The sequence below is a fragment of the Prunus avium genome, chromosome 7 (assembly GCF_965620075.1).
Source record: "Prunus avium chromosome 7, drPruAviu1.hap1.1, whole genome shotgun sequence".
NCBI classification, from domain to species: Eukaryota; Viridiplantae; Streptophyta; class Magnoliopsida; order Rosales; family Rosaceae; genus Prunus; species Prunus avium.
This window is the reverse complement of record NC_142290.1, coordinates 8,089,191-8,232,319: the sequence shown is the minus strand read 5'-3', so window position 1 is coordinate 8,232,319 and position 143,129 is coordinate 8,089,191. Positions and strand designations below refer to the sequence as shown.

The 143,129-nt window shown below is 40.9% G+C and overlaps 9 protein-coding genes across 25 annotated transcripts; 5 read left to right on the top strand and 4 right to left on the bottom strand.

Moving 5' to 3' along the window:
* Window positions 1-43,505: 43,505 nt before the first annotated feature.
* Window positions 43,506-50,247, top strand: EMB1241 (Co-chaperone GrpE family protein). 2 transcript variants are annotated; one of them, XM_021952033.2, is made up of 4 exons: window positions 43,506-44,032; window positions 45,761-46,303; window positions 49,366-49,505; window positions 49,716-49,851. In XM_021952033.2, exons 1-3 carry the CDS (start codon window positions 43,772-43,774, stop codon window positions 49,468-49,470), a joined length of 909 nt encoding a protein of 302 aa, XP_021807725.2. In that variant the 5' UTR covers window positions 43,506-43,771; the 3' UTR covers window positions 49,471-49,505; window positions 49,716-49,851. The 2 variants fall into 2 exon arrangements, with proteins under 2 accessions (XP_021807725.2, XP_021807724.2); XM_021952032.2 differs by lacking the exon at window positions 49,366-49,505 and having other exon boundaries at window positions 43,517-44,032; window positions 49,716-50,247.
* Window positions 50,248-51,295: 1,048 nt separating this feature from the next.
* LOC110751550 (protein DETOXIFICATION 21-like) lies at window positions 51,296-56,424 on the top strand. 4 transcript variants are annotated; one of them, XM_021952036.2, is made up of 9 exons: window positions 51,296-51,584; window positions 52,176-52,494; window positions 53,710-54,251; window positions 54,643-54,729; window positions 54,891-54,947; window positions 55,022-55,260; window positions 55,435-55,553; window positions 55,644-55,730; window positions 55,967-56,424. In XM_021952036.2, the coding sequence occupies exons 2-9, from the start codon at window positions 52,210-52,212 to the stop codon at window positions 56,036-56,038; spliced, it is 1,488 nt and encodes a 495-aa protein (XP_021807728.1). In that variant the 5' UTR covers window positions 51,296-51,584; window positions 52,176-52,209; the 3' UTR covers window positions 56,039-56,424. The 4 variants fall into 4 exon arrangements, with proteins under 4 accessions (XP_021807728.1, XP_088100877.1, XP_021807727.1 ...); XM_088244751.1 differs by having other exon boundaries at window positions 52,172-52,494; XM_021952035.2 differs by having other exon boundaries at window positions 51,296-51,598.
* A 2,408-nt stretch (window positions 56,425-58,832) lies between these two features.
* LOC110751534 (protein DETOXIFICATION 21-like) lies at window positions 58,833-62,603 on the top strand. Its single transcript, XM_021952009.2, has 8 exons — window positions 58,833-59,252; window positions 59,732-60,273; window positions 60,520-60,606; window positions 60,739-60,795; window positions 60,957-61,195; window positions 61,322-61,440; window positions 61,915-62,001; window positions 62,108-62,603. Exons 1-8 carry the CDS (start codon window positions 58,977-58,979, stop codon window positions 62,180-62,182), a joined length of 1,482 nt encoding a protein of 493 aa, XP_021807701.1. The 5' UTR covers window positions 58,833-58,976; the 3' UTR covers window positions 62,183-62,603.
* A 3,474-nt stretch (window positions 62,604-66,077) lies between these two features.
* On the top strand, window positions 66,078-66,902 carry LOC110751541 (uncharacterized). Its single transcript, XM_021952016.2, has one exon. The coding sequence runs from the start codon at window positions 66,078-66,080 to the stop codon at window positions 66,900-66,902; it is 825 nt and encodes a 274-aa protein (XP_021807708.2).
* Window positions 66,903-79,610: 12,708 nt separating this feature from the next.
* LOC148292971 (uncharacterized) lies at window positions 79,611-80,694 on the bottom strand. Its single transcript, XM_088256124.1, has 2 exons — window positions 79,844-80,694; window positions 79,611-79,748 (listed from the first exon to the last, which is right to left on the bottom strand). Exons 1-2 carry the CDS (start codon window positions 80,685-80,687, stop codon window positions 79,732-79,734), a joined length of 861 nt encoding a protein of 286 aa, XP_088112250.1. The 5' UTR covers window positions 80,688-80,694; the 3' UTR covers window positions 79,611-79,731.
* A 7,539-nt stretch (window positions 80,695-88,233) lies between these two features.
* Window positions 88,234-93,757, bottom strand: LOC110751552 (ELMO/CED-12 family protein). Of its 7 annotated transcripts, none has more exons than XM_021952044.2 (10): window positions 93,396-93,757; window positions 92,775-92,930; window positions 92,570-92,672; window positions 91,029-91,141; window positions 90,331-90,399; window positions 89,706-89,821; window positions 89,526-89,580; window positions 88,989-89,109; window positions 88,605-88,747; window positions 88,234-88,506 (listed from the first exon to the last, which is right to left on the bottom strand). In XM_021952044.2, exons 2-10 carry the CDS (start codon window positions 92,910-92,912, stop codon window positions 88,405-88,407), a joined length of 960 nt encoding a protein of 319 aa, XP_021807736.1. In that variant the 5' UTR covers window positions 92,913-92,930; window positions 93,396-93,757; the 3' UTR covers window positions 88,234-88,404. The 7 variants fall into 7 exon arrangements, with proteins under 7 accessions (XP_021807736.1, XP_021807737.1, XP_021807730.1 ...); XM_021952045.2 differs by having other exon boundaries at window positions 92,775-92,920; XM_021952038.2 differs by having other exon boundaries at window positions 92,775-93,050; window positions 93,386-93,756.
* Window positions 93,758-94,885: 1,128 nt separating this feature from the next.
* LOC110751546 (uncharacterized) lies at window positions 94,886-107,195 on the bottom strand. Of its 4 annotated transcripts, XM_021952026.2 has the most exons (9): window positions 107,059-107,160; window positions 106,822-106,918; window positions 106,293-106,403; window positions 104,909-105,156; window positions 104,296-104,451; window positions 104,036-104,192; window positions 101,044-101,183; window positions 100,911-100,946; window positions 94,886-96,313 (listed from the first exon to the last, which is right to left on the bottom strand). In XM_021952026.2, exons 3-9 carry the CDS (start codon window positions 106,372-106,374, stop codon window positions 95,402-95,404), a joined length of 1,731 nt encoding a protein of 576 aa, XP_021807718.1. In that variant the 5' UTR covers window positions 106,375-106,403; window positions 106,822-106,918; window positions 107,059-107,160; the 3' UTR covers window positions 94,886-95,401. The 4 variants fall into 4 exon arrangements, with proteins under 4 accessions (XP_021807718.1, XP_021807716.1, XP_021807715.1 ...); XM_021952024.2 differs by lacking the exon at window positions 106,822-106,918 and having other exon boundaries at window positions 107,059-107,195; XM_021952023.2 differs by lacking the exon at window positions 107,059-107,160 and having other exon boundaries at window positions 106,822-107,052.
* Window positions 107,196-112,125: 4,930 nt separating this feature from the next.
* On the top strand, window positions 112,126-115,491 carry LOC110751547 (uncharacterized). 3 transcript variants are annotated; one of them, XM_088243872.1, is made up of 6 exons: window positions 112,126-112,354; window positions 112,498-112,671; window positions 112,803-112,961; window positions 113,351-113,440; window positions 114,501-114,615; window positions 115,203-115,491. In XM_088243872.1, exons 1-6 carry the CDS (start codon window positions 112,169-112,171, stop codon window positions 115,277-115,279), a joined length of 801 nt encoding a protein of 266 aa, XP_088099998.1. In that variant the 5' UTR covers window positions 112,126-112,168; the 3' UTR covers window positions 115,280-115,491. The 3 variants fall into 3 exon arrangements, with proteins under 3 accessions (XP_088099998.1, XP_088099997.1, XP_021807720.2); XM_088243871.1 differs by having other exon boundaries at window positions 112,803-112,964; window positions 114,501-114,620; XM_021952028.2 differs by having other exon boundaries at window positions 112,132-112,354; window positions 114,501-114,620.
* Window positions 115,492-116,149: 658 nt separating this feature from the next.
* On the bottom strand, window positions 116,150-120,918 carry LOC110751545 (cardiomyopathy-associated protein). 2 transcript variants are annotated; one of them, XM_021952022.2, is made up of 3 exons: window positions 120,661-120,918; window positions 120,521-120,576; window positions 116,150-120,390 (listed from the first exon to the last, which is right to left on the bottom strand). In XM_021952022.2, the coding sequence occupies exon 3, from the start codon at window positions 120,328-120,330 to the stop codon at window positions 116,464-116,466; it is 3,867 nt and encodes a 1,288-aa protein (XP_021807714.1). In that variant the 5' UTR covers window positions 120,331-120,390; window positions 120,521-120,576; window positions 120,661-120,918; the 3' UTR covers window positions 116,150-116,463. The 2 variants fall into 2 exon arrangements, with proteins under 2 accessions (XP_021807714.1, XP_021807713.1); XM_021952021.2 differs by having other exon boundaries at window positions 120,666-120,918.
* Window positions 120,919-143,129: the final 22,211 nt, after the last annotated feature.

The window sequence follows — 143,129 nt, the reverse complement described above, 5'->3', positions numbered from 1 at the left end:
TGGCGCCCTAGACAGGACGAGAATCCTCGTGGAACGGCGGCCGCTTCGGTTGGACCAAAGGCCGCGGCCCTGGAGAAAACAGACGAGGGTATCATTGACGTCTACCACGGAAGGGACCCCCCTTTCTCGGCCAACGATTTGTCCTTTCTCATAGAATTCCATAAAGACCACTCGGCCACCGACCTATACGGCATGACCCCTGAGAACTGTGAAATCGTGGAGTTGGCCCTCAAAAACACTAAAGCGGAGGGGCTCCTCATTACCAGCGGATCTGACTCGGCCATTAAGGCTATATACCAGGCAAACAGGGAAGCCAGAAAAAGAGGGATGCTAGGTTACCAGCCTGACCTAGGAAGATTGGAGGCTAAGGCCCCCTTCAGCAAGGGCGACTTAGAATACCTCCGCCAATATTTTACTGTGACTCCGGCCGACACTATCTTTGGTCTGACGAACGAGGAAAAGGCCTGGGTAAGCCGTTTGGACGACTACTTAATAGCCAGGGATGCGTTGGCTAAGGCTAGATGAGCTCTCGAGGAGAAGGTCGAGGCCTCGGACCCCTCTGAGATCAAAGGTCGAGGCCTCGGATCCCTAGGACTGCAAGGCCTTTAGTCGAGGGCCCCGGTGATCCTTTCTTTGGGCATGAGGCCGAGGACGACCCCACGATGAGAATCTCCGATGAAGAATACGAGGGGATCCTCGGGATGGTTGAGGAAAAAACCCTCGCCAAGGACGGCTGTGAGGCCGAAGAGGAAGCTGGTAGGGGAGGCCAGCAGGAATCGAAGGAGGTCAGCATGAACATGGTCTTGGTGCTACCGTCTGAATTTTCAGCCCCAGGAGGGCAGACCAACGGCCTGGATAATGACGTGGCCGAGGAGCAGCTTGATCTGAGGCCAAAGACAAAGGAAGAGTTGTTGGCCGTCCTCCCTCTTCCATCTGTTGTTGGTCGTCCTCCCTCTTCCATCGGTCGTGACTGGATCCATCAATCCGGATGCATACCGTCCTCCCTCTTCCAACTGTTGTTCTTTTGGGACGGCCAGAGGGTATCCATACACCCGACCAATGAAAAACCCTTCAAAACCAACGCCGTGCAAGCACGGATTTACGACGACGACGTTGGATGGGTTGTCCTCACCGACCACGATGCAAGTGGCCGACCAACCAGGACAACGGCCCAGAAAGTGCTGGAGTTAGGCGCCGAGAATGTTCGACAGGATTCGGCGCATGAAGTATTGATCGACCTCACTAGCCTTTAGATGATAGACAAACCCACTAAAGAAGAAGGAGCAGCGGCCGTGACCGACCTGCTGGAAAGACTGCTGGAACATTGGGGAATCCTTACGGCCAAACTCACCGATCAACCTGATCGAATAACTCCACGAATCAGACGAGGCGGAAGCTTTGACTTTTGACAACCTAGAAACGGCGCCCGCGGAGATGGAGGATGACTACCCTGAGGTCCAGGACCCTTTATTAGAAATAAACGTAGGATCGGAGGCTGAACCACGGCCTCTTTTTGTAAGCCAACTTTTGAACCCTGAGTTAGCAGCCGAGATTATCGGCCTGCTCCATGAATATAAGGATTGTTTTGCTTGGGATTACCATGAGATGCCTGGATTGCCAAGAAGTTTGGTTGAGCACGAATTAAAGATCAAGGAGGGGTTTAGGCCTTTCCAACAGTCGCCGAGGCGGTTCTCGACCGAAGTGCAACTTAAAGTCAAGGAGGAGATTGAACGGCTCCTTAAAGCCGGCTTCATCCGAACCGCCCGGTACGTTAAGTGGTTGGCTAACATTGTACCATTTTAAAGAAGACCAGGGCTTTGAGGGTTTGCACCGATTACAGAAATCTGAATCTCACGACCCCCAAGGACGAGTACCCCATGCCTATGTCAGACCTCCTGGTAGATGGAGCCGCGAAGCACGAGCTCTTGTCTTTTATGGATGGCCACGCTGGCTACAACCAAATCTTCATAACCGAGGAAGATGTCCACAAGACGGCATTCAGATGTCCAGGCGCAATCGGGACTTATAAATGGGTGGTCATGCCATTCGGCCTAAAGAATGCCGGCGCGACATACCAACGAGCTATGAACCTTATTTTCCACCACCTTATCAGCCGAACCGTTGAAGTCTATATCGACGACGTGGTTGTAAAGTCCCCATCCAAAGCCGACCACATAGGGCATCTCCGGCAGGCTTTCAACTGAATGTGGGCGCACGGCCTAAAGATGAATCCTAAGAAATGTGCTTTCGGCGTCACTGCTGGGAACTTCCTCGGTTTCTTGGTTCACCAACGAGAGATCGAGGTATATAAAAATAAAGTTATGGCCATTATGGCGGCACCTCCGCCAAGGACCAAGAAGGAACTCCAGTCCTTCCTCGGTAAGGTCAACTTTTTAAGGCGGTTCATATCCAATTTGGCAGGGAAAATCCGGCCGTTGACTCCTCTGCTCAAACTAAAAGACATGGAATAGTTCGTCTGGGGGGCAGAGCATCAAGCGGCCCTTGACGACTTCAAGAAATATTTATCTCAACCACCGGTCCTTATGCCGCTGAAAAGAGGGAAACCCTTGAGGCTTTACATTTTGGCTTCAGAGGGCTCTATCGGCTGTCTACTGGCTCAGAACAACAAGTCTGAACGAGAACAAACTGTGCACTATCTGAGCCGCACCCTTAACATGGCCGAGCTAAACTATTCGCCAATCGAGAAATTATGCTTGGCACTTTATTTCGCGGCTACCAAGTTGCGCCATTATATGCTTCCTTCGGTCGTTCAGATCATCTCCAAGACCGATCTCATCAAATATATGCTCACTCGGCCGATCATACACGGCCGAATCGGGGAGTGGACGATGGCATTGTCCGAATTCACCTTCCAATATGTGGCTCAGAAGTCGGTCAAAGGTCAGGCATTGGCCGATTTCTTGGCTCACCACCCGGCTCAAGGGAAGGAAGAAGAGTTGGAGGTCGAGATCGGCATGGCCCACATGGAAAAGAACTACTGGACCATGTACTTCGACGGCTCCAGTACCGAGGCTAGGTCTGGGATCGGAGTCGTGATCGAGTCCCCTCAAGGACAAAGGTGGCAATTTGCGTTCCAGCTTGATTTCAAATGCACCAATAATTAGGCCGAATATGAAGCGCTCATCATCAGTCTCGAAATTCTGAAAGAAATGAAGGCGACCCGTGTCTTGGTCTACGGTGATTCTCAGCTGGTAATTAATCAACTGATCGGGGAATACCAGTGCACGAGCGAGAATCTAACTATGTATTATGTAACGGCCCTCAATACGGCCGACGAGTTTTCTAAGATCTACTTTGTTCATGTACCGCGCGCCGAAAACCATGAGGCCAATGAGATGGCCCAGGTGGCGTCAGGCGTAATTATTCCGGACGGTGACCCCGATCGTGTGATAAGAATTGAGAGGCGTACCTTGCCGGCTTTGGCCGAACGGGGAATGACAACGCAAGTGTCATCGGCCGAGATCACCGATGAAGTCAGCACGGCCGAAGCCGACTGGCGCTACCCCATAGTGAAGTATTTGCGCGACCCCTCCGGCAGCCATGAGAGGACTACACGTTTCCGGGCCTGGTGTTATTTGATCTATCAGAACGAGCTGTATCTGTTTGTGCCTAATAAATCACGGCCATGAGCTGGCCGAGGGAACCCCTTTTCTCGGCCCCGACCCTTGCTCGTAAAAACCAAAACGCAGCGTTTCGCCAGGGTAGTTCGCCCTCCTGAAGACAAAAGAAGAAATGCTAAGGCATGATCATCTCGGCCTCAAGCGCAGGCCGAGGCCGAGGCCAGGCAAATTCCGGCCAAAGCATTAAAGGCAAATCATCACGTGACAACAGGGTCCCAGGCTTCATTTAATCAAGTAGTGCCTGTTTAATGCAGCAAACCCACTGGCCACAAATAAGCATTTAATGCATGAGGGAAGGTGGGAAGTGACTGGAGTCAGGATTTGGTGATGAAAATCAGAGTGATTAGACGTGGACATTCTCACAAGAATTCTGACAGCTTGAGAGGTTAGCTCACCAGCTATCCAGGCCATAAATGCGTCTCCACGGCCAGAAGCTCAGAACCCACGATCAAGAACGGCGGCCGAGATTCACTAGGATTTATGGGGTCACACCACCATACTTCACGATCCCAAATGTCGATTAGACTGCCCACTTGCTCTAATCAGGCTCCACCATGCAGATTTTCTGCCTCGATTACTCCTCCAGGAACTCTTCCTATAAATACAAGGCTCGAGCTACATTCAAAGGGTTCAACACCAAAAACAAAGCCTCCCACGGAGCAAATTATCTTTTCCTGTAATGCACTTTCAATATCTTTACTTGCTTTCCTAGGAGTAGTGTTAGATTGTAAGGAAAATCCATTCATCAATATATCATACGACCCTTGACTTTCAAGGCGCCGGAGCACCATCCTTGTTGTTCGTTCACTCACCCCATATATCACACGACCGCCGCTCCCTGAGCAGCGCGCCGGAGCACCGCCCAAAACCCGCCACCAACACCATCACTCAACGGCCTTGTAGTTCAGGCCATGAACCTAACGGCCAAGACCAGTTCCTCTCTCGGCTACAATCGTTTGATTAGAAGACGAGTTCAAACAGGCGCACCACTTACACATCCAATACTCATCAAACATCTCGACGCACGGTAGACCGTGCTGGCACGCCCGCGCACAAACGCACCGCACCCAAAAGCAGGAAACCGCGTGTCAACGCACGTCTCCTCGGCCCGGAAACCCAGGCCGTGAGATTTGAGCGGCAGACAGTATCGAAAGGGATCGGACGGCTTATTGCTCCTATGTCCCAGCGCCAAAGACATCAAGGTTATCATGACCGAATCTCACGAGGGGATTTGTGGCGCTCACCAGGTCTGGCGTCAAGATGAGGTGGTTGGTTCGGAGGCACGGCTATTATTGGCCGACCATTTTAAAGGACTGCATAGAATATGTGAAGGGGTGTATCAAGTGTCAAATCTACGGCCCCATACAAAGGGTACCGGCCGAAGCCCTCCACCCGGTTACTAAACCATGGCCGTTCAGAGGGTGGCCGTGGATATCATTGGCAAAATCTATCCGGCCGCGTCCAACCAACACGCATGGATTTTGGTGGCAACCGACTATTTTACTAAATGGGTCGAGATGGAGTCCTATCGGTCAATTTCTAGCGCACAGGTGGTCAAATTCTTCGAGAATCACATCGTCCACAGATTCGGTATACCTGAGACTATCACGGCCGATAACGGCCCAGTTTTCGCATCGCCTGAAACTCGGGAGTACACCGAAAGGATGGGGATCAAATTGGTTCACTGAACACCTTACTACCCCAGTCTAACGGACAGGCCGAGGCGAGCAATAAGGTAATCAAGGGCATCCTTGAGAAAATGATTGAGGAAAAACCTAGGGCATGGCACGATTTACTCCCTGAAGCCCTTTGGGCTTACCGAATCTCAAAACGATCAGCTACGGGCACATCTCCTTATGCCTTAACCTACGGTTATGACGCCATCGTTCCAATGGAGTTAAAGGTTCGGTCTCTCCGTGTGACCGAACAGCCTGGGCAAGAGAGGAAGGACTATGCGCAAGCCATGGCTCAGGAGTTAGAAGATTTGGAGCAGTCCAGACTCGATGCTTATAACCTAATGCAGGCACAAAAGCAGATTGCGGCAAGGGCCTACAACGGAAAGGTCAAGCAAAAGACTTTCGCCGAAGGCGACTTGGTATGGCGAGCCGTGCTTCCTATCGGGACTAAAGACCCTCGGTTCGGCAAATTCTCACCCAATTGGGAAGGGCCGTTTATTATTGAACGAATTCTTGGCCGAGGTGCATTTCAGTTGAGAGATAGGGATGGAGAATGGCACAACTTGCCAATAAATGGCCAGTATTTAAAGAAATATGCCCCATCATTATGGGAGACGGCCAAGAAAGAGTTATGAGGTCTGCAATTAGCAAATAAATAAAGTAAACAACACGACAAAGATGAAAGGAAGAGCATGCATTCAGTTAGAAGAAAAAAGTTATACTTCATTTAGATCAAAAGAAAGGGGTCGCGTTTACAAAGGAACGGCCGGTCATGGCCGATTACAACATATAAATATGCATATGAGAAAAATAGATTACACCCTAAGTCTACGAACGACGGCTTCGTGATCCCCTCGCTGGACGGGCAAATGTTTCTTCCCAAGGCAATGTCTCCACCACCCATCTCTTCACTAACCACGGCCCCACTAAGGCCGTCACTCAGGACATGGATACGGCCGGATGAAGCTAGGGCTGTCATTCTGGCCAGAGGAAGGGGCGTCACTCTGGACATGGGTACGGCCGGGCGAGGCCAGGGCCGTCATTCTGGACATGGGTACGACCGGGGTGCCCAGCCAAATGAACATGGCCAAGATAGAATCATCATACCAGGCCCTCCCATCTTCATCAATCGCATTGCAGTTTCTCCTCGGCCTCATAGGGAGGAAGGTCATCCTCCTCCAGGGCTGGGAAGGAATCTCGGCCACATCATGGCCTTGGCTCACATCGACTTTCCAAGATAAAAGACAGTTGGTGGACAGCAGGAGAAGAAGTGCCATCTGGATCAGGGCAAACTGCCAAGTCGCAAGGCTCAGCGGATATGGCTCGACCCCAGTTTTGGAAAGGCTACAATGGGGGCCATTAGAGCAGGTTAAAATGGAGGAGAAAGGGCTAGAAGAAGAAGCCCAGGAATCAACGAAAGGCTCTAGAAATGTTTAAAGCGATTAAAGAGGTCACTAAGCAAGAGAAGAGTCTTAGAATCAAAGAGAGAAGGCTGAGAAAACTAGGAAGTTCAAAGTGAACTTTTGGGGAGCATGGACTTAAGGATATCAGAATCAAATCACGGCTGAGGCCGAGCAAAATCACGGCCAGAGATATCAGAATCAAATCATCACGCGATAGCAAGGTCCCATGCTTCATTTAATGAAGTAATGCCTCTGTTTCTTGCAGCAAACCCACTGGCCACGAATAAGCATTTAATGCATGAGGGAAGGTGGGAAGTGACTGAAGTCAGGTTGTGGCGACAGGAAACAGAGTGATTAGACGTGGACATTCTCACAAGAATTCTTGCAGCTTGAGAGAGTAGGTCACCAGCCATCAGAGCAATAAATGCGTCTCCACGGCCAGAGGCGCAGAACCCACGATTAGGGTGGCGGCCGAGATTTACCAAGATTTATGGAGTCACACCACCATGCTTCACAATCCCAAATGTCGATTAGACTACCCACTTGCTCTGATCAGACTCCACTATGCAGGATTTCAGCCTCGATTACTCCTCCAGGAACTCTTCCTATAAATACAAAGCTCAAGACTACTTTCAAAGGGTTCAAACACCAAACAAAAGCCTCCCACGGAGCAAATTATATTTTCCTGTAATGCACTTTCAATATCTTTACTTGCTTTCCTAGGAGTAGTGTTAGTCTGTAAGGAAAATCCATTCATCAATATATCATACGACCCTTGATTTTCAAGGCGCCGGAGCATCATCCTTGTTATTCGCTCATTCACCCCATATATCATACGACCGTCGCTCCCTGAGCAGCGCGCCGGAGCACCGCCCCAAACCCACCAACACCATCACTAAACGGCCTTGTAGCTCAGGCCGTGAACCTAACAGCCGAGATTAGTTCCTCTCTCGGCTACAATCGTTTGATTAGAAGACGAGTCCAAATAGGCGCACCACTTAACCATTCTATTCACATCAACCATCTCGACGCACGGTAGACCGTGCTGGCATGCCCGCGCACAAACGCACCGCACCCAAAAGCAGGAAGCCGCGTGTCAACGCATATCCCCTCGGCCCGGAAACCCAGGCCGTGAGATCTGCGCAGTAGACATTTTTGGCACGCCCGGTGGGATTCTTGTCAAAACTTATGGTGGAAACTAGGGCACAGGCAAAGCTCAAAAATAAAGCAGTCGAAATGACTTCTGAGACTCCTAAGTCCACCTCACCAATCACTATCACCAAGACCGAGCATACGGTCGGGATCTCGGCTAGCGTTCCAGTAACAACGGATCGTACGGCCGAGTCCATGCAGGAACAGGCAGTAGTGGAGGAGCTAATGTCCAAGCAAGCCTACAGGATAGAAACATCCTTCATGGCCGCAGTGGACAGATTCTCCTCAGAACTGCGAACGCTTTTTCAGGAGAGGATGCCGGTAGCCTCGCCCGCGACACCTCCCAGAGCCGGACCGAGGAGCCAAGAGTGCGAGAGAATCGAGCCTTACGGCGAAAGCAGCAGCCTCGGTGTCTCGGCCCACACCCAAGCATCAGGCTACGGCCAGCATTCATTGCCGCCGACAAATAGTTGGGGGCTGTCCCAGCCCACATGGGCGAATTCTGGGCCAACCTACTCGGCAGAGACAGCGCGCGGACCACTCCATGCTTTGGCCATATCACTAGGGCACGGTAGCCTCGCACATCCTGCGATCCATCCACTTGGCCCAGTGCACACTGCGGCCGTCCAGACTCATCCTGGCCCAAGCAACGCGACCGCTGTATCATCACAACAGTACGGTCAGAGCAATCCGACTGTCTCACCACCATCGCAAGCGTCGTTGTTTCCGCTGGGCTCTCACCTCTACTACGGTTCGGCCAATCCGGCGGCAACGCATACGCACCATGGCCAAACCCACGGCGCTCATATGGCGTCAACCAGCTCGGTCGTCCCGGCCGAGCCCCTTGTTCAAGTGGCCCAGCAGATAAGGCTACGGAACGATGTGCGACAGGCCCCGCGGCCGTATGCGGCCTGGCAGGAGGCGCCACCTCAAGGGCTCCGATTCGAAGACGTTCGGCGGATGATCGAAGACGGCCTAGCCTAGAGGCGGCCAGATGCGCCAAGATATACGAGGCCGTACTCGCCAGAAATCGACCGGACCCCTCTTCCTCGGAACTATCGATTGCCAGAATTCATGCTATTCTCCGAGGATGGGCAGACCTCCTCCATTGAACACATAGGCCGTTTCACGGCCCAGTGTGGAGAGGCCGATTCGGACGCCCAGAAGCTCCGTTTATTTGTCCATTCTTTGACCGGCACGGCGTTTTCATGGTTCATAAACCTTCCGCCGAACTCAGTAAGGGATTGGTCTGATATGGAAAGGATATTCCACGAACATTTCTATCAAACCAACCGAGCTGGCAAGGATGAGCCAGGCGTCAGACGAATCACCTCGCGACTACCTACAACGATTCAAAATATGTAGGAACTGATGCCGCACGAACCTACCAGAGAGGGAGTTTGTCAAGATGGCCGAAGAGGGTTTGGAATTCGAGTACCGGAAGAAATTCCAGGGAATCGAATTCCGAGACATGCATGACTTGACTAACAAGGTGGACAGATATGCGTCCTTGTTAAAAGAGGAGATGCAGAAGAAGACGGCCTCAAAAGGGACCTACTACAGGAATCCCATCGTCAGCTACGCCGAAGCAGACGGCTCCGTAGAGGCCAAGAGCGATGAGGTAGAGATGAGTTCGGCCGAAGTCAGCATAGACAAACCCTTCGTCTGCAAAGGGCTTGTCAAAACCGACAATAGCCGCACAAAAATCCCCGACGCCAAGTTCGCAACGCGGGAAACAAAGGCCTATACTTTTGACCTAACAAGGGCCGAGGCTATCTTCGATCTGCTACTGGCCGAGAAAAAGGTCAAATTGTCTTTCGGCCATAAAATCCCGAAACCCGACAAGCTCAAAGGGAAGACGTTTTGCAAATACCACAGTTCTTGGTCCCACAACACCAACAACTGCGTTGTCCTGCGAGATGTCATCCAGAAGTTGATAGACGAAAAGAAGCTCCAGTTTCCGGAGAAGGCGGCCATGCAGGTTGACTCCAAGCCGTTCCCTCCACCCGTCGTCAACATGGTCGACGCCCAACTCCCCACTGGGTATAGGGAAATTCGTCGGGCGGCAGAAGGAAAGGGGCCGCTGGCCGAATTAGAGCCATTGCTGTGCGAGCGTTGCAAGCATGAGATCGGTCAGCCCAGGCCGCAGGAGAACAAGAGGAAAGCCGTCGAGCCATCCCAACCAGCCATGAAGAAGTTTAGCGGTCAGTACGACCGTCGGCCTACTAGCAGGGTGGTTTTCGACCGACTGGGGGCACAAACCCACGGTACCTCGATGAGCCCCAAGGACGAGGTCGCCCCAAGGCCAGTAAAAACTTTCAAACCACCGGTCATACGAGATGACCGCTGGTACCATGCACGGCCTGGGGGCAGGGCCGAGCCACTGACAAAAACCCAGTTGAGGAGAATGCAGAGACAAGTTCAGTAGGCCAGAATGTAGGCAACCGAGGCCGAAGGTTCCAAGCGCCAAAAGAAAATGGCAGCTGCAGATGGGACACCATCCACTCCAATCGTCCCCTCGGCGGCAAAAGTGGCCAGTACCAAGCCTCCAAGAACGTGGCGCCCTAGGCAGGACGAGAGTCCCCGTGGAACGGCGGCCATTTCTTTTCAGCCGAAGGCCGCGGCCCTGGAAAGAACAGACGAGGGTATCATCGACATCTACCGTGGAAGGGACCCCCCTTTTTCGACCAACGGTCTGTCCTTTCTCATGGAATTCCATAAAGACCACTCGGGCACGGACCTATACGGCATGACCCTTGAGAGCCGCGAAATCGTGGAGTTGGCCCTCAAGAACACAAAGGCAAAAAGGCTCCTCATCACCAGCAGTTCTGACTCGACCATTAAGGCCGTATACCAGGCAAACAGGGAAGCCAGAGCGAGAGGTCTGCCGAGTTACCAATCTGACCTTGGCTGATCAGAGGCCAAAGCCCCCTTCAGCAAGGGCGATTTAGAATATCTCCGCCAGTACTTTACTGTGACTCCGGCGGACACTGTCTTTGGCTTGACGACCGAGGAAAAGGCCCGGGTAAGCCGCTTAGAAGATTACTTAGCCGCCAGGGACGCACTGACAAAGGCTAAACGGGCCCTCAAGGAGGAGGTCGAGGCCTCGGACCCCCCTGACATCAAAGCATCCACAGCTGGTACCCCGGGGACCGCAAGGCCTATGATCGAGGGTTTCGGTGATCCTCCCTTCGGACATGAGGCCGAAGACGATCCCACCTTAGTAATCTCCGACGAAGAATATGAGGGGATCCTCGGAATGGTCGAGGAAAAAGTTCTCGCCAAAGACAGCTGCGTGGCCGAAGAGGAAGCTGGAACGGGAAACCCGCAGGAGCCTAAGGAGGTCGACATTAACATGGTCCTGGTACTACCATCCGAGTTTTCAGCCCCAGGAGGACAGACCAACGGCCTGGATGATGACGTGGCCGAGGAGCAGCTTGATCAGAGGCCAAAGACAAAGGAAGAGTTATTGGCCGTGGCGTTTAACGAAGTAATACCTAGAGACGAGCCGAACAAATACCGACACCTTAAGCCATTATACATCTCGGCTCATATAGAGGGTGTGCCCGTATCCAAGGTTTTCGTTGACTGCGGGGCAACGGTCAACATCCTTCCTCATTCCTTGATGAGGAAGCTGGACAAGTCAAAGGAGGACCTTATCCCCAGCGACGTGGTCATGAGCAGCTTTGTCGGCGATAAGTCTAAAACCATCGGCGTGTTGCCGTTAAAGATTACCGTGGCCGACCAGACAAGAGTCGCGACCTTTTACGTAGTCGAGTCCAGCGTCGACTACAACATATTGCTCGGCCGTGATTGGACCCACCAATCTGGGTGTATACCGTCTTCCCTCTTCCAGCTGTTATTCTTTTGGGACGGCCAGAAGGTGTCTATACACCCGGCCGACGAAAAACCTTTTGAGGCCAACGCCGTACAAGCTCGGATTTACGACGACGACGTTGGATGGGTTGTCCTCACCGGCCACGATGCAAGCGGCCGACCAACCAGAACGACTGCCCAGAAGGTACTGGAGTTAGGCGCCGAGAATGTTCGACAGGATTCGGCGCACGAAGTATTGATCGACCTCACCAGCCTTTAGATGACAGATAAAGCCACTAAAGAAGAAGGAGCAGCGGCCGTGACCGACCTGCTAGAAAGACTGCTGGAGCATTGGGCGGAGGAATCCTTACGGCCGAACTCACCAATCAACCTGATCGAATTCCTCCACGAATCAGAGGAGACGGACATATTAACTGTTGACGACCTGGAAACGGCGCCCGCCGAAATGGAGGATGACTACCCTGAAGTCCAGGACCCTTTGATAGAAATAAATGTAGGGTCAGAGGCCGAACCACGGCCTCTTTTTGTAAGCCATCTTTTGGATCCTAAGTTAGCGGCCGAGGTTATCGGCTTGCTCCATGAATATAAGGATTGTTTTGCTTGGGATTATCATGAGATGTCTAGGTTGCCAAGAAGTTTGGTCGAGCACGAATTAAGAATCAAGGAGGGGTTCAAGCCTTTCCAGCAGCCGCCAAGGCGTTTCTCGACTGAAGTCCAGCTTAGGGTCAAGGAGGAAATTGAACGGCTCCTTAAAGCCGGCTTCATCCGAACGGCCCGGTACGTTGAGTGGTTGGCCAACATTGTACCAGTTTTAAAGAGGACCGAGGCCCTAAGGGTTTGCACCGATTACCGAAATCTGAACCTCGCAACCCCCAAGGATGAATACCCCATGCCTATGTCAGACCTCTTGGTAGACGGAGCCGCAAAGCACGAACTCCTGTCTTTCATGGACGGCCATGCAGGTTACAACCAAATTTTCGTGGCCGAAGAGGATGTCCACAAAATGGCGTTTAGGTGTCAAGGAGCAATCGGAACCTATGAATGGGTAGTCATGCCGTTCGGCCTAAAGAATGCCGGCGCAACATACCAACGAGCTATGAACCTGATTTTCCACGACCTTATAGGCCGGACCGTGGAAGTCTACATTGACGACGTCGTTGTAAAGTCCCCGTCCAAAGCCGACCACGTAGGACATCTCCGACAAGCTTTCAACCGAATGCAAGCACACGGCCTAAAAATGAACCCCAAGAAATGTGCATTCAGCGTCACCGCCGGGAATTTCCTCGGTTTCTTGGTTCACCAACGAGGAATCGAGGTAGATAAAAATAAAGCTACGGCCATTATGGCGGCCCCTCCACTGAGAACCAAGAAGGAGCTCTAATCCTTCCTCGGCAAGGTCAACTTTTTACGACGGTTCATATCCAACTTGGCAGGAAAAATCCGACCGTTGACTCCTCTGCTCAAACTAAAGGACACGGAACAGTTCGTATGGGGAGCATAACATCAAGCCGCCCTCGATGACATCAAGAAGTATCTGTCTCAACCACCAGTCCTTATGCTGCCGAAAAGAGGGAAACCTTTGAGGCTTTACATTTCGGCTTCAAAAGGTTCTATCGGCTGCCTGTTGGCTCAAAACAACGAATCTGAACGAGAGTAAGGGGTGCACTATCTAAGCCGCACCCTCAACACGGCCGAACTAAACTATTCGCCGATCGAGAAATTGTGCCTAGCGCTTTATTAAGCGGCCACCAAGTTACGGCATTATATGCTTCCTTCGGTCGTCCAGATCATCTCCAAGACTGATCTTATCAAATACATGCTCACTCAGCCGATTATACGCGGCCGAATTGGGAAGTGGACGATGGCATTGTCGGAATTTACCTTTCAATATGTGGCTCAGAAATCGGTCAAAGGTCAGGCATTGGCCGATTTCCTGGCTCATCACCCGGCCCAGGGAAAGGAGGGAGAGTTGGAGGTCGAGATCGGCATGGCCCGCATGGAAAAGAACTACTGGACCATGTACTTCGACGGCTCCAGTACCGAGGCCAGGTTAGGGGCCGGAGTCGTGATCGAATCCCCTCAAGGGCAGAGATGGCAGTTCGCTTTCCAACTCGACTTCAAGTGCACCAACAACCAGGCCGAATACGAAGCACTCATTATCGGTCTCGAAATCCTGAAAGAAATGAAGGCAACCCGTGTTCTAGTCTACGGTGACTCTCAGTTGGTAATTAATCAGTTGACCGGGGAATACCAATGCACGAGCGAGAATCTCACTATGTATTATGTAACGGCCCTCAATACGGCCGACGCATTTTCTAGGATTTCCTTTGTTCACGTACCACGCGCCGAAAACCATGAGGCCAACGAGATGGCCCAGGTGGCGTCAGTCGTGAACATCCCGGGAATCAAGAGGCGTACCCTACCGGCTTTGGCCGAACGCGGAATGGCAACGCAAGTATCTTCGGCCGAGATTACCGACGAGGTCAACACGGCCGAAGCCGACTGGCGCTACCCCATAGTAAAATATTTGCGTGACCCTTCCGGCAGCCATGAGAGGACTACACGTTTCCGAGCTCGGTGTTATTTGATTTATCAGAACGAGTTGTATCGAAAGGGATCGGACGGCTTATTACTCCTATGTCCCAACGCCGAAGACATCAAGGTCATCATGACCGAATCTCACGAGGGGATTTGCAGTGCCCATCAATCTGGTGTCAAGATGAGATGGCTGGTTCGGAGGAACGGTTATTACTGGCCGACCATTTTAAAGGACTGCATAGAATATGCAAAAGGATGTATCAAATGTCAAATCTACGGCCCCATACAAAGAGTACCGGCCGAAGCCCTCCACCCGGTTACCAAACCATGGCCGTTCAGAGGATGGGCCGTGGATATCATTGGCAAAATCCATCCGGCCGAATCCAACCAACATGCATGGATTTTGGTGGCGACCGACTATTTCACTAAATGGGTCGAGGCCGAGTCCTATCGGTCAATTTCCAGCGCACAGGTGGTCAAATTCTTTGAGAATCACATCGTCCACAGTTTTCGGTCACTAAATGGGTCGAGGCCGAGTCCTAACGGCCCAGTTTTCGCGTCGACCGAGACTCGGGAATACACCGAAAGGCTGGGGATCAAATTGGTCTACTCAACACCTTACTACCCTCAGTCTAACGGACAGGCCGAGGCAAGTAACAAGGTAATCAAGGGCATCCTTGACAAAATGGTTGAGGAGAAACCTAGGGCATGGCACGACTTACTCCCCGAAGCTCTTTGGGCTTACCGAATCTCAAAGCGGTCGGCCACGGGCACATCTCCTTACGCCTTAACCTACGGTCACGACGCCATCGTTCCAATGGAATTAAAGGTTCGGTCTCTCCATGTGGCTGAACAGCCTGGACAAGAGGGGAAGGATTATGCGCAGGCCATGGCTCAGGAGTTGGAAGATTTGGAGCAATCCAGACTCGATGCTTATAACCTAATGCAGGCACAGAAGCAGATTTCGGCGAGGGCTTACAACAAAAAGGTCAAGCAAAAAACCTTCGCCGAAGGCGACCTAGTTTGGCGAGCCGTGCTCCCTATCAGGACAAAGGACCCTCGGTTCGGCAAATTTTCACCCAATTGGGAAGGGCCGTTCATTATCGAACGAATTCTTGGCCGAGGGGCATTTCAGTTAAAAGACAGGGATGGAGAGTGGCACAACTTACCGATCAACGGCTAGTATTTGAAGAGATACGCCCCGTCATTATGGGAGATGGCCGTGAAAGAATTATAAAGATTCACAAATGACAAAAGTGGAGTATGCAACACGGCGAAGACGAACCAAAAAATCATACTTCATTTTATTCATTTAGTTTAAAAGGGGGGACACGTTTACAAGGAAACGGCCAAGTCATGGCCGAGTACAAACACACATAAGGAAAATCACATCCTCAATCTACGCGCAACGGCTTCATGGTCTTCTTGCTAGACAATCAGACGTTCCTCCCCGAAACAGTACCTCCGCCAACTATAGCATCACCAACTGCAGCCAACCTAAAAGCCAAGGCTTCACTCGGGCTAGAGGAAGGGCCGCCACTCAGGACACAGGTGCGGCCGGGTAAGCCCAAGGCCGTCATTACGACCAAAGGTCGGGCCAGCACTCTGGATATGAGTACAGCCGGGCGTGGCCAAGGCCGTCACTCTGGCCATGTTAAGGGCCGTCACTACGGCCATGATAAGCGGCCATCACTATGGCCATGGTAAGCGGCCGTCATTCTGACCATATTAAGGGTCGTCACTTCGGCCATGATAAGCGGCCATCACTATGGCCATGGTAAGCGGCCGTCATTCTGACCATATTAAGGGTCGTCACTCCGGCCATGATAAGGGCCGTCACTCCTGCCGTAGATACGACCACGACACTCAGTCGGATGAATACGGCCATCGTAGAGTCGTGATATCAGGCCTTCCCATCTTCATCAGTCGCTTTGCAGTTCCTCCTCGGCCTCAAAAGGAAGGAGGTCATCTTCCTCCAGGGATGAGAAGAGATCTCGGCCACATCTTGTTTCTGGCCCACGACGACTTTCCAGGACGAAAGACGGTTGGTGGACAGCAGGGGAAGGAGAGCCATTTGGACCAGGTCAAACTGCCAGGTCACGAGGGTCAGCAAATATGGCTCCCCGGTTTTAGAAAGACAGCAATGGGGGTCATTGGAGCGGGTTAAAATAAAGAAAAAGGGGAGAGCCAACAAGAGGCTCAAGACTGTTTTGAGGCGAGGATAGAGGTCAATAAGCAATGGGGAAGCTTCAGAACTAAAGAGAGAAAGCTAAGAAAATTGGCAAGGTTAGGGTGAACTTTTGAGAAGCATGAACTCAAGGATTTTAGAAGTGTGAAGAAGAAGCGAAGGAGTTTGGGTTTTTATACTAGCACTGGCATTCAAGACGGAGAGGTGTGGTTCTCGTAAGATGAAACAGCCTGACAACGCATTTAGGGCGCGCAAGGATATGACAGAAGCCTGGGGATGACGTTTCGATTGACGAGGCAAAATAATGACTCATGCGAATTCGAAAGCACGATGACGTGTCGAAAGCCCAGAGACCGTCGTTTTGTTTGACAAGGCAAAGCGACGCTTCGCATAAGCCTGGGTAATGATGGCCTGGGCAATGATGGCCTGCACGACGTGCTTAAGCATTAAATGCGCCGATTGACCGGCGCATTTAATACCCCAGTTGTCAATCACTTCGGAAGGAATGCTAAGGGTCCATCCCTTGGAATCCATTCGACCCCTACCTACGCCGAGACCGAAGGATCCAGGGATGTGGGGGCAATGTTTGTGCCTAATAAATCACGGCCATGAATTGGCCGAAGGAGCCCCTTTTCTCGGCCCAAGCACTTCCTCGAGAAGATAAAGCGCAGCGTTTCGCCAAGATGTTTTGCCTTCCTGAAAACAACGGAAAAGTTGCCAAGGCATGATCATCTCGGCCTCGATTGTAAGCCGAGGCCGAGGCCGAGCAAAATCACGCCCAGAGATATCAGAATCAAATCATCACGCGATAGCAGGGTCCCATGCTTCATTTAATGAAGTAATGCCTCTGTTTATTGCAGCAAACCCACTGGCCACGAATAAGTATTTAATGCATGAGGGAAGGTGGGAAGTGATTGAAGTCAGGTTGTGGCGACATGAAACAGAGTGATTAGACGTGGACATTCTCACAAGAATTCTTGCAGCTTGAGAGAGTAGGTCACTGTTGCGTAGATACAGCTGCACCAAAATGGATTCAGTTGCATCCTCAACTTGTGATACTCGCAAGTGCACGAGCCGTTTGGTAGTATAGCATATGTAAGTGCGAGGTCGATCCCACGAGGATTGGTGATTGAATGATCCAATTCATTTTTCCTACACAAAACAGAAATGAAAAAGAAAGGAAATAAATAAAACAAGGAAGAAAGAAATAACTAACTCAAGCAGATAAGTTCCCAAGTTCAATTAGATTAATGGATTGATTCTAGCTAAAGTATGATTAAGCCATGATGTGTGGTCATAACCTTGTGTTCCTAATTCCCTAATTTGATCATTTGTTGTCTAACCTAAAATTAAGCATTAGGAACCCATTAAGCATAGAAGAACATTTTAAACAACCAAGTATGTATCTAATCCCTGTTGTCGAATGTCCATACATACTCTTCCTATTCATAGTTCAATTCGAATTAAAGCATGGTGTCTACTCTTAATTCAAACCAAGATAGCTAACATGCAAGCCTAAATGGTGATCAATCATTCAAACTAGCATATTAACTTATAAGCATAATGAATAAGAACAAAAACCATAATTGAAACTTGGAAACTAATCAAACTTGAAACTAAAGAAAAGAATTTACATAACAATGAAAATTAAGTAGAACTTGGAAAAACTTAAGGAGAATTTCAGCACAAAGATCTCATTATAACAATTGAAAACTAGAAAGAGAAACTAAGAGAATTTGAGGGAGAGAAGGGAAGGGAGCTCTAGAGAAGTGTTTGAGAGCTCCCCCCTTGGGGTCTTTTACAAGCTTGGGAAACCTCACTATATATAGGCCTAAGGAAGCTGAAAATCTGAATTAAGTATGGCTAATGCATACAACACTTTGTTTTATAAAATCTGAAATGGTTGATGCACTTCACTAATGCATACAACACTTCCATTATAAAATCTGAAATGGTTGATGCACTTCACTAATAAATCCCACCAGCAGCCCTAGCTCATCTTCATGTCACCATGACCAAGCTTCCAACCAGAAATAATAGCTCATCCTGAGGTCAGCATGACCAGCAACTTCAAGGGCTTACGAATTGGGCTTCCCTTAAGCAAATTAAGACTTTAAGCACTTAAACTTGAAGTTCAGAATGTCTTCTTTCCAGCCATATATCATTTGGGCCAATCCAAGGTCGGAGGAGGAAGTTAAGGCCAAAACAAATTGCTAACTCATTTTGCGCGCTGATAAAATCCATCCTGAGCATGGCTCTGTGTTTGCTAGGTAACAGACTCCATATTTATCCAATGGGGCTGAATTTTGGTTATGTTATATTACACACCCATTGGAACAACTTTCATGAAGAATGTGGCCTCATCCGAGCTATGTAGGTTGCTGAAACAAAGCTTTCAATATGACCTACGAAACTGGGCTGGCAGGGGACTGTAGCCAAAATTGAGTTTGTCTTTAAGCTCTTCATCCATTCATCCAAATTAGGCCCTAACATGCATGGATTGCATCATTTACTATCCAAAGCCCTCATTATTACCTAAAGCTCAATGAACTAAAAGATAAACACAAAAAGGATTAAAAGCACAAGTTTAACTCAAAAACATAACCAAATCATAAGCTAGAAGGGTACAAAATGATATACAATTATGAACCGATCAAATACCCCCAAACCTAGATTTTGCTAGTCCTCAAGCAAAACAAAAGGAAAACGAAGAAAAATAAAACAAAATAAGAAGTTAACTAGACCACTTTCGTAGGTAACTCGATTGCATTGAGCGTATGCAACAAGCCTTTAAACCTCTAGGCATCCCTAGTAGGAGGAGTTGTGTCTCCTGAGGGTTTAACAGATACGATACCCACAAACGTTTTACTGACTCTGTAAAACAAGGTAATTAGAAAACTTAAAAGATTGTTAGTCCGTAAGCAAAATAAAAAACAAAAACAAAAATAATTACAAAAACAAAACAAAAATAAAAATAAAAATAAATAAATAAAAACTCAAAACAATCTTTCCGAACATTTTATGAAGATAAATGACTCATGCACATGACTCAAAAGTTTAAAAGCTCAATTTTAGACATTATTTACAAGGCGGCAAAGTTCAAAACATAACATGTTCAAAGTGTATTAGTGTGATAGCCAAATGCAACAAATTCCCCAATCTTAGTTTTCACACAATTTCAAAAATCATACCAAGCACAAATGCTACTTCAAATCTCACCGAAGTTGTCCTCTCACAAATGAATCACTCAGAAGAGGGCTACAATGCAACACTCAATTATAAACATGAGATTAGAGTTAAATCATAAGGGACTTAACTCAAAATAGGAAAATGAAGAACTTGCATTAATATGATCTCAAGAAGGATGCCAAACACTTAAAAGTAGAAAAATGGATGCAATTCAACCACATGACATTTAAGATCAATTTAGGTCTTTAGTATAGGTTGTAATGGGGCCAAGGGTGTAAGGTGAGTAAGAAATGAAAGGTATGGATAATACAAAGTCCAAGGAACTCGCAATGTAAGAGCATAAAACAATTGTTTACAAGACTTCGAATCATCACGATTAGATTTTTTTTTCTTTTACATGATCAAAACTCCTTATACCTTCATTTACATTGATTCAAACTCCTTTCCAAACACCAAATTATTTTGAAGGCCCAAAAATGAATTTTCAAACAACCGCCACTTAATCACAACTTTCTCTTTTCTTTCACCAATTGTGTGATTTTTTTTTTTTTTTTGATGTAATATCCCTTCCCAAACTTAGCTTGAAAAACACATCCGAATTAGAGCTCATGAATTCCTTAGAAAGGTAAATATTTGTTTTTCGGGCTAAGGTGAGGAAATATAATTGGTAAAATGAAAGAAAAGGTTTACATGTAGGCTCAAAATGGTAAACAATGGAAAATCATGCTTAAGCATGCATAAGGTTAGCTTGAAAGGCACAAACGATCCAAAGAAGGCCTTAATATCACTTCTTAAAATGTCATGAAGTCAAATTGCATAAGAATGAATGACTTTTAAGTGATCAACCAAATCAATGAATAATGAGATCAAACAACAACTTTGATGACAAGAAAATAAGAGTATGTGTATAACACTCATGAAATGAAGCACAAGGCTCAAAAGCTCACATTATATGGTTATATAAGTCTAATTTATGCTTGATACAATTATTTGGGTCATGCAAATCCTTTAATTGGAAAATTATGAAACAAATGGCAAGTGCAAAGAAGGTTTCGAACATGTCATGCTAGAACGATGCCAAATTAATTAATTAATTAATTTTTTTTTTACAATAAAAATTTACAAGGAAAACAAAATAAATAATAAATAAAATTCAATTTTCATTTAAGTCATGCAAACATTTATCACAATCTCATCAAATGTGTTCGGAAAGTGAATAAAATCAAAATCAAAATCAAAATCAAAATAAAAGCAAGACTTAACAAAATAAAATAAAAATAAAAACAAGCAAATAAAAAAAATAAAAAAATAAATTAAGGAAAAACCAAATTTACATGCTAAACTCCAATACCCCCAAACCTAGAAATGAACATTGTCCTCAATGTTTAAAATTTAGGCACAAGCAATGTCAAACATAACAATTGAAGGTATTAAAGCAAATAAATAAATAAATAAAACAAAAAACAAAAATAAAATAAAATAAAATAATTACAAAATAAAAATTACAAAACAAACAAACAAATAAAAAGAAATGAAACAGTAAAACAGTCGAAACAAAAAGCCCTAAACAGACAGTCTTACGCAAACCAAAACCCAAACAATTAAAAGCCCAACCCAAAAGAAAGTTAACCCACCTTGAAACCTAAACAACGGTGAAAACCCGACCCACAATAAAATCCGAAGCCCAGACGTTTATTTTTTATTTTTTATTTTTATTTTTTTTAATTTAAAAAAAAAATGTGCATTGGGAGCGCAAAGAGTGTGATTTCTGAAAGGGAAGAGCGTGGTCCCTGATGCCTTGGTTCCTGGGGAGTCACGGGTGAAAGGGGTGAGGGACGTGTCGGCGTGCACCAAAATGGATTCAGTTGCATCCTCAACTTGTGATACTCGCAAGTGCACGAGCCGTTTGGTAGTATAGCATATGTAAGTGCGAGGTCGATCCCACGAGGATTGGTGATTGAATGATCCAATTCATTTTTCCTACACAAAACAGAAATGAAAAAGAAAGGAAATAAATAAAACAAGGAAGAAAGAAATAACTAACTCAAGCAGATAAGTTCCCAAGTTCAATTAGATTAATGGATTGATTCTAGCTAAAGTATGATTAAGCCATGATGTGTGGTCATAACCTTGTGTTCCTAATTCCCTAATTTGATCATTTGTTGTCTAACCTAAAATTAAGCATTAGGAACCCATTAAGCATAGAAGAACATTTTAAACAACCAAGTATGTATCTAATCCCTGTTGTCGAATGTCCATACATACTCTTCCTATTCATAGTTCAATTCGAATTAAAGCATGGTGTCTACTCTTAATTCAAACCAAGATAGCTAACATGCAAGCCTAAATGGTGATCAATCATTCAAACTAGCATATTAACTTATAAGCATAATGAATAAGAACAAAAACCATAATTGAAACTTGGAAACTAATCAAACTTGAAACTAAAGAAAAGAATTTACATAACAATGAAAATTAAGTAGAACTTGGAAAAACTTAAGGAGAATTTCAGCACAAAGATCTCATTATAACAATTGAAAACTAGAAAGAGAAACTAAGAGAATTTGAGGGAGAGAAGGGAAGGGAGCTCTAGAGAAGTGTTTGAGAGCTCCCCCCTTGGGGTCTTTTACAAGCTTGGGAAACCTCACTATATATAGGCCTAAGGAAGCTGAAAATCTGAATTAAGTATGGCTAATGCATACAACACTTTGTTTTATAAAATCTGAAATGGTTGATGCACTTCACTAATGCATACAACACTTCCATTATAAAATCTGAAATGGTTGATGCACTTCACTAATAAATCCCACCAGCAGCCCTAGCTCATCTTCATGTCACCATGACCAAGCTTCCAACCAGAAATAATAGCTCATCCTGAGGTCAGCATGACCAGCAACTTCAAGGGCTTACGAATTGGGCTTCCCTTAAGCAAATTAAGACTTTAAGCACTTAAACTTGAAGTTCAGAATGTCTTCTTTCCAGCCATATATCATTTGGGCCAATCCAAGGTCGGAGGAGGAAGTTAAGGCCAAAACAAATTGCTAACTCATTTTGCGCGCTGATAAAATCCATCCTGAGCATGGCTCTGTGTTTGCTAGGTAACAGACTCCATATTTATCCAATGGGGCTGAATTTTGGTTATGTTATATTACACACCCATTGGAACAACTTTCATGAAGAATGTGGCCTCATCCGAGCTATGTAGGTTGCTGAAACAAAGCTTTCAATATGACCTACGAAACTGGGCTGGCAGGGGACTGTAGCCAAAATTGAGTTTGTCTTTAAGCTCTTCATCCATTCATCCAAATTAGGCCCTAACATGCATGGATTGCATCATTTACTATCCAAAGCCCTCATTATTACCTAAAGCTCAATGAACTGAAAGATAAACACAAAAAGGATTAAAAGCACAAGTTTAACTCAAAAACATAACCAAATCATAAGCTAGAAGGGTACAAAATGATATACAATTATGAACCGATCAGTCACCAGCCATCAGAGCAATAAATGCGTCTCCACGACCAGAGGCGCATAACCCACGATTAGGGCGGCGGCCGAGATTTACCAAGATTTATGGAGTCACACCACCATGCTTCACAATCCCAAATGTCGATTAGACTACCCACTTGCTCTTATCAGACTCCACTGTGCAGGATTTCAGCCTCGATTACTCCTCCAGGAACTCTTCCTATAAATACAAAGCTCAAGACTACTTTCAAAGGGTTCAAACACCAAACAAAAGCCTCCCACGGAGCAAATTATATTTTCCTGTAATGCACTTTCAATATCTTTACTTGCTTTCCTAGGAGTAGTGTTAGTCTGTAAGGAAAATCCATTCATCAATATATCATACGACCCTTGATTTTCAAGGCACCGGAGCATCATCCTTGTTATTCGCTCATTCACCCCATATATCATACGACCGTCGCTCCCTGAGCAGTGCGCCGGAGCACCGCCCCAAACCCACCAACACCATCACTAAACGGCCTTGTAGCTCAGGCCGTGAACCTAACAGCCGAGATTAGTTCCTCTCTCGGCTACAATCGTTTGATTAGAAGACGAGTCCAAACAGGCGCACCACTTAACCATTCTATCCACATCAACCATCTCGACGCACGGTAGACCGTGCTGGCACGCCCGCGCACAAACGCACCGCACCCAAAAGCAGGAAGCCGCGTGTCAACGCATATCCCCTCGGCCCGGAAACCCAGGCCATGAGATCTGCGCGGTAGACAGGTCCAGCCGCATAAAACCTTGGAACCCCAAAAAACCTTTGACCCAGGTGCTCTGGTTAAAGAGATTTCACAAGAAGGGGGTAATTGGAAAGAAGCAAAGGAAAAGTGGGAATGGAGGATCGACGAAATTAGGGTTCCAAATGCCTATAAAAGAGAGCTTCCTCTACCCAGAAAAACACACCATTCCAGAGCACGACCAAGCTTTGTCAAGCAAACTGGAATTTACTCTAGACGACTCTTCCTCCATTGTCTTCTCCCTTTTTCTCATTGAAATCCTCCTAATTTTCTTCTTTCCTTACTCTGAACCTTTTCTTCTTTCCTCTGTAAGAAGTCCACGCTCTTCTCTCTCTCTCTCAAATTGCTAAACTTGTGAAGACTCAGCTCCCATGCCACAAGCTCTTCAAGCCAAGTCCCTTATTAGTTTGTCATGTTTATTTGGTTATTAGTGGAAAGAACCTGAAAGTGTTTTTTTTCTAAGGTTTTAGCAAGCCTTTTTTAAAACTCTTTTCGGAGCCCGGTTCTTGAACTCAGGCATTAGGGGGTTTTGTTCGTTTTCTTCTTACAGCAGCCCAAGCCCATTCGTCAAGCTGCTGGAACAAAAAGACCCCTACACATTTCACTAAGGACGGGCAAAGGGGACTTACTTTTCTTTTTATCCCCATTCTGATTAGAATTTGTCTGCCGCGCAAATCTCACGGCCTGGAGTTCCGGGCCGAGGGGACGTGCGTTAACACGGGGTTTCCTGCTTTTGGGTGCGGTGCGGTTGTGCCCGGGCGTGCCAGCACGGTTTACCGTGCGTTGATGTTTTGATGAGCGTTGGATGGGTGAATGGTGCGCCTGTTTGATCTATCTTCTTGGTCAAACGATTGTAGCCGAGAGAGGAACTGGTCTCGGCTGTTAGGTTCACGGCCTGAACTACAAGGCCATTGAATGATGGTGTTGGTGGTGGATTTTGGGCGGTGCTCCGACGCGCTGCTCAGGGAGCGACGGTCGTGTGATATATGGGGTGAGTGAGCGAACAAACAGAGATGGTGCTCCGGCGCCTTGAAAATCAAGGGTCGTATGATATATTGATGAATGGATTCTGCTTACAACCTAACACTACTCCTAGGAAAGCAAGTAAAGATATTGAAAGTGCATTACAGAAGAAAATAAGTTGCTCCGTGGGAGGCTTGTTTTGGTGTTTGAACCGTTATAATGTAGCTTGAGCCTTGTATTTATAGGAAGAGTCCCTGGATGAGTAATCGAGGCTGAATTTACGCATAGTGGAGTCTGATTAGCGCAAGTGGGCAATCCAATCGACATTTGGGATCGTGAAGTATGGTGATGAGACCCTAGAAATCCTGGTGAATCTCGGCCGCCGCACTTAATCGTGGGTTTTGAACCTCTGGCCGTGGAGACGCATTTATTGCCTGGATAGCTGGTGAACCAACATCTCAAGCTGTCAGAATCTTTGTGAGAATGTCCACGTCTAATCACTCTGATCTTCATCACCAAATCCTGACTTCAGTCACTTCCCACCTTCCCTCATGCATTAAATGCCACTTTGTGGCCAATGGGTTTTGCTGCATTAAACAGGCACTACTTCAATAAATGAAGCCTGGGTCCCTGCTGTCACGTGATGATTTGCCTTTAATGTCTTGGCCGCAATTTTGTTCGGCCTCGGCCTCGGCCTATGCTTGAGGCCGAGATGATCGTGCCTTAGCATTTCCTTCTTTTATTTTCAAGAAGGCGAAGATGCCCTGGCGAAACGCTGCGTTTCAGCCTCTGCAAACAAGTGCCAGGGCCGAGGTAAAGGGCTTCTTCGGCCTGCTCATGGCCGTGATTTATCAGGCACAAACATTGCCCCCACATCCCTGGATTCTTCGGCCTCGGCATGGGTAGGGGCCGAATGGATTCCAAGGGATGGACCCTTTGCATTCCTTTCTGAAGTGATTGACAACTGGGGCATTAAATGCGCAGGCCAGTCGGCGCATTCCGCGCATTTAATGCCTTAAGCACGTCGCGCAGACCATCATTGCCCAGGGCGTCGCGTCGCCTCGTCAAATGAAACGACGGTCACTGTCATAACTTCGCGTGCTCTGAGTGCGCTGTCAGGCCTTTTCATCTTTCGAGATCAAACCTCCGTTTCGAGTTCCAGTGCTTAGTATAAAAACCCAAACTCCTTCGTATTTTCCTTCACACTCCCAGGCTTCCTGAACTCATCATTTTTTCTTTGAAGGTTCAAACTGTCCTTCCCCAGTTACTTCACCCTCGTTCTTCAAACTTAACATTATTATCCAGCGAGCCTTTTCCTTGCTTCAATCGCTCTGGAACCCTTTTTGACTCCTGGGCTTCGCCCTCCCTTATTACCAGCTGTCTTAATGATCTCTACTGTAACTTCCTCCAAACCAAGGAGCCAAACCTGCTGAGTCGCATGACTGGGCAATTTGGCCTGGTCCAGATGACTTGGCAGTTTGATGAGGGCGAGAAGATCTGGGACGATGACCTCGTCGTGGCCGAAACTGTGCAGTCGAATACTCGAATTGCACCCATGGCCGGAGCGACGGCCTTTATCAAGGCCGAAGTGATGGTTTCTACTATAATCGGAATGACGATCGCTTACCATGTCCGGAGTGATGGCCGCAGTCACGGTCTGAACAACGGCCACTGTTACCGCAGGAATGGCGACTGCTTACCACGGCTAGAAAGGCAGTGGCCATTCGTGGCCGGAGTGACGGCCCATGCGCCTCCCATGGCCTGGAGTGAGGCCCTGGGCATAGGCTGGCCGTGGATGATGACGACATAGGTAGCGAAGGTCCTGCCTCGGGGGAAACGTCTGATCGTCTCGCAGAAAGGACCGAGGAGCCGAAGCGCGTAGATTTAGGGTGTGACTTTTCTTATGTGTTTGTACTCGGCCAGGACCTGGCCGTCTTTTGTAAACGCACCCTCTTTTCATCCTAAATGAATAAAATGAAGTATGGTTTCTTTTATTTTGTCTTGGTTACTTTGTATACCCCGCTTCGTCGTTTGCAAATCTCACAACCCTTCCGCGGCCGTCTCCCATAATGACGGGATATACCTCTTTAGATATTGGCCATTGATCGGCAAGTTGTGCCGTTCCCCATCTCTATCTTTCAACTGAAATGCACCTCGGCCAAGAATTCGCTCGATGATGAACGGTCCTTCCCAGTTGGGCGAGAATTTGCCGAACCGAGGGTCCTTTGTCCCAATAGGAAGTACGGCTTGCCAAACTAGGTCGCCTTCGGCGAAAGCCTTTTGCTTAACCCTTTTGTTGTAAGCCCTCGCCGTGATTTGCTTTTGCGCCTGCATCAAGTTGTAGGCATCGAGTCTAGATTGCTCCAAATCTTCCAACTCCTGAGCCATGGCTTGCGCATAACGCTCCTTCTCATGCCGAGGCTGCTCGGCTACGCGGAGAGACCGAACCTTTAACTCCATCGGGACGATGGCATCGTGACCGTAGGTTAAGGTGTAAGGAGATGTGCCCGTGGCCGACCGCTTTGAGGTTCGATAAGCCCAAAGAGCTTCGGGGAGTAAGTCGTGCCATGCCCTAGGCTTTTCCTCGATCATCTTCTCTAGGATGCCCTTGATTACTTTGTTACTTGCTTCGGCCTGTCCGTTGGATTGAGGGTAGTAAGGTGCTGAGTGGATCAATTTGATCCCCATCTTTTCAGTGTATTCCCGTGTCTCAGCCGATGCGAATACCGGGCCGTTGTCGGCCGTGATAGTCTCTGGAATACCGAACCGATGAACGATGTGTTTATCAAAGAATTTGACCACCTGTGCGCTGGATATTGACCGATATGACTCGGCCTCGACCCATTTGGTGAAATAGTCGGTCGCCACTAAAATCCAAGCGTGTTGGTTGGACGCGGCCGGATGGATTTTTCCGATGATATCCACGGCCCGCCCTCTGAATGGCCATGGTTTAGTAACCGGGTGGAAGGCTTCGGCCGGTACCCTTTGTATGGGGCCGTAGATTTGACACTTGATACATCCCCTTGCATACTCTATGCAATCTTTCAGAATGGTCGGCCAGTAATAGCCGTGCCTCCGGACCAACCACCTCATCTTGACCCCAGACTGATGAGCACCACAAATCCCCTCGTGAGACTCACTCATGATGACCTTGATGTCCTCGGCGCTAGGACATAGGAGCAACAAACCGTCTGATCCCTTTCGGTACAGCTCATTCTGATAAATCAAATAACACCGAGCTTGGAACCGCGTAGTCCTTTCATGGCTGCCCAAAGGGTTACGTAGATACTTCACTATGGGGTAGCGCCAATCGGCTTCGGTCGTGTCGATCTCGTCGGTGATGTCGACCGAAAACACTTGCGCTGTCATTCCTCGCTCGGTCAAGGCTGGCAAGGTGCATCTCTCGATTCTTATCACACGGTCACGGTCAGTGCTTGGGATGTTTACGCCAGACGCTACCTGGGCCATCTCATTGGCCTCGCCGTTTTCGGCGCGCGATATATGAACAAAAGAAATTCTAGAAAATCCATCGGCCGTGTTGAGGGCCGCCACATAATATACGGCCAAATTCTCACTCGTACATTGGTATTCCCCAGTTAGCTGGTTAATCACCAGCTGAGAGTCGCCGTAGACCAAAACACGTGTTGCCTTCATTTCTCTTAAAATCTCGAGACCAATGATGAGCGCTTCATACTCAGCTTGATTATTAGTGCATTTGAAATCAAGTTGGAAAGCAAACTGCCACTTCTGCCCTTGAGGGGATTCAATCACAACTCCGGCTCCTGACCTGGCCTCGGTGCTGGAACCGTCAAAGAACATGGTCCAAAAATTCTTTTCCATGCGGGCCATACCAATCTCGACTTCCAACTCCTCTTCTTGTCCCTGGGCCGGGTGATGAGCCAGAAAATCAGCCAAAGCCTGACCTTTGACCGATTTCTTAGCCACGTATTGAAAGGTGAATTCGGACAATGCCATCGTCCATTTCCCGATGCGGCCGCGGATGATCGGCCGGGTAAGCATATATTTGATGAGATCGGTTTTAGAAATGATCTGAACAACCGAAGGAAGCATATAATGCCGCAATTTAGTGGCCGCGAAATAGAGGGCTAGGCATAGTTTTTCGATCGGCGAATAGTTCAATTCGGCCGTGTTGAGGGTGCGGCTCAGATAGTGCACTGCTTGTTCTCGCCCAGACTCGTTGTTCTGAGCCAGCAGACAGCCGATAGAACCCTCTGAAGCCGAAATGTAAAGCCTTAATGGTTTCCCCCTTTTTGGCGGCATTAGGACCGGCGATTGGGACAAATATTTCTTGATGTCGTCGAGGGCCGCCTGATGCTCTGCTCCCCATACGAACCACTCGGTGTCTTTGAGTTTGAGCAAGGGAGACAACGGCCGAATTTTTCCCGCCAGATTAGAAATGAAGCGTCGTAAGAAGTTCACCTTACCGAGCAAAGATTGCAGCTCCTTCTTAGTTCTCGGCGGAGGGGCCGCCATAATGGCCATAGCCTTATTTTTATCGACCTCAATTCCTCGTTGGTGAACCAAGAAACCGAGGAAATTCCCGGCAGTGACACCAAAAGCACATTTCTTCGGGTTCATTTTTAGGCCGTGCGCTCGCATCCGGTCAAAAGCCTGTCGAAGATGTCCTACGTGGTCAGCTTTGGACGGGGACTTTACAACCACATCGTCGATGTAGACTTCAATGGTTCGGCCTATAAGGTCGTGGAAAATAAGGTTCATGGCTCTCTGATATGTTGCGCCGGCATTTTTCAGGCCAAATGGCATGACCACCCACTCGTAGGTTCCGATTGCTCCTGGACACCTGAACGCCGTTTTATGAACATCTTCCTCGGCCACAAAAATCTGGTTGTAACCCGCATGGCCATCCATGAAAGACAGGAGTTCGTGCTTTGCGGCTCCGTCCACCAGGAGATCCGACATGGGCATGGGGTATTCGTCTTTGGGGGTCGCGAGGTTCAGATTTCGGTAATCGGTGCAAACCCTCAAAGCCCCAGACCTTTTCAAAACTGGCACAATGTTGGCTAGCCATTCAACGTACCGGGCCGTTCGTATGAAGCCGGCTTCAAGGAGCCGTTCAATCTCCTCATTTACCCTAAGCTGTACCTCGGTCGAGAAACGCCTTGTCGGCTGTTGGAAAGGCTTGAACCCCTCATTGATTCTTAATTCATGCTCGACCAAACTTCTTGGCAAACCAGGCATCTCATGATAATCCCAAGCGAAACAGTCCTTATATTCATGGAGCAAGCCGATAACCTCGGCCGCTAACTCAGGATCCAAAAGATGGCTTACAAAAAGAGGCCGTGGTTCGGCCTCGGTCCCTACATTAATTTCTAACAAAGGGTCCTGTACTTCAGGGTAGTCGTCCTCCATTTCGGCGGGCGCTGTTTCTAGGTCATCCAGCGTCAATGCGTCCGTTTCGTCCGCTTCATGGAGGAATTCGATCAAGTTGATTGGTGAATTTGGCCGTAAGGATTCCACCGCCCAGTGTTCCAGCAGACGCTCTACCAAATCCCTCACGGCCGCTGCCCCCTCTTCTTTAGTGGCCTTATCTATCATTCAAAGACTGGTGAGGTCGATCAACACTTCGCGCGCCGAATCCTGTCGGATATTCTCGGCGCCTAACTCCAGCACTTTCTGGGCCGTAGTCCTGGTTGGTCGGCCGTTCGCATCGTGGCCGGTGAGGACAACCCATCCAACATCGTCGTCGTAAATCTGAGCTTGGACGGCGTTGGCCTCGAATGGTTTTTCGTCGGCCGGGTGTATGGACACCTTTTGGCCGTCCCAGAAAAATAACAATTGGAAAAGGGAAGATGGTATACACCCAGATTGATGGATCCAATCACGGCCGAGTAACACGTTGTAGTCGACGCTTGATTCGACCACGTAGAAGGCCGCGACCCTCGTCTGATTGGCCACGGTAATCTTCAGAGGCAATACGCCAATGGTTTTTGACTTATCGCCGACAAAACTACTCATGACCACGTCGCTGGGGATGAGGTCCTCCTTCGACTTGTCCAGCTTTCTCATTAATGAAAAGGGAAGGATATTGACCGTCGCCCCACAGTCAACGAAGACCTTGGATATGGGCACGCCCTCTATGTTAGCTGAGATATACAACGGCTTCAAGTGCCGGTACTTGTTCGGCTCGTCTCTTGGTATTACCTCGTTAAACGCAACGGCCAGCAATTCCTCCTTAGTTTTTGGCCTCTGATCAAATTGCTCCTCGGGCACGTCATCCTCTAAACCGCTGGTCTGCCCTCTCGGGGCTGAAAACTCGAATGGCAGCACCAGGACCATGTTGATGCCGACTTCCTCCGGCTCCTGCGGGTTTCCCCTACCGGCTTCCTCTTTGGTCCCAGAGCCGCTTTCAGTGAAAGCTGTTTCCTCGACCATCCCGAGGATTCCTTCATATTCTTCATCGGAGATTCCCATTGTGGGGTCATCCTCGGCCTCGTGTCCGAAGAGAGGATCTCCGAAACCCTCGTCCATCAGCTTCACGGCCCCCGCACTATCGGTTATGGATGCTTTGACCGCGGGGGGTTCTAAGGTTTCGGCCTCCACTTTGAGGGTCCGTCTGGCCTCTGCCAATACGTCCCTGGCGGCTAGGTAATCGTCTAGGCGGCTCACTCGGCCCTTTTCCTCGGTCGTCAAACCAAAGAACGTATCCGTTGGCGTCACAGCGAAGTACCGGCGGAGATAACCCAAATCGTCTCTGCTGAAGGGAGCTTTGGCCTCTAATCCGTCGAGGTTGGGCTGGTAACTCGGCAGGCCTCTTGCCCTGGACTCCCTGTTTGCCTGGTATACGGCCTTAATGGCCGAGTCAGAACCGCTGGTGATGAGGAGTGCTTCTGCCTTTGTGTTCTTGAGGGCCAACTCCACGATTTCTTGGTTCTCAGGGGTCATACCGTATAGATCCACGGCCGAATGTTCTTTATGGAATTCTTTGAGGAAGGATAGACCGTTGGCCGAAAAAGGGGGCTCCTTCCCGTGGTAGATGTCGACGACACCCTCATCCGTTCCTTCCGAGACCGCGGCCTTTGGCTGGGTTGAAATGGCCGGTGACCCACGGGGACTCTCGTCGTGCCTAGGGCGCCACGCCCTCAAAGGCCTGGTGCCGGCTGCTCTTACGGCTGGGGAGACAACCGGCTCGGATGACAGCCTGTCAATCGTCGCCACTTTCTTTTGGCGTTTGAAGCCCTCGACCTCGTTCGTCTGCATCCTGGCCTGCTGAACCTGCCTCTGCATTCTCCTCACCTGGGTTTTCGTCAATGGTTCGGTCCTGCCCCCCGGCCGTGCATGGTACCAACGGTCATCCTTCATGACTGGGGGTTTGAACGTTTTTACCAATCTTGCGGGAGCCTCTTCTTCGCGACTGGCCGAGGCGCTGCGGTTTTGTGGCCCTAGTCGGCTGAAAACAGCTCTGTTGGTCGGCTGTCGACCGTACTGACCATCGAATCTTCTTGCGGCCGTTTGAGATGGCTCGGCGGCCTTTCTCTTGTTCTCCTGCGGCCCGGGCTGGCCGATCTTACACCTGCATTGTTCGCAAAGGGCTGGCCCGAGTTCGGCCAAAGGCTCCTTTCCTTTTGCCGAACTGCGAACTCCTCTATCCTCGGCCGGGAGTTGAGCATCGACCATGTTCACGACAGGTGGAGGGAACGGCTTGGAGTCGACCTGCATGGCCGCCTTCTCCGGAAACTGGAGCTTCTTCTCGTCTATCAATTTCTGGATAACGTCTCGCAATACAACGCAGTTGTTGGTGTCATGAGACCAAGAACTGTGGTACTTGCAAAACGTTTTTCCTTTGAGCTCTTAGGGCTTCAGAGTCTTATGGCCGAAGGACAATTTTACCTTCTTCTCGGCCACCAGCAGGTCGAAGATAGCTTCGGCCCTTGTGTAAGTCAAAAGTGTACGCCTTCGTTTCCCGGGTCGCGAACTTGGCGTTGGGGATCTTTGTGCGGCTGTTGTCAGTTTTAACGAGCCCTCTGCAAACGAAGGGTTTGTCTATGCTGACTTCGGCCGAGCTCATCTCGACCTCATCGCCCTCGGCCTCTGCGGAGCCGTCTGCTTCGGCGTAGTTGACGATGGGATTCCTATAATAGGTTCCCTTTGAGGCCGTTTTCTTCTTCATCTCCTCTTTCAACAAGGACGCATATTTGTCCACCTTGTTGGTCAGGTCATGCATGTCCCGAAATTCAATCCCCTGGAATTTCTTCCGGTATTCGAATTCCAATCCTTCCTCGGCCATCTTGACGAACTCCCTCTCTGGTAGGTTCGTGCGGCACCAATTCCTACATGTTTTGAACCGCTGTAGGTAATCGCGAGGTGACTCGTCCGATGCTTGGCTCATTCTTGCCAACTCGGCGACCGTAATTTCTCGATTGGTCTGGTAGAAATGTTCGTGGAACACCCTTTCCATATCAGACCAATCCCTTATCGAGTTCGGCGGAAGGTTTATAAACCACGAAAATGCCGCGCCGGTCAACGAATGAACAAAAAGTCGGAGTCTCTGAGCGTCTGAATCGGCCTCTCCACACTGGGCCGTGAAACGGCCGATGTGTTCAATGGACGAGGTCTGCCCACCCCCGGAGAAAAGCATGAACTCCGGCAATCGATAGTTCCGGGGAAGGAGGGTTCGGTCAATTTCCGGCGGATACGGCCTCGTGTATCTTGGCATGTCCGGCCGCCTCTGAGCTAGGCCGTCTTCGATCATCCACCGGACGTCTTCGAGCCGGATCCCTTGAGGTGGTGCCTCCTGTTGGGCTGCAAACGGCCGCGTGGCCGGTGGCACCTTGTTCTGAGGCCTTGCCTGTTGGGCCATTTGAACAAAAGGCTCGGCCGGGATGACCGAGCTGGTCGGTGCTAGATGAGCACCGTAGGTTTGACCAGCGTGCATATGCGTTGTTGCTGGGACGGCCGACCCATAGTGAAGGTGGGAGCCCAATGGACACGACGACGCCTGCAGAGGTGGTGAGACGGTCAGGCTCCCCTGACCGTACTGTTGTGTCGTTACTGCGGACGCGTTGCTTGGGCCTGGATGGGTATGGACGGCGGCAGTATGAACCGAGCCGAGCGGGTGAACCGCGGGATATGTGAAACTGCGGTGCCCTAGTGATACGGCCAAAGCATGGAGCGGTCCGCGCGCTGTCTCCGCCGAGTAGGTTGGTCCGGAATTCGTCCAAACGGGCTGGGATTGCCCCCAGCTGTTTGTTGGTGGCAGAGAATGCTGGCCGTAGCCGGATGCTTGGGTATGGGCCGAGACGCCGAGGCTGCTGCTTTCGCCATAAGGCTCAATTCTATCGCGCTCTTGGCTCCTCGGTCCTGTTCTGGGGGGTGTGGCAGGTGAGGCCACCGGCATCCTTTCTTGAAAGAGCGTTCGCAGTTCTGAGGAGAACCTGTCCATCGCGGCCATGAAGGATGTTTCTATCCTGTAAGCCTGCTTGGACATCAGTTCCTCCACCACTGCTTGTTCCTGCATGGATTCGGCCGTGCGATCCGTCATTACTGGAGCGCCGGCCGAGATCCCGACCGTATGCTCAGCCTCGATACTTGTGATTGGTGAGGTGGACTCAGGAGTCTCAGAAGTCATTTCGACTGCTTTGTTTTTGAGCTTTGCCTGTGCCCTAGTTTCCACCATAAGTTTTTGACAAGAATCCCACCGGGCGTGCCAAAAGTGTCTGCCGCGCAAATCTCACGGCCTGGAGTTCCGGGCCGAGGGGACGTGCGTTAACATGAGGTTTCCTGCTTTTGGGTGCGGTGCGGTTGTGCCCGGGCGTGCCAGCACGGTTTACCGTGCGTTGATGTTTTGATGAGCGTTGGATGGGTGAATGGTGCGCCTGTTTGATCTGTCTTCTTGGTCAAACGATTGTAGCCGAGAGAGGAACTGGTCTCGGCTGTTAGGTTCACGGCCTGAACTACAAGGCCGTTGAATGATGGTGTTGGTGGTGGGTTTTGGGCGGTGCTCCGGCGCGCTGCTCAGGGAGCGACGGTCGTGTGATATATGGGGTGAGTGAGCGAACAAACAGAGATGGTGCTCCGGCGCCTTGAAAATCAAGGGTCGTATGATATATTGATGAATGGATTCTGCTTACAACCTAACACTACTCCTAGGAAAGCAAGTAAAGATATTGAAAGTGCATTACAGAAGAAAATAAGTTGCTCCGTGGGAGGCTTGTTTTGGTGTTTGAACCGTTTGAATGTAGCTTGAGCCTTGTATTTATAGGAAGAGTCCCTGGATGAGTAATCGAGGCTGAATTTACGCATAGTGGAGTCTGATTAGCGCAAGTGGGCAATCCAATCGACATTTGGGATCGTGAAGTATGGTGATGAGACCCCAGAAATTCTGGTGAATCTCGGCCGCCGCACTTAATCGTGGGTTTTGAACCTCTGGCCGTGGAGACGCATTTATTGCCTGGATAGCTGGTGAACCAACATCTCAAGCTGTCAGAATCTTTGTGAGAATGTCCACGTCTAATCACTCTGATCTTCATCACCAAATCCTGACTTCAGTTACTTCCCACCTTCCCTCATGCATTAAATGCCACTTTGTGGCCAATGGGTTTTGCTGCATTAAACAGGCACTACTTCAATAAATGAAGCCTGGGTCCCTGCTGTCACGTGATGATTTGCCTTTAATGTCTTGGCCGCAATTTTGTTCGGCCTCGGCCTCGGCCTATGCTTGAGGCCGAGATGATCGTGCCTTGGCATTTCCTTCTTTTATTTTCAAGAAGGCGAAGATGCCCTGGCGAAACGCTGCGTTTCAGCCTCTGCAAACAAGTGCCAGGGCCGAGGTAAAGGGCTCCTTCGGCCTGCTCATGGTCGTGATTTATCAGGCACAAACAGAATTTCGCCACCTCCAGAAGGGAATCAAGAGGAACTGGCCTTAGGGTGGGTCACCAATTGTGTCCGAAATATTGGGAATCTCTTGACCTTGCCATGGAGTTTCCCTTACCACTGCCCTTTGCCTCTTTGTCCCAGACCCAAGAGTCTCACTCTTTCCTTGACCCCTCTTTTGCTGAACCCCAACTATAACATCTTCACCACAATCACCCTCCGCAGTGGACATCTCAATCTTTCGAGGAGGATTCATAAGAAATTTAACAAGGGTGACACACACCACAGCTGGATCATCCCAATTTATATCGAGGGGTGTATATTGCACCTCTTCTTTCTCATTTTGTACAGACTACTCTCTCGATTCGGCTACTCCACCATCCTCTATTTTATGACTCTCCTCTCCAGCATCCTCAGTCTTCCTTGCATCTGCATGACTGGTGCACTTTTACAAGCATAAAACTCTCTCATCTAGCTCACTCTTCTCACGGTGCAATACTGCAACCTCATTCCTCAACTGTTGCATAACATAGTTTAACTCATCAAGGTCCTTACATACCCGCAGGGCTACACTAGGTGCATCACATTCAGGAACATCTGATCCCCAACTAACAAGTTGTAAAAAATATAGAGTTAACATGTCATATACAATACTAAACAGCTTTACTGATGAAACCAACATACTACTGAAATAAATTATTAAATACAAACGCTTTGAAATATATAACTATTCAGCTTTCGAAACTCAAACACTTTATCTGTGGATTCCCCCCGGCAAATTTGAGGGACTAATGCAGGTTCCTCGATCCGCTTACAATATCTAAAGGGGAGAATTCCCAATTCAACAATTAATTTATACGCCCAAATCTACACCAAATAGATTATCAAAGTCAATACTTAATTACGAACTTAAATTTTAGGACAAACTACATAAAACCCCCTAAACTATAGGGTCATTTTCAAGTTCATACCCAATTTTTGAGACATTTATGAGTACATACTCAAACTCCTGGAAACCCTACAAATTGCCCCCCTCCGTAACCTAAATCGCTAGTGAGTCTGTTAAACGCTGACGTGTCAAAAGTGGGACCCATTTTTTGATGACGTGGACTTCCACGTAGACCAAAAATTAATAAAAATTTATTTTACTGTTTAAATTACTTTAAAATTATTTTTAAATCTCTCTCTCTCTCTCTCTCTCTCTCTTAGAACCCAGAACCATCCCAGCCATAACCCCACCCGCATCTCCAGCCATCATCGTCGCAACTCACAAACCCAACCCCGTCGCAACCCTAGCCACCCCACAATCCACGAACCCAACCTCGCTGCAACTCACGAACCCAGCCCCTTTGCAACCCCAGCCACACTGCAATACATGAACCCCAGCCACCGCACAACCCACAAACCCAGCCTCACTCGCCCTGACCAACAAGCCCAACAATTCAAACTTTCTCCATATGATCAAACCCAGCAACACATTTGCTCCAAAAGCGAAACCCCAAAGTCTGTGATTCTATCACACTCTGCAAGATTCAACCTTTTCATGGTTTTTTAAGAAGACCCATTTGCAAAAAACCCCAATCCACAATCTGTAATCAATGAACAACCTTGCAAACTCAAAACACTAATCAAATTTGTAGACCCAATTGGTATGAAAGATCAATACTTATCAAATTAGTATGAAATTTCATGTGGGGTTTTCATACTAAGGTTGATTACCTTGACTTTGGGGCATGTTTAGGCCAAGAATGCGAGGCCGGCGTCAGTGATGAACATTGATGTTTCGAATGTGACTAAATTTGGGAATCTGGATAAGACTTGAAGGGGAGAGAGAGAGAGAGAGAGAGAGAGAGAGAGAGAGAGAGAGAGAGAAGGGGTTCGGGGGTGCGTTGGTGGTGTTGTGAGGAAGATGATGGCTTCAACGGAGAGGGGGGGTGGGGCAGAGACGAAGAGGGGCTAGGAAGGGGTGGGCAAGGCAAGGTCGTGGTGAGGTTGGTTGGGTTGGAAAGAGAGAGGGTGAGCGAGAAGGGGAGAGAGAGAGAGAGAGATTTTTAAAAATAATTTTTTATTAATTTTTTGTCCACATGGAAGTCCACGTCATCAAAAAAGGGGTCCCACTTTTCACATGTCAGCATTTAATAGAATCACTAACAGTTTGGCTAACAGAAGGGGCAATTTGTAGGGTTTCCGGGAGTTTGAGTATATACTCATAAATGTCTCTAAAATTGGGTATGAACTTGAAAATGACCCTATAGTTTAGGGGGTTTTATGTAGTTTGTCCTAAATTTTACAAACACTAATTTTGAACTAAATCTACCTGGAAAGCATAGCTCAATCTCTTTATATTCTATGCAGGTCTGTTAATTCTTTTACGCTTCTCATCCTCCACGTTTTTCTTCCCTTTTTTCACTGAACTGCGCACCGCTTTTTTTCTCTTTCTCTGTCATTTACCCTTCCTATCATTGTTTTCATCACTCTCTTTCTTCCTAGGAGCAAACAACAGAGAATCTTGTAGATACACAAACGATATAGTTCTCGTTTATCTTTACATTTTGGGGTTTACCCATTATCACAAACTCCACAAAATACAACAGTCCCAATTTGAATGAGTCCTCACTTCCTCTTTCGAACTTTAGGAATGCATTTTCTAAGTCATGGCAAGTAACGTGACTCATGTTGGTAAAAGGCGCATTCATAAATCGATTATGAGCATCCCCCGCAAACGTTATGCAAGGCTCAGTTCCACATTTCAGACCACTTATAAAACAAAAGTCCTTTACAGTGAATTGAGCCACACTAGACCGTATTGCATAACTAAGGCCCAGCATGTCCTTCACACCAAGTCCTCCGACTTGCCGAAGTGCCAAAGCATGCACAATTTAACCACTAAATGCAATTTTATGGAGGCCCACTAGGTGCCCAAAACAGCTCTGTCTAAATCTTTTTATAAGCGAGTCACTGAAATGCGCCCCAAAATTACACAGGACTGTACTCGCCAGACATATATTATTCACCTGCGCAGAATAGACCTCAAACCCATATTCCATTTTATACCTGCAACAGACACCTTCTGATTAAGAAAGAGAAGTGATACCCGCTCACAATATTATGTGAAATAACCCGATCCTTAAATAATATTTAACTAATATTTTATTAGAGGAAAAGACTAAACTACCCTTAGAATATTTTATTAGGTTTAAAGTTGACTCTTTGACCAGGAAGGAATTTGGGAAATCCACTTGTACCGTTGCACGGAGCACGATGAAACGAGTCCGTAGACACTTAATGGACTCAATTCGGACTTGTAACGAAGGAATTACGAGCAAAAATGTAAAAAAAGGACAAATTGGTAATTTTCAAAAACCAGATTTTAAAAATCTGATTTCCTCTTCTCTCCTCACTCTCTCTCTCTCTCCTTGCGTCTCCTCTCTCTCCCCAATACCACCCAGCCGACCACCTCCATAACCACCCAGCCGCCACCAGCCAGGAAGAGCTAATGTGGTAGCTGATGCCCTCAGCAGGAAGTCTTCTGGATCGTTAGCTTATTTTCGAGAGTGGTATGTGCCATGGTTAGTGGAGATGAGGAAATTGAGAGTTGGGCTAGGTAGGGATGAGCAAGGAACACTGTTAGCTACTCTCTATGTGAGACCAGTGCTAGTAGAACGAATAATTGAAGCCCAATCTCAAGATCCATTAGTCTGTACACTAAGATTAGAGGTGGAAAATGGCGACAGGAGGGATTGTTCAGTGAGGAATGATGGAGCCTTGATGGTAGGCATGAGATTATATATCCCTAATGATGAGGCACTAAAAAGGGAGATTCTTGAGGAGGCTCACTGTTCAGCTTTTGCTATGCACCCTGGCAGCACTAAGATGTATCGTACTCTGAGAGAACACTATTGGTGGCCTTTCATGAAGACACAGATAGCAGATTATGTCAGGAAGTGCCTGGTGTGTCAACAAGTTAAGGCAGAGCGATAGAAACCGTCGGGATTACTGCAGCCACTTCCGATTCCTGAGTGGAAGTGGGAGCACATTACTATGGACTTTGTATTTAAACTCCCTCGGACAAAAGACAAGCATGATGGAGTGTGGGTGATTGTGGATCGACTCACTAAGTCAGCTCACTTTCTACCGGTGAGAGCGAATTATACCTTGAATAAGTTGGCTAAGATTTTTATTGATGAGATAGTGAGACTCCATGGGGTACCAGTATCCATTGTTTTCGATAGAGATCCTCGGTTCACGTCCCGTTTTTGGACGAAGTTGCATGAGGCATTTGGGACTCAACTACGGTTCAGTACTGGATTTCACCCCCAGACAAATGGTCAATCCGAGAGAACGATTCAGACTTTAGAAGATATGTTAAGAGCGTGTGCACTGCAGTTTCAGGGTGACTGGAATGAGAAACTGCCACTCATGGAGTTTGCTTATAATAACAGCTTTCAGGCGAGTATAGGGATGTCACCATTTGATGCCTTGTACAGGAACCAATGTAGAACGCCTCTGTATTGGGATGAAGTGGGCGAGCACAGGTTACAGGTATTTGAGGATGTGGAAAGAACAAAGAAACAGGTGGAATTAATCAGAGAAAGGCTCAAGGCGGCCCAGGATCGACAAAAGAGTTATGCAGATAACAGGAGGAAAGATCTCCAGTTTGAGGTTGGTGATTGGGTATTTCTGAAATTATCGCCTTGGAAAGGCGTAGTGAGATTTGGGAAGTGGGGAAAACTAAGCCCTCGCTATATTGGGCCATATGAGATTGTAGAACGTGTGGGCCCAGTAGCATACAGACTTGCCTTGCCCGCAGATCTTTCCCGTATACACGACATGTTTCATGTGTCTATACTCCGGAAGTATATTTCAGATCCATCCCATGTCTTGGAAGAATAACCCTTAGAGTTGAAGGATGATTTAAGTTATGTGGAGCAGCCTGTTCAGATTCTGGATTGGAAGATGCAAGTGCTTCGATCCAGAGAGATTCCACTCGTAAAGGTCTTATGGAGGAGTCATATCGTGGAGGAGGCCACTTGGGAACCCGAAGAGCAGATGCGGGCCCAGTATCCTTACCTCTTCGAGTGACAGGTACGCAAATTTTGGGGACGAAATTTTAATAAGGGGGGTAGATTGTAATAACCCGATCCTTAAATAATATTTAACTAATATTTTATTAGAGGAAAAGACTAAACTACCCTTAGAATATTTTATTAGGTTTAAAGTTGACTCTTTGACCAGGAAGGAATTTGGGAAATCCACTTGTACCGTTGCACGGAGCACGATGAAACGAGTCCGTAGACACGTAATGGACTCAATTCGGACTTGTAACAAAGGAATTACAAGCAAAAATGTAAAAAAAGGACAAATTGGTAATTTTCAGAAACCAGATTTTAAAAATCTGATTTCCTCTTCTCTCCTCACTCTCTCTCTCCTTGCATCTCCTCTCTCTCCCCGATACCACCCAGCCGACCACCTCCATAACCACCCAGCCGCCACCAGCCAGCACCGGACCGACCGAGATCAGACCGACGTCGCACCCACAGCCAACTTCGACCTCCCTTCCGCGTTGCGCCGCCGCGAACCGACGGAAAAACCAGAAAAATTCCGTCGATTTTGACAGATTCGATCTCCCTCCTCCGATCACCAATCCAGTCAAGTGAGGCACCCGGGCACCAGGTGACCCGCAAGAGGGACCTTCGAAGGGTCCAGCTAGCTCAGATCACCAGTGAGTGAACTTTTTGTTTTATAATGATTTTATGCAAATTAATATATTATTTGATCTTGAATAAGTTTATTTAAAGAATCGATATTTCTATGAATCGATTTATTACTTTTAAGTATTTCTATTTATATGCTGCTGAGGGGGATATCCTTAAGGGATATAGGAAAAAGAAAATATAATTAAATATCAGGTTTAATGGCAGCAGAGTTTTAAGTAAACATGAATTTGTTTGTTCACTAATCTCTTCAGAATTTTATATATTTTTAGAAACCACCATAGGTACCCAAGATTACATGTGTTGCCTTCGGTTATAATGATGTCTACGGACATCCAGTTGCATGCTGGCAGTTGGTGTTTATATTCTTGTGTTTGTCTGACAGGTGTAATGTTGGGACTGATATAAGTACAGGGAAGACTCTGCTGAATTTTCGACAGAAGTCAAAGCCCCCGTTTTAATTAACATTTGACTATAAGGGCAACCAAGTCAATTGTGTTCGACACTTGCCAGGTGTTGGACACGCACAGGGTCAGGCTTGGATTTCAAAGTGGAATTTGGGTCGGGTCCTGTCATTATGAACACAATAAGATACAGCAGTGATACCTACTCACAATATTATTAACACATTTTCAACACATTAATATAGATAATTAATACCTACAAACACTATTTTCAACACATTAAGATACATAATTCATACCTACTAACACTATTTTCAACACATTAAGATATAGAACTGATACACTATTTTTAACACATTGATACACTATTTTCACCTACAAACATTATTTTCAACATATTAAGATACATAAGTGATACACTATTTTCAACACATTAAGATACATAATTTTTACCTACAAACACTATTTTCAACACATTAAGATATATAATTGATACCTACTACAAAATGCATTGATCCTTATGCATCCCAAATCATCTCATATTCACAGTTAAGATCTTCAATTTTCTCTTCTACGTTCTACTTCTAATGGTACGTATTATTTGTTTTCCAAGCCCTATTAAATCACTAAAATGATGCCCTACACTCACACCACTAGATGGGCAAAGCAGGATTAGATTGAGGGTCAAAGCAAACAATAAAGGTTCCTGGAATTTTAAGAAAAGACAAGCAACAAGCAAATAAGCAAAGCAGCAGCTGCAAATCTTTAGGGATTTATGATGCCGATTAACTAGGAAGAAGCAACAACTATAAATCTACACTTCAACAAATTACCACAAACAATAGCAAAAATAAAACCCAAATTTTGGAAAGAGGAAAGAATATTTAAACTACAGCAATACTTTAAAAAAGAGTTAACTATACTTCAACAGATTACTAAAAACTAGAAAACACAACACACAAAGCAACTGAAGCCAATTTATATTTTTGTAAATACATCTGGTACCGAGAAAGAGTACTCTTACGCAGAAAATCAAAGCCCTAAAATCCTAAACAAAAATTAAACATTAAGTGAGTGCAATATAAAATGCAAATCTTAATATGAAAGAGAGAGAGGGAATTCAAGAGAAACGTATCGATTCTGTCCAAAGAAAATAGGAGATTGTATTGAGAGAGGAGAATATTTTTAAATGAATTCAGAGGCGAGATTGGAAAATGCGAGGCAGGACACGTGGCCTAAGGGGAAAGTGCAGCGTACCCGTTTGTATTGTAAGCTTGCTTTTTCTCTTCAGACGTTCAGATGACTTTGGATGGCTGGGAAATAGAAAGACTAGATGAGGGAGGTTCTGTGATAAGAGAAGAGGATGTGAAAGAGAAAGACTAGACAAGGGAGTTTCTGCGACAAAAGAAGAGGAATACACAAATTTATGTCTGGTATGTTAAATTTTAGGTGTTATGATTATGGTTTATTCATAAATTAATTAAGAAAAAATGCGCGATTGTAAGGAAGAAGAAAATTAATGAAGAACAAAGGCGCATTTTTTTCCAAAAGAGAGGGCCACTTGACATATGAGCTAAGGGGAAACTACAGCCTACCCGTTTATACCGCAAGTTTGTTTTTTCTTCTAAACCGTTCATATGCATTTCAAGGCCTGAAATTGATTATCATATAAAGTTCTCACATAGCTGTTGTCACCTGATTCGAGCGAGAGAATGGAAATGAATGAAAGTTCCAGACTCTTCATGTACCAAAAAGACCCAATAATACAAACGTAGGATGAGACAGCCAAAAACCGCATCCGACGGTTTGAATTAAAATTAGACCCTTTTCATTTCCCTTCACCCACCCACACTTCACTCGACTCAGCATCCTTAATTTTACTCCCCTTTTCAATATCGCCACCCTTATCCCTCTCCCCTCCTCTCTTCCCCCCTCTCCTCTCAAGTCTCTGAGACTCTCTCTCCAATGGCCAATGTCCTCCGAACTTCTCCTTTCGGGGCACCTTTTGCACAACTTCCTTCCACTCTCTCGCCAAACTCCCAAAAACCTTCATATGTTTCGTTTAGACAAAGCCAGAGCGGCAGCATACCTTATCTCACTCTAAGCTCTCTCCGGTTCTCTCACTTGCCGTCCCTCCGGTTCGCCAAGTTCGTTCCTTTGGCTTCTCAAGGTGAAACCGAAACTACTGAGACCGTGGAGGAGGTTCGACAGCCCGAAGAGATCGAGGTATTATTTATTTATTTATTCATTTTTCTTTAAGTTTTTAGATTTTTTTTTCCCTAAATTCCAGAAACGATTAGAGATGAACCAGAATTTTAGGTTTAGAGTTTGTAAGGTGGTTTGGTTGATGATTGAGAAATTGATTTTCTAAAAAAAAAAGAAAAAAGTAGAAACCAAGCATAAGATTACTTTATTTTCCTTGGGTAAATTGGTAGGATTATGAAATGTCGCATTAGCATCATGTTCATGAATAAATCAAATCCCTCCTGCCTGCGTTTGAGTTACACTTTTTCTAACACCATGTAAAAGCTTGAAACAAACCTCCCTCTCTTTTGAAAAAGAAGGAAGTATCTACACTGAACTTCCATATTACAGTAGATATCCATATAATTCTTATTGGTAGCGGTATGGTTTCCATTTTAAGATATGTTTCAGTTTCAATTTGAAGATAGAATCATTGTTTCCAGTGGTGAAGACATAATGCAAGGCGTTTTATGTCTCTCCTGTGAAGAATAAAGCTTTGCAAAGCATTAACGTTCCTCTCTTACCTTTGCCTCCACCTTTTAAGAAACTAGGCGGAATGACTTATTTTTCTCTTTCTTTCTAGATGGTGATAACAACATTACTAAGTATATTGATTTACATGATATTTGAGCTTAGTTACAAATTTACGAGACTTAGAAACTGTAATGAAGATGATGATGAAAAAATGTTTAATTTTTATCAAATTCACTGCACCAAAAGGAGGTTAGCATTATCTTTAAGAATGAGAAAGAGGTTTTTGTAAAATCGCTATGTCTAAGCTGCTCTTTTGTGGTCTATTTGTTTCTGTACCATGTTTTTAAAAATGACTCCAATTCTTAAATATAGAGATATTGAAATATTGAGATTGATTTCAGTTTGTTTATGATTGTGAAATATTTTTTTATGTATGTAAATTTTTTTCTTATTCAACTTTGTTTGCACACAGTTCTCTCTTATTTATGTTTTTTTTTCAGATAATGTTCAGTTGATGGTTCGTCGTTTCTTTCCTCATTTAATAATTTTAATTCAATATAGGAACCATGTAATTACAAACTGATTAACTGACCTGGATTGGTGTCACCTTTTTCTAATATAGTTAAACATCATTGCCTGTTATTTTAAATTCGGTTTCCCTATTGTAGATATTACTTAAACTTGTTAGTTCAGAACTGTTTAGCCTTAAGGTCTGTGTGACGGATTAGAAAAAAGAAAGAAGAATTGGCTGATGTTTGCTTAGTTCAATGCGTAATTGATGTAGACTCTTTACTCATAAATTTTGAAGACCCAACGACATTTATTTTCTCTTTCCACTATTGAGTTTTGCATATCTTGTCGGGAATCAGAGCATGTCATCTACATGATATTAGGATTATAATATCTTTACGTTTTATGTTCAAACTCTTTAATTGTATCAGACCAGGGCAGGGATGGTGAGTCATGTTGCCAAAGAGATTCTGGTGTCATTTAAAAGAAATTGTTAACCAGTTAGATTGTTATTTTACATCTATGTATAGTTAGTGTGTGTGTGTGTTCTTTTAAAAGAAGAAACATTCGTTCTGAGGTTCCTGGCATCTTACTTATGTTTTCCAATTATATAAATGGAAAATGTTTTGTATAAAAATGATTTCTTTATCCACACTTCAAAAATAACAAAAATTGTTGTTTTTCGGTTCCCTACTTTTCTTACTTTTTCTAATAACTATGTAACAGGACTCTTCAGATGGTGCAGTAAGTGTGGAAGATAGTACAAGCGACGGTGAAGAAAGTGGTACAAGTATTGATGATGAAGGTGATGCTGAGGAAAAACCTGTTTCAGCCGTCATAGCATCACTGCAATTATACAAAGAAGCTTTGGCCAGTAACGATGAATCAAAAGTAGCTGAGATAGAATCCTTCCTCAAATATATTGAAGATGAGAAAATAGGTCTTGAAAAGAAAGTGGCCTCTTTGTCTGAAGAACTGTCAGCAGAGAAGGTTCGGATTTTGAGGATAAGTGCAGATTTTGAAAATTTCCGTAAAAGGACTGATCGGGAACGCATTTCTCTGGTAACAAATGCTCAGGGGGAAGTTGTGGAGAGTTTGTTGCCCGTAGTAGATAATTTCGAGAGGGCTAAAACACAGATTAAGGTGGAGACGGAAGGAGAGGAGAAGATCAACAATAGCTATCAGAGCATTTATAAACAGTTCGGAGAGATCTTAAGCTCTCTTGGTGTTGTCCCTGTTGAGACAGTGGGGAAGCCCTTTGATCCGTTGGTAAGTCATTCAACCCTTTTGGTCATGCATAGGTGAATACTTATTAGCATAGAAATGACGCCCTTCCTGACATCCAGTGTTGGACATTTTCATTTGTCTGCTCAGTTTATAGTGAGGAGTTAATTTTAGTTACAAGTAGGTGTATAAGAGAAGACAACAGAATTATACTATCAATAACCATAAGCCCAAATTTTATCCTTTTACTGGAGGGTGCACCAATTACAATAAATTCCTCCTGATCAATACTGATGTAGGATAAGGGTGAATTGTAAATTTTGGTAGTTTAGCGCAAGCGAAAACAATGGAAAACAGAAAATAGAACGAACAAGGATAGGTCTGGAATCACTCCAGGGGTTTGGCTTCACACCAAGGAGTCTCCAATCCTAGAGACAATAAACTTTTCTTAATATCTCAACAACTGAATTTTAAAGAACTACATGGGGGGTATTTATAGCAAACTAAAACCTAGAGACAATAGAATATAAAACGCTTACTAAAACAGAAATCCTAATCCACCAAGGAACTAATTCAAATAATCTAGGAAACTAAAATAAAATCCTACTAAAATCTGGAAACTAAAATCCTAGTGAAATCTGGAAAACTATAGAATCTAGGAAACTAATAAATCAGGAAACTAACTAATGATGTCCGCATCAATTCCCCCTGGCTGAAAAGATCTCGACTCCGGTGAGATAAAGTTGTAATAACACTCCAAAATGTCGGGATCAATGTGCGGCAGGTCCTCCTTTGTAATCCGAGTACTACGAGAATCTGGTTTAACTTCCACTTGATTCTTCAAGCGTAATGATATGTAGAGCTTTGGCTTTGCCTACTTTGTCTTGCTCTTTGTTTGGTATAGATTGATTCACGAGCTTGGGTTGAAGTGGCTTCATCGTGATCTTCTTTCCTTTAAGGATGAACGATTGTATATTTTCTTGACCCAAGATGGTAAAATTGTGATCGTAGATCCATGGTCTTCCCAAGAGAATATAACTCACATCCATATCCACCACATCACACCAAACATGATCTTTGTTAGATGAAAACTGTATAGGAACGTGACACCATTGGCTAACAGGGATAGAAGATGTATTGGCAATCCATGCTACTCTGTATGGCACAGGATGCTTCTCGGGCGACAAACCAGGACGCGAAACAGTTAGTGTTGACACCACAGTGATACAACTCCCATTATCTATGATACCTTCCAATCTTTATCTCCAGACGTGATGTAAGTGTGGAAAATGGAAGTCCTATGCCAATCCTCAGTTTCCTTACTAGGTTGAGCCAAAGTACCCCTTAGTACTGCTAATGCTGGATGAGGGACTTCAAAATCGATTCCACAATCTTCATCAGGTTGTTGGGGTTCATAAATATCTTCCTCGAATTTGCCTTGATTGTTAGTTGGTTCGTTAATGTGTGCACACAGATTTCTTGTTGCCTCCTTCGTTGGGCATTGGACAGCAAAGTGTCCAAAACCTTGGCATCTGTAACATCTTTGCATTCAACTACCACGTGTATCAACTAGCACTCCTTTTCTTTTGGCAGTTTTTACTCAATTAGTTGTAGATTTTGGAGTCGTAGAACTTGGAGTCACAGATGTGCCAACATGAAAATTAGATCTTTGAGAATCAGTTTGCTCGACTACATTGGACGACTTTAAATACTAATCTAATTCTTGTACCATCTGAAAAACCCTCTTTGAAGCTTTGGAGGAGTTAAACCGAGAAAGTCATCCTTTGATCTTCTCTTATGTCACATCGCAACATGAATTCCTCAAATTTTGCAATATATTCAGCAACAGACATGTTGCCTTGATGAAGAGTTTGTCACTCATCCAACAAACATTGTTGATGTGATAATGTTACATATTTGTGCTTCAACGTTTCTTTCATCTCAACCCAATGGATGATTGGTCTTCACCAGCTCTCTCTAGTTGTGTTTCAACATTGGTCCAAAATAATCTAGCTTGACCCACCAATTTTATCTTAGCAAATCTCACCCTTCGAGCTTCAGACATGTCATGCCACTCAAAATAGCGATCCGGAATGCTTTAGGATTTAGCTTACCATCAAAATTAGGAGCGTTAACTTTCACTGATCTCATCACCTTTTCATCAGGGTCTGGCTCATAGCCACGATGAAAATTTTGCCTTTCGTCATCTCGATTATACCTCCTATAATTATGTCTCTCTGTGTCCCGGTCATTCCTTCTATCACGATGTTGTCGATCACGATTCCTCTCTTCTCCCTTCACACTTGCTTCATCATGTTGATTAGCTGCTTCTATGCCTGCGACGATCAATGGCTCCAAATCGTCCTTCAAAGTCTGTAAACCGACAATAAAAAAGTTCCAATCTGGTGGACTGCTCTTTGATGACAGTGGTCAGTTCTGCCATCTTCTGCTTTGTCATATTTTCCATCATCTGAGCAATCCATTCAAGGTCCATCACTGGCTGGTCTGTCTTACCAGTCTTAGTTGGAGCCTTCACTCGACACACGACGTAAAGAACAAGAAAACTTAAGATTTTGAACCCAAGGAAAGACGAAAACCTGGCTCTGATGCCAAATTTGATGTAGGATATGGGTGAATTGTTAATTTAGGTAGTTTAGCATAAGCGAAAACAATGGAAAACAGAAAATACAATGAACAAGGATAGGTCTGGAATCACTCCAGGGGTTTGGCTTCACACCAAGGAGTCTCCTATCTCTGGAAAATAAAGTTGTCTTAATATCTCAACAATTGAATTTTAAAGAACTACATGGGGGTATTTATGGCAAACTAAAATGTAGAGACAATAGGATAAAAATCCCTTACTAAAACAGAAATCCTAATCTACCAAGGAACTAATTCAAATAAACTAGGAAACTAAAATAAAATCCTACTAAAATCTGGAGACTAAAATACTCGTGAAATCTGGAAAACTAGAGAATCTAGGAAACTAACTAATGATGTCCACATCAAACACTATGTCTGTCTTGATGGCCAATAACTACATGTGCAGAATTTTGCCATTTTGTTAGTTGACAAATGACTTCTATCTTATGATTTGCTTTATGCAGGTAAGATACCAAGTTGGCTCGAAATTCAATCAATTACTTGATGAATATTATCAAGTACTTAGTCAATTTTGTTCAGGTTTGATGAAGACCTGGATACGGTTTTAAGTCAGACCAAATCATGATTGAATCGAGCCAATTTGGTGAGTTCATGAGAGTGAAAACTACATGTCACCTCTTTTGCAATAGTGGGATGAACACCTAATTATAGCGTTTAGGTTATTAAATGGTTAAATCTTATGAAAAGTTTGTCTGACATGACACTTGGTATGCACTCTTTATATCTTTTAGGACACAAACAATTTTTGCAATTCCTAATACTGAAACTTGAATTTGCAATTTTCTTATACAAGTTGCATGAAGCAATCATGCGTGAGGACTCCACAGAATTTGAAGAAGGTGTTATAATCGATGAATTTCGCAAGGGGTTTAAGCTTGGTGACAGGCTTTTGCGTCCGTCGATGGTAAAGGTATCAGCTGGTCCAGGGCCTGCCAAGCCAGAGCAGCAAGTTCCTCCTTCTGAAGAACAGGATGCCAGTGAAACCACCGAGGAGGGCAGCACAGAAACAGAGTCAGCTTAAAGATCAGATACTCAGTCTATTTTCAGTTTTGTATCAGCAATAGTAAGTTCATTTGTAATTCAATCAGTAGGCTAGTAAATTTTGTTGGGCGTGATTGTTTCTGGTAGCATATTACTGTTAATTTTATTTTTTTTACCGAGAAAATGATACCGGTTTGAGGGAATCATCATATTACTGTCAACACATTTGTTTCTGTGTTAGGACCTGAGCACGTGCTGCCTTGAGTACTCATTTGGATGTGCTTGAATGTTTGGTGCTTTAGTGCACAATATTGTCAAAATATCAATTGGAATTTTTATTTGTCGGTGGTTGTGTTATAAGTTGTTAATGGGATACCAAGTTTTATCTCTGCTTTGGTTTTGGCTAGTAAAGGAGAATCACAGGTTTGGAAGGGTTGTATTTATAACAAAGTAAAGACTTGCTATATAGTTACTAACCTAAAAAATAATTTCGACCGAAAAAAAAAAAAAAAAAAAAACTAAACTTGATGTACAAACTAGGTTGGTGGAAGAGGAGGGAGGAACTACACAGGTGTACAAACTCAGAGGGTATTTAGGTAGGGTGTGGTTGAGTTGAGGAACGAGAGAGAGAGAGATAGAAGAGGAAGAAACAGGAAAAGTAGAGGATTGGGAAACAAATAAAGCAGGAGGAATTTTGAGATGAAATCAAAGGGGTTTTGATGAAATTCATTTGCTGTAGCAATTGGAGTTGATTGAGAACAAAGATTCTCACAATCTGATTTTCCATTTAAATAGTAATTAGGACACAATGAGTATTTTATACTTAAGCTGACACGTCAGCTCAACAAACTAATTAATTTCTTTAACAGCGTCCGAAGATTGATTTTGATATTTGACTTCAAACAACTTTAATAACTTCCTTTAATAGCATTACAACATTGACTTTGATCTTTGACTGCAAAGTGCTATGAAATTTTATAAAATACTTTTATTTAAGGGACACCTTTTAGGGTTCATTATGATTTTGTTTTTAAACATCTAAACCATCTATTTTTCAAATTTTAATTCATAGATTATTTTTCAAAAAATTAGAAAAATTGAAAACCATTATTAATAAATTTTAAGTTGCCTATGGGTTCGCCTGAGTTGGTGGGTCCCACGCCTTTGCCAGGCTTGACCTTGTGCTCTGAAGCCGTTCGCAGGACTAGACCCTATCCTGCCCGGGCAAAAGGCCTAGCGGTGTTCTTGCTCTAGGAGATAGAGAGCTGCTTTTTCTGTTCCATATACCTTCTCATACTCTTTTATTAAAAACAAAATCCTTTTTCTTTTTTCTTTTTTTTTTGAACAAGGGAGGGGTAAGAACCCCCAACAGCCAAAGAAACTAAACAACACAAATCATACGATCTTTGTATTGCTAGAAGGACAAAAGTGAACGAAGGGTAGCTGACGGCTATTACTGTACTCACCAGTCAACCTACTTTGATGATTTGGTTGCACCTCCTCCACTCTCTTTCTCACTCACTTTCACTCTCACTCTGCCCGAGAGAGCAATAACTCCCAATTAGAAACGCCAACACAATTTGGGTGTCTGGTTCCTGAAGAGACCACTGAAACTATAAAACTCTATCTTCAAGACTTGAACGCATCCGTCGCCTGAGAGGAGGAGGCCCCTTGCCCTTGGGTAATAAACTCCCTGTGAGTCTCTTCTCTCTTTCATTCTATCTACCTCTGTTCTCTACATATTATCAGAGTGAGAGAGAACTTTTATGTTCTTAGCTCCTTAAGTTTCCATCAAGTTTTGTATCTCATGCTGCAAAGTTTTTATATTATTTTCCAAAGTTTTAATACATATTATATGTATATTATATAATTTTAGATTTAAAATTGTCATGTGTTGGGAGCTACGCTCTGCATCACTTGATTACATATGACTTTGCAGGTTATATTATATAAGAATGTTTTTTTGGCCAAAGATTCTCAGTCAGAACTGAGAAAACAAAAAACAGAGCTGCAAAAAACAAAAAATAAATAAAAAATTTGTTTTAGGAATGATTTTAATGGATACAACAGCTTGGATTTGAATTAACTCTGGAGGGAGAATTCTTGTACAAAATAATATTTCTCTCACTGTGAATATGGTGGTACTCTGAATATATAGAAATAGAAAAAATTTTGCTCTTCAATTTGATAATTTCTGTAGCAACGGTAGAATGCATGTTTTCTTTGCCCATGAGAGTAATTTCCAATCTTTTCTATATTTGACACTAGGCAGGTTAAAAAGAAGTAACAAAAAGACACTTGGTCACATGGAAGAAGACAATATTAACCAGACTCTTTTGACAAAAGAGAAAAGTATACAGGACAATGGTGTTGAGGATAAGGAGGAGGATGAGAATTTGCCACTCAAAAACAAGGTATGGAGGGAAACCAAGAAGATGTGGGTCGTGGCTGGCCCTGCTATCTTCACCAGAGTTTCCACATTCGGAATAAATGTCATCAGTCAAGCCTTCATTGGTCACATTGGCTCTACACAACTAGCTGCATTTTCGCTTGTATTCACCGTGCTTGTCAGGTTCGCAAATGGCATCCTGGTACGTTTACAATCTTCTTATTTGCACAAGCATTCATCACCAGGACAACAGCAACCCAGCATAAAATACAACTCTTGCTTTCTGGCTAATTTTAACAATTTGAACTCCACAGTGAATTTGAAAGCGTTGGATATAAACTTGATTAGATGGGTAAGAATATAGTTGCAGATCCAAGCTTTTAAATTATATTATGAACTTTTTTTTTCTTTTAAAAATCCTAAAAACCTTTTAAAATTAATTATTAAAAAATTTGAATAAACTTGCCAAAATATTAAGACTTCATTAAAACATAACAAAGGACGAAAAAGACCCTCCATAGCAAATCCCTTCAGTTCCTCCAGCTTTCTACAGCTTCTCCAAAGCAAGCCCCAATCACCAGCTCCAATTCCAGATAAACAAAGACTTTCCAAACCCAATTTTGCATCAGAATCCTCATCTGCACAGAACCCATATTCTGTACTGGCATCAAAAACTTGTTCAAAACCTTCCCCACTGCAAACCAAGATTGACAATTCTTTCAAAGAAGGTAAATTGAGAATCCACATGAGCAAACGAGGCCTGGAGAGATTGATACACAAATAGGTGAGCTGGGTGCATCCTGCAGAGAGAGAAGTACCTCGAATTGTTGAGGGACAAAAGGAAGAGACTAAGAGAAGGAGATGATCAGCAAAAGTGGTTGAATTTGTGTTGATGAACGGGGGGGCATAGATTTTTTTTGGGGTGGGGCGGGGTGTGGTGGGGGGTGGTGGTGTGAGAGTGAGAGTTGTAGTGGCATATACAATTCTGTTTTGTGTGTGTTAGCGTTTTGATGGCAGCGGAAGCATGGGCGGGCAGGGGGGAGGTAGCTGAGATTGGATGGTGGTGTCTTGTTTTTTTAAAATTTTTATTCTTTTTGTTTTTGGATCTCTTTTTTTTTTATAATTCAATTCAATTATTATATTAGTTTTAAAAAAAAATTTAACAGAAAATTAACAAATTGGATCACATTGGCAAACGGTACTAAACACAAAGATTAAATTTGCCAAATTAAAAACACAGGACTAAATTGGCTAACACGGTAAAACACAAGTACCTCAACAACAACGTTATAATTTATCCTCTGTTTTCCAAATTATTGAGGTGTGGTTACAATACACAATTAGTTAATGAAGTCATCTTGCTCAATTAAAACCTTCACATAATCTGAGGGATGTTTCTGAATCTGTTATTCTACAGCTGGGCATGGCTAGTGCGCTAGAAACTCTTTGTGGTCAATCATACGGTGCGAAACAGTACAACATGCTTGGAATACATCTTCAGCGGTCATGGATAATTCTGTTTTTAAGCACATTGCTCCTCATTCCTCTTTGCATCTTTATAACCCCGATTTTAGAGGCTTTAGGCCAAGAAGATTATATTGCAGAAGAGGCAGGATATATTTCTCTATGGGTGATCCCTGTGCTTTTTGCTTTTGTTCTATCCTTTACCTGCCAAATGTACTTACAAGCACAGAGCAAAAATATGATCATTGCTTATGTGTCAGCAATTTCAATTGCAATCCACATATTCCTTTCATGGCTTTTGACTGTGAAATTTAAGTTGGGGGTTGCCGGTGTAATGGTGTCGACTGTTATAGCATATTGGCTACCCAACGTCGGTCAGCTGTTGTTTGTTCTATGTGGAGGATGCCCGGAAACATGGACAGGCTTCTCAACCTTAGCTTTTACAGATCTCTGGGATGTCCTCAAGCTTTCTCTGTCATCTGGTGTTATGCTTTGGTAAGACCTTATTGTTAGTTTTGGTTTTACCTATGGTGTTTTTCTGTCGTTCCTTAGTTCATCTTTCTTTACATGCATGCGTAATTTGTTAGGATACTACTGATTTCGCTTATTTGAGAAAATCTGGATGGTCTATATAGCCCAGAAAATTAACTTTTGTGTAATATATACTTCTATTTGAAAATATGAAAAAAGGGTAAGAAGATCTTTCAGTAATACCTTCTAGTACATAAATAAAAAAAATAAAAAAACTGGTACCCCAGGACTCCTAGCAGTAGATATTCAGAAGAATGATATTGATATGGTTGTTTTGGGATGAATGTCTTATGACTCCTTATAGTAGTAGTACATATTTGGAGCTTCTAAGTAGAAATCTGATTTCCCTTTGCAGTCTTGAGCTTTGGTACAACACAATCTTGGTTCTTTTAACCGGAAACATGGAAAACGCAGAAGTCTCTATCGATGCTCTATCTATTTGGTAATTTTTCAGAGCTTTCCTCCGTCTCGTGATCATTTTCATATGTCCTTTCGCCTTTCGTTTTTATATATACGTATATTGTGTCATCCAACTGTTTCAAAACCTACTTTTCTTTTTTTCTTGTTTTTTACATTTTCATGTGTTCAATGTAAACATTGCAGCCTCAACATTGTTGGGTGGGAAATGATGATATCCCTTGGTTTCCTGGCTGCAGTAAGGTACTTATTATTCTCATTATCATTTTTCTTCAGAAAATAAGATGATTTACTGATGTTTGGTTGAAATGTTCTAGTGTACGAGTGTCGAATGAACTTGGAAGTGGTAGTGCAAAAGCGGCAAAGTTCTCTGTTAAGGTTATTGTGTCGATATCATTTTCTATTGGGTTTGTGCTGTTCTTGCTTTTCCTATTCTTGAGGGAACGTCTTGCCTATATTTTCACCAACGATGAAGAGGTAGCTACAATGGTTTCCAACTTGTCACCTTTATTGGCATTCTCCATACTCTTGAACAGTGTTCAACCAGTGCTCTCAGGTACTATTGCTATTTCTCTGATACTCTCACTCATATACGAAGGATATCAATTTCCTTTCATGTCATCAAATTTCAGTTAATTTCAACGTTTATCAGTATTTGATGACACAAAAGAAAAACACGAAAGAAATCACTTAACATTTCCTTTTCCGATAACGAATTTTATATCGACAGGAGTTGCTCTCGGAGCTGGATGGCAGAGTATTGTAGCATATGTGAACTTAGCGTCCTATTACCTTATAGGGATTCCTGTTGGGGTAGTGCTTGGTTATCCTCTAAAGCTACAAGTCAAAGTGAGCTATTTTAATCTTCTTCTCACTCATAGTAGTTACTGGTTTGATTTTCTTCTTCAAATAACTGATTGCATCAAGTCTCTTGTGTAGGGTGTTTGGATTGGAATGTTATTTGGAACATTTGTCCAAACTGTTGTTTTACTCATACTGACCTACAAAACTGATTGGGATAAACAGGTATGTTTAATTTTTTTTATTTTTTGATACGAGAGATATTTGAAGAGGGGGGTTTTCTCACACACACGCTGTCAATGTGCCATAGGGATGGGGGTTCGAACATGAGACCACTAATTTGCAAGTCAAGGCACTTTCCACTTGTTTTCTTTGTTGCTTTACTCTAAATTTTTACTTCAATGCGAAACTCAAGTACCTAATTCACACCAAGCAATTAAAACTAGTATGAATATTTGCAGGTAACAATAGCTCGTGGACGTGTTAGCAAGTGGGAAGTAAGAGATATTGGAGAATCGAGCCCCGAGACATAAAATCTCTGGCTTTTATCAACTCTCCTTCAATTGCAGTATTATTCTTCATATTATTTTATTATTGGATTAGTAATAGTTTGGTTCATACACTTCCCAACATTGGCCGGTCTGTCATGCTAACCATCAAGTTCACCACTTGCTCATTTGTTCCTTACATGGATGCCAAACAGATGACACATGGATTGACTACTGTTATATGGACCACAAAATTGTTAGCGAGTCCTTACTTAGTTAGAATTTTGATTCCTTACTATGTTAGGATTTTGGTTATTTATTCATTTATCTAGTTCTATTACAATTGAGATTTATTTCCTATTGTAATTTATTTGTATTTTCTATTGTAATTTGGATTTATTTCCTATTTTATTTAGAGTTGTACTTCTTTATAAATACATTTATATTGGATAAGAATAAATATATAAGCATATATGAGCATAATTGAATATTTGCCATACATTGTTTGACATGGTATCAAAGCGAGTTGATTGACTGGGCTTGAATTGGGCCTTTACCCTTACCCAATATGTGTTGTTAACATGTTGGGTTTGAATGTTTATCTCTACCCCTTAACCAATACGTGGTGTTCATGTGTTCAGCTTGAATGATTGACTTCGATGAGGACTTGGCTCTACGTGTGGCCCACTATGTGATAGTCCCACGTGAGGGGGCGTGTTGAAGAATATAAAGTCACACATCAGAAACTTAACAAAATAAAATACAATATATAATGAATGGCTTGGTGCCACTTAAGCTCGTAGCATGGCTTGGTGCCAAAATAAAGGTTTTTTCGCTCGGCGTTGCGTGTTATTTGGCGTGCTTGTGCTCGAGCTTTTCCCGTATTGTAATGAACTATGGTCGGGCTAAACGGTGCTTGATGGGACAATACGCGCGGGTTCGTGGAATCAGTACATTTTACAGGCTTGTTACAACCTCCCAGCGTGGCGGGTTGCATATTTGCTTGGCGCGACACATGGACCATGACTTGTGCAAGCGCATATGACAAATTCTTGCCTACTCCGGTTGGGCTCCTTTCTCAGTTAAGTGTTGTACTGGGTTAAAAATATATTTAGACCCAGCTTTAGGTTTTTTGGGCCTCAACACAACTCAAAAGACATACTTATCAGTTGTCCACGGTTGTGATCCTGGGGTATTACAAATGTTTTCCCTAATATACATCTATATTAAGTGCAACTTGTTTTGCAGTATTTTTGTCATATCATATATGATCGTATACTTATTGATAAGCACATGAACCTTTCATTTCATTTCTTTTAGATTTTTCTTTGGAAGATCTCACTTGGTGAGGGCGTTTCATCTTTTGAATTTGAACGGGGCTCCCACTATCTCTTTTGGAATATAGCCATTTCTAAAATGCTTATTCAAGATACTATTCATCTTATATGAATAAGTCAGGTCCTTGAATGAAGTTCATACTTCATGTCATCATATGATTTTATTGTGATCAAGAAAGTTACGTATTAACTTTCACCATTGCAATATGGTAGGTGTGTCTCATCATTTATGATCAACTTCTTGGAGCTTAAATGTGGTGAGTTGATAAAAGGAGTTGAATTGTTGCTTTGTTTGATAATTCACTTGTGGTTTACTATCATTCCTTTTACTAGTTTTGCAACAAGCTTCTATTTAACTTCTTTAATAGATATGACATCTTTTAGGTGATCTAGGATGCCTCCACAAGATTGTTTATCAAACTATAAAGTTGTATAAACTATAAAGTTGTAAACTTTATGTTTAAGATAATAATTTCAACTCTATTACCGTTTATTTGGACCTTTTTTCTGTTTAAACCCCACACTTCTCTTAGTTCACCCCATGTTCTAAGTTCATCTCATCTTTTAATTTAAATTTTCACAATTTCTAAGAAAACCCCACTATCTTCCCAAATTACCTTTAAATACATCCCAAACTAAAAAAATAAGAAATAAAAGAGATTTTCTATTTAAACCCCACAATTTTCTTTGTTCCCAGCAAAAAAAAACGCACAAATAGAACCCTAAACCCGAAATTTAATACTTTCTAGAGAAAGAGAACAATTTTACCTCTCTCCAAGAACTGTAACTGGAATTCCAACACTTGGGTATTGTTGAGTTGATAATCAACAAGCCTTTCCATTAACTCCCACGCATATTTAAAAAGGTAGGCTCATTAATTTTCTATATCTTTAAAAGAGAAGAGTAATTTGGCAATAGGATGTAGAGGAGTTTGTATTTTGAATATTTTTTATAAAAACTCTTCCGAAGAATCGTGACTGAAATGAATTGGGCCGAAATGATACGACTGTTTCACAAACCAGTGTATCATTGCATGTGACATAATTCATTAATTTCTGTCCAATGAATATTTCTTTTAACCGGTGCAGATAAAGAGATGCAACCAATACCTATGTATCTGTGCAATGTTCCATGACCCTGCAACCCTTCATGTAAGTTTTCACAAACATTGTAGCTTCACATGACACTTTTCATAAAATATAATAATATATTACATCTTTCCAATTGCAATACAAGCAACACGTGGTGCTTGCAACTTTCCAATTGCGCACTCGGTGTTCACCGTTGGAGTTTGTCTGCTCCTGTCTGGTTTCTAGCTTCTCATGCAATTCATCCTTGATTCTAATAGAAGAATCAAATAGTAATTAGTACTGCTATGTGTATGTCTTGACTTTCGGGTGATAAATGTGTATTAATTAATAAGGTCATAAACTTAAATTTGGTGCAACAACCCTTCATAAGAAGGGTTGTTGCAATGTTCAGGTGCCGTGAATTTCTGGTGCAGCTAATCTCCATAGTTGATTTCTATAGTACTCTGTAAAAGTGTCCCAAAGGGGCTTGCTTTTGTATGTATGTAATTTGGAACTTATAGCAGGTTAGACAGCAACAGAAGAAGCTAGCTAGAGTACCCTTGGTTACACACTAACATGGGAGAAGACATCACAGATAATCTTCTGATAAGAGAGGCAAGTGCACAAGGGAATCGTGTTGATGATAAGGATGAAGATTTGCCACTCAAAACCAGGGTATGGAATGAAAGCAAGAAGCTGTGGGTGGTGGCTGGGCCTGCTATATTCACCAGAGTTTCCACCTTTGGAACAAATATCGTCAGTCAAGCCTTCATTGGTCACATTAGCTCTACTGAATTAGCTGCATTTTCACTTGTATTCACCGTACTTGTTCGGTTCGCAAATGGCCTCTTGGTATGTTTATTTTCAATTTAGTCTCATGAAACTGATGGGAGTATTTATTTCATAGATATTCCCAAGTAGCGTAATTGAGCCATTCATTGTTGTCATTTAGTACATAAGAATATTCATGAATTTGTTGAACACAAGTAGTTCAGTTTCAATTTCTGTTCACGTATTCTGTGAGTTGTTTGTTTGTTGTTAATGTATTGAAAATGAACACAAATTCACGTATATGGATTCGAATATTACTAATTGTTTATGATATGTCATATCTATGAAATGCATTTCAAATGGAAGTCAATGAAATAAAATCCCAAAACTATATATACATATTGATCCTTTTTTAAATGTAAATACCCACACTGCATTTTAATTCGTCATCTGTTTTGCAACCTAGCCTGGAGTCATCTGGCTACGGAAAGTCACATAATCGCTTCGCTTAGCTTTTTCCATGCGATATGAATGATGTTTCTGAATCTCTTATTCTACAGCTGGGCATGGCTAGTGCGTTGGAAACTGTTTGTGGTCAATCATATGGTGCAAAGCAATACCACATGCTTGGGGTGCATCTTCAACGGTCATGGATAGTATTGTTTGTGAGCACATTGTTCCTCATTCCTATTTGCATCTTCGCAACCCCGATTCTCGAGGCTTTAGGCCAAAAAGATTATATTGCAGAAGAGGCAGGATATATTTCTCTATGGGTGATCCCTGTGCTTTTCGCTTTTGTTCTATCCTTTACCTGCCAAATGTACTTACAATCACAGAGCAAAAATATGATCATTGCTTATGTGTCAGCAGTTACAATTGGAATCCACATCCTCCTTTCATGGCTTTTGACTGTGAAATTTAAGTTCGGGGTTGCTGGTGCAATGGTGTCAACGGTTATAGCGTATTGGCTACCCAACGTGTGTCAGCTTTTGTTTGTTCTATGTGGAGGATGCCCAGAAACTTGGACCGGCTTCTCCATCTTAGCTTTTAAAGATCTATGGAATGTCGTCAAGCTTTCTTTGTCATCTGGTGTTATGCTTTGGTAAGAAATTTTGTTTTTCTTTGTTTTGGTTTTCCATGTCATCCGATGCTAGTTTAACTTTTCAGTGATATTCTGTCTGAAAATAAAGGAGAAATATCAGTTATTTCAGAACTAGTTTGGCAGTAGTTTAGTTGTTAATATAGCCTTCATACAAGAATGATATAGTCATTTTGGAATGAAGGTCTTATGACTCCTCTGTTTAGTACATACGGAGCTCCTGAGTAGAAATCTCATTTTCCGTTACAGTCTCGAGCTTTGGTACAACACGATCTTGGTTCTTCTAACGGGAAACATGGAAGATGCTGAAGTTTCTATTGATGCTCTAGCTATTTGGTAATTTTCTGAGCTTTCCTCCTTTCGATTTTATGTAGACATAAGCTCTGTCATCTCACATTTTTTTAAACTACTTTCTTTCTTCTTGTGTTGTCTTTTCATTCTTATGTGTTCAACTACAAATATGTTTAGCCTCAACATCAATGGGTGGGAAATGATGATAGCCCTTGGTTTCCTGGCTACAGCAAGGTAGTTTACTATTCTCATCATCTTGTTTCTTCAGAAATATAGCAATGTATAATTTATATTGGCTAATGTTGTTTTATTTTACATTCATTTGGAACATTAGATGCATTAATTCGTGCAACGTAACGATGTGCTGATGTTTGGTTGAAATCTTCTTCTTCCAGTGTACGAGTGTCGAATGAGCTTGGACGGGGTAGCGCAAAAGCGGCAAAATTCTCTGTTGTGGTTATTGTGTTGACATCACTTTCCATTGGCTTTGTGCTCTTCTTGATTTTCCTGTTCTTGAGGGAACGTCTTGCCTACATTTTCACCACCAACGAAGAGGTAGCTAAGAAGGTTGCAGAGCTGTCACCTTTACTGGCCTTCTCCATATTGTTGAACAGCGTTCAGCCTGTGCTCTCTGGTATTCTTGCCATTTTTTTGATACTCAATCAAATTATTTTCCCTGATTATAATTAATTTAACCTTTACCAGTATTGTAGATCCTGAAAAACTTGCAACATAAGCATTAGCAAATTTTTATCCACAGGAGTTGCTATAGGAGCTGGATGGCAGAGTATTGTAGCATATGTCAACATAGCGTGCTATTATCTTATAGGGATTCCTGTTGGAGCTGTGTTGGGTTTTCTTCTACATCTACAAGTCAAAGTGAGAGCTATAAGTTTTCTTCTTTTCACTCATATATAGTAGATTTTGTGGTGTCTATCACTCTATTACGATAATAGAATTTTTTTTAATACAACCGATGGTCTAAACTATAAAGGGGAGGGGAGTCTCACACACATACACTAATATCAAGATATCATAGGGGTTCGAACGTGAGATCCCGTTAGTATGATAATTGAAAATTAAAAACCTTGATATGGTTAATTCTGGTTTATAAGCATGCAATGTTTCATTTGGACATAAATTTATTATGTTTTCACACTGGAGAAATAGAAATACAGGGTCATCTGTATTGATTGATTTAGCAATTAGCATGCACATACATGCCATGATCTTGCCTTCAGCTTTTTTCCACATGAACCTATAAAATCACTTCTGATAGTAGCATTTTCTCCTTTTTTTTCTCAATTTTTTTTATAGAAAAAAATTACTTATTCCATCAAGTCTGTTTTGTAGGGTGTTTGGATTGGAATGTTGTTCGGAACATTTGTCCAAACTATTGTACTAATCATACTCACCTGCAAAACTGATTGGGAGAAACAGGTATGTTTAAATGTTTTCTTTGTGGCCTTTACTATAAATTTTACTTAAATGTGAAACTGAAGTATCTACTTCACACCAAGCAATTAAAAGTTGTAAACTTCTACAGGTAACAGTAGCTCGTAACCGTGTTAGCAAGTGGAATGTCAGAGAAGATATTGGAGAACCAAGCCCCGACACATAAAAATGTCTTACTTTTATCAATCTTCCTTCAATTACAATTTTCCATTATTGCCCTATCATCTTTTTTATTTTTATTTTGTTTTGTTTTTGTCGTCCATGAGATTTGACTCAGAATCTCCTCCAACAAAATGGAGTATGAGTGCAACTACACCAAATGATCATTGACATTGCCAATGGGTTCCCACCATAGTTGTGATGGATTCCCCTCCAACCATGGCACCCAGGATCGAACCCCAATGGAGTTTCTTTCCTCCAATGTAACCAAAAAAAATATATGATCATTGACATTACACCAGATCATTAAACGTTATAATGATGGACATTAAGAGCAAGTGTACTTTATTTAACGTGTGTCACAATTAATTTTTAAGTGACACACGAAATTTTGAAGTGAATGTGTCATGATTAGTTAATTCCTCTTATTCTTTTCGGTTTAAAAGTAACCAAAGAAATTAAATGTTGTATTCCATTTACTATAGCAAGGAAGAATCATTTAATATAGTTGGTTATTTTTTTTCTTTCTTTCTACTTCTTGTTTACAACAAAAATTTTCCACATGGACCCCATGAGAAAAGATGACGTGGCATGGACACATTAGGTCACAAACTTAGCCCATTTTATCAAACTCCAGCCCAATGACTAAAACAGGAAAACCAGCCTTTGAGGCCCAAGACCATGACTACAGACTCGGCCCAGAGTGGGATTTTCAGCCAAAGTCATGAGATCTGCAAAAACCCAGGAAGCGATGGGCCAAATCATTCGGCCTAGAACCAATGGACAAAAGGCCCACGATCCATTGCCCAATTCAAAAACAACAAAGGCCCAAAGCCTAGGGATTGGGAATTTGACCAGTGACTGCTCGAGCTGCTCCCGCAACGAGATCAGGTCGCCTCATGCTGACCGGGGGACGGACTGGGAGCGTTCCTTCAGGGACTTTCCCCGAGCGTCGAACAGCCGCCTCAGAACTGATATGGACAAGGGGAATCCAACTGTTTAATTAAAACAAAGCATTGCGATGGTCCCTGCAAATGCTAACGCAATGTGATTTCTGATAGAAGACTTTACATCGTGGACTCCACTCAACAAACAGAATCATGCATAAAGAGATCACATTGACATTCCTTTATTCCCTATGCTCCACTGAGATTATTATATACAACACTATGTTATCCTATACCTACACTGACATTATTATATAGCACTATGCTTTTGTTTGGATGCTCCATTGCTTTATTTGTCTATATATTGTAGACTAATGTATCATTCAAAGGACAATTAAATATACAATATTCAAGATAGTTCTATCTTTCATGGTATCAGAGCTCTTGTCTTAAAACTCTCGATCCAATTTTTTTTCTCTCTTATTCTTGTTTCATATTCTTGGGTTCTTGGTTTCTTTTTACCTGATGGCTTCCTCCTTTACTTCTCGAGTATAGAGAGCAGTGGAAGTAGAGTCGGAAAGAGGAGAGTTTGAATCCTCAAGACGAGACTCAGCACTCAAAAGAAGAGCAAGAACATCATCAAATGGCATAGAGGTTTCACGAGCTTTGACAGAGTTTACACTCTCATAAGCGGGACCAACGCCATTAAGAATAATTTCAATAAGATCGTCATCATCTACGGGTTTACTGGCAAGAGAGAGTTGATTTGCAATAGCAGTCAACTTATCAATATAAGCAGTAATAGACATACTATCGCGCTTAGTAGATTGGAGTTGTTGCTTAAGTTGAAGGATACGAGAGCGAGATTGAGAGGAATAGCGGGTAGACAATGACTTCCATATCTCAGCAGAAGTAGTACAACGAGCCACATTGGAAAGAACACTCGGAGTCAATGTAGAATTGATCCAACTCATAATTTGCTTATCTTGTCGCTGCCAAGTAACATACTCAGGATTTAGAGATTTATCATCAACCATTTTTGCAGGGCAACTCTTAGAACCATCAACGTAACAGTAGAGATCATTTGCTTGCAACAAAGGAGTGAATTGCGCAAGCCAAAGCAAATAATTGGTGCGATCAAGTTTCAGTTGGCAATGGTGTAGGTTTATCTATTTCACATATTGGCTCTTTTCTTTGTCTTCATTTAAACTAAATACTATTCTCCATTGTCCTTCTGTGTCTCATAATTTGTTGAGTGTTCAAAAATTCACCTCTGATAATCATTGCTATTTTATTTTTACACCTTCTTCTTTTTATGTGAAGGATCTATCCACAGGGAGGATGCTTTTCCAAGGCAAGAGTGAAAACGGTTTATATCCATTTTCGGCTTGGTCGTGCAAATCTGTAGCTCTCATTGGTGAACGTACAACTCCCACTGTGTGGCATCAACGTATGGGTCATCCATCTCATTATATTTTCACCAAAATAAGCTCTTGCATTCCCGTTAGTTCTTCTAGCTCAAGTCTTATGTGTCATGCATGTCCCTTAGGCAAGAGCACTGAGCTCCCTTTTCATGTTTCTTTGTCTGTTTCAATTTCACCACTTCAATTAGTTCATTGTGATATTTGGTCTTCTCCTATAGCTTCAAATAAAGGTTATAAATATTTTATTTTGTTTGTGGACGATTTTTCTAGATATACATGGATTTATCCTATGCAATTTAAATCTGAGGCATTACATTATTTTCAAAAATTTAAACTGCTTGTTGAAAATCTTCTCTCAATTCATAATGTATACACTATCAAGGCATTGCAAACTGACAGCGGTGGTGAGTTTATGAGTAAAAACTTTCAAAATTTTCTCTCTAATAGTGGTATTTTTCATCGGGTCACTTGTCCACACACACCAGAACAAAATGGGGCAGCTGAACGTAAACAACGTCATGTAGTAGATATGGGTCTTACTCTTCTTGCTACTTCTCATATGCCTCAGTCCTTTTGGGTCGATGCTTTCAATACCTCTGTTTATCTTATTAATCGTCTTCCGGCTCGCCAATTGCAGTTTCTATCACCTCATGAAAAGTTGTTTGGTCGGGCTTCATCTTATTCTGTTTTTCGTGTTTTTGGTTGTGCTTGTTTTCCTTATTTATGCCCATATAACAAAAATAAATTAGAATTTCGTTCCAAAAAGTGTGTTTTTCTAGGATACTCTTTAAATCATCAAGGTTATCGTTGCTATGATCCAGTTTTTGGACGTGTTTACCTATCTCGCCATGTTGTATTTGATGAGACTACTTTTCCCTTTGCTACTGTTGCACCTCCTTCGTTGCCTGCAACCTTGGATGAGCATCAACCCGTGGTTCTTCATCCTTCTCCAGTTCTCCCTTAGGTAAATCTTCCTCCTATTTCTTCTTCTTCTGACACTAATATTCCTCTCTCTTTGTTGTCTAATAGTGCCCCACTACCTAGTCATGTGCTTTCTCCCCATTCCTCATCCCTACCGTCCTCTCCAACAACAACCTCACCTCACTTAGTTTCTCAATCTCCTCCTTTATCGCAGTCGCCACCTTTGACACCTTTGTCCCAAGTCTCTCTCCCCAATCCGGTAAATCCATCCTCACCCCAAGAATCTCCACAGTCTTCTCCTATTGCATCTCCTGGTTTTCTGCAGTTAGTTAAGACACCCTCGCATCCGATGCTTACCCGTTTTAAAACAGGCACTTGTAAACCCAATCCTCGATATGCATTAGTCACTTTTTCGCAAGACTTGGATCGTGAGCCATCTAATTTTCATGAAGCAAATCAATATCCTTCTTGGCGCTCCGCAATGGCTACTGAAATTCATGCACTTCAGAAAGCATGCACATGGGATCTTGTTCCTTCTTCTCAGGCTACTCATATTCTTCCTTGTAAGCGACCTGTGGATGAATGAAAACTTACTTCAACACTCAAGTTGAACAAAAACCCTAAACCCTAAATCAAATTGGAACCCATAGCGTAGCCGTCGTCATCCTTGATGGCTGCCATTGTGTGTCCCTGGGGTTTTCTTGTGAATGATGGCCTGAACCAAGACAACAGCAAGAATGGTTTGGCACCTCCCAAGGCAAGGACCTTTGCTTCCATTGTTTCAGATACCACGGAATCATCTATTGCACTCAGTCAACTACCAATCCCTACAGTGAGAGGGGAAGTTACTTATATTAAAATTTCTGAGGACGTTTACCAGGAGCAACTTCGGACTTGTCGATCCAACCTTATTGGTCGTCTTCTTTTGCGGAAGGGTTCTATGCCTATGAAAACTGTTGATCTCAAGCGTGCCCTTTCTGTCTTATGGCGGCTCCATGGGGATTGGAGGCTTATTCCTTTAGGAAAGGGTTATTTTGATATTCATCTCGACACTGAGGATGACATGCGCCGTATCTGGGGGGGTGGCGCATGTACTCTAGCAAACGGTATTTTTCGTCTTTCTCAATGGGTTCCTGATTTTCAACCTGGTATGGTGGTGCCCCAAACCCATGCTCAGGTATGGGTTAAGTTTTTTGGGTTAAGTCAGGATTATTGGCACCCCCGAACCCTGATGGAAATTGCCCGAGGCATTGGCACTCCACTGCAGCTTGATAATGCAACTAGAGAGCGTCTATATGGGTACTTTGCTCGGGTTCTGGTCGATGTTGATCTTACAGGTGAGCTTCCATCTTCCATTATGGTTGAACGAGAAAACTATGGCTTTCCGGTAGAGATTGTGTATGAAAATTTGCCTGCTCAATGTGGCCATTGTGGATTATTTGGACACATGACAACAAAGTGTCGTCGTCTTCCCAAACAACATAAGGAGTGCTAAAATATGAATATGGGTTTTGAATATGTTAGGTTCTTATTTTTATTCTTCTCCATAAGGAGGTATATATAAGAGTTTACATGAGTGCTTTACAAGGAATTAGATATAGTAAAGGATTAGGAAAGTATCTCCTAATTATACAATGATTTGACAACTATATAAAAATAAGAAAGTAAATCCCTTAATTAATAAAGGAAATAAATCTCCTTGATTAATTAGGAGACTCACTTCAACACTCCTCCTCAAGTTGGTGCATATACGTCACAAATGCCCAACTTGGTAAGTGAGTCATAAAATACTCTGCCACAAACAGCTTTTGTTAAGATATCTTCCAGTTGATCTTCTGATTTTACGAATGGTAGGCGGATGATCTTCTTCTCAATTTTTTTCTTTGATAAAATGTCTATCTGTAATGGACCCAGCCCAATCAGCATATGTATATCCAAAAACTTCAAGATCTTCATGTTTTGAGAACATTAAAACCTTTCCAAGAGCTGACTTTAAGTATCTTAAGATTCGATTAACAGCATTCATATGAGAAACACTGGGTGAATGCATAAACTGACTAACCACACTCACAGCATATGCACTATCTGGTCTTGTGTGTGCCAGGTATATCAAACTTCCAACAAGGTGTTTGATACTGTTCCTTATTGGTTGGTTCTTGGTCCATGTCTTCACACAACTTGTGATTCATCTCAATGGGTGTGTCAGCCGGCACACTAAATGACTTCCTCAGCAGGTGATTGGTGTGGTACTGGAGCTGAAGTGGGCAAAATCTCATAAGACGGTTCAATTTCCTCCTCCTGATTTTGACAGCGTGGAGAAAACTGATCGTTTTCCTCTGGTGACCGGTTGTTGGATTTTGGCGACCGGTCGGTTTGAAACAGCTTCTCTGACTACCAATCGCTTTCCACTGGCGACTAGTAGTTTTGAAGCAGATTCTCCGTGTTCGAAGAACTAAGGGGGGGCCGGTCGCTTTCCACTGGCGACCGACCGTTTGATTTAGGAATTTGATTTGAGGAATTTGATGTAGGAATTGGATTTGAGAGGTATGTGTATAAGATTTGAGGGTATGAGAATTTGATTTGAGGAATTTGATGTAGGAATTGGATTTGAGGGTATGAGAATTTGATTTGAGGAATTTGGATTTGAATATGAGAAATTTGAGATAAGGCATTTGAGGACTTTAGATTTGAGGGATTTGGATTTGGGAGAAATATGAGAAATTTGATATGAGGAGTTTAAAGAACACAGAAACCCTGTGAACATGGCTAAGGACACAGAAACCCTATGAACACGGCTAAGAACACAGAAACCCTGTGAACACGGCTAAGAACATAGAAACTTCTCTTCAATCCTCTTCTCCCCCTGAAGAGAAGGGTATGTCGGAGTCAAGAAAGAGGCAAAATCTACATGAGAAAGAGAAACATATCCTTTTTCACTCCCCCTCCCCCCTTTAAAGAGGAGGGGAGGAGAAATTTTGATATGAGAATTTAGAGACAACCAAGGATCGATTGCTCTGATACCATGCTAAAATATGAATATGGGTTTTGAATATGTTAGGTTCTTATTTTTATATAGTTGTCAAATCATTGTATAATTAGGAGATCCTTTACTATATCTAATTCCTTGTAAAGCACTCATATAAACTCTTATATATGCTAAACCTGGCTCTGATACCATGCTAAAATATGAATATGGGTTTTGAATATGTTAGGTTCTTATTTTTATTCTTTTCCATAAGGAGGTATATATAAGAGTTTACATGAGTGCTTTACAAGGAATTAGATATAGTAAAGGATTAGGAAAGTATCTCCTAATTATACAATGATTTGACAACTATATAAAAATAAGAAAGTAAATCCCTTAATTAATCAAGAAAATAAATCTCCTTGATTAATTAGGAGACTCACTTCAACAAGGAGCAGCAGCTACCTCCGAAGTGTTCAACCGACGGCCAAGGTGCTAAACAGATTTATAGGCCAGTTCCAAAATCCACTGCCATTGATAATAGCATTTCACTTGGTCCCACAGCCACACACACTCCTGGGATGCCAGTAGATGTAGTTTCTGCTTCTGCTATTGTAGATGCAGTAATTGAACGTGCTGCTTTGGATCATAGTGAAGCCATTCCTGACATTGTGGCTAATGAGCAAGTGATTAGTCAAGAGGATCATGAGCTCATTGCTCCCCATCATCCTGCTGATGTACAAGGTGATAATTTTGTTTTGAAACAAGTAAGGCCTTTCCCTGCCTTGGAAGCGTCTGCGCCTTCTCATGATCCCAGACCAAGGCCGCATTCATGGCATGATATATTTTTTGAGGAAGCTGAAACCCAGACTAATGTTTCAAATAATAGCGACACCATTGCGTCTCCCACTCTTACTCATCCTGTTTTGGGGAATGAGGATCATGGTTGCAATGCCAGAGGAAGTGTGTCTGCTCCTGCATCACATGTTATTATTTCTCAAAGCAATGACGCTGAGGATTCTAATCAATCACTCTATCTTGTGCTCACAAAGTCTCAAAGGAAACGAATGCGCAAACAGGCTTGTGATATAGACCGAACGGTGCCTGCAGTCTCATACACCCTCAGAGATAGGGCAACTATAAAAAAAGGTTACTAGATGAGGTTCCTTTATTGGAATGTTCGGGGTGTGGGTAACGGTCCCACTCGGGAAAGAATTCGTCGTATTCTTCGACAGCATCGTCCGGAGGTTTTTTGTCTTTCTGAGCCTTTTGTTTCTTTGAATTCTTTGAATTCTTTCTTTTGGAATGCTCTTAATCTTCAACTTATCTGCACAAATGATCGTGGAGATTTGTTGCCCAATCTGTGGATATTTGGCAAAGTTAACATATTTGTTCAAGTACATTGTGTTACTGATCAACAGGTTACTTTTTCTTCAGACCTTGATGGGGTCAGTTGTGTGTTTACAGCGGTTTATGCCAAAACCACTTATTTAGCTCGTCGTGGCTTATGGACAAGTATTGAAATTGTTAAAGATCAATTTGCTTCCTGTCCATGGATTGTTTTTGGGGATTTCAACGCAGTTTTGGGGGATCATGAGAAACTTGGTGGGCGTCCTATTGACAGGAAATCTTGTGAGGAGTTCCAGCATATGTCTGATGTTTGTGAGCTGATTCATTTTAATACTAAAGGTACTAAATTCACATGGGCAAAAGGGTCGACCATTAACTCCCGTGTAGAGCGGCGTCTTGATCGGTGCCTTGGGAATACTCTTTGGCTTGACGCTTGGGATTATTTTGATTGTTATACTCTCCCTAGACTTTGCTCTGATCATAATCCCATTGTGATGAGTTTTGGCAAGCTAGCTCGTCCCCGTGCTTCCCTTTTTCGTTTTCAAAGAGCTTGGTTAACACATAAAGATTTTCATCAATTTGTTAAGTCTACATGGGCAGCCACTCACTCTTTTATGGACCCCTATTTTAATCTCACTCACAAATTGAAGATTCTCCGTAAAGCTTTGCGTTCTTGGAACTGGGAGGTTTTTGGGGATGTTAATCATAATGTGACTGCGGGCCGGATGGAACTTGACGCTGTTCAGGAGGTAATAGCACGTGATGGGGGGTTAGATTTTTTATTTAGCAAGGAGAGTGAGTTGCATGCTTCATTAACTGAAGCCTTTCGTGTTCAGGAGATTTTTTGGAAGGAGAAATCCATAACTAAATGGCTCGCGGATGGGGATAGAAATACTTTTTTTTTCCACTCTATGTGTAAAATTCGAAAGGCTCGTTGTTCTATTTCTCTCCTAAAAAATGGATCCACTATTCTTGAGGATCCATGCGCCATTCAATCGCATGTTGTACATTTTTATTCTGATCTTTTTGCTGCTAAATCTGTTACTGATACAGGGTTAGTGGAAAAAGTTATCCCTTCTTTAGTTACAGCTGAGGAAAACTTGAGTTTGATTGCTCTTCCTAGCACTGAGGAAATTTTTGTTGCTATAAAACAAATGGACCCTTCTAGCGCCCCTAGTCCTGACGGTTTTAGTGGTCACTTTTTCTCAGAGTGTTGGGATATTGTGGGCAAGGAGGTCGTGTGTTTTGTTCAACAATTTTTTCGGGATGGTTACCTTCCTACGACATTCAATTCTAGCCTCATTATCCTCATTCCGAAGGTTCCTAATGCTGTTTCGATGGGGCAGTATCGGCCCATTGCTTTGGCAAATTTTTTGTTCAAGATTATTCCTAAAATTCTCTCTATACGACTTGCTCCAATTGCCTCTTGGATTATTTCCCCTCAACAGCATGCTTTTGCTCCAGGTAGGAATATTGTTGATGGTATTATCCTTACTTCTGAAGGTTGCAATTTGTTAGACAATGCATGTGCTGGAGGTAATGTGGCCCTTAAGTTGGATGTGGCAAAGGCCTTTGATACTATTTCTTGGGATTTCCTACTACATGTTTTGACTTCGTTTGGCTGTCACAGTGTGTTTGTTGAGTGGGTTCGTATCCTTTTGCATTCTGCCAAGCTTTCTATTCTTGTTAATGGACAAGTTTCTGGTTACTTTTCTTGTGGGCGTGGAGTTCGCCAAGGTGATCCTTTCTCTCCGCTGCTATTTTGTATGGTAGAAGAGGTGCTTAGTCATGGTATTTCGGATTTGATTAATTATGGTAAGCTCATCCCAATATCTTTGCCCGGCGGGGTGCAAACAATTTCCCATGTTCTTTTTGCAGATGATATCATTGTGTTTTGTAGAGGCTCCAGGAAAAATCTCACAATCCTTATGGATTTCTAGAAAGAATATGAGCTTAATTCTGGCCAAGTTATCAACAAAACAAAGTCTAATGTTTTTCTGGGTAAGACTCTCCAACACCGCCATCGTTTGATTTCGAATGTTCTAGGCATCAAGGTGGGGTCGTATCCCTTTAATTATTTGGGTGTTCCTATTTTCAAGGGCAAGCCTCATGCAATATATTTTCAGGGCATTGCAGACAAAATCAGATCTCAGCTTTCTTCATGGAAAGGGTCTTAGTTTTCTATGGCGGGTAGACTTCAACTACTTAAGTATGTTGTAGCTAGTATGCTTGTTTATAGTTTTCAGATCTATGAGTGGCCAATGTCTCTGCTTTGGAAAATTGAGACTTGGTGTCGAAATTTCCTTTGCTCTGGCTCCTTTGACAAACGTGGGGTTCCTCTAGTTTCTTGGCGTCGATGTTGTGCTCCTATGGCAGAAGGTGGTCTTGGCCTTAAGCAGCTAGTGGTTTTAAATCGAGCATTTTTGCTCAAAAAAGGCTGGGATGCTCTTTCGTCTTCTTCTTTGGGCTGCCAGTTTCTTCGGGATAGGTTTTGGCGAGGGGGTAAGATTCATTCTGCTTATGTCACGTCCTCCATTTGGCCCAACCTCAAGCGTATTTGGCCAGATGTACTCAGTAATATTCGCTATCTTCTTGGAGATGGTAAGAACACTTCTTTTTGGTGGGATAACTTTATTGGTCAACCTCTATCTAATTATTTTGGTCTTCACCCTTCTCTACGGTCGTGCATGGGGGAATTGGTTTCTCAGTATCGTGTGAATGGTGTCTGGCACCTTCCATCTCTACTAACTCTGCACTTTCCAGGTATTTGTGAGCATATTATGGATATTTCTTCTTTTCATGATCCTGTTGCAGGTGATTTGTTAGTTTGGGCACCATCCTCGTCTGGCACCCTCTCTGCTAAGGATGCTTATGAATTCACACGGCCTAAGTTTGCCGAGGTTTCTTGGTGTAAGTTAATTTGGAAACCTTTTATTGAGCCATGGAAATCGCTCTTAGTGTGGAAAGTTATCCATGGCAGGCTTCTCACGGAGGATTTTCTTCAAAAACGTGGTATTGCCCTTGCTTCTATGTGCTTGTTTTGCAGGATGGCTCCGGAGAATATTAATCATTTATTTTCTGAGTGCCCCTTTACTTGTTCCATATGGAGTTCTATGTTCATGTTTTCTGGTCTGCACTTTACTCCGGGGCCTTTAGCAGTTATTCTTTCTTCCGGCCTATCTACTCATTTTAGCCCTCAGCTCATGGATCTATGGCTTCTTATGTTCGGAACTACTGTGTGGTTAATTTGGGATTTAAGGAACAAGTTGCGGTTTGAGGAGAAGGTTTCTACGGTTTCTTCTGCTTGTCGTACCATTATTAATCATGTGCGTGACTCTAGTCCTCTGGCCAGGGGTCATATGTCGAATAAGGTGCGTGATCTGTGTACTATTCATTCCATTGGGGTGCGCTGTCGTCCTCGCTCCAATCCCAAAATTGTTGAGGTTATGTGGCATCCCTCTTGTTTTGGCTCTGTCAAAATTAATACTGATGGAGCGTGCAAAAGCGACTCTGGTAAAGCAGGTAGTGGTGGTGTGTTTCGTGATTATCAGGGCCATGTTCTTGGGGCATTTTCGGCCAATTTAGATGTTCCTAGTGCAGTTCATGCTGAAGTTTTAGCGGTCATAAAGGCCATTGAGCTTGCTTGGCTACATGCTTGGCATAATATTTGGATTGAAACTGATTCGTTGTTAGTTACTAAATTCTTTCGCTCTCCACATTTGGTCCCTTGGCTTCTACGAGTTGATTGGCAAAATTGCTTGCATCATCTCCAGCACATGTCATTTAAGATTTCTCACATCTTTCGTGAGGGTAATCATGATGCTGATGCTTTGGTGAATCATGGTGCTTTGGGCTCTGGTTTAATTTGGTGGGATACTGCACCTTCTTTTATTTTGCCTTTTTGTCAGCGGGCCTGGCTGGGCATGCCTAATTACCGGTTCTAGGTTCTTTTGTTTACTCTTTCAGAGTTTTGGTCTCTTAGGTCAGCATGTTGTTGTGCTTTTCTGTCATTGTCTTTCTCTTCTACAGGGTTTGGTTCGGTCCCCCCTGTTGTTCTTTTATGTTTTTGTTTCTTATTAATAAATTATGATCAAGGGGATGGGCGGGGGGCTTCCAGAGTGTTGGTCCCCTCTTTGAGGGTGGTGGATGTTTGTGCATCCGATGACCAATACTGATGAGCTAATCTCGCCTAATCCTTTGGTTTATTTTAAAAAAAAATTAAAATATATATATATATATATTCTTCCTTGTAAGTGGGTATATCGTATCAAGCGTAAATCTGATGGATCCATTGAACGGTTTAAAGCTCGTCTAGTTGCAAATGGCTTTTTCCAACAAGATGGTATTGATTATACAGAAACCTTTAGTCCAGTGGTCAAGCATGTCACCATCCGAATTGTTCTCTCACTTGCTATCTCTCATGGTTGGTCTATTCGTCAATTAGATGTTCAAAATGCCTTTCTTCATGGGCATCTTACTGAGGAAGTCTATATGAGTCAACCTAAGGGTTTCGAAGATCCTACTCGACCTCACCATGTTTGCCAACTTCGTAAATCTCTCTATGGCCTTAAGCAAGCCCCTCGAGCATGGTTCCAAAGATTCTCCGAGTATCTCCTTCAGTTGGGGTTTGTTGGTTCTAAGGCAGATCATTCTCTTTTTATCTATAATACTGATGGTGTCTATCTTCTCTTGCTTATATATGTGGATGATATTTTAATTACAGGGAATCAAGATTGTAAGATTCAGTCTCTTATTACATGTCTTGGTAAGGCATTTGCAATGAAGGATCTTGGGGCCCTTAAGTATTTTTTGGGCATTGAAGCTACTCGCACGCCTACTGGTCTTTATTTATCACAACATAAGTACACTTGTGATCTTCTTGTTCGTGCACACATGCAGGATTCTAAACCGTGCGCCACTCCAGTTGGCTCCGGCTCTCAACTTAGTGCTATAGATGGTATACCTTTATCTGACCCTCGTGAATATCACAGTGTTGTTGGGGCTTTGCAATATTTAACGGTTACTCATCCCGACATCACATATGTCGTTAATCAGGTTTGTCAACATATGCATCAGCCCACTTTGGTGCATTGGATTGCAGTTAAGCGAATCTTGCGTTATTTAAAAGGATCACCAAGTGATGGGTCACTTTTTAAGCCTGGTCCTACTTCCTTAGTCGCCTTTTCTGATTCTGACTATGCCGACAATGTTGGTTTTAAAACATTTTTAAGAAGTTCATTTGAATATTAAACATGCATTTAATCAAATTAATCGCAGCGGAAGAATATGGTGGTTGTTTAAATTCAAAAACAAAACTTCTTCCAAGTATCTTAAGCCATGAACATTGATATGTTTTTCATAAATGAAAATTCAAGAGAAAGGATAAGATCTAATTACCCTTGAAGCAATTATATGAACCAAGTTGTGTTTTGGTCTTCTCTTGATGATTTTCCTTTGTTGATCTCCTCTTGATCTTTCTCCTCCTTGTGAGCCACAAAAGTATATGGCCTCTAAGTCTCCACACCAATGAAACCTTGAGATGAGAAGAGGTATCTTGAGAATACAAGGATGCTAGTACAAGATTCTCAAGATTGGTTTCAATCTAAACCCCTTTGAAAGAAGATTGTGTTTCACTCTTGAAAAACTCACAACTATCTCTCTTTGATCTCCCAAACCTCTTTGGTTGATGTTGGATTGTGTTTGTGTGTCAAATGAGCTTATGGAAACAATTCCCATACACATGCACTTAACCATTTTCGGCCAAACCCCATTGGGCTTCCAAAATTGGGCCTTATGACACTTAAACCATAATATTTAGGTGTCTTAAGCCCTTGGGCTTGATACCCAACCATTTGGGCTTCCCTCTAACTATTATCGAGGCCCAAATACATTTTTACACGTAGTAAATCATCCACATCAAATCAATCAAATTGATTTCCTCATTCTCATTTGTATTACTCAAAGTTAACCATTTAAGGTGTGCGATCCATTAGGTTCTAATTTAGCAAGGCAGTGGGAAAACATTAGAACTCTTTCTAACCAACTGGAATTAAAACCCCTTTTTAATTCTTCCTTTATTTTGGATTGATCACAATCAGTCCTAGGACTTCCACAAGCCAAGAGTGACATCTAGCAATATATCATGGCTACCCAAGCTAATTAGAATAGATGAAGAACCTATTCAGTTGGAATTGCAATGCAATACGGTCCTTCTCTTATACAATGTTTCCAATCATATTGTTAGGGTACGGATTGATAATGTCAAACCCCTAATATGATTAAACTCATATGATTCAATAGAACACAATTAAAAACCACTTTCTAAATCATGTTCAAGTACTTCGGCCGAAGATTCACTTAATCATATCTTGAAACATTCTCCTTTCTTTATCAAGGTAGAGATTCCTTATTGTACATTCACATGCCTCTATGATGAATTAAGAGATCCCAATAACACATAAGGAAAATCTTTTACGACTTGCCTTTGTGAGCTATCAAAGATCAATAACGCATCACAAGACAACCATGATGCCTCAGGTCTAAGGACTAATTTGCATTATTGCAACTATGAGTTCTCGTTTGACATATAGATAAATACTCCATACGAGAACTCCGGTTGATCGCGTTCAGTGTACTCATTCACTAATGAGCACCCACATACTTGTATTAGTGTCAACTACACAAATGGTTTGAGACCAACCATCCTCATCATTGAGCATACATAGTATGTGCCAATCTTGACGGTTTATCAATGCCCATTTGATAACCTTATGATTAGGAACATTTTGGGATACTACAGTTAGAGATTAAAGGTCTCCCGAATCTAAACTTCTTTAGATTACTTTATCTCTTATTTAGTACACCCTGGACTTTTGTTTCTTTACACGACATAAAAGATAACAAAATAATATTGCCCTTTATTTATCATATACGAAATGTATTCTAAGGAGATTACATCAAATGTATTGGCTCTTAGGGCACATTTCTAACAATCTCCCACTTGCACTAGAGCCATTTAGCCATGTATCTAATACCCATTTTCTCTGTATGTCTATCCAGTTGTGACTGTGACATAGGCTTAGTGAGTGGATCTGCTACGTTGTCTGCTGATGCAACCTTTAGGATGCACACATCACCATTCGAAATGAGTTCTCGAATCTTGTGGAATTTTCTTTCAATGTGTTTGGATCTCTAATGAGACCTTGGTTCCTTGGCTTGAGCTATCGCCCCATTATTGTCACAGTACAAAGGCACTGGTGACATTATGGTTGGAACCACATTTAGTTCGGTAATGAACTTTTTCATCCAAACAGCTTCCTTTGCCGCTTCTGAGGCAGCAATGTACTCAGCTTCAGTGGTGGAGTCAGCCGTAACACTTTGTTTACAGCTTCTCCAACTAACAGCGCCTCCATTCAGAATGAAGACATACCCAGATGTGGATTTACGATCATCAACATCAGATGCGAAATCAGAATCGGTAAACGCTTCCACTTGTAACTCTGATGTTCCTCCATAAATAAGGAACATATCCTTAGTTCTTCGTAAGTATTTAAGGATACACTTAACGGCTCCCCAATGATCTAATCCTGGGTTTGACTGATATCTACTTGTTATACTAACAGCATAACTGATATCCGGTCTTGTACAAACCATGGCATACATGAGACTCCCTATTGCTGATGCATAAGGGATTTTACTCATCTGCTGTATATCTTCAGGAGTTTTCGGACACATGTTCTTAGAAAGGTGAAGTCCATGTCTAACTGGAAGTAACCCTTTCTTAGATTGTTCCATATGAAATCTCTTTAGCACCTTATCTATATACAATGATTGAGATAATCCAATTATTCTCTGAGATCTATCACGATAAATCTTTATACCAAGTATATAAGATGCCTCCCCTAAATCTTTCATTGCGAATGATTTAGTGAGCCACAGCTTCACTGAAGATAGCATTCCTATATCGTTTCCAATAATCAGTATGTCATCTACATACAACACTAGGAATACTACCGAACTCCCACTGACCTTTTTGTACACACATTGGTTATCCATGTTTTGCATGAAGTCAAACGATTTGACAACTTCATCAAAGCGGATGTTCCAACTCCTAGAAGCTTGCTTCAACCCATAAATGGATTTATGTAGCTTGCATACCTTATGCTTATCAGCTGTAGAAATGAAGCCTTCAGGTTGATCCATGTATAGTTCTTCCTGAAGGTGGCCATTAAGAAAAGCCGTCTTCACATCCATTTGCCAAATCTCATAATCATGGTATGCAGCTATTGCAAGCAAAATCCGAATAGACTTTGTCATAGCAACAGGAGAGAAGGTTTCTTCATAGTCAATCCCTTCTCTCTGCTTGTAGCCCTTTGCTACTAGCCTTGCCTTGTAGGTTTCTATTTTCCCATCTGAGCCTATCTTCCTCTTAAAGATCCATTTATTTCCTATTGGTACAATACCAGAAGGCGGATCAACTAGAGTCCAGACTTGGTTGGTATACATAGAATCCATTTCGGATTTCATGGCTCCAAGCCATTTCTGTGAGTCAATGTCTGACATTGCCTCATTGTAGTTCGAAGGGTCTTCAATATCCTTACAATCACTTAGGAGATTTAACTCTCCTTCGTTTTCATGAAGGAAACCGTAATACCTCTCAGGCATTCTTCTAACCCTACTTGAACTACGCGGAGTTTGTGTCATATCAGTTTGTGGATCTGGGATTGCATTCAGTTCAGTGTTGATTTCTAGCTCTTTGGACAATTCCTTGAGTTCTATCTCATGTCCCCCTTTCCCATCAAGAGCGTATTCTCTTTCCAGGAAGGTAGCTGACCTTGCGACGAACACCTTTTGCTCGTCGATGTGATAGAAGTAATATCCCATAGTTTCCTTGGGATACCCGATAAATCTACACTTCACTGACCTTGCATCTAGTTTATCCACATCTTGTCTTTTGACATATGCTGGACAACCCCAAATCTTGATATAACCAAGACTTGGTTTCTTCCCAAACCACATTTCGTATGGAGTTTGTGGAACAGATTTGGAAGGCACTCTATTTAACAAATGAATTGCTGTTTCAAGTGCATATCCCCAAAAGGATATAGGTAAATCAGTATAGCTCATCATGGAACGAACCATATCCATTAAGGTTCGATTTCTCCTTTCAGAAACCCCATTATGTTGTGGAGTCCCTGGTGGAGTCCATTGTGATAAGATGCCATGTTCCTTGAGGTAATCAAGAAACTCTGTGCTTAAGTATTCACCTCCTCGATCAGATCTAAGGATTTTAATACTCTTGCCTGTTTGGTTTTCAACTTCATTTCTGAATTCCTGAAACTTTTCAAAAGATTCAGACTTATGCTTCATTAAGTATAAGTACCCGAACCGTGAATGATCATCAGTAAAGGTAATGAAGTATGAATAACCTCCCCTTGCGTTTGTAGACAAAGGTCCACAAACATCTGTGTGGATTAACCCCAACAACTCTGTAACTCTTTCTCCTTTTCCTGTAAAAGGAGACTTGGTCATTTTACCTTGTAGACAAGATTCACAAGTAGGCATAGGAGCAGGGTCTAAAGATCCAAGGCATCCATCTTTTGCCATCCGGTGAATCCTATCTTGGCCAATGTGTCCAAGTTTGAGGTGCCACAATTTAGTTGAGTTATCCACTTCTCTAGGCCTTTTAGGTCTAGGTGCATCTTTATCTATACAGTTAATACTACCATTCATTTCTAAATGAAAAAGACCATCAATCAAATTTGCATAAGCAATAATTCGATTATTATGTGAAATAGAACAAAGTAGTTTGTCAAACAAAACAAAAAATCCGTCTCTTAAAAGCATAGAGACAGATATTAAGTTCTTTACACAACCAGAATTGAAATAACAATTATTCAAATTCAGGGTCTCCCCGGAAGGTAGATTGAGACGATAGGTGCCTACAGCTTTGGCAGCTACCTTAGTGCCATTACCCACAGTTAGCACCATTTCTCCTTTTCCGAGTCTTCTACTTCCTACTAGTCCCTGCACACAATTGCAAATATGTTGACTAGCTCCTGAATCAACTATCCAGGTAGAAGTATTAACTGTAAAAACTTATTCAAGAACAAGAGTGTTACCTTCCGAAGGCTTGTTCTTTAAGCTTGTGAGGTAATCCTTGCAATTTCTCTTCCAATGTCCATCCTTTCCACAGTGAAAGCAAGTTCCTTTCGGTTCCTTGCCTTTCTTTGTTATTTTTCTTTCCTTGGGTTTTAGAAAACCTTTCTTCTTCTTTCCCTTATCCTTACCTTTCGGTTTGGATTTGGAAGAGGAGGAAGAACTCTTTTCAAACACCGCAACTGTCCCTTTCAGCCCTTTATCCTTTGAGATATTCTTTTCAGCTACTATAGCCATATTGAGTAGCTCAGATAAAGAACTTTCCATCTTTCCCATATTATAGTTCATAACAAATTGGGAAAAATCTGATGAGAGGGACGAAAGAAAAAAATCTTGTTGAACTTCAGCATTAAATGGACAATCCAATTTTTCTAATTTCTCAAGTAATGATATTATCTTGAGACCATGCTGATTAACCGGAGTCCCTCTTGTCATCTTTGTGTTGACAAGTTCACATATTGTATTGAATCGCAAGCTACGAGTAGCTTCACCATAAAGCTCATTAAGGTGAAGCAATATGGAAGCACAATCTTCCATATCTTCATGTTGTTTTAGTAGCTCATCATTCATGGATGCTAGTAAGTAACATTTACCTCTACTATCATCCTTGACATGCTTCTCATAAGCAGTTATTTCTTCCTGAGTAGCTTCTTCGTCAGGAGCAATATGTGGTGGGGCTTGTGTCAACACATAATCAATCTCATCCATTTTAAGGACAAGTTTCATTTTGCGAAGCCAACCCGGATAGTTCGTGCCATCAAGGATGTAATTGTTAAGTATCGATGAGATTGGGTTTTTGACGGCCATTTGAAAAATTCTGCAACAACGTAAACAAATTTTAGTTTAGATTAATCTTCTACCAAAAACTTAGGGTCTTTAAGTCATGATGGTAGCTCCCACTATTTTTGGCAAATTTCATATCCCTCTTGAAATCCGAGAGTTTCCGTTGAAACTCTTAGTGGGGATGGGAGTCTCATTTTCATATAGTTTTCCTCAACCTAACAGTTTGTTGGATTGCTATCTTACTAATGAGAGGATACTCTTATCCAATCACATCATTCATGTGAATACCCATCACTATGGCCTCTAGAGAACTAGACCTCAACCTAACAGTTTGTTGGTTTCGTTGTCTTAGTTAAGTTATTCCCACCATGCTTGTGGGTATAGGGTTTCAAGCATGACCTCAACCTAACGATTTGTTGGCCACACTCGTTATCTATCCGCACTACATCAAGTATGTGTAATAGGCTTCCCTTGGATGGTTACAAGTACTGGATGTTGCCTCACTGAGGTACAACAAAGTGTAAATGTGCCACCCAATAAGAGACTACCACGGTGGAAGGCCACAAAATAGCATTCAAAATGCCATTTCGCTTATCAACTTAATATTGCTTTGAGGGTAGTTGAATTGGTCTCATTTTAATCCAATTTTAATCCTGTTAAAATTACCTATCTAATCTCATTAAATGGTTCCCAATGCAACATATTAGTAGCACATAATACTCCCACTAAATATTTTAGAAACCATTTGCTTAAGATAGCGAGAATACATGGTGCTACTAATTGGTTAATTATTGTCATTACCGAACATTCAAATTGCATTGGGCTTATAGGATGATTATGGACTTTCTTGTTGATCCAACACGAGCCACCATGTTGGATCATGGTCTTGGAAGGTGATTCATTTTAATTACGCGCGCATAAAAATAAATTAGGCATGAAAGCCATTTCAATATTACATAGCCAAATAAATTAGGCATGAAAGCCATTTCAATATTACATAGCCAATCAAAAATGAATACATATCCAATAAGCGGCCAATCACATAGCTCAATTGTTTGGTCTAAGTCCATAACCATCCTTTAATTATTTAAACGCTTTAAACAATTAAACTAGCAATGTAAATACATGCTCTTGGGTTGCATACATATGTGGGTTTAATTCAAGTGGTAACCATATTCAAAATAAATTTACCATGGAGTGAAAACGTTTTACTACAATAGCAAAAGTAATTGTGTAAATCTTTTGGACATAGTTACACTTATCATATATAGTAATTAGTTCCAAAACCATTCAACAATTAATAATGGATCCAAAGTTGATCCACTAGGGAGTGGGGTTAAAGCATACATTTGTATAATACAAAGTGGTGATCATGATTATTCCAACAAGGTGAATAATCATGAATGTGACTAGGTAGGCCAACCACACTCACCAAAGTAATCAAAAATAATTTTAGTGTGGTAGGAAAATAATTAGTGATATGAATAAATTGATCAACTTTTGCATTTTATATCAAATCACCAACATTTATACCTAGAAAGCCCCACACACTCACCAAAGTAATCTTATTAATTTTAGTGGTGGGTAAAAGTTTATTAAGTGGAAACATTTTTTGAAAAACTTTTAATTTTATAATAAAACACCATCATCATCTTTTGACCTATTTTGGTGGAAAATTCCACTAAACACAATCATCAAAATTAGCCACCTAACTTATGGATCAAAAAGATCCCATAACAAGAACATCAAGAACACCAAGAACATGCATATGAACTTATATGAATGTTCATGCTATTTCCGGAAAAATCCATATTCCATTTTAACCATCTCATGCTCTTAATATCATATATTTCATGAAGTTAAAATCATGGGGGTTTTAATGCAACTATGCTCTAATGTTCATACATACATATATGCATTCAAAGAGAGCATCAATCATCAAAACACAAATCCGGAAATTCAAAATCCCAAACAACCCCTTTCACTCCATTTGATTTTTATTCAATCAAATCAAAATAAATCAAGTATAACTATTATACTTTTAAATGAATTCACAACCCACATATGCATCTCTAAACCCTAGAAACATATCAAGTTCATGACCTATGGCTCTGATACCAATTGTTGGTTTTAAAACATTTTTAAGAAGTTCATTTGAATATTAAACATGCATTTAATCAAATTAATCGCAGCGGAAGAATATGGTGGTTGTTTAAATTCAAAAACAAAACTTCTTCCAAGTATCTTAAGCCATGAACATTGATATGTTTTTCATAAATGAAAATTCAAGAGAAAGGATAAGATCTAATTACCCTTGAAGCAATTATATGAACCAAGTTGTGTTTTGGTCTTCTCTTGATGATTTTCCTTTGTTGATCTCCTCTTGATCTTTCTCCTCCTTGTGAGCCACAAAAGTATATGGCCTCTAAGTCTCCACACCAATGAAACCTTGAGATGAGAAGAGGTATCTTGAGAATACAAGGATGCTAGTACAAGATTCTCAAGATTGGTTTCAATCTAAACCCCTTTGAAAGAAGATTGTGTTTCACTCTTGAAAAACTCACAACTATCTCTCTTTGATCTCCCAAACCTCTTTGGTTGATGTTGGATTGTGTTTGTGTGTCAAATGAGCTTATGGAAACAATTCCCATACACATGCACTTAACCATTTTCGGCCAAACCCCATTGGGCTTCCAAAATTGGGCCTTATGACACTTAAACCATAATATTTAGGTGTCTTAAGCCCTTGGGCTTGATACCCAACCATTTGGGCTTCCCTCTAACTATTATCGAGGCCCAAATACATTTTTACACGTAGTAAATCATCCACATCAAATCAATCAAATTGATTTCCTCATTCTCATTTGTATTACTCAAAGTTAACCATTTAAGGTGTGCGATCCATTAGGTTCTAATTTAGCAAGGCAGTGGGAAAACATTAGAACTCTTTCTAACCAACTGGAATTAAAACCCCTTTTTAATTCTTCCTTTATTTTGGATTGATCACAATCAGTCCTAGGACTTCCACAAGCCAAGAGTGACATCTAGCAATATATCATGGCTACCCAAGCTAATTAGAATAGATGAAGAACCTATTCAGTTGGAATTGCAATGCAATACGGTCCTTCTCTTATACAATGTTTCCAATCATATTGTTAGGGTACGGATTGATAATGTCAAACCCCTAATATGATTAAACTCATATGATTCAATAGAACACAATTAAAAACCACTTTCTAAATCATGTTCAAGTACTTCGGCCGAAGATTCACTTAATCATATCTTGAAACATTCTCCTTTCTTTATCAAGGTAGAGATTCCTTATTGTACATTCACATGCCTCTATGATGAATTAAGAGATCCCAATAACACATAAGGAAAATCTTTTACGACTTGCCTTTGTGAGCTATCAAAGATCAATAACGCATCACAAGACAACCATGATGCCTCAGGTCTAAGGACTAATTTGCATTATTGCAACTATGAGTTCTCGTTTGACATATAGATAAATACTCCATACGAGAACTCCGGTTGATCGCGTTCAGTGTACTCATTCACTAATGAGCACCCACATACTTGTATTAGTGTCAACTACACAAATGGTTTGAGACCAACCATCCTCATCATTGAGCATACATAGTATGTGCCAATCTTGACGGTTTATCAATGCCCATTTGATAACCTTATGATTAGGAACATTTTGGGATACTACAGTTAGAGATTAAAGGTCTCCCGAATCTAAACTTCTTTAGATTACTTTATCTCTTATTTAGTACACCCTGGACTTTTGTTTCTTTACACGACATAAAAGATAACAAAATAATATTGCCCTTTATTTATCATATACGAAATGTATTCTAAGGAGATTACATCAAATGTATTGGCTCTTAGGGCACATTTCTAACAGACAACCCCTATAGTCATCGGTCTACCGGAGGTTTCTGTCTGTTCTTGGGTCCTAACTTGATATCTTGGAGCTCTAAGAAGCAACGGACTGTGGCTCGATCTAGTACTGAGTCTGAACATCGACAAATGGCCATTACATCAACTGAGATTGTTTGGGTACGACAATTGCTTCTTGAGCTTTCGGTTCCTCAGCCTACTCCACTTGTCTTATGGTGTGACAATACTAGCTCCATTGCGTTGGCATCTAATCCTGTATTTCATGCTCGTACCAAGCATGTGGCCATTGATTATCATTACGTTCGTGAGTTAGTGATTGCTCGGGATTTGGATGTTTGTTATGTCTCCACAATTCATCAACTTGCGGATATTTTTACTAATGGTCTCTCTTTCAATCGTTTTGCTTTCTTGAAATCCAAGCTCATTTGCTCTCCGCTCATGAGCTTGCGGGGAGATGATAGAAGACATTACATCGTGGACTCCACTCAAATAATGCATAAAGAGATCACACTGACATTCCTTTATTCCCTGTGCTCCACTAAGATTATTATATACAACACTATGTTATCCTATACCTACACTAACATTATTATATAGCACTATGCTTTTGTTTAGATGCTCCATTGCTTTATTTGTCTATATATTGTAGACTGATGTCTCATTCAAAGGACAGTTAAATATACAATATTCAAGATAGTTCTATCTTTCAATTTCTACCTAGTGCTCTGAATGTCAAAGTGAAGAAATTCAACCAAGTGCAGGTAAACAGCAAGAGTAACTATGACTCTCTTAAGGTAGCTAAATGCCTCGTCATCTAATTAGTGACACGCATGAATGGATTAAAGAGATTCCCACTGTCCTTATCTACTATCCAGTGAAACCACAGCCAAGTGAACGGGCTTGGCAGAATCAGCGAGGAAAGAAGACCATGTTTAGATCACATCACTCAAACATACACATGGGAACCGCCCCTTTTGCACCTTAAACTGTGCGAGTGGCCAAGGGCTCCGTGATCGAGGCGCGCCACCTAATCCACTCAGCTCTACACCACACTCACTTGGTTTCCCAATTTTCGATTCAACCTAGGCCAAAATGGAACCGTGCGTTACGCTCAAAACCGAGGTCATTCACCAATAAGAAGATTGCACGTGCCAAATTCGCACTGCTCAAGGCCAAAATCTTCGCATTTATATTCCCAAAGATCCAAACCAACACGTTTGGGACTTCGCTACAGGCCAAGATCCAAGATTATCAAGAAAATATCTGAGCCTTGGGACTCATGACCAAGCTAGTGACCTTCCCCATTTCGGCCGCACCTTTACCACATTGGCCAGCTCACGTCATGCTCAGCCCAAGGCGCCAACGCATGCTTTGAAAGAGCCAAGACTTCCCCTCTAAATAGAAGATCCCCATCAACTAAGAGCATCTCCGAGGGATATGTCAAATACCAAACATCAAATTTAAATTTGATGGCTGATGTGGCAATTTGAAATTTACACAGTTTTACACTCCACCCGATATGTCAAATAAATAATTATTGTAACAGTCAAATCATTCAAGATAAAGAAGAAAATAATAAAAAAGGAAAATAATAAATGAAAGAAAAAACCAGCTGTCTTTAAAAAATAATAAAATATTCATTTGACATCTTGCTTTTGGGATGTCAAAAATAACAGCTGAACCTCCAGCCTTCATTCCACATCAGCTTTGACAATTCGGTTGGAGTGAGGTGAGATGTTATTTCTAGCCGTTAAATGTCTATATGGCACTTTTGACATATCGGTTGGAGATGCTCTAAAGAGTACAAACACCAAATCAAAAAAGCCTCAACGAGCAAAAATCCCCTTTGTCTGTCATGTCAAAGTTTTAAATGCTTTCTAGGAGTAGCGCACTTTATATTACGAAGTCTTAGAATCTGTTCTGAGCTCGTGAGCAATACTCACTTCCATCTTCCATCTTTATATAAAACAAGAGAGTTCTTAGGAATATACGCATGTCTTGATTTATTTCTTGGGCACCATACAATTCATCCAGATTCTTCCAGATACGGGTCTAAACCCGACGTGCTACCGTGCACAGTGCCATCACCATCCTCAAGGGTCAAGATACGCACATCTTAGCTGAGTCTGGTGGGCCAATCCATTGCCCAGACATAGGTATCTCAGTGTCCGTCCACCGTTCATAAGGCCTTGTATCTGAGGCCTAGGACCTAGTAACCGAGGATTATTCCTCCCTCCGCCACAGTCGCTTGAAAGAAGTGAAGATCAAGGAGCGCATCCATCACTCACCATCCATTTGTACTCATGGCCGTTTCTCAGCCCAGGTACTAGCACGCCCACACCACCGCAACATCGAAATAGGACATTTTTGTGGCCAAATCAACTTGGCCGAAAAGATTTGGAAGCTAACAGTTGCAAGTGCAAGATAACCACCTCTTGATGGGGCTGGTCTTGAGGGACAGGGTGTTAATTAAGCCAGAGTAGGTCAAAAGCAATGCACTGACCATAAAACTAACATTTTACGAACTCATCCTCTCTCTTTTTCTTTGATCATTTTTCGGACAAACAGATCAGAATCAGTCATGCTAGTTTTCTACATGATAGCGCAAACTGAACCTAGAAAATCCCACGAGATGCTTGCCAAATAAAATGTAGTAAAAAACTATTTCAGAAAAGGAACTTATTAGGATCAACTGCATAAAACTCCCCAAATTATAGGGGTCATTTCAAACTCATACATAAACATGGAAGACTGTACAAATGCAAAAAAAACTTACTTGTAACAGGGATAGCATTGTTTTGCTATCCCTGGCCAATAACATAATGACATTTGGAAAAGTTATCTAATGTGCCATTACGTTATTGGCCGGAGATAGCAAAAAGTGTTATCCCCTTTGCATGAGTCTCTTCTACAAATGGGTACCCAAACTTATGGAAATCTAACAAATGAGACCCTCTATAACCCAGTTTGTTAGTAAATCTATTAAATGTTGACGTGGCAAACATAAACTCTTTTTTATTTTTTTTTGGCAAAAAAAAATTTAAGTAAAAACTAAAAATCATATATATAAATCAATAAAATAACATAAAATTTAAAAAGGAGTAACCTTTCTTCTAGATGCAACTTACTATATTCTGATGCATAAATCATCTTTTAAACTAAGTTTCCTAGGCAGACATCTTTTGTATGCTAACCCGTATTTGGATTAACCCTTTGTTGTTACTGCGCTTTCACTAGCTCTTATGGCTGATGGCCTTCGTGCCTGAATTATAAATGCAATCTATCGTATTGATCTAAAAAAGGGCAAACAATATTTTGTTTTCTGTTCTGAAAAAACACAAGAAAATGTTTGTTTCTCTTTTCCCTTTTGGATGAGAAAAAGGAACATGCTTTAGGATCCAATTCATGGTAAAGATGCAACAGATTCAACAAGCTTTCCATCTCACAGAGCCTGTATAAAAAATAAAAATAAAAAAAAAAAAACCCCACACTTCCCCTTCCAAACTTTGACAAAAAGACTACAAAGAAATTTGTCGAGAAATACAGTTCACCTTAACATTCCCTAATTGTCCTACTGTTGCTGAGAAACCTTAACCTACATACTTTCTTAGTGTGAGAATATAAGGACATTGACCAAGGAATTCCAATGAGAGATGAGACAAATAAATAGAAAATAAAAGATGACAAGGCACTTGGATCAATGAATTAAGTATGTGACTACTGGATTTTGAAGATAGAATTTCTTCTATGATATTACAGATGGTGAGAATGTACGAAGAATTACAGGAATGAAAACTGAACCAAAAAAAAAAAAAAAAAACCAAAAGAGAATAAGAGATCATCTTCTCAACATATTGTATGCTGGCAAATCTTTTACACTTGAGACATCTTCAAGTGCAAGCTCACGCTCTAGCTGACTTGTTGTAGACTTCAGAACATCCTGGAAAAAAAATTAGACAGTAAGACATGAGCAGGAAGGATAATATAAGCTTGCATCTTAATTTAGCAAACATAGTAGTATATGACAGAACCATTTACATTGAACTCCATATAGGAAGCACGCTTTGCAAGCCATTGAGCATCCATCATCTGGAAGGCTACACAATAAAGGTTATCAAATGCCATTTCATCTTCTTGAAGCAGTTCGAGAAAACGGATGCCTGCCAAACTAGCTGGCTTTGCTGCAAGAAAGATATAACCAATTATTCTTTATAAACAAAGCATCAGCATTCAGAATATGATGAAGAGAAAAAAAAGAGTAAACTCTTGAGAAAACCGGATTAGTGGAAAATAAGTTACGAGTCATCAAATAAACATATTAAGATGTGGTTCTTTGTCATCAAATAGTTATCTGACACTTCCTCATCAACCATTGTCGTACTACGTTGAAGGAATATCCACTAATTTGAAAATTTATTATACCTGATTGAAGATCCAACATTTGTGCCAAGACAAAAGAAATATTGATACCAGCTACAGCAAAGGGATATTCCCACTCAGCTCTAGTTCCATCTTGTTTGTGCAACAATCTTTGGAATGATTCCTGTAAGAGGATAAAATCAGAAACTCATTAACCCTTTCACGAATTTTGTGGAAACAAGGAACAAAATGATTACTTTACTATGAAACCCGAAATCCCAACTCAAAGGAAGAGAAGGAGGTACACTAAGTCTTGCCATGGAAGTTTATTTATGCAGTAACATATGTTCATTGTAAGTCAAAATACCGGTTTTAAACTAGGACAAATGAAATCACATAAGTGACCAGAACAGTAAAATGCCAAAGAAACTGGATGGTCCGAGCTTTAATAAATTAAACAGAAAAAGATACTGCTTGAAGCAACAGCGAAACATATCAAGGACATACAAGTTTTTATGATCTAGTAGTGAGAACTATGTTGCAAACATGAAACAAAAATTTTTATAATTGAAAAAGACATTAAGTCAGAAAGAGACAAACCGGATACTGTTGGGCAAAAAATATAAGATTCTCCAATGATATAAATCCCCCGCCTCTACAAATAAGGTTGGAAATTTATCATTATCATATCAATTTATTCAGAAAAGATATATGAAAAAACACAAAACCAAATACATGTGACTCACTTAAGGATACTTTCATTTTGTTTTACGTACGTACCTAAAGTCTGTTGAAGGGTCTGAACCTTGCCATCCCATCTGTTTCCAAAGTTCTGATTTAAGAGGTGGGAGCTCCTTATCTGGATAAGCCAACCTCCATAACTGTAAAAGTGCATCCTGCAATTAAAAACTTAAGTAATTACTTCGAGGTTTTCATTTTGGGTAAACTATAAAACCAAAAAATTACTTCAAGGTTTTCTGAAAATACAGACAACCCTTCTATTGCTAAAAATTACTTGGACAATAAAATATACTAGTCCGCCCACACCCACAACAGTACAACAAACCAGTACTTTGCTTTATTACAATATAATAAATTTTGTTTTTTTCCTTATTACCCTTCAACTTACATTGCTCACTCTGTTGTAACTGTAAACACTTAATTTTTCTGAACTAGCATATTTTTAGGCACTTTTGAGCATTAACGCTCCAACCAAATAATCATAAACAATGATAATAACATACAAACAGTAACTGCAATAATAAAAATACTGATAATACTATAAAAAAAAAGTTATTATTATTTTTATTATTATCATTATCCAGATCTTTATGTTTGATATAGTAGTACTAGTAACACCAATAGAGAAATGATCAAAATGACGTCAAATGGATAAAAGACCTACTTGATGCTCCACACGAGAGCCATCAAAGGGTACTTCAAGCCTTTGTCGCAGCTTTCTGAGTCTTGCTTCCTACAGGACATAAGTACCAGCAGCAAGTGAACCCCGTATTCAATATATACAAATCTACATTATGCAATATATACTTCTCAATTATACAAACAACAGAAATTGTTGGCATCCCATTGCTGCAGAAAGCTTAAGCGGTTAGTATACGAGATAACAATTAAAAGAGCCCAACAAATAAACTATGACATAAATTAAGAGAGAAATTGCAGGGATTCGAACTCAAAATCCCCCCTTTTTGATACCATGTTACATTTTCTCGGTTTATCACCATTCCTGAAAATTTAAGATATAGGATATAGAACTGAAATTATATTAGTGATACAAATTACACAATTTGTTTTGAAAATTGAACACTTCTAACAATAAAAGCACAATGTATGCCAAAAAAAAGATGAAGTACAAATATCCACTTCAAATGACGGCTAAGGAGTAAGCAGTTGTGTTTTAAAAAAAGGAACAAATTCATAATTAATCCACCAACAGCAAAAACACATCATAAAGACAAACACATTTCATAAGATAGTATTAGATAATTGAAATGTGAGGCTTCATCTTAAACTTTTCATGCATTTAGGATCTAAGGAAAATATATACTCCTTGGAGATAACGATCAGATCATTTATTGGACATACTTGCAGAGGACTAAGGGGTGGTGCAAGCAACTTAGTGCTTTGTCCATTTTGTGTAGTTGAAGGGAAGGTCAAAAGCCGCCCAATAAGCGATCCCGATCCAAGAACAATATTTGCTACAAAGAACAAGATGGAAATATATAATTACAAAAATAACAGTATATTTTGAATGCATAAAGAAAATAAATAAATCACAAAGAATGAACAGTGATCAGATAAATGCAAAAGAGCAGGAGCCTATTTGGGAGTACTTATGCTCATAAGTGCTTTTGTTGAAAGAACTTTTGTTAGGGCCAATTTGGGATTGCTGTCACTTTTTAAAAGTTGTTTTTGCTGTGCTTTGAAAATAATTAGCTATAAAGTAAAGCAACTCCATGTTTGGTAAATAATAATTTTAAAGTGTTGTTAGTACAAAAAGCAGTGTCAAAATTGTTTGGTAAATTTTAATATAAAACTGTTGTAATTGTGAATAATGACAAAAATAAACATGATGTTGAAAGTGTTATGCGCTAATAATGATGTGGTAGTGGTGGAGGTGATGGTGGTGGTGATGAACGTGGAGATGGTGGTTGTGGTAGTGGTGGTGGTGAGGATGGCGGTTGTGGGGGTGGAGGTGCAGGTGGTGGTGGTGGGGCTTGAGGAGGAGGTGGTGGTTGTGGTTGTAACGGAGGAGGATGTGGTGGTGGCGGTGGCGGTGGCGGTGGTGGTGGTGGAGGTGGTGAAGGTGGTGGTGGAGGTGGTGGAGTTTGATGTGGAGGTGGAGGTGGTGTCATTTTAAAAAATTAATGATAGTATTTTGGGAATTAAAAAAATTAAAAAGAGCATGCTTTTAAAAGCTGCTGTCAAAAAGCCACTGCTTTTAAAATAATCGGGAGATTTAATTTTTAACAAACACCTTAAACTGCTTAACTTTAAAGTGAAGCAGGTTTTTACCCAAAAAAAGCAATCCCAAATGGGGGCCTTAGAAGCACAACAAAAAATTTATTAAGAATTCAATTGCTCATTATTTTTAGGCTACCAATCACTCGGAAGTTCTTTTAAAACCTAAAAAGAACTTTACCTATTACTGCCAAATGTTACCAAAAGCGCTCTCGGTCATCTAGAAGTGTTTCATTTAACCTTTCTAAAAGCACGTACAAACAAGCTAGATATCTGCTACCATAGGCTGTTTCATATTATTTTTAACCAAATTGAACTCTCCAATAGAATGTTGAATACCCCTCATGGTTCTTTACCTCGTCCAATGAAAATTGCCACTCTCTAGAGACATTTCAGTAACTTAACATTTGAAGTTCGATGAAGCACTGGAACAACTGATCAGGGATAATATTCACTTAATCAAATGGTTTGGTTATCAAGTGGGTACCTTTCTGAGAATGACTCCATAATCAGGTCAAAAATGAAATAAACTTAACAGTTTCAGTTTATTTAGTTAGATCATGTTTTAAAATTCTAGCTATATAATGCCTGGCGTCTTATTGACAAAGTTTTAAAACCTTTCCAGTAAAACAGTAAAGTCTTTTTGACACCAAAATTATGATTACCTAACCACCGTGCCCACTGTGCAATCAACTGAGAAAACAGAAGGGTCCAATGGAGGTGTTCCTTTCTCCGTTCATCATCCCAGGTCTCTTCAATTGTGGATTCCTGTGGTAAATCCAAGAAAGATATCAACCACAAAAGGCCAAAGAAAATTATTAACAGAACAAATCCCCACCCTCCATGTAAATGAATAATTAAAATCCCCACCTCAGCATGCGTATCTGAATAATAATTCCCCAGTAGAGGCTCATTAAGATCATCTGACCCTGATGTCTCTAAATGCTCATTATTTTTCCCATCAACATCCCCATGATGAAGCCTTTTCCGCAAAGTTCTCGATGCCATGACGCTTCCTATATCAGCCTGAATTTTCTCACTAATAATTTCATCATGAGCATTGTTATGAGCCAAATGCAGCATCCTCAAGTATACTAGCAAACAACCCAATGACAGAATCTCTCCACATTTCCATTAAAGCAACAGCTTGCCACCAAATTCAAAGCCAAATCATACCCATAAACATATAACCCATATTCATATACCACTTAACTTAGTAGTAGTACATACTTAAAACAACTAAAATTCACACTACTTAACTAGTGCACAAAATGTCCAAGTTACTGGGATACATCCAAATATTTCAAACCCATAAACCCTAAGACTGAAATAACTGGGATTTAGCTCGAAATACAACAGGGGTTTGTGTCATATGCCAATTCAGAGATATTATCTAACTTTACAATGGAAAAAAAAAACAATGAAATACCAAAAAGAAAAACGAAGCAGATGAAGGAGAAGACAGAAGCTTGTTGGCTTACCTTACGTTACCTTTAGGTTTGGCAAGGGATCCCAAACGGAAAGAGCTTTTTGTTGTTGATTCTTTGCTAAACAATCGATAAGCTCTCAACTTTTCCGTTTCTCTAAATGGTTTTAAGCAAACAAATAAGGTGAACTGTATAAATCTATGGTTTCTCCATCTGTCTGCGTTTTTCTTTTATTTGTTTCATCAGATCAGTATTGCTATTGCTCAACATGACTTTCTCAATCCTGAGTTTGACGCCAATTCAATGCGAGCACCGCCGAGGTGACGTGTCAATAACGTGCCCCGTACCTTTTTTGCCCTTTTTTTGCGGTTAAGGATTTAGAATTTAGATGCACCGAAAAATAATAATTTAGAATTTAAGAAGAGGGCTGTGCTCACCTAGCAGCTACGACTTGCCCAGAAATCAATCAATTAGGTCTTAAATTTCTTAAACAACATATTAATTTGATCCGTGTTTTTATATAAGATATTTTGTCATATACCCATTCTTAGCACTAAAATTATAAATAAACTATACACCATTTAATTTCTATAAACACACTGATAACTGGCCCTATTGAATTTATTTTTTATTATTAAATTACTTTGATGCCCTATTGAGTGTTTTGGGTTTTTTTTATGAGGTTTTGGGGTTGGGTTTGGGTTTGTTTTAAGAAATTAATGGTAGTTTTGTAATTTAAAAGAAATTAAAAGCCTTTTTATTATGTTGTAAATGGGTTTTGGGTGTGTTTCTAAAGTCCATTTCATATAGGGTTTTTTTAATAATTTGGGCTTCTATATTGAGTATAATAGTGAATCTCCCTTTTTATATTCCATTAAAGTTAATATTAAAAGTTATCACGTGATTCCCTCGATCGAACGAAAACCGCTTCTTGCTCTTTTTTGCCTCTCTGGCTTGACTACTCTGCTTGCTTAACACAAGTGTGATTTAACCTTCACAAACCACTGCACTGGCTAATTTCGTCAAAACACATCCCACCCACCCATGAGGCAAACAAATTGCTGCTTTTGTCATCCGCACTAGCTCATGTCCTCCGACCACCCACCTGTGGACGTTAGTAACACATCACTCAAGTCGTTACCAAGCATTCCAATAGTAGGTGCACTAGCTCATGTCCTCCGACCACCCACCTGTGGACGTTAGTAACACATCACTCAAGTCATTACCAAGCATTCCAATAGTAGGTGCGGAGAGTCAACGAGGTTTAACTCAGTGTAAAAAGACATTAATAGACCAATGGTCTCAAGTTCGAACCCCAATAGGCATTGATAGACCAACGGTCTCAACTATCGCTTGTATTAAAAAAAAAAAAAACATTGAGATATTTATGCGTGCATTTGGGAGACGAAAGCTGGCTAGGTTTTTTTTTTTCAATAACCTAAAGAGAAAAATTATCACTATTGCTAAAGAAAATGCACGAGTCAAGTCAAGACATTATTCCAACTAAATCTTTACGGGCTTGCTCTTATGAAGACTTCTAAAGCCAAAAAACCGTTGAAAATTTTACGCATATAGTTAATTATATTGCTTAACTAGTATTACAATCCACATTCTGACCAACAAAGCTACAGCCACATTGTCTCACTCGATTCAACAAAATGATCTCCAAATGGCTGAAGAGAGTAGAGACTAGCTAGGCATGCCATATCCAACATTAAAGTACACATTTAGTGATGCCCCAAACTCTGTTTACAGCGCCAATCAAGTTTGCACAGGTACATTCAAGTTAGGCACTTCATGTCAAATTAAAATATAGCTACCGAGAAACTTCCTTCCTACTAGACATACATCAAAGGAGACTGACTGCTTAAACTGGCATGGGGAGGTGGACCTAGATGTTTAGAAGACACTATTCTCTACTAATTTACATAATAACACAATGCCTCTGAGAAATTCCACTGGCTCCATTGATTTCCAAGATGAATTTGTCACCAAAAGTTATGGGTACCTTGGATGGTTTTGTTCACAATCCAGTATAGGAAATTCTGGCTTGGTAAAATAAGTAGGAACTCACTGTCGAGGTACTGGCTGTGTATTTGACTGATTACTTTGCCCATAGAATCCCATACCCAGCGGTCGATAATAACCTCCAGTAGCTGGCTGCAGCTGCTGTTGCTGAGGCTGAGGCTGATGTTGCTGCTGTTGCTGCTGCTGCTGCTGCTGCTGCTGCTGCTGTTGCGGCTGACCTGGCCTCGACAAACCCATTGAAATATGTGGAGGAATGGGGGGTGGAGGTGGCAGAGTATTTGATCCGTATCCGTAAGGCATTACACCCACCATGAGACCAGCAGATTGGGCATATTGATTCGCTGGTGGAGTTGCAGGAGATGCTGATGGTGCTGGAGGTGGCGGGGGCGGTGGACCAAAAGTATTTTGCATCTGGTTAGTTTGGGACAAAGGCTGCATGGTTGCCGCTGGTGCATGTGGAACATTGGTCATTGTCTGCTGTTGTAGAGGAGTAAAATAGGCTGTATTGCCAACATCAGGATTGTTAAGTTCAGATGCAGACATTTGCTTCTCAAGCTTGGGCCGTTTTTCTGGAGGAAACATGGATAATCCTGAAGTAAATGCAGCTGACGTTAGGCTACCAGTCATTGAGGCAGCTTCTTCAGCAACAAGGGATGAAAGAACAGAGGTCAACATCTGGGCAGAAGATGCAGATGCAGCTAGCTTAGCAGCAACAGCAGCAGCTGCTGCCTTTTTGTTCTCTTCATCAGTAGTTTTGACAGAGGCAAAAGAAATCACAGGTTGGGTTGGAGGCTGAGGTGGGATGCCAGTTGGTTGCACTAATGATATATTTGGTTCTAACGCCCTTGTAGATTCAGTTGTCATGTTAGTGACATTGCTTTGGGGGTTAACAACCGGGGACAAAGTCAGTCTCCTTTTAATATTACCCAGTTTCTCAATCTGATGTCGAGCAACCTGCATGACAATAAATAATTCCTGTTAATCCAAGTAGCCAGTATATTAATATAGTTTTCACAATGCAAAATTTGAAAAAGCAGCATAAGCTCGCCTACAAACAAAAGAATGACATTTACTGTATGTAGAATGAGGATGATATACATGCCAGCTAGCCTGGCTCCTAAAGTGCTAAACAGAAAATATGCAATTGCTGGAGGGTTGCCTACCTTTGTCAATTCCAATGAATTACACTAATAATTCAAACTTGGATATCTTGCCTTGATACATTGATGAAATTTATTGACTTATTACTGTTCCCAAAACTTAAGTTGTTAGAGTACACATATATACTTGCATGTTCGCATGTTTGATGTGATGGGAAGTGCCAAGAGAATTGCATTATAAGATATTATTTGGTATGCTCTGTCCTGAACTTGTATCATACATAGACAGACCATGTCTCTCATGGAAATTGTTATGGCTTTTAACAGATATTCAAACCAACAGTAGATTTATAGCTTGAAAAGAAAAAAAAAATGACTACAACGTCAGTGTAAAAACAAAAACAAAAGGTCCCTATAAAAGGTATAGCTGACAGTTATAACTTTAAAACTAGAACATTTAATCAGGAGAGGACGCATTACTATGAACTGATGTTGGGGCATGAGAGTAATCAACTTATTATTGTTGCCTCGTCCGTCTCGTGGGAACTTTGGAACTTTCTACTTGCTATTTGGAGTTTGGAGTTAAATGGGAGCTACCTAAATCAGTGTCACTATCTCATGGAGAATTTGGAAGACAAGGCAACGGCACTACTTGTTGCGTCTGGAGAAAAAGGAATATTAGAACAGTGATAGGGCTCCAACAAACATTTCTGTCATTCTAGTATCATCCGTGAGGACGTTAGCATGAATCGTCCACTTTAATTTAATAATATTTTAAACTGTTAAAAGGAAAAGTAAGAAAGAGGAAGAGGATCATATTTCTGATTGATTCAACTTAGTAATATGCACAGCCTACAGCTTCGATAAATTAAAAGTTCGAAGAAAATTTCTTAGAAATCAACCCCAGAAATCATCCAAATGAGCTCAATCAAAGCAATTAAATTAGCTAAACCATCCCTACACATAAGGCTGTTTACAGCCAACATCACTGATCCCCTCAAGCTGGAGAGAAGATATCAACTACCCCCAGCTTACTGCAAATAAAATCACTAACAAGTCTACCATCTTCCACAAAAACTTTGACAGCTTGGGCCAAATGAGGGTGGTTAAGATTCTTCAGTTTTGTATTGTTTATATAGCTAGCCAAAGAAACGAAGAAGAGGGCGTCCTTTCTGCCACTTTCGCCACCATAGGTCCGTAAGTAAAGCTAGGAAAAGAACCAAGACTAGATCTGGGCAAGACAAGAACCAATATGAGGTCCAGGCAAGACCAGAGATGAAATGAGATCAAAGTCAGATGAGGTCTAAGCGAGATTGTGAGATCGAATACTATATCCAAATGAGACCAGATTGAGACAATATCCAAGCCACAAGATTTAATGGAACCCATGACAGAGAAGTAAGAGAGAACTTATCCATATTTCTTTTTCCTCTTTTCTTAATTTGTGAGAAAGTAGGTACGGGTAGATGCTTCTTTAGCTCTAAGGAGTATATTTATCGGATTCCATGCTGAAAGGTGAATTATGAAACGGGGGTGAATTATGAAACGGGAACAGGATCATATTTTTCATTGATTCAACTGAGGAATATAGATGGTTGTATATCGCCTCCATACAAATAGGGATAAAAGAGTCAAAGAAAAATTGCTAGAAATCATCCAAATCAGTCAACCAACTTGCCTAAATTAGCTCAATCATCCCTGCAAACTAGGTTGTTTACAATCTACATCATCATAAACCTTCAGAACCTTCACATTCTTTTCTTGTCTACTTGGTCAGGATTGTCTAGAAAGGCCAAAAAGAAAAAAAAGAAATCTTATATTGTAACGAGGAAAGCATTGTCCATTGACAGTTCCAAATGTAAACTTAAGAAGATGCGAGAGTAAAGATCATCTAAGATGCGAGCTTACATCTCAAGTTTAGCTTATCCCATTCGTATATAATTCCATTCATTTCTCCCAATTGGTGAAATATGGGACTGATTTCTGGAATTATATTCATTAAAAACTGAATACAAGAGTATCTTAAGAGCCTATTTATACTAGAATACAGCAGCCTAGCATTCCTATTTCTTGCTTATTAAGAAAACCTAATCCTACTATACCTAATAAATTGTATTCCTACTAAGACTACTTAATAAATCCTAATCCTATTAGGCTACAATTCTAGCTAATTTGGGAATTTTAATAAATCCCAATCCTAATTTGCTAGCAGCCTTGTGGATGCCCCTGCATCAAACTCCCCAGGTTGGAAAAGACTTGTCCTTGAGCCTAAATCGTCATCATCGAAGATTCCACAAGAAGCTTGAAACTGAATTCTTCCTTTCCAAAACAAAGAGAACTTTCGAATATGGGACCATTCTTGAACATTCATGTTTATTCGCTTGCATCAAAACATTAACTAAAATCCCCCATTGATCAACTAGCTCATGGTCTAGAGGTACTTCTCTTCCCAATGTTGGAAGAGGTCCCACGTTCGAATCCCCCTACTCCATTGATAAATAAAAAACTAAAAAAAAACTAAAACATTAACTAAAATCCCTAAAACTTGAAGTAGCCAATTCCAAATGAAGATTTAATTTAATTTATATGCTTATTCCTCACCCATTTCTTCTAAAATTCTAGTAGTTAAAGAAAATCCATAATCCAAATCAAAAGATTACCCAACTTTGTCTACTACTAAAACAAATAAACAGCTCGCCAATCTAAGGCCTACAGCAGCTCGCCAATCTAATAAAATGACATAAAATGAAAGATCCCTAAAAGATGTGAAAAGAGAAGTCCATAAGTACGCCCAAAAACCCAACTTTCCCAACAATTTTCTTCTACATACCCACTATAGTTCTCGAATATTCTTCTGTTTCTCACCAACCAGATTACCCAAAAGACAGCTAACACAGTGAAATTCCACACAAATCTTGCTTTCCACCACCAAAATACCTACAGTTCACAAAGCATGTTTGAAGGGGACTCAAGAATTACCCAATTAATCCCTGCCTCCCTGACTAACGCCACCACAGCCTCAATGCATATGGACAACGTAAAAAGAAATGAGTTTCAGATTCTGCCTCCTTCTGGCACAAAATGCACCAATAAGGAGAAACATAAACAGTGAACCTTCTTCTTTGTACCATATCGCAAGTATTTGCTCTTCTATGAGCTACGATCCAAGCCAAAACACAAACCTTAGTAGGAACATAAGATTTCCAAAATTAGTCTAGCAGGTTGGATTACAGGAAGCGATTTCTAATCAGCCAGAAAATTTAAAAACGTCTTACAAGAGAAGACCCCTGATGAATCCAGTTTCCACGTCCTCCTATCTGGCCTATGTGCTGACAGCTGAACATTTTCCATAACTGAAAAGAGTGCTGCAAGCTCCTCAATCTCCTCCTCATAAATTTCTTCAGAATCGAAAATTCCAATCCACTTGGCCTCCCCAACCCTCTGTGAGCTCAGCCACCCTATAACTTGGAGCAGCAGACAGTCTGAATAGACGAGGAAATCTTGAGCACAAAGGAAATTCACCAGGCAACAATCTTCCAAATCTCACTTTGTTCCCCCTCCCCACTACAAACTCAAAGCAAAGGTGGTGGGGTATATTTTATCATGGATAACGTTTACATGAAAGCAAAGAAATGGATGTAGTAAAGATTAGGAAGTTTATAATGCTAGGATGGTCAACAACCCAGGTAGTAATTTGATTCGATAGAATGGAGAAGCCATCTTAATTTTGTTATTGCCCCCAAAAGTTTGTGATAACTTCCATGACAAAACTAACGAATTTCATCAAGATCCAACTAATCACACTAATGATATCAGGAGGTTAAGTGTCACATTTTGAAATTTAGGAACCAATATGAGACATGGGTTGGAGTTTAGGACCATTAATGAATTTCTCCTATAAATTTATAACTATTGGTACAAAAACTGATGATTAATCAGATCCACATTGATAAAAAAAATTGTGTATGACTTCACATCTATATAGTCCTGCACACATTTAAACACATATGTTAATTAGACCTAAATTTGATACTCTATTGTCTATGTATAAATGCATATATGACTCAAGATTCAGTTTCCCAGTGTCCTCTTCTTTAAAGTCAACTTCTACACAAAAAACCAACAATTTAATTCTTATTCCAACCACAAACATCATCTAATCTAGCCACCCATAATCTTTGGTTTTTATTTCAAGACAGAAAGAAAAAGACATGTCTTAAATAACCAACCCGCTATGAACTGAATCAAGGCCCAGGGTTGATAATACCACAAGTTGTGCTAGCTACAAAAGATTCTGAGGAACTGATGTTGAGCAACTAGCTGAGCTCAATGACATTCACTGATAAAACACTCGTAAATGCAACTATAAGAGCTCTGTAAATGAACACCATTTCCAAGATGCAAAGACCTATGAATTTAAAAGGGGCAAGTAAAGACTAGTTCACTCTTACTTGCAACTGAGTGCGAACAAGTTCCAGCTCTGATTCCTGTAAAAGTTATATTAGAAAGCAACCATCAATATCTTAAATTTTAAACAAAACCACAGAAGTGTGAACATAAGTGGAACAATAAAAAAAAAATTACTTGGTCCTGAAGTGCTTCTTTAAGCTGCGAAACCAAGGCAGATCTTGTTGCCTCCACATTTTCAAGCTGACCAACAGATTGATTAAGTACATCTTCCTGCTCTTTCAAATCATCCAACAATGTAGATCCCTGATGAGTTCCTGATAACACAGTTTATAACAAGGAAAATCACTAAAAATCATGGTACGAAGACAACATACACGAGGACCTTCAACAAATTTCATCTAGAGTTACTTGGTAGGAGTCAAAAACTAAATTTCAAAAAAAGATTATAAAAGGAGAAAAAAAAAAAGTTAACACCAACTCATCTAGGTGCATGAAGAACAAGAGAACTTTATGAAGCTTACTGACAGCATCAAACAGTTCAACAGTCTTCATTACTATTACATGCATGTACGCAAAAAAAAGTAAATATCACCATACAAGTCAAAAGAAGGGATTTCATTGGCCTCAAGGACCCGTTCAGATGGAATATCAGGATTTCAAATCCGTTGATCTATAAATCCATATTTTGATTAATTAAAGTGTAATGCTTTTGACTTTAGGATTTCAAATAAATTTAATTAACTTAGAAACTAAAACACATGACCCGCAACCATGATTTGTGATTCACGGTCCATGACCTACAGTCTACAGATCTATGACTTACAACATATAACTCATGATCCGCAACTTGCAATGCAAGTTACAAGTTGCTACCCATGACCATTGAACAAATATTTGAAAATAGAGATTTGAAATTGAAATGGCTTCATTTATCAAATAACCAACTTCTACATATCACAATCATAATATCATATCACAAAACTGTTCTAAAGTCACTCACTCACTTAAATCACAAAATTTAAGTGCAAAAAAGCATACACAAGCATAGGTGTAGATTCCAGGGCCGAGCAGCAGCATATTCTAAACTAATGGATACTCATTATACTTATTTTAGGAATTGTTTCTCAATTTGAAACTTGCAATTCTGACTCCTAGAATTGAGCTCTAGACAGTAGGTAGATGACTACAATCAGGCCAACCTTAATAGTAATAACATGTCATGGAACAATTCAATTTTCCCCTATCAGTATATTAAAATTGCATAATTTGCATCTGAGTAGCAGAATAGACAGAGCCTCCTGGCATTACAATTCGTGGAACAAATAATAATTCACACAACAAATAATTTGTACAACGTTCTCAACAGTGAGCCAATAGCACAGATAAATCCTAACTGATAATCCTAGTCTCAGGAAATAAAGAATGAAATAATGTGATAAAAAGAGATAGAAAGCTTTTCATGCCAATTATGCATACAAGAAAAGTTGCTAATTCATTCTTCCTGTAATTAAATTTGTGATCAAGTCTTCCTGTTTTCATGATAATGGTTTGTAAGGGCACTTATTTAGATCCTCTTATAAAAATTGGGAACAAAAAATCTAATTGCCAATAATTAGAAAAATATACACAGCCAAAGAAAAATGCAGAATATGAATTCACATCATGACCTGACCCTAACCTTAAAAAAAATATAATAAAAGTTATAACCATAGCAATTATTCATCTGTAACCTAATATCTCTCAGATACCTTTTTTTTTATATAAGAAATTAACCTTCCTTAATATAATTTTAAAAGAAAACAAATCAAAAGACAATTTGTGAAGAGACGGATGGTCATAAGAATGCCCAAAAGCATATACATCCACAACAAAACAAACTCCTGGCCCCTGAAGCTGTGAAAGATCCTCCTATTTCTTTCCAAAGGAAAGGCCCAAAACACAACCAACACTCGGCATCTCCCTAATAGTTCACCTCTCTTTCCACCACCAAAAAGAACTTATGCCTTTCACAAAAAGAGCATAATATGATGCTGGAGCTACCCAACTCAGTGAAGTTTCCTTAAACAATCTTAACCACAAAGATAAAGAAATACAGCAGTGCCAAAACAAGTGATCAGAAAATGCATCAGATGGACAAGCAGTCCACCTAGACCGCGCCAACTATAAATGCAATACATGCAAAACCACACTCAATACAAGCCTCAAACCAATCAGAATGAATTTCTCTCAACTGCAACATCCCTAAAAAGCTTCAAAAAAGACGCACACAAGTAACCAAGAAATCTAATTCATTCCAACTAAAAGTCAACTCCTTCCTATCTTAAAGAATTCTTCTTAACTAAAAGACTCCCCTATTGTCAAAATTTTAAAGGCACTGCTACTGTTCCCCGCCCTGAGAAAGACCTCTGTCAACAATGGGAACAATTTCTTTGAATGACCCACTCCAAACTGAAACCATGCAACAACTTGACCCAAATTTGTGAGGTGGAGTACCAATGTAGATTGATGTGCTCAGTTGATGAACCAGATATTTTTAAAAAGGGACAGCAATGAGGTAATGAAACATAGGACCTTTTTCAAAGAGTACTTCAAGTGCCCAGACCCATGAACAGACCAATGTCTTCTATCAGGCTATGTTTAACTCAAAGTAATATTATTGGCAGGAGATAACAAACTTGAGACATCCATGAACTCCCTATCATTTGGGTTCCTCAGAAAGATTAGGTTCCAAGACAAGGCTCAAGAAGGAAAGTATGAATCTAAGGAGGATAGAACCAGATTATGATTCAAAGAAAATGTATAATCATTAAGGAACATATATACCCTAGTATCTTCCAGAGTAAGAATTCTAGTCCCATTCCCAACAAGAAGTTTCGACAGAGAAGAGAATAATCCCTGACAGACACAAATCCAAGGGCATTGGAAGGTGCCTCCTTCCACAGTACAAGAGTACCACCCATTAGATGCAATAAAATATACTTCTGGTAATCAAATCACTTTTATAGCTATATGAAAACTCAATAATTGAAGTCAGAAAAAACAAGACTTCAATTTTCAAACCATAATAAGAGTCTTACATTTTGTCATCTAGTTCCATGACAATCATTCTCTCCAAAGTTACATGTAAATAACATTAATTAACGTAACCAAAGGTTCTAGGTCTTACCATGAGTCAAGGTATTTTCAACATCTTCATCAATTTTACCCACATGATGTACAGCAGCACTACACTTGTTCAAAGCAGCTTCTTCGCTAAGATGCTCTTCAAGAACAGGTTGAAATGCAGTAAGTATTTTTTCTGGCAGACCTCCAACAGCCAGTTTCTGAGGTTTAGAAGAATAGAACGCATGTTCAAACTCAATAATTAGGAATACAATTATGAAAATTGAGAATAAACCAGCAATATCTACTACCCCAGGGGCTTACAATTCTAACTGAGTGTGCATCCCTCTTCACTATCTTGATAGGATTTGAGCTCTTTCCATTGCTTACAGGTAGAGCAGGAGGATTCTTTCCCATCATTTCATCTTTAAGACTCTGCCCTCGAGACCCAAAAACCTTCCTTTCTTCCCATATGTCAACCTGAACAAAGAAATGCAAACAAATAAATACAATATCCAAAAGAAAAAAGTTCCTTATGGATTAAGTAATGAGACCAGATTGCTAGGCACACATTATTAAAAGGAATCATAACCAAGAGCGGACACTAAACTGGTTCACTCTATTCCACTACATGGAATAAAAGGTGCTAGTCTTCCAGGACAGTGGGAGCAAACTAAGAATTTTATTCATGGATAGAAGGTGCTAACTCAGCAACATAGCAAGTGAAATCCGCTAGAGCAACAAAAAAGGACTTAGTATCAGACCCCGCTACAATCAAAAGGCATAGAATACAGAATCTTTCAGTTGCTCAGGCCCAGTACTGAAGACTTAATACTGAAGTCTCAGGTCAGCTAACATGATTACCTAATCTCACAGGTTATTTACTACTACTGTTGTGTTAAAACAATGAATTAAGAGAACATTCATAGATGCTCACCAGTCTTGTGGCAACTTTCTTTCCATGTCCATCACCATTTTCATAAACATGCTTCAGAGCTGCAGGAAGGAACTTCCAGAATTCATTCACAAACTCACTGCCCTTTCGCCTACTGTTTTGCAATATGTCATTAGCCAAATATAGAAAAGACACACGCTGGTCTTTTTGGGAAGAATTGAAACATTTATCCCATGTTTCAACAATCTGTTTTGCTTTCTTTCGGTGAGAAATACACCAACGAGACAGAGCTGTTTAAATGTTTAAAGAAACGCATAATATAAACATTAATGTTGGAGCTAAGTGATGAGTTACAAATACATCTATCTACAAATTATGATGAAATATTAACAGCTATAGGTATTATCAGTACATCAAGAAATCAATATATTTGCTAATATTGTTGAATATGTTTACCAAAAGTATTAACAAAGACAGAACGCTATAGGTTTTCTAGAACATTTTCTAGAACATCCAGTATGAAAAAAACCATAGGTTTGCAACTCTGGATAAAGAAAGAAAGGAGCCATTAGGAGTGGATCAAGATTTTAGCTCAGAGAAGTCATGATGGAAAAGAAATTTTTTTAATATATAACTGCATGATGGATAAGAACCCAAAAATAAAAAATAAAAAGCTCGTTATGACAAATTGAGATCTTAAAAATGACCGATTAGCACACATCGCCAATGCATCAATCTTAAATTCATAACGGATATTATGTTGTCAAAACCAGAAACAAGACTTTTGTTAAGGGAAGGGAAGGGTGAGGGGCGTACACATGCACACATACTATCCTTTATAAGAAACAAATTTCATAGCTACTCAAGGAAATGCAAACAAAGTTGACAAGATATCCACCAAAGATCACACATCACAGTGCAGTCAATCAAACTTAATAAAAGGCCACATTATAAAACACCAAGACAAGTATTTATCCCAAAAAAAATCAATTACAGAAGTTATTTACATTATAATAAAATTATACAGGAACAAGTATGAACATAATAGAAAACAGAGAAAGCATAAATACAGTTGAAGCGTCACCAACTAATACAATGTTACCACAGCCAAAAACAACATCATAAAGAAAAGGTAGAAACTTGAACATTACAATTTTCTACATAAATCTAAAATTAGGGAAAAGTGTAAATTGATATTCAATTAGAGTCAGCAAGACACTAGTAATAAAAAAATATACATGTTTCAGTAAGTCACGTTTTACCAGAAATTCTTATAAGTATGTTAACGACCAGGTACGTAATACAATCACAGAGAAACAAATACGACCCCTCAATTGTTGACATGTATTAGACCTTGTAAACTTGATAATCACACCATAAATCAGATAAAGCATGTAGTAAATAGGGGATTTCTTATGAAGGATACATTCAATGCTTTGCTGTGAACTGTTGAGTTTTGTGAGCTTGTCAGCTAATATCTGTCCGTCAAAAGCTTCGTTGTTACTCATCTTGCTAGTTACTCAATTTTTAACATCCCCTGCCGCAAAAAGTGTATTATTATGTTAAAAATATAAAAATAAGTGCCAAAAAATGTATGTATAATCTCTAAAGTTTTAACTTTATTTCACCTAGTCAAGAAACCTACTACAACCAACAGGATAAACAATTATTTACAATATACAAGCTCTGTCCCAACCATTTTGAAACCGTTACATAAATCATGGTACTCAATTCCGTCCTCTCTTGCTAAATATTTACATGCAATCACAGTGAAATAAAAATATACATAATTATTCAAAAATAACTAAAAATAAAAATAAAACCCATTTCCTAAACTAAAATTTGATAATCAACTAGATAGTGCACTCCATGGCCTTCATCACTCATAACCCACCAATTTCATAGCACTGTACTGTACCTCCATTTCATTAATCAATTCATCTCTTACTCTTTACCTAGTATTATTGGATAGTAGCACATACTTCGCAACTTTATTCAGCAATTCACGACAAAAAGAATTCCTTGCCACCAGCTAGACACGAAAACGAAATTCTAGGGTTTACACAGAAACGACGTCGTCAGGCACAGTTCCGCTCGAGACGAATCCAAAACAGCGTTGAAGACACGACTCAAAGAGAAGAACGGAAATGAAGAAGGAGAAGAAAGAGCAAGGACATGTTTCGGAGACTTACCGGAGCAGCAAAAGGACGCCCCTTTTATTCTTCTTGCAACTTGCAAGGCCCAAGTGCTCTGTCCCTTCTTCCTCTCTGGGCTGAAACGACGCCGGCCTATACGATACAGCTATACTCTTGCCAACCTACAACTAGCCCTCAGAAAAGTGAAAGTAAAATTAAAATAGTTTTTTATTAAAAATAAATAAGTAATTTTTAGAGTTATTTACACTGACACCCCTCAAGTTTTCAGTTGTTTCACAAACCCCCCTCAGGTTTCAAATATTATATGAACGCCTTTAAGGTTTCAAATTATTTTCACAAAACCTCTTTTTGTTGATTTTTCATCCAAAGATTAATGACTTTATATTAAAAAAAAAATTCCAAATGACAAAGTTAGCCTTTGAGATTAGATTGCACTTACATTTATTGAGGTTGATTTTGTCATTTGCACACTTTTTAAAACAAATGAAATCATCAAGTTTTGATGAACAATCAACAAAAAAGGATTTTGTGAAAACAATTTGAAACCTCATGGGGTGTTCCTGTAATTTCTGAAACCTCAGGGGTTTTGTGAAAAAGCTGAAAACTTTAGGAGGTATTAATGTAATAGGCAAAATATAGACACCAATTTTATAAAGGGAGTTTCACTAAAATACCCAAAATGGGGGCTGAAATTATAAAAATACCCAACACCCAAAACACTTTATAAACATACCCAAAACTCATCATTACACACACTCAAAACCCATTTATAAACATACCCAAAACCCATTTTGGGTATGTTTCTATGTTTAAATAGTGCTTGGGTATTTTTATAAATACATGTCTAGGATTGGGTATTTTTATAAATATCTATTTTATAAATTACACTTTTTACAACAAAAATAAATAAACAAACAAACAAACTTTTAAATGTCAAAAACCCACTTTAATAAGCTCAAATGCCCCCTCAAAATTAAAATCCAATTGTGAATCAAAATGACCTCAATATAATAGAACCCAAGAGTTATTGAATTAAAACATCATCTATATTAATAAGACAACAACACAAACAAATTGGCTAGAGTGAATATGTTCCCTACTCTGCACCTGAGTTCGAATCACCCTCCAAATTCTCCACATGTAAGAAAGTCACAATGTATATACAAAAATTCAACAACAGTAATAACAACATCGCCACAACCAAAAATTTTACCAACAAGGTCTCAAGCCTTTTAAACAATTCACAACACCCGAAACATGGTTATATCAAAGAGATAATCTAAATAGTCGCAACATTTAAATAGAATCCAAAACCAATAATAAAATGATAGTCCTACGAGATAGATGGAACAATGAGCAAGAAGGATGGATGCCTCAATGTGGTGAGCACTACCTTAGAATTTTTTTTTTTTGTTTTTTTTGTTTTTTTTGTTTTTTTTGTTTTTTTTGTTTTTTGGGTGAACTGGGGGGGAAAACCCCAAACAAACTAAACAAACTAAACAACACAAATCAAACGAGGCCTAGACACCCCTAACAAATCATCCACCAAATAAGTCCCAACCCAACTTGGAGCCTCATAAAAAAAGCAGATACCAAGATCTAAATTATAACTCCAAGCAGCCAGTCGATCTGCAACACTGTTTTTCTCCCTAAAAATATCATGGAGGCTGCAATTCTCAAGTTGCTGCATTAACTGCCAACAACTAGAGACCAAAGATGCAAGAGGGTGCAAAGTAAGAGAATCATGCTGCTGAACAAGCTATCCACATCTCAACGATAAGGTTATTAAACCCTTTCGCAACAGCCATCCTTCAAACCAAAGAACAAGCCCCATAATTCAGCCTCTAGAATCTGCCCTTTTCCCAAATTAACTGCAAACCCACTACACCAATCACCAAAACCATCACGCAACACACCTCCAGCACCAATATGGCCAGAAGCAGCATTCCTAGAGCCATCAACATTCAGTTTAAAGAACCCAGCAGGAGGAGGCTCCCAAGCAAACCAAGCCTCAACCTTAGCACACTTGATAGAAGGAACATTAGAAGCTTTAAACCATTCCTTCATAGTAGTAGTAATAATCTGTATGGAGTCAAAAGCCAACTCTTCATCACCATGAAACACATAATAATTCCTCCATTTCCATATTTACCAACATGTGAAAACAAAGACCAAATTCCAGGGAATACAATCAGCCTAAACAATCTTTGACATCAAATTTACTCTAAGCCAAGGTTGAAAGTCCATAATAAAAAAATCCAACACTTTGACTAGAATTGAGAAGAGCATTCCACACCTTCTTAGCCTTAACACAATCACGAAGAATATGAAGTATTGACTCCATAGGCCAATGACACGAACCACAATAAGCATCCAAAGATAGATGTCTTCTAGCTCTTTGCTCATTAGAAAGAATTTTCCCTTGAATAACAAGCCAAAAGAAAATATGCAACTTGGGAGGAATCCTAAGCTTCCACAAAAACTTCCAAGCAAAATCAGAGCAAGCAGAGTCCTCAAAAACCATATTATAAGCAGATTTTACAAAGAAAATCCCATTGGAGGAAAACTTCCAAATTTGAGCATCCTGGGTCCCACTATTAAACCCCACAGGACAGCTAATAACTCGTTGGACCAAATCATCAAGTAAAGCAGCCATTAGTTTCTCCATATCCCACCAACCATTTTTGTAAAAACTGGAAATAACACAATATGGGTCACAAATATGCACACTACTATCATTTTGGTTTAAAGGAGCATCAAAAACCCAATTATCCTTCCAAAATTTAACAGTACCACCATCCCTAATCCTCCATAACATACCCTTCCTTAGAAGAGCAGCCCCATGAAGCACACTTCTCCATGTAGAAGAACAATCCTGTCTAAAAATCACTGAATCATCAAGAATAGAATGGCCTTTAAGGTATTTAGCTTCATAGATCTTTGCCCACAAGCCCTCATCCTTAATATGCAACCTCCAACCAATCTTGGCCAACAAAGCTTGATTCATAGCACCAGTTTTTTTAAAACCCAAGCCCCCTTTACTCTTAGGCCTACAAACAAGATCCCACTGACACATATGGACCCTGCTCATTTTCTCACTCCCACCCCAAAAAAAATTTCGATTTAATTTATCAAGTGCATCACACACACTAGTAGGCAGTTTAGCTGTTTGCATTGCATACACATGTACAGCCAAAGTAACAGATTGAATAAGGGTAGCTCTACCAGCTAAAGAAAGAAATTTACCCTTCCAAGTAGCAAGTCTTTTATGCACTTTGTCAATTAAGCTGCTATAAGTCCTTTTATCAATTCGAGAATGCAGTAAAGGCATGCCCAGGTACCTTCCAAGATCTTCAGTTAGAGAAGAGCCACAAATACAACTGATTTCCTTAGCTATCTCCTTACAGGTGTTAGGAGAACAAAAGATAGCAAATTTATCAAAATTTACTGTTTGACCAGAGGCTTGACAAAATTTACCTAATTAATGCATGCTATTCATCTTGTAACGATTTGATTATCTAATGGTATACCATCCTTCTCTATCCGGAAGTTTCCCGAAATTATGACTTTACTACATAAAGTTTTTTTCATCTCAACTTTGTACCTAAAATTTGATTTTTCTACCACTTTCATACCTCCATTACTTTGACTGTTAAGTTATCCGTTAAATGATGACGTAGTAATCAAAGTTTTTTTTGGGGTCAAAACGTGGCAATCAAATGACCCGCTTAAACTCAGACATATTTTGCCACATTAGCTAATAAAAAATAAATAAATAAAAGATTAAAAAAAAAATCAATTAACAATTAAAATAATTGAAAAAACTCAAGAAAAAAATTTTAAATTTTTTTGGTTGAAAACTCTCTCTCCTCTCTGTGCAACTCATGACCTACCCCTTTCCACCCCACCCCATTCCAACCACCCATTACCTCCCCCCTTCTCTCTCTTTTTCCATCTCTCTCCTCCCTACTTGAACTAGCCCTCCCTATAAGGGATGGCCGCGTCTTCTACCCAACAAAGCTCACCATGAAACCCACCTCCAATTCCACCTCCCTCACCTCCTTCTTCACCTCTTGCGTCTTCTCTGTCCTCCCTGAGATTGCTTCAAGCTTAGGCTTCAGCCTATGCTTTGTCCACTTAAACTCCACCTCGCCCCCAAAGCCCTTGCCAGCCAATACTTCGGCCTCTTTACCAACGCCGCCATCCCCATCGTCGCTCCATTGCTTGCCATTGAGTTTGATACTGGGCAAAACCCAGAGTTCAACGACCCATATGGAAACCACATTAGCATCGACCTCAACAACAATTTGCTTGTGTTTCAGTTGAGTTATTCTTCGTCTTTGTTGTCTAATGGAGCAGTTGCTGGCATCGCAATCGGTTGTGTTGTTGTGGTGTTGGTTTTAGCATCTGGGATTTACTTGTATCAGGTTGCAGGATGCGGATTTGGTTCAGGAAGGGAGGAGAGAGAGAGAGAAAGAAGTGGGGGAGGCGATGGGCAGTTGGAATGGGGGTGGGGTGGAAAGCGGTGGGTTGTGACTCGTGAGTTGTAGAGAGAGGAGAGAGAGTTTAATTTTTTATTTCAATTATTTTAATTGTTAATTGATTATTTAACTTTTTTTATCAACTGATGTGACACGATATATTTGAGTTTCGATGGGCCATTGATTGTCACATCATCATTTAACAGATAACTTAACAGTTAAACTAACGGTGGATGAAAGTGGTAGAAAAATCAAATTTTGAGTACGAAGTTTAGACCAAAAACATTGTGTAGTAAAGTCATAATTTCAGGAAACTTCCGATTAGTAAAATGAAATTAACTCTTTTTTAATTTTAAAGTTAAGTGTTATTGTATATGGTGTTCTGGGCCGGGCTTCTATGGGTGGCCGGGCTAGACTTTCTTGGGCTCAAATGGGTTGGATTTATGAGTTGGACTAGACTTTAGACACCTTAGCTCAAACCTAACCCACTGAACAACGGGCTGGGCTGGCCAATGACCCACAACAGGCCAGACTGGGCTTTACCTCAATGGGCCGGGCGGCCTCCATCAGCCCATGAGCTGTTGGGCCAAATGATGACCGCCCGAAGGCTCTTCTTCTACTCAGAGCAGCGGCCACAAGAACCCAACAGAACAAATGAGAAAAGAATGGAGGTCATGGAAGACACACTGCACCTGCAATTGCATAAGCTGTCAGCCCTAAAATCAGAGGAAGCACTTGACCAATTGCTTTGCACTCTCTGGAAAACCAGGAAAACCGGTCTCCACTCCCCCCACCAAAAGTCCCACTTCCAATCTCTCCTCAATCTGCCTTCTCTTTCACAACTCCATCCCGTACGTATCTCTCTCTCTCTCTCTCTCTTAATTTCTGTAGAAAAATTTTACATAACATTTGTTTTTTCTTAACGAATTTATATACCCATTTGTTTTTCTTAACAAATTTACATACACATTTATTTTTCTTGGCAAAATAACAGGTTTTGGCATGCCTTCGATCGCTTATCAGAAAATGGGTACATGAAAACTTCACTGGTGATGACCTTTTGAAGCTCTTCCCTCCTGATTTACCGCTCGATTTGCAGAGCAGTTTGGTGTTGTTGTTCCACAAGTATCAGTCTCAATGGAAGGATGAAGTAGCCCGAGAACAGCTGGTTAGCCACATCTACTTTGACCCCAAGTTTTTAAAATTCCATTTTGATCGGTTTTTGCATATGTTTTCTGGGTTCTCTTTGCCATTGTCATTCGTATACTCAACTCTGCTTTTTTTTTTTTTTCTTCCCAGCGGACTAGTGTTTCGTATCAGGTCAAGACAAGTGTGCCGCCATCTTTCACGACTTTGGGTAGCTCATGCTCATTTAGCGATTTTGGAGCTTCATCAGCACCGATTGTTACTGGGACCAATGCATCTCGGCTCACTCCCATGTCTCCTCCAATTCTTCAGGTGGTGAGGTTGATTGCTTGATTTGTTTCTTGTATGATAATTAATTTCATACTTACTTCATGGCTTTCTATTGCGAGTCTCATTCTTTCTAATATAACTGGCTATGCTGGTGTTTTTGGAACCTTTTGTGGTAATGATATTATAGGATGTGGGACGCTTCTAGTTTTCTCTATGGTTTCGTAATAGATTCCAAGGCAAAAATGTTTATGTTGTAGAAAAAGATGTCTGCTAGTTTGATTTTTCAGGTCTTAGATTGAACATGCAACTTATATCTTTTTCTTCTCCCTTCAGTTGTAGTAAACTTGGATATCATGTTTTTTTTTTTTTGGGAATGTTTATAGGTTTAGGAATTCCCTATCGTCTCACTACTGACTTCTCTTGATATGCAGGGAATTCTACCTCGCCTAAAGTCAATGACTTGGACCATGGAGAACTGTAACTCAGGGCCGGCTAATAGAGTGGCCGTCATCAATCTTAAGGTAGGTAAATTCTGTGAAGAATTCTTTCCAAAAGAGTTTCGAACAAGGCAATTGAAATATAGTATGAATGAGGTCAACTGTGTATATATATAAATATAAAGGTGCACATATAAAATTTAAGCATTCAAAATCTCATGGGATTAGGACTTATGAAACATAATCAAGTACAAGAAACATGTTACTATGTATCAGTATATATTGCTGCCAAATAGTTTTCCAGAATTCTACCGCCCTTTAGATTTTACTGAAAATGAAAAGACTGCGTGGATTTCAGGAAAATAGCAAAATAGCATTCAATGTAAAGCTTATTATATTCTCTATATAATTTAACTCATTAAAATCCCAGTTGCAAAAGCAAAACCCTAAACCCTAAAATGCACGCCTTACCATTTTAACCAGAATTATCAACATTTTTCTTTTACTTGATACCAACCGGTAAAATATCATGTAAATATAGTACCATACCAATACCATTTCACCTTCAATTTACCACGTATCTTCTAATCTTTTAATGAACCCAAAACTGATACACACCTCACTAACATATATTAAGCTTCTTAAGCCTTAACCTCTCCAAGCCCCCTTAGTTCTCCCCATACTAATGCCACCACCAAATCTTTCCCCATATGGAATTGGAAATTTTTGCAAGACCAACTAAAATTAGTTTGTATTTGTTTTAATTTTTTTTTTATAATACTAATTTTTTTTATTTAAACAGACTTCCCAAACAAAAAAGATGATTTCTGTTAAAATGGTTTTGATTAAGACAAGTGAGCGGTTTCAATTCAAGCTTGAGTTCTTATGCTAGCTGATACGCATCTGATTTGTTTGCCCAGCTGTGTAAGAAGAATGAAATGGGATTAAAGAGACTTTCCTTTGCACTTCACTTTCTTGAGTTTTATATAGCTTCTGGTGGTTATAGTTTCACAATGAATTCATGCATGTGTGCCTCTTTAATAAAGTTCAAAGTTTCTCGCCCCTTTCATATGACAGTCTCATTAATTTGTTTGGTCATTTTTCTTCACACACATTATGTAATTTATTTATTTATTTTTTCTAGTTGCAAGATTATACCAAATCTCCTTTAGATGAAATCGAGGTGAAGTTTCAACTGACTAGGGACACTCTTGAAGCTATGCTGAGATCATTGACTTACATCAAGGAACAACTCTCAAGCATGGTAGGCATACTGCTTTCTAACTTATTGGTATTTTGCCTTCTCTCTGTTGATGATTTTTCGTCTGAACTGTAGAATAGAGATACAGGGATGCGGGTGTCGCCTGGGACATAAGTTACACTTAATATTTATAGGCTTCAAATAAAACTCCCAAACACTCCTGTAAGCACTAAAATACTCATTATGAAACTAAAAGACCCATCAAATAATAGAGAGGTACTAAAAGACTCATTTAACAACATCAGTGATCTCCTTTTACTGGCTGGCTGCCAATAACCTTCACTGGTCCGTGGCAAACTCCAGTTTCCAAAATTTACAAAAAATTATTAAATTTCTTTAAACATAGAACATTAGCAATTACCAAGAAAACATATCGTTCATCTAAAATGTGAATCTATTTTTTGTTCTAAAAGATATTTTCTGCCAGACAAATAAAAGATAATAACAAATTAACAGTTTCTTTATTTAGTAAAATGAAATTTGCAGCAAATACCTCTGGATTAATATTGATGTGAGAATTTAAGGTGTAATGCTTCTTTTGCATTCTTGCAAAACGATGTATCTAAACTTCTGCTGTGGTTTCAGGTTGGGACTATTTCTGGGCCATCACAAAAGAAACAAAAGCAATCGGATCATTTGGTATGATATCTTTAAATGTATAGCTAACTTAGTCTAACAAAGTGTGTCATGTCCTTTTGTTCACTTTACCGTTTTTATTAATGTCTTGCCCCCAATCTTTTTGGATATTGGACATGAACTTTTTTTCTCCATTTAGTGTATTGTATTTTCTAATACACATTTAAATGCCGGATGCAAAATGATAGTTTTGGAATCATGTACAAGATTTTAATTTAATTTGGGTCTTTGATAGTCACTTGTAAGATGGACCGTTATTTTATTTTGGGTCTATCCTTACCTCTGGAAATTTGTATCTGGAGGTAGGGAACCTTAGCCATCCCTTTCTTGAACTCTATTTTTATTTATTTTTTATACAAGCGACACTGGGGAAGGGGGATTTGAACACAGTACCTTGGTGCATAGGTAATTTCTCTATACCACTTGAGCTAAACGCCCCGAGAACTGTATTTCTAATCATTCAATTCAACCATAACGTTTTGTTGGTAATATTTTTCTTTAAAAAGAAAGAGTAAAATCTGTGGTAACAACATTCGTTCACATTATGTTGAGCAAGGCACATTGTTCTTGGTGAAAAGCTACTTAATTTTTATTCTTCAATTCACCGACCTACTCCAACAAGTGGTAGGCAAAATCAGATAAGTCGGCAGCCAACTTGAAATATAACCAGCAAACCCTTGCATTCCACTTTAACTAGTATGAACTCTCTGTACTTTAAGACGCTTTGAATAAGCTTTACGCTTTTTGTGTTTGCTTGTGACAGGTTGATCGGATTTAATAGCCAACTAAGAAAAATAAAATAAAATTCCGGTCAGAAAGAATTGAAAATTTTGGTATTAATGGTGAGACAGGATAAGCAGTTCTTACCACACAAACGGGAGTTCAAAAATAAGAGAGAGATGAAACTAGCCCAATACATATCTAGAAAATATGAGATCCTCAATTTTTACATGCAAAATATAATTTACAATACTGATGATCAAGGCCAACCTTTCACTCAACTCTCACAACGTTAGGATCAAAACAAGAAATTACACACTTCAAGAAATCAAACCAAAAACTCATTCTTGAAGAAATCAATCAATCAAATAATCACCGAAAGAAACTACCACTTACCATAACATGATTATAATCACACTGGAAAAAACAGAAAGAGCCTGTTGCAGAAGAAAATTGGAAGACCAAAGTCGCAAACCGCCAAACACATTCTTCAGTTTTTGTGTCTTATATTCTCAATCGGTAGGTCCATTGCATTTGGTCCTACTTCTGCAAATCCATCCTGTGAATTTGATGATTTCGGCAGCTCATCAACATTACTTCCTGAGACTTGCTTCAAAGCAGTAGGAGTAGTTATAGCTTCCTGAACACCAGGTTCTGTAGTAATTGATGCAATCTCCTTGGTAGAAGAAGCCATTGCATCTCCTACTTCTTCCAATCCCTCCTTTGAATTTTCTGTTGGTTTTGGCAACTCATCAACATGACTTTCTGAGACTTGCTTCAAAGCAGTATGAGTAGTAAAATTTTCTTGTTCACTTGATACCATATTGCTCGATACAATCTCGTTGGTAGAAACCATTGCAGTGGTTCCTACTTCTGCTAATCCCTCCTTTAAATCTGATGTTTGTTTTGGTAGCTCATCAACATGACTTTCTGAGACTTGCTTCAAAGCAATCTGAGTACTGATGTTTTCTAGAGCGCTTGATACTATATTGCTTGACGCAATCTCCTCCATAGAACCCATTGCATTAATTCCAACTTCTTCTAATCCCTCTGAATTTGATGTTGGTTTTGGTGGCTCATCAACATGACTTTCTGAGACTTGCTCCAAAGCATCATGTGCAGTGATATTTTCTTGAACACTTGATACTATATTTCTTGATGCAATCTCCTCTAAAGAACCCAGTGCAGTAGTTCCTACTTCTTCTGACCCATCATTTGAATATGATGGATTTGGAAGCTCACCAACACTATCACCTTCTGAGATTTGCTTCAAGACAGTATGAATATATTCCAACGGTAATTCTGTTGACTGATCCTCTGAATCCATCAGCTGTGGGAGCACATTAACACTACTTTCTGAAACTTGATTTAAAGTAGTGACAATATCTTCCAAAGATCTTGCTTCGACAATAGGAAACTCTGAACTGGTCTGGACATTATTTTCGGATGCTTCCACCTCTCGCTGATTGTCAACAATCCTGGGAAGAATGACTTCCTCAACGTCGAGTCCCTTTTGAATTTGCTTAAAAGCCATGTCAACATATTCAATCGATCTTGTTTCAGGAACTAGTAGCTCCAGGTTCGATTCTGACAGGTTTGAATCCCCAAATTCAGTGCTTGAAACATTTGCTTCCTCTTGTATGGGCTCATCAGTATGGAGTGGCTCACCAACTTCTTTGACACTGAAGTCCCCAACTGCATCCAGTTCTGACAGCAACCCTGCATCAATCTCCTTTACGTCATCTACTTCTTCATTAACAACAAGTGCTTCCGCATGATCATCAAAACATGGTTCAACCATGGATTTATCCGACCAGGAAAGAACTTTCTCCTGTTCAGATGATGGCATTTTTTCGGAAAGAACAGATTGATAACTAGAATCCAATGAAGCTGTCTTCACATTTAAATTCTTAGGGAGATAGATCTCTTCCTCTAAGTGAGGACATGCTAAGTTGAGTTGGTTGCATGTTCCCAAGCTTCTTTCAATTTCATCTGATGCATGTACTTCTGAGGTGGAACCATTTATCTCTACATAGCCTGAAGTACCCTTCTCCGTGCTCTCACCAGGGGCTTCAGAATCCTGGTCTACAAACGGAACATACATTTCAGTTGATGCCTGAGGTGTAACCATTTCAGATATATCGGCTTGCATATCAGAAGAGATAGAGTTAAAGGAAAGGATCTTTTCAGTTGGTAGGGGACTTGAGTCATAGACTGGCTCTTTATGTTCATTGTCATCCACCGCCCTGCTCATAAATTGGACTTCCGACTCCTCAATTGAAGGTTGCGGTGAAATTACAAACTCCTTGATGATATCACCTTCTGCCTCCAAACTTGTCGATCCACCTTTCATCACATCTGAAATATTTTCATCTACTTCTGACAATGATGACAAGCTTGACCTACTGGTTTTGTCCTCTTCAACTGGTTCTGGTTTCAAATGAATTTCATTAGAAATATGTTCCACAATATTGGCTACACCCCCTGTACCAGACAAGCTTGGATCTGGATTTTGCAACTCCCCCAATTTTATTTCAGGCTCATCATGTTGAACATCCCTTTTGCCAGCCTGTTCCATATCCAGAGAATCTACATCTTCCGAGGAATGACTTTCATGCTCAACAAGATCAGGAGCATGGTAAATGTTGGATATCACTTCTGCTTCTTTAGTAAAGTCCTGCTCACTGAACTTCCTTTCATCCAGATCTGCTGCAGAACTGACTGATTCAGTATCAGGAAGAGAACTCAACTTTGAATCACTAACTTCACTTGATTGTCTTTGAAATGAGGAACTGCTTGTTCCTTCTGAAGCCAACCGTTCTGGTACAAAAACAGGTCTCCACTTAAAATCTTGCCTCTCTTGCTTGGCATGACCTAAGCTGGATGGTCCCAAACTGAAGCTTTCATGCCTACGGAAGAATGCATCCTTGGAGTGAAATGCCATAAACTCTTGCTCAAAATGGTCTCCCTTGAGATCAGGTTTTTCTTCATTTGACTCATAAGGAAGATCAAAGGGGTTTCGTCTTGGCAACAAAATTGATGGAGCAGACCCAGGAATGGGTGGTAACCCCAAGTTATCAAAGGAATCATATGGAAGATCAAATGGGTTGTGTCTTCTTGTTGAGATTGGTGCAATATTAAAGGGAAGATCCACACTATCAAAATCTATTAGATTCTTCTCAGCCGTTATTTTGAAGCTTTTCCTTGCTCTTCTCCTTGCAATAAGATTCTCCAAGCGTTGGTTCCTTTCAAGCTCCAAATTCCCCAAATCCATGAGATTCTTTTGGTCATCCTCTGTCCAGATGATTGCAGATTCGCTTTCATCCTCCTTCCCACCCTGTGCTTCTTCCTCATCACCGTCATTATAATCAACCCCATCATCCCCTTGTACTCCTACGCTGAGGTTTTCAGTTTCCTTATCTGACTCAACACTGCCAGCATTGCTCCTATCAGACTCAGACTCATCATGGGACATGTGAGCAGGCTCTGGAGCTTCTGAGTCTAAAAGCGGGTGTAGCTCATCAAGAATAGGAAGGATGTCAGCCATTGAAGCATCTGGTGAGGAACTCTCCGCCCGATCTGACTCGGAATCTGAAGCCTCATCATTGACATCTTCGTCAGCCTCATCATCACCACCACCGCCACCCACACCCAGAGAAGAATCCAAGTGATCAGCCCTGCAAGACTCACGGGGAGATATATCATCTTCCACTGTTTGAACCAAAGTATACTGCTGCTCAACAGCTTCGACATCCCATTCAACTCCTTCAATCCCCAATCTTTCATCATGAGAGTTCCTCTGGTTATCCAACTCCAGACTGTCTAATTCTCTCTCCACACCCTCAATCACTCTCTTCTCATTTTGAGTGTGCTTCAAATTCTCATTGATAAGTGGCACATAAACAGAGGAACCATCATGATCCTCAACCTCACTACTGACCTTAGAATCTCTCTGTGGATCATGATCCTCAACCTCACTACTGACAATATCCCTTGTCTTTCCTGAGAATCTCTCTGTGGAAAAGCTGCCATCTCTATCCACAACAAAAGTGTCATCCCTTGAAACCCCAGTTTTAAGAGAAGCAATATCGTGGGTAAGCTTCTCTTCCTTTTCGATCTCGGGTATGTTGGGTTGGCCAAAACTCAAAAGGGTGCCCAGAAGGACAGCAGTGCAGACTAAAACAGGGGATGTAGATACCAAAAGAGAAAACGCAAAAGGAAATGATCTGTACAGAAATATCAGGAAAAGCAGCATGCCCACAAGAAATGGATGGTTGCCAACTAATCTGTAACATGTTCTCTTTGATATGATGGCAAATTTTCTGATTTGAACTCCAATTTCTAACACTAGTCCCATGTTCTCTGTTTTCTTTACTTCCGGTGGATATTGAATATAGATACTAATTTCAGTTCCAATCTGTATGAATAGAAAATTAACCAGTCAACATACTCATATGGGCACTGAACGAGATTATAGATCAAAACCAAAAGCAAAAAGCTTGTGAAAAAAAAAAAAAAACTAGGAATTAGTCAGAGCAAAAACCCACCTCAAAGTTGAAGCAAATGAAAATTCAAAGCAATCAGATGCAGATCAAGCCAATACCTGAAAGCCAGAAATTGAAAGAAAGTTGAGATTTTTGCTAGGGAAAGAGAAAAATGAAGAGTACCTTGGTAGAGAAAGGCTGACCAGACCAGATGAAAAACCAAAGAAAGAAAGAAAAGGCAATGGGAATCTTCAGCTTTGCTTTCTCTCTTTTTCTTTTCTGCTTTTGGGGAGTTTGGAACATGAGGCAAAACAGCTAAGGAAAGCTGTATGTATCCATGTATGTCTGTGTTTTTGGTATATTTTGATCTTCAGTTTTTGACGGACAGGAAATGGGGCGGCACAAAAAGAAGAGAATAAAAGAAATCACTCGGTCAATCACAACACCAACTTCTTTTTCTTTCCTTCTGAATGTTTTGTTTTTTAAAATATTTTTTTTTCCGAAAGAATTCTTCTCCTTATTACGTTCTCTTGCTTTCTGTTTCTGTCTTTAAAAGTTATGTTTCTGTACTTCCAGTCCCACTATAGTGGAGTAGACATACATCATGGCCGCCCATTGACATGAGTGATATTATCACTACCGTTCATCTCTTTATCAGAGAAACCGAAAGTTTTTTTTTAATTTTATTTTATAATAAGAAGAAACCGAAAGTTTGTGGTGGCAGATATGCATTTATATAATAATCTGCCTAACGAATTATTTAAAAGAAAAGAATGTTGATGGTAATGCGTGGGTATGTGGTTGTGGATCATCATTGCAACCTCGGGCATTGTACATTCAATATTCATTTTGCTTGTTTTTTTGGCAAGTTCAAAGTCTTAAATACTAGAAAAACTTAGGTGAAGCTGGAATAACACAATACTATTGTTTCTCAATTATAAATTATCACATAAATAATATAATAATTGATCGGAATAGCACCTATTTTACACAAGTGTTTCACCTTAGATACACATCCAAATCCATCCAACTATGTGGCTCACATAAAATATGTGCAAGTTCAATGGTTCAAAAGTGATTTAAAATTGGGAGTTTCACTAAAATACCAAAAATGAGGGCTGAAATTATAAAAATACCCAACACCCAAAACACTTTATAAACATACCCAAAACTCATCATTACACACACTCAAAACCCATTTATAAACATACCCAAAACCCATCATTACACACATACCCAAAACCCATTTTGGGTATGTTTCTATGTTTAAATAGTGCTTGGGTATTTTTATAAATACATGTCTAGGATTGGGTATTTTTATAAATATCTATTTTAAAATCATTCACTTAAAACCATGGAGCCATTCTCCAATCGGAACCCTTGTTGGCTAAGCTCAAACCTTTTAAAAAAAGAAGTATTTTCTTATGGATGAAAGATAATTGATTGTAAGATGTGCATCTAGAGAAAATAGAAGAATAAAAAAAATACATAAGATGCAACTCTCAAGGCAGATCATTGATATCATCAACATTATTCCAAATGTGTAATTAGGTTAAGCTCAACATTTTTAAGCTCTTGTCAAGTTGAAGAGAGTTAAACCTATGCCACGTTAGTACACTTAACAATTTTATGGATAGCGATAAAGTGGGATATGGAATTAGGTTCCGCATGGTTAAATGCGAAATTTTGAATTTCACGAGGTAATTGAGTGTACAACAAGAAAGGCCAACTAAACCTCTTTAAAAGATTGGAATTAAATCTCTAAAACAACCCTAATTGTACACACTGTGGGAACACATATTTTCGGCAACTAAAAGAAATGTGACACATGGAAGATGGAGTATTCTTTAGGTCAACTAATTGTTCTAATTAAATTCCATTTAATTAGGCAATTATCTTTGATTTAAGATAGGGATATCTCCCCGAATCAAGGATGAGATTTCTACCAAATCTCCTTAATTAATCTCATCACCTATTTTTGGGTAAGAATAATTCCAATTAAATATGGAATTATTCTAAAAACCCTAGCCAAGTAAGGAGACTATATAAAGGCAAGCATACACCACCTTTGAGGTAATTCCAAAACCATAGTAATTTTTCTCATCTCTCCCTCTCTCTCGCCGCCCTCTCCTCTCTCTCCTTCACGGCCACATGCCACTACACACACGACTCCGGCCACCTGGCTTTCCCCGTGAGAGAAAACTTCAACCTTTTCGTTATCTCCGCATCTTTCCAAAGATCATTTAATTGACTTAGGCATTGGAGGGCCTTTGATCAACACCCCCCAGGTGTGGTTTGTTGACTCCAATCTATTTTACATGGAGTGAGGAAGAAGAAGAAGAAGAAGGAAGTTCAAAGGGTGGAGGAATCTTTTGCAAATATTCTTCCGTGAGATTATTTGCACAAACAAATTGTTTCTTTCATTGAGAGCTTCGAAATATACTCAAAGCATTGCTCTCAAATCTAAGGAATATGTTTCCTTCCATTCATCATTCATCCAAAGCCTTCCGAGCAACCATGGTTGGAAGAAAACGCATGAAGAGCAAGACCGCCGCGATGACTCAATTCGCAACCGATCCGAGCCAACACAACAGCTCGGCGTCGAACCAACAGCCGCACTCCACTGCGGAGACCAGGAATCCACATCACGGCCCCTTGGCTACCATCGCGGTTCAAGCGCATGGTGCCACACCACCTTATGGCTCAACATCCAAGAGCTTGAATCCTACACACGCCATTGCACCACCACTAAGCCTTGTGTTGGTTCTCTTTTCCTGTCAAGTATTCTTTTTGCCCAATGTCGTAGTAGGCGTGCTCGAAAGAATACAGGAGCTGTTAGACCTACACCAATGCCCCGATTGTTTCTTTCTTGGCCCACACAGATGTTATTTCAATATTCAACGAGATTGAAAGTTGAATCAGGTTGATGAGAAATCCAGTCCAGCCCTATCTTGGGCCTAACCTCTGCAATTCTTCTGATTCATGGGTTCTGCTTTATAGGCGTGCCACTGTTGGATGTATGACCAGTCCAACAGACCTGGTATGAGCGAGCGTGGTTAGTATTTTGTGGAGTCTGCGCCTTCTTCCTGAACCTCTGTTCAAGCCATTGTGCACCAGGTGGGGTACTGGCCTGGTTTGGTTCTTTTCTATGCCCCAGTTAAGAGGACTTCACAATTCTTTCTCTCGTGTATATGTCGGCTATGGTTGGTGTGAGCAACACCTATCCAAGCAAGGGAAAAAGACAAAGTTCTTGGTCAGCAAACACCTCGCGCGGGTTTACGAACCTAAGTCTAAATTTAAATTTATATATATAATTTAACCACAATTTCGGGCCCAACTATATGACTTTCGGGCCCAACTGGCTTGTATCCCTCAAGCCTATGCGGCCCAATTCGGGCTAAAAACCTTTCGTGATATTATAGTTTAAATAAAAGAAAAGCGGGAAATGGCTTAAATATTACAGATATGGAAATGGAAGCAGACATAAGCAGAACAGAACTCTTTAGATATGGGTTCCATCATTCTCATTTACTTAGTTCTTAAATTAATGACAGAAACAACAGAGATCCATGCTTATTAGTTCCAAACTAAGAAGTACATTATCACGGTGATCTAAGGTTCATAGCCGGCTAAATTATACAAATTCCAATTGAACATTTTCAGAAGTTAATCATACCATGGAAATGGCAGAGAAATAAAAAGATGAACACAGAGATCGTCTGGCTATCTGAAGTCTGAACGAGATGACTGGAATGCCTTGAGTGCTTTTCTAAGACTAGGGATGGCAACGGGCCGGGTAGGGGCCGTGTATGACAATACCATCCCCGTCCCCGCTCTCCATCCCCGCCCCCATCCCCGAACCAATCCCCGTTTAATAGGTTTCGGGGAATCCCCGTCCCCGTCCCCGTCGGGGGACTATCCCCCATACCCGCCCCGAATCCCCGGTTTTTTTTGCATAAAAAATATTTATCATACATTTTAGCATTAAGTTTCATATTAAATTATCATTCAACACATTCAAATTAACTATAAAGTTCAACTCAACTATTCAAAATCACATCAATATGAAAATCTAAAGAAGATTAGGAAGAATTAGGAGAGGTAGGTTAACTTAGGGTTAAACATAAATATTATAATTATATATTTATTTATTTAAATATAAACATATATATTTTCGGGTCGGGTTCGGGGATGGGGACGCCAATACCATCCCCTCCCCATACCCGTAGGGGATTTTTCAAGTTCGGGGATCCCCATACCCGATACCCGTTTGGCCCGGAAATTTCCCCCCGTTAGGGTCGGGGACCCGACGGGGACCCGCCCCGGCGGGGATTTTTGCCATCCCTATCTAAGACGTTGCATCTGGTTTTTGGAGAGAGAGTCCCCTTCTTCTGTGCTGGAAGCTCTCTATTTATAGGAGCAGGAGAGGTCTTAAGTGATGATGACTGAGCAAGGATATTTGGCTGTTGTCCAAAGTCAGCTTGCTGATTTGACGTCCTGAACTGGTCCGTAGAGGGGGAGATCGATCTTTCTAACGAGAACCGCCGGTCCTTCGAATTAGTTTCCTGGTCTGAGGCGTTTTCGTCCTTGGCGATTTGATGTGCAAGTTGGCTTCTTACCTAGCTTGGTGGCTTCCTTAAGCGGCTGGCTTTTCTTACTGGAAGAGGGAAAAGTCAAATCGTCATTAAATGTTGATGGTCCTTCTCACCTCCGTGTGGGTTTGGAACATCTTTCGATTTCCCATTTTTCAGTAGTCCAATCGCTTTGGGCCCGCTGCTCTTGGGCTTTGGTTTTTGTCTTGGTGTTCTTGAAAAATTTAACCTATGGACAACTATTGGGCTTGGGCCCTTGCCATGCTCTTTTTTGGGAAGGTAACCAGTTTTGGTCCATTGACCAAAATTGGGTACAAACACCTTGTAGCGACAAGCATGGCACCACCTCACACCCTTACAGCTGCTCCATCTCATGGCATTTCGATCGGAACTGGTGGACTCCCCCATGTTGAGGCCATGGCCTTCCATGATGGCAATCCGGCCACCGCCTTCAATTACAGCTTCGTTGTTAAACAATTACATCCATTTCCTCCTTGACACCATGCTTGACGTTCGCGGCTCCCGAGCACACCTCCAACGAAACCTTAGGTCGCGTGCAATTGTGCTCCACATAATTCTCTCCCATTGATCCAAGCAGTCAAGCAGAACTTAGTCTAAGAGTCAACTAGCTGACACAAAGAGTAGACGACCAAAACAACTTGGTTGGACAACTCCTCATATAGATTGACTTGGTCTACGACCCTGGCCTCGGATCTAATGGTGAAGATAGAAGGATGGATGAATGCATTGACAAGCGGTTTGAGAGGTCCTAGTCATGTGGAGCAAGAACGGGCAGGTAAAGAGAAGGACAGGAATGCGCTGCTCAGCATGTCACAAGCATCCGCCAGTCCCAGCCAAAGCAGATCAAGTGTTCATTCAAGGTGAAGTCCAAGGACCACCTTGCATAAAAGATTAGGAGCACAATCTGATGTTCATGCTCGTCTGGGCTTGCAAAGAAGTATTCACACAAGGCTAGGCTCCCAAGGAGATCAGCCTGCGATCTTCCTCATGAAGAACGTGAAGAAAGATTCTCATCGGCTCGCACCGGAAGAGCCATCTCACGATGACACATTGCAAAAGATCCTTCGCAAGCTAAGTCTACCAATACACTGCACAAGCAAGACAACCAAGGAGATCAACCCCCTAGAGCCAATGAGGAGGCCAACCAACGACGCACACGTCATAGACTTCCAGAACAAGAACCACAAGCGCTATGTGCGGAGAACGTCGAAAAGCTCGTGAATGACCGACTTTGAGACTTGAAGGTAGGAGGAGATCTAGAGGATGCTCTGCACAAGGAGATGGACCAAGTAAACTCACCATTCACTACAAAATCGAGTAGGCGGCCCCACCAAAGAGATTCTTAATGCCTTCTTTCACGCCTTTCAAAGGGGATTCCGATCCCAAGAGCCATATGAAGCACTTCAAAAGTGTTACGATTCTCTACAAGGCCGAGGATGAGTTGATGTGCAAGGTGTTTGCAATGACCTTGCAAGGAACGGCTTAAGATTGGTTCCATACCTTGTCGTGGGGTAGATAAACAGCTTTAGAGAGCTAGCACTCGTTTGCACAAACGAATACACCTCATATAGGACAATCAAGAAGAACCCTAACCATCTATTCAACATGCGCAAAAAGCAGGATAAGTCTCTTTGCGACTACATCAAAAGCTTCAAGGCAGAAAAAGCTGACATTGTGGGATGAGATGATTGAATCACAACCTCTTCTTTCAAGAAGGGGTTGCCAATTGAGCACGGCCTATACTGCGAGCTGACCACCGATCCCAGCCATACTCTAGCAGAAGTCTTCGCAACAGCGGAATGCTACGCACTCTGGGATGACGATCAAATTGACGCAAAGAAGTCTACTAGATAAGCCGATCAACCGCCCAAGGAGGCGCTCCAGTAGATGAGGGCTATACTAAGTTCACAATCCTCAAATTCTGCCCAAATGAAAGACAAACCCTGGCTGAGGAGGCCTTTGAAAGGAAATCCTGATAGGAGGGATACCTACAAGTACTATGCCTTCCATGGGACACATGGACATGACACGACCAGCAAATCGAAGATCACAACACAAGCAAGGAACATCAGCAGAAGGTCATAAGGATTAACACAATCCTGGCCGACTCCGAGGAATTCTGGCTGACCAGCAAAGAGAAGAAGAGGAAGATTAAGTAGGCAGCTGTAATCTCCCAAGTCCTAACCAGCTGCCCAGCAATTGAAGACGATCCCTTGATCGGCTTCTAGAAGAAAGACCTGATTGGGCTTGATCTGTTGCACAATGACGCCCTCGTCATCAGCATCCAAATCTCATAGGAAATAATCGATCGAATTCACATAGACGAGGGTAGTGCAGCCAACATCCTACACCTTTTAATTATCCAACAGATGGGCATGAAGACTAAGATCAATAAGGCAATTCACTGACGGGCTTTAATAGAGCAACCTCAGTCACCGCGGGGACAATAAATCTCAATGTCTATTCCCAGCCGGTGATCAACTCACATACATTCATGATCATAGATGCAGTCTCCCATTACAATGGCATATTGGGCAAACCATGGATTGGCAAGATTAATGTTGTCACTTCTTCCACCCATCAGAAGATCCACTACCCAATCCCTGGGGGCGGCATCGGGCAGATCAACAATGATCAGGCAATGGGAAGAAGATGCTCGGCCTAAGGGCTGAAGAAGAACAAGCAAGCCTAGTTCATTCCTGTAAGTCGAGCCAACTTGAAGGAAACAAAACATGCAGATAAGAGAGCCCAGTTCATTTTTGTAAGCCAAGCAAATCAGAAGGGAACAAAACAAGCAAAGGAGAAGGTGGATTTCATTCTCATAAGTCCGGCTGAGTAGCGGGTAAAAGAAACAACAACTCCCTAATAGCAAACAAAGAAGCATGATCAAGAAGAAAGAGTTCACCCGAAGGCTTATCCTGAAGAAGGATGGAGGCCCGAAGAGGACGTCGAACTTATTTCACTTGATCCTGACAAGCCAGAAAGAAAAGCGTGAATGGGCTCGCGCTTCAGCCTAGATGAAAAAGTGGAGTTGACCACCTTTCTCCAAAACAACAAAAACGTATTCGCATAGTCGCTATCTGACATGCCTGGCATCGATTAGCAAATCATCTGCCATCAACTTCATGTCAACCTAGCCAGCAAGCTAGTAACATAGAAGATATGCAACTTCCCTCCCGAGCTAGTTGCCATCATCGAAGCCGAGATTTATAAGCTCCTAGATGCCGACTTCATTGAAGAAGTCTCTTACTCCGAATGGTTGGCCAACATTGTTCTCGTGGTGAAGAAGGATTAAGGCAAGTGGAGAGTATGTGTAGGCTACACATATCTCAACAAGGCGTGCCCGAAAAACAACTTTCCATTGCCAAGAATTGATCAGCTCGTGGATTCAACTTTCGGTAACCAGTTGCTCAGCTTCATGGACGCTTACTCCAACTACAATCAAATCATGATGCATGAAGATGACAAAGCAAAGACTTCTTTCATAATCAAAAGAGGCACATATTGCTACACAATTTTTCCCTTTGGGCTGAAGAATGCTGGAGCAACCTACTAGAGGCTGGTGAACAAAATTTCAACAAGTAGATTAGCAAAACCATGGAGGTTACGTAGACAACAAGCTCATTAAAGCTCCTCAACGAGCAGATCACATAAAAAAACACATGAAGTTGAATCCGAGCAAGTGCATATTTGGAGTCTCATCTGGCTGATTTTTGGGATACTTAGTCACCAAAAAAGGCATCGAGGCTCACCCCAACCAAATCAAGGCCATCCTCAACGTGAAGTCACATGCCACAACAAAAGAAATACAAAGTCTGACGGGTAGACCGGCCGCGCTCGATTGATTTCTTTCAAGATCTACCTACAAGTACATGCCATTCTTCAAAGCCTTGAAGAAAGGACAAAGAGGCAAGTGGGATGAGGAGTGTGAGACAACTTTTCCAGACTTGAAAAAGTACCTCACCTATCCTCCCCTGCTCTCAAAGCCTGTGCCAAGAAAAGATTTGTTCATATACTTGGTGGTGTCCAACTCAACAGTTAGCTCTGCTCTCATTCGAGAAGTGCTGAAGGCATAACATTCGGAATTCTACTTGTCAAAACCTCTCCTCGATGTAGAGACTCGCTATCCGAAAATGGAAAGGCTCATTTTGTCTCTTGTAGTTTCTGTGAGAATGTTAAGACCCTAATACCAAGCTCACCGGATCATCGTCATGACATAATTTCATTTAAGATGGATTCTTCATAGCCCGAACACTTCTTAGCGACTCATGAAATTGGCTAATGAATTGAGTCAATATGACCTCCTCTACCAGCGGAAGACTGCTATAAAAGCCAGGCTTTAGCAGATTTTGTTTCAAAATTCACTCCATCAACCGAAGAATGGAAGCTGGTCAACAAAAACAAGGAAAGTTCAAGAGCAGAAGAGAGCTCCTCCGCTGAACCTGACCAACCCAAAGATATGTGGCAGTTGCACATAGACGAAGCATCAAATCATAAGGGAGTTGGGGTAGACATCATCCTAGTCACCCCGGACAGAACTTTGTTGGAGCATGCCATCACACTAGGCTTTCCAGCCTCAAACAACGAAGCTGAATAAGAGGCATTGCTCGTTGGTCTGCGCTTTGTGAAAGAATTGTAGATTAAAAGGTTAGCAATTTATTCAGATTACTAGCTTATCACTAATCAAGCCTTTGGGGAATGCATGGGAAAACACCCAAGAATGTTCCAATACCTCGACAAAGTTCAAGAACTCTTGAAGGCTTTTTTGACCTTTACAATCCAACAAGTTCCCTAGTCGAGCACCTTGATCAGCCGAGCATCAAAGAGGTAGAGCAGACTAACCCAATGCAGATCGATGAGGATCCCAGCTGGCAAGACTCATCATCGACTACTTGGTGCACGAAAATTTGCCAAGAGAGAAGTCCGAAGCTAGAAAAATCCAATAGAAAGCCGCAAGGTACTACATGAAGGACAACAAACTTATTCGCAGATCATATTCCGATCCTTATCTCACATGCATAAAGTAACCGCAAACTCTTGAAGTGCTCTGCAAAATCCATGTTGACGAATTCAGAAATCATGCTTGGGGCAGGTCACTCACCTAGAAAGCTCTCAGTATAGGCTTCTTCTAGCCTACCATGCGTCACGACTTTACGGAGTATGTTAAAAGATGTGATCGAAGCCAACAATACAAGTCAATTCCCAGTCTACCAGCTGAAGTGTATCATCCGCTGAACAACCCATAACTATTCATACAATGGGCCATCAACTTAGTGGGTCCCATGTCGCCAGAACCAGACAAGAAGGAAAAGGATGATTGTGGCCATCGACTGCTTTACTAAATGGAAGAACATCATCTGCCGCTTTGGCTGCCCACAATCACTGGTCACTAACAACGGATCACAATTCATCAGTAAGCAGATCACTGGATTCTTTGAAAAGTATGGCATCAAACAACACTTATCAACTCCACGATATCCACAAGGTAGTGGCCAAGCAGAGGCATCCAACAAGATCGTGCTGGACTGCCTAAAGAAGAGATTGGAAGGTGTCGAGGGAATGTGAGTAGATGAGCTACCCAGAGTCCTATGGGTTTATCACACTACCAAAAGGAGGTTAACCGATGAAACCCCATTTTCCTTAGCCTATGGAACTGAAGCAATCATTCCTCTTAATATCACTGTTCCATTCATGAGTATTGAGGTGGGCAACATTGATCAGAACTGCAGGTAGATGAAGGCCAACCTTGACCTTCTTGAGGAGGAACGAGAAAAAGCCATTGTTCGAGTTGCAGCTTATCAACGGCAATTAATGTCCTACTACAACAAAAGAGCCAAAGTCAGACAATTCTAACCTAGGGACCTTGTGCTTAGAAAAGCCTTCATCATGGGGGCAAGAGGAATGATATAAAAAAAAGATGAAACCCAGTTGGGAAAGCCCTTATGTGGTCAGCCGACCTGGGGGCAAGGGAAGCTATACACTTGACACTTTGGAAGGGAAAGAAGTTCTGAGACAGTGGAATGCTTATCACCTCCAAAGATACTACCCATAAAGCTTCCGCCTATAAGCTTATTTCCCGACATGCGATTAAGCCTTCTCCACTTCGGTTAGAAGAAAACAATACTTTTGATGTTTTGCAAGTTATTCATCTAGTTGTTTTCATTCAAAAAAGTGATGTAATCACCCGCACATCAATGCAAGTTCAGTTTTTCATTTGAAGAAGTGTTTGAGAAAAAGTTAATTCAAAGCATCTTGAGAGGGATGCAGGAAAACATCCAAAGCATCCTTAGGGATATGCAAGACAACGTCTAAAGCATCCTAAGGGAGATGCATGACAACATCCAAAGCATCCTAAGGGAGATGCATGTAAACACCCAAAGCCTCATAAGGGAGATGCAAGAAAGCACCTTTCAAGTAAGTGGTGGGTAAATATCCAAAGCATCCTAAGGGAGATGCAGAAAAGCACCCTTTAAGTAAGCAGTGGGTAAACATTCTAGCATCCTAAGGGAGATGTTCAACCAAATGGCCAATAGGTCCACAAAAGAGACAACTCACGCAATTGCCAAACCAAGACGCCAACAAGCTACTTAGGTAGTTTACAAGACTCAACACAAATTTTGGTTAAAGAAATTACTAAAATTTCCATAGCAAAGCAGCCAACCAGCCCAAGTTTAACAAAAAAAGGGGTGGTCAATAGAGATTAATAGAAAAATGAAGGTGCAAAACGAAAAAAAGATAAATAATCTTCATCTACTGCAAGGCTCTAGTAGGTGACTCTTGGTCAGTAACCTACTTAACTGATGTTTCATTAGTTATGCCCTCCACGGCTCCATCCAGCTCGGTCACCGGCTCACTAGTTGCAGTCATCTAGTTGCAGCTGTTTGCTCACAAGTTGCGGCCACATGCTCAACAACTTCGGCTACTTGCTTCATGACCTCAGCCGCCACTTCATCTTGGCCAACATCTTGTCATAACTATGGGTCATGTCAGCAAACTCACGCTAAAAACGGGAGTAAGCCTCTTTTTGCTCAGGGAGGGATCAAAAGAATCAAGTTCAAAAGAATCTAGTGAAATCAGAATTCTTCTCCAACTCTTTGAGCTGAGCAAAAGAGGGGGCTACAGCAGACGAGTTCCAGATAGCCTTATCAGCAAAAATCACTCCTTTTTTAAGCAAAGCAATAGTCGCATCCTTCTGCTTCTCCGGAGAAAGGCTCGAAAACGCGCCAATATCGCTAGCTTGATGTAAATGATCAACTAGTTTGGTGCAAGCACACGAGCTTGACAAGAAGTTCGTCTTGAGCAGATTAGACACGCTCACATCCCCAATAGAGCTAGGCTTGTCAACCTTTGGGCCATCAGCTCGTGCACTTGTTGAACCTTTCGCTTGAGCAGACGACTCCCTAGCCTTCTTAGCCACAACCATTCTCGCCTCGAAGGGAGTCAATCACGTTGGGTCAGCTTGATGTTTGACTTCTCATAACTTGGTAGATGGGGTGCACTTGCCAGACAAAGAAGCAGCCTTCCCAGTTTGATCCTCATCCCTTGACTAATGCAGATGACTCAAACTCTAGTGAGGAAAGTCAGCAACCCCCTGCTTCTCGGCAGACGAACTAGGTCTGGGCTAGACGTCTTCGCAGGGCAAATCACAAGTTCTACATGCCACCAATCTTCTAGTGAGGAAAGACATGTTTTCCGTTTTATGAGACAAGGATGGAGAGTTTCCTAAGTTTTAAGGATTTTATATAATTCACACCTATTTTCTTAGGTGATGAGTTTGTTTTTACATGTGAAAGATGGAAGCATGTTTTATTCAAACCGTTGATATTGATATTAAGGTTTTACGTGGCCAATGTTATTTTAAAATTTTTCTCGTTTTCCTACTTATTTGTAATGAGCTATTATATATATATATATATATATATATATATATATATATATATATATTTGTATATGCACATATGTGATGGTGGAAGATTGTTCTGAAATTAATATCTTATGCTTAAGTTTCAGAGGATTGATTAGAGTTGAAGCTTTTGGTTTTAGGAAAGTGCGAAGGAACATTTAAATCATATGCTTACATGTGGGTTGAACTTTGTTTTCTTGTATAAAGAACTATGTGTGGCTTGATCCCTTGGTAAGGGTACGTAGGCAACCTAGAGTTATTAGGTGCAGCCACAAGATCAAGTGCTGAAAATTTGTTCAGTTAGGTCATATTGGAAATTGGTAATGTATCCATGTTGTTCTAAGAGTTGAGATCAGATTCAGATGGTTAAATGATTTATGTGGTATAAAGAGGCTTGAGGCCATTTAGATTTATTTGTCTGATGCATGCTGAACAATTGAGATTTTTTTCAATTTGAACTGCATATTTTTACATGTGGAAATTTATTGGGAAATGTCCGTTTTTTAGGGGAGACTCTGCCAGTTTTCTGGCAGAAGTTAACCCTTAAGTGGGTTTTCATTTTGCGGTTCAAGGCAAAAGGGGTATTTTGGATATTTGTGCCCGACATCTCCCAGGTGTTGGACATGCATAGGGTTCAACACGGATGCCAAAGTGGAATTTGGGTTGGGTCCTATCAATAACTCCTCATCTTCTCAACGAGCAAAAGAGAATCATCTCCTCCAAGATCTTTTACTTCGCAGTAGGTTAGAAAGTAGAGAAAGATGATATTGCAAGCTGAAGAGTTAAGAAGAGAAGCCTTGTATTTATAATGGTTGGGCATCCTTGGACAAAAAGGAATCTCAAAGGCCTACTCCAATTAGGAGCCCAACTCCAAGGAATCAAAAAGCATCATCCAGCTAGGAGCCCAACTCTCAGAAGGATTCCAAACGCAGTTGGAAAGCCCGATAAGTATTTCACATCTCCTCCATGCCCTACACGCACCATGCAGAAGCTGGGGGCATTTGTGTGAACACATATTTTCAGCAACTAATAAAAAGGTAACATGTTGAAGAGGGAGTATTCCTTAGGTCGACTAATTGTTCTAATTAAATTTCATTTAATTAGGCAATTATCTTTGATTTCTCTCCAAATCAAGGATGAGATTTCTACCAAATCTCCTTGATTAATCCCATAACCTATTTTTGGGTAAGCATAATTCCAATTAAATATGAAATTACTCTACAAATCCTAGCCAAGCAAGAAGACAATATGAAGGCAAGCATACACCACCTTTGACGTGCTTCACCATATCAGGCTTGCTTTCATAATCTTAATTTATTTTACTTTTATTTACCAATTATTTGTTTATTTAGTTTTACTTTACCTTAAAAGACTTTCTAATTTGTTTTATATATTATTTATATTATAAAGGGTTTTGCTTTTGGCTTTTACGGAAAGAGGAAAACTATAATTTTTATAACACATACAACCACTTTGCATAATCACATCATCTATATCATAAAATAAAACTGATTCAAAATCATGCCTTACATATTTCCTTGTACACTTCTAGAAATATTTGTTGTAATGTTGTTATGTAGTTGATAGAAGTATTTTCATTTCAGCTCCACATAAAGGGCACCTCAATCCATGAGAAGCTGAAGTAAACATCTGCAAATTACAAGAAATGCAACTAATGTAGGAACTGAAATAAAAAACTACAAGAAATAGGAAAATTTAGAAATTGAAATCGACATATTGTTAGTAGTATGCCCTTAAAGCCAACTAATTATATGATAATTAATGTTAAGGACATGTTTTGTAATAACTTATTAAGTTATCCATGGGCAAGACTAGTTGTTTTCAACCATGATATTTAGTTTCTTATCATAACAGTAAAACAACTATAGTCCTAGGAATCTAAAAGTGGCATGAGAATTATGTAATGAGATTGTATACATCGAGACTTATCATGGTCTTTAATCCTAAATATGTTCCTTGTCATAGGAGTATCAATTGGGCATTGATATTCCGCTAAGACCAGTACACACAATATCTTCTCTATATGTTGAGAATGATGAGGTCTAAAGTCATTGAGTGTATCGACACCTAGATATGTGTGTAGGTGCTTGCAGGAGAATAAATACATTGAATGCGATCATATACATGAGTTCTAGAATGGAAGTCTTTACTCACGTGTCAAATTAAAACTCATAGATTGTAAAGGTGCAAACTAATCCTTAGACCTGAGACATCATAGATGTCTTGTGGCTATGTTGTTTGTCTTTGAGGGCACTATACAGTTGTGTTGTAGGAGACATGACCTAAAAGTATTTTTTCAAGACTCTCAATAAAGTCATGAAGGCAAGTGAATGTGCAACAAGGAATCTCTACTCTTAGTAAGGAGAGAGAATACTTCAAGGATATGATTGATCAAATCTCTGCGCAGAGTAGTGGATAACATTTGAAAGAAAATGTCTTTATAAATCTTACTAGGATAATCATATAAGGAATAATTCACATTAGGATATTCGTCATTAGATTCCATTAACTAATAATGTGATTAAGGAGTATTGTACAAGAGAAGAATTCAATTGCACGGTCATTCCAATTTGAATAGGTTCTTCCTTACACCCTATTTAGTTCGGATAATCATGACATGCTGCTAGGTGGCAACCATGGTTTGTGGAAGTCCTAAAAGGCTCAATCATAATTGACCTTCACTAATATGAAGAATTAAATAGTAAAATTTAATTCACAAGTCAACTCAGAGAAGTTGAGTCTATCCACTACCTTACTAAACGGAATCTATGGATCACACACAGAGAAATGTGATTAGAGAAACAAATGAATAGAAAAGAAACTTGATTAGAGAAACAAGACACACCATGGCCGAAATTCCCTATTGGAAAATTCTCCTCATCTTCTTGTTGGCTATATGTATAAGCCACACTTTGACATTTTCAAGTTAGGGTTTTTGGCATTCCACTCTTGGGTTTTTGATGTGTAGGAGAGACATCCTACTCTCATCTTTCTTAGCCAAAAATCAGTCCAACCTAGAGAAAGACTAGCACCTAAGTTCTCTAGGTTGATTTCTCTTCGTCCCTATTCCATTTTGGTGTGGTGAGGTAGATGACTTCACTCTTGGAGTCTTGGGTTAAGGAGCTTGTGAGAAGGGGAAGAAAAGAAGACCTTTTCCTATAAAGGTGTTTATTCTTGGCTTGTCCAAGAAATAGTCATGAGGGGTAAACTCTCGTACCTTTTTTCCCTTTTTTTCTATTTGTGCTCAAAGAGACTAGATCATAAGATGCTTGGGTTAAAATGAAAAAGGCTTAGCTCAACTAGAACAAGCATAATCAATCCGTCATTATGAATGTTTATGTGTTATATGTTGTGGCTAAATTCATTCCAAGCATGAGATGCTTATTTTTCCTTCATATAGCACCAAAACAGACAAGAAATTACCCCCAAAATGGATGAATTAATACCTGAAATTGATGATTCCCTTTCAAATCGTGATTTACCCTATCGAATCTTGATCAATTGGATGATATCGAACCCAAATTCCTCGAAATTGACTAGTCTTTTGGGGAAAATGTAATAACTCGATCCTAATTTAATATTTAATTATTAAATTATTCAAGTAAAAGACAATTTTACCTCAGGAATATTTTAATGGGTTTAAAAGTTGACTTTTTGTTCGAGTAAGAATTTGGGGATTTTGGTAGTACCGTTGCATAAAGCACATCGAGATGAGTTTGTGGACACGTAGTAGACTCAAATCGGAGTTGTGACGAAGAAGTTACGATCAAAAGAAGCCCAGTGGCATAACCGTAATTATTTCAAAAAGTCAAATTTTAAGGGACCAATCAGACCTCTCCCTTCTCTCTCACGCGTCACCCTCTTCTTTCTCCTCCCCTCCCGATTTTTTTCCTTCCCCTTCCCTTGCGACAGGAATAGCTGGCCATTGTTGGCTAACAATCTCCCTGCTCCAGCCGCCATTTCCAATGCCACCACCACCGAAATTTTCATCTCTCTTCCCTTTCAAAACCTCCTACTTTTTACAAATCAAAACCATCGAAATCAGGCTCGATTTTAAGCCAAACTCGACCATGTTTTTGGAGCCTTGATTGCCGGCTGTTCCAGGCGTTGCTCCGGCCAACTTCGGTGACCACATGCCGTGCAATCATACCTAAAACACTCCCCTACCTTCTCTCTGTGTTTTCCCTTGAAGACCCGACGTGATTTCATCCCAAAACTGTCGAATCCAAATCTAGAAATTTCAAGATTTTTCTAAGACAAAACCATTCGTTCAAGGGCCTTAACGATTGAATTGATCTCTGAGCAAAGGTATAAAGTTACTCCTCTCAATGTGCTTGATCTGTTGATTTGAATATTGGCAGGCGGTTTGGAGTTTTTCGATCGCCAGAAAATTACTATAGACACCCGCCGGCGAGATGTCAAGGTTGGGTTTTGATCCTAAAATGATCCCCATGTCGTCTCGAGCACGACGATATGCTTGGATTAGAATTTGGTTATCGTTTGACTGTTGATCGGATATCGCATATTAGGCGTTATGTCACGACTCGATTCAAAAATAAGGAATATTCTCGAATCAGGGTGTGAGTCATACCATAGTCATAAGAATAAAATCTTACAACCATGATATGATGAGAAAAAGAGCCACAAATAAATACAAATATACTTAACAACACAAAATCAGAGTCGCAATAGCTCGTAGTTAAATACACACTAAGATCTTTATCAAACGGTTGACTACTTACAAATATTAATTACACAAATCAACAACAAAAGCCTAGTAGCTTGGCTGAAACTCGCTTCCTCAAACTTCGCCTTGAATTCTGCACAATCTATTAGGATATGAGCATTCTAATGCCCAGTAGAGTATCGTCAAACCCCTCAAGGTCAGCTATCACAGTTAATCAAAGTGTCATGCATCAAACAACACAAGATATATAAATTAGGCAATCAAACCAGATAATAAATTTGCATATGCAGTGATGCCATGAACTCACTCCCTTCTAATCCCACTAATTCATACATTAGGGAAACAAGCCTGCATGTCCCATACCATGCGATTTACCACTGTGACTCTGAATACCCTAAAATAAGAACTAGTGCCCGTCCGTCCCTTAACCCATTTTTCTTTTGTTTACGAATTTCTCAACTTTCACTTTTCATTAGAGGCCCTGCTCAAATCACCTCAATATATTCAAGCCCTGCTCCCGTCACCTGAATATATTCTACAATTTTTTTTACTCAAATATATCTAAGGCCTTTTCCCACCCCTTAAATATACCTCAAATGACACACACCCCAAACACCATTGTATTTATGATGCATATGTAATGCAGTGCAAACATCATTTATCTCTGCTGAATAATAAAATAGATGATAACAATAATATTTCAGATTTAATCACATGAATAATAATATTCACCCAATGTCAAATAATATCCACGAAGAAACATCAATAATAATATTCATATAACATCAAATAATATTCATCAAGCAAAACAACAATAATATTCATATTTATAGTACTATATATAAGCACTAAGATGAAAAGTGACATAGCCCAATCATCGGGAATCAAGAAACCTTACCTCATGTCCAGCTAGCTAAAGTACCAAATTTACCCTTCGGAAATTCTCGGAGTTGTCGAATCTACACTTTTGATCCAATTCCTGAACAAATTCAAATCCAAATTATTATTGAGCAGTCTTCACTTTATTTCACCTAAGATTAACCTCAACCTTATGCATTTCAAAGATTTTGCGTAAAAATGATGAAAATGCCCCTAGGACCAACTCGGGGTCCAAAGCAGCCAAATCTCGTCCAAAATAATCTAAAACTCTGTCCTATGCCCTGTCAACACCGAAACAAGGCCAACGACACCCGTTATCCAAAAGTTATACCATCGGACAACCCATGCTTTGCACCACCTCGGATTGACTCAAAACATATACGATCGGACCCGGATCGAAAAATCGAGTTGAATGGACTAAAAATATGGCTTTGGAGGTTGCTGGAACAGCTGCCAGGTGCCGCCACTCGCCGGAGCCGCGAGTGGCTTGTTTCCGGTTACTGTTCATCGTCTTCTCCAAAAATCCTGCAACTTCCCCTGTTTTTCAGATTAAATCTCAGATTTTGTGAGACATTTTGACCAACCAAAAGTTAACGAAAATGAGCAAACTTATAGCGTTTTTGAAGCTTAATACCTCTAGTTTCTAACCCAATAAACCACACTCAAAACGGAGCTAAAATGAAGGAGAAAACTAGCTCCAAAGTTGGATTCGTAGCTGGTTTTTCTGCAGAAAACAGATTGTTTTCCAAACTTTGCACATGTGTTTGACGTATCAAAACTCAACCAAATTCGACGAAACTAATTTTTTTTTGTTCCTTGCCATGTTTAGTTGAAAACCCAACAAATGAATTCCTCAAAAATGCAAAGGATTGGGAGGAAAAGAGAGCCAAAGTGAAGCTCGCATATTGCAAATTTCCAGAAAGTGCAAATTTCCAGATTTGGTTCTAAGTTGTTTTCAACTATTCTAACACCCCCAGGTTGTTCCTAAGGCTTCTAAAACACTTCTAAACTTCATACCTATCATAGAACTTATCAAAAAACTCAAAATGGAACCAAAATCAACAACACCCACACTTGAAAAATTTGCTCTATCCACCCAACCCGAAAATAGAAGTTCAACCTCTTCCAATTCAAGTTTCCTAACATTCATATGCCCCAAATTATTCTTTAAGAGACTAAAATCACACAATCAGAAAGTTAAAACCAAAATTTTCGAAATAGACTCACCTTAGAGATTTTTTCTTCTCTTCCTCACCCGAAATTTCATTTTCTTCATCCCCAATCTTATCTTAGTTTATGTAATTAATATCCTTAGCCTAGACTAGGTGACTCACCTCCAATAGATGAACAAATCATCCCAATTTGAGATCACAATAAGATTTTGAAGAGAATGTATGAGGGAAGGGGGGAAGAATGAAGGGAAGAACAAAGTTTTGGCTTACACGTTGCTTTTTGTTTTTTTCCCCCTCTCATAATTAAGGTTAAACAAATTACTATATATATATATATGTTCCTATGAAATGCTCAATTATTGTGTATAAAAGGACATTGACTCCATCTTCTATGCTTGTTCCTACACGTTCATCTAAAATTGGGAAATTATTTTCATCTGTCTTAAAGGCATGAATTATACTTAGTTTGGCTTCGTTTGTGAGATGTTTATCCCACCAGAAACGAAGTGTTCCTGTGAATCCTGTTTCTAAAAGGGAAACTATTTCTGACTGTCTTAACTGGTGATTTGTGGCATAACTATTGGCTACCATGGACATATGCTGTAATTTATTGAGTATCTCCTGTTCGGACAAGCCATCGATATTCCACTCGTATAGCTTATCAGAAGACACTGAGAACTGACTTTGGGTTCTTTCTTCGAACTGGACATCTGGGGGCGTAGGCTTAGGATACCAATTTTTGGTAAGGCTTGTGGGGTTGACTTTTCCTGTTAACCTGCTGACTTTAGGACTTTGAGAATCCTGGTTAACTTGGAGATTACTAAAGGCTTGTTCAATTTTAGAGATATTACTAGTTTCTGACTCTTGACTAGAAACTGACTCTAAAGACATAGCTGACTCACTATCAGAGTTAACTTCAAATTGTAAAACTCTAACTGAGGTTTCTTCTTCTTTTCCTTTATCTTTATCTTTATTTGGCTTTGGCTTAACCGGGGTTAACTCTTTGAACATTTCTTCAATTTTTCTCATTGTTGGGTTAACTTTAAGGGAAGACTCTGGTTTTAACTCTTGGAATTTAACTAAAGGTTTTTCTTTCTTAGGCTTTAGAGTAATTTCCTGGGGAATTAACTTATCGACTTTGGTTTCTATTTTATCTAATTGTTTTCCTATGACTATTAGCCTTGTGTTGGTGTAATTATTTTGTTCTATTACCATTTTATTGGCATATTTTGATTATGGGATTTTGTAAGGACTAGCAATGACTTTAGCATTCTTATGATTAATGATTATTGTTTCTACGGGAGGATGTGTGGAGATGACTTTAGTGTTGTCTTTTTTTTCCCATTTTTCTTGGGTTAAAGTCTTTATTTTTTGACTTGCATGATGACTTTCTATATAGTCTAGGTAGTAGGTTTCTGACCTAGTGGTTTTCATGAAATCTTTCCAACCATTAAAAATTATTTTTCTTTGGTCTTTGGGGAAAGTTACGTGATAATTATCACGTAACTGGCCTTCTTTCCTATGCTTCTTTATTGCATCTAAATTAAGTAACTGGCATGTTTCATGTTCTTTTCCTAAGGCATAGACTTGTTCTACTGTCTTGATATGCGTAGTTGTTTTAAATGCATTAATTGACCATTTTTGCTTATAAATTAATTTCCTTATTACTAGGGACTCTAGGTATATTCCAATCATCACAATGTAATTTACTACTACTTGACTCATATTCTAATTCTTCTTCATTAACTATGTTTGGCACTTGGCTTAAACTGGTTCTAGAACTAGAAGAATTAATTGAATTGGTTCTAAATAAACGACTCATTTTGCTTACGTGTTTAATTTAAATCAACTTAATTAGAAAGACTCTTACATGACTTCTAAATTAGAAAGACTCTTGGGTAACTCCTAAGACTGACTCTAAGATACCTAAGAACTTATGGGTTGTCTCTCTCTCTCACCTTCTCGTGCCTAACCGCTCATGCCTCTACCCGGGACTTATTGTTTGGTAAAAAGGTCTCACCTTACGTGTCACGACCCGACTCTCCTAGCACGATATTGTCTGCTTTGGGCCCCCCTCTCTGCCCTCACGGTTTTGTTTTTGGGAGCTCACAAGCAACTTCCCAGTGGGTCACCCATCCTGGGATTACTCTGGCCCCCAACTCGCTTAACTTCGGAGTTCCTATGACTCCGAAGCCAGTGAGCTCCCAAAAGGCCTCGTGCTAGGAAGAGAAGTGCCCACACATTTAAGCACTTCACCTTTCCCTCCCCGAGCAATGTGGGATTGCTCACCGTTCTTGTTTCCCCAAGACACGGGTCTTACATTACGGACTTTTGAGAGAGGGGAACCTAAGGAACTAGATAACTTGGAAGAGACTTGGAAGTAACCTGGGAGACTTACGAATTCAGAAGTAACTTGGGAGACTTGCTAACTCAGAAGGCTTAAATCAGCCACTTGGGCGATATGAGTAGCAGACTTAGACTCAACCCTTTCAACTCTTACGGCTCTGATACCAGAAGGGGACTAGGACCTATAATCTAGAAGAACTAGATTAAAAAGGATTTTTAACTAGTTATAGGCGGAAGACTTGACTTTCATTTGGCTTATGTATTTAAGGACTTGAAGACTTTAGGGCAAGGAGACTTTGTCTAATGGAGGTGATGACTTAGATAATCAATTTGGAGGAAGAAGAAGGCTTTGAAGAATCGGAGCAAGTGATAATAAAAACTTAGAATGGAGTAAATGCACACTATTAAAATATAAATATATAAACCTATCATAAATTAAGTAGAAAATGAACATAAGAGAATAAACTGTATAAATGAAAAACTATGAGATAACTGGATTGAATCAAATTGAAAATACAAATTATTGAGAATAATTGTATACTCATAAATTAGAATTTGAAGGATTATTAAGATAACTCAGAAAATAATATAAAAATAACTCAGAAAATAATATTAATTGGAAATATTATTAACTGAGGAAGCTTTGACAAACAAAGTAAAAACTTACAGAAATCTTAGTTCAGTGAAAGCAAGCAATGCCACGCAGGACACTCACACTCCACTCTCACTCACAACTATTGTAGTTGCCTCAGGTCTATAACTCTGAGAGAACTTTGAAAACTGAAAGAAAATACAATGTTCACTAAACAAAGCTTGAAGATACAAATGACTCGGGGCTTCTATTTAAAGACTTGGATACAAAAGAGGACAAAATAACTTTTGAATTAACTTCTACTTTAACTTAGGTGAAACTTGTTTTGTCTTTGGGTGAAGAGACTTTAACTTTCAGATGTCGGGGCATCTTTGACTCTTAGGCAACTTTTGCTTTAAATCTTGCTTTCGGCTACTTTAACTCGGATAGAATTGCTTTAACTTTTGCTTTTTGACTCCG

What these genes read in the sequence shown, in the direction of transcription:
- EMB1241 (XM_021952032.2), top strand. Translation starts at nt 43,772, where the DNA reads ATGGCCAATGTCCTCCGAACTTCTCCTTTCGGGGCACCTTTTGCACAA. An exon ending in GACAGCCCGAAGAGATCGAG is followed by an intron (nt 44,033 to 45,760) that starts GTATTATTTATT and finishes ACTATGTAACAG; the next exon opens with GACTCTTCAGATGGTGCAGT. An exon ending in GGAAGCCCTTTGATCCGTTG is followed by an intron (nt 46,304 to 49,715) that starts GTAAGTCATTCA and finishes TTCTTATACAAG; the next exon opens with TTGCATGAAGCAATCATGCG.
- LOC110751550 (XM_021952036.2), top strand. Translation starts at nt 52,210, where the DNA reads ATGGAAGAAGACAATATTAACCAGACTCTTTTGACAAAAGAGAAAAGT. An exon ending in TCATCTGGTGTTATGCTTTG is followed by an intron (nt 54,252 to 54,642) that starts GTAAGACCTTAT and finishes TTCCCTTTGCAG; the next exon opens with TCTTGAGCTTTGGTACAACA. An exon ending in ATCGATGCTCTATCTATTTG is followed by an intron (nt 54,730 to 54,890) that starts GTAATTTTTCAG and finishes TAAACATTGCAG; the next exon opens with CCTCAACATTGTTGGGTGGG.
- LOC110751534 (XM_021952009.2), top strand. Translation starts at nt 58,977, where the DNA reads ATGGGAGAAGACATCACAGATAATCTTCTGATAAGAGAGGCAAGTGCA. An exon ending in GGTTTCCTGGCTACAGCAAG is followed by an intron (nt 60,796 to 60,956) that starts GTAGTTTACTAT and finishes TTCTTCTTCCAG; the next exon opens with TGTACGAGTGTCGAATGAGC. An exon ending in AAACTGATTGGGAGAAACAG is followed by an intron (nt 62,002 to 62,107) that starts GTATGTTTAAAT and finishes AAACTTCTACAG; the next exon opens with GTAACAGTAGCTCGTAACCG.
- LOC110751541 (XM_021952016.2), top strand. Translation starts at nt 66,078, where the DNA reads ATGGCTGCCATTGTGTGTCCCTGGGGTTTTCTTGTGAATGATGGCCTG.
- LOC148292971 (XM_088256124.1), bottom strand. Translation starts at nt 80,687, where the DNA reads ATGGCCGTCAAAAACCCAATCTCATCGATACTTAACAATTACATCCTT.
- LOC110751552 (XM_021952038.2), bottom strand. Translation starts at nt 92,987, where the DNA reads ATGCTGCATTTGGCTCATAACAATGCTCATGATGAAATTATTAGTGAG. An exon ending in ACAGTGGGCACGGTGGTTAG is followed by an intron (nt 91,142 to 92,569) that starts GTAATCATAATT and finishes TGTTCTTTGTAG; the next exon opens with CAAATATTGTTCTTGGATCG. An exon ending in CTTCCTATATGGAGTTCAAT is followed by an intron (nt 88,507 to 88,604) that starts GTAAATGGTTCT and finishes TTTTTTTTCCAG; the next exon opens with GATGTTCTGAAGTCTACAAC.
- LOC110751546 (XM_021952024.2), bottom strand. Translation starts at nt 106,374, where the DNA reads ATGAGTAACAACGAAGCTTTTGACGGACAGATATTAGCTGACAAGCTC. An exon ending in ATGCACACTCAGTTAGAATT is followed by an intron (nt 104,193 to 104,295) that starts GTAAGCCCCTGG and finishes TCTAAACCTCAG; the next exon opens with AAACTGGCTGTTGGAGGTCT. An exon ending in TGAAAATACCTTGACTCATG is followed by an intron (nt 101,184 to 104,035) that starts GTAAGACCTAGA and finishes CTGTGTTATCAG; the next exon opens with GAACTCATCAGGGATCTACA.
- LOC110751547 (XM_088243872.1), top strand. Translation starts at nt 112,169, where the DNA reads ATGGAGGTCATGGAAGACACACTGCACCTGCAATTGCATAAGCTGTCA. An exon ending in CTCTTTCACAACTCCATCCC is followed by an intron (nt 112,355 to 112,497) that starts GTACGTATCTCT and finishes GCAAAATAACAG; the next exon opens with GTTTTGGCATGCCTTCGATC. An exon ending in CATCAAGGAACAACTCTCAA is followed by an intron (nt 114,616 to 115,202) that starts GCATGGTAGGCA and finishes CTGTGGTTTCAG; the next exon opens with GTTGGGACTATTTCTGGGCC.
- LOC110751545 (XM_021952022.2), bottom strand. Translation starts at nt 120,330, where the DNA reads ATGGGACTAGTGTTAGAAATTGGAGTTCAAATCAGAAAATTTGCCATC.